This window comes from Diplotaxodon limnothrissa, linkage group LG7, assembly GCF_057381915.1.
Source record: "Diplotaxodon limnothrissa isolate DT_005_m linkage group LG7, D_limnothrissa_male_GT1.1, whole genome shotgun sequence".
Lineage (NCBI taxonomy): Eukaryota > Metazoa > Chordata > Actinopteri > Cichliformes > Cichlidae > Diplotaxodon > Diplotaxodon limnothrissa.
In genome coordinates, this window is record NC_140602.1 from 63,938,997 (window position 1) to 64,062,764 (window position 123,768).

Sequence of the window (123,768 nt, forward strand, 5' to 3'; positions counted from 1 at the left end):
CCACTCATCAAATACACTGACCTATTAAACTGCCTCATTTATCAGTTATCTAATTGCTTCAGAGAGGGATTGTGCATTCATTAATATGCTTTGGTTTTTCTCGTTGGAACTACAAGAAGCTGGTTTCCAAAGCAGACCTGAGAGCTGATAATTACAAAAAACCCCACTTAAACGATGTTAGACATGATCTGTGATCAGTAAGCAACACTTTGCACCTTTCAACATTGTTTGTTTTTACAAAATGGTTTCAGCACAGGAGTTGTGAAAGTGATCTTGCTTTTTCTTGCAAGATTCTTTCTCCATTTTAGGCAGTGGCCAGTCATCAGACGGGTAGAAGTTGTGCTGCTGCTGTCTGAAGTGGAAGCCAGACTCCTCGCAATCGGACTCCACACGGATGCTGACCCTGGGCACAGGCTGGTGTTGTGGGTGTTGCAGAGGAGGGCTGAGGCTGAGTTCAGAGTCGGCACGTGAGGGGGGACAGGAGATCTTCAGGTGCAGAGTGATGCTGAGGAACAGTGGTGATGGAACACTTTTACTCTCCATGACTTTCACAGTTTCCAATTTTTCAATTTATTAGGAAATCAGACCTCAAACTGAACCAGCAGTCCTGCAACAAATCATCCTTCTGTTATGTATTTCATTATATTGTCTTTAAGGGTATCATTCATTTTATAATTTCTGGCTAAAACATATTTTTATTAGTACCAGAAAACAAAGCTTTAAATATATTTCTCTACAGTGGTTGGCAGTTACCCTCTGCAAAATGTAACCAAAGGTTTAACCACTGAGAGGCAGTGTTTAATAAGTTGGAGTGTTGAGGGTTTTCATGTGCTGTTGCTCTTTTCACTTTTGATATTTCTGTTTTGCTCCATGTCCTCAAGAGGCTTTGCTTTCCACAGGTCATAGCCACTGTGTCAACAACTGGTGATTACTCTGTGCCACAGCGGCTACATCCTGCCAGAAAACTTGAATGTGAGTGTTTTTGGCATAACCATCTGGTGTTTTGAAGCTGGAAACAAAGAGCAATGGGTAGATCTGACAGTGAAACTCAGGACTCAGGCTCATTAGCTGTCAACTTGAAACTGATCAAATCGGTCAATGAGTTTATGCTCGATAATTTTTGTGAGTCCAATATTGACCATAATTTATATAATAAACTTCATGTTTGATTGATTGACCTGAAACTTGCAATTGAGTTTTCAATTTCATAAAAAAAGAAATTAAGGAATTCCTAGTTATATATTACCCTCTCGCCCCTGCTTGTTCTCTACAAGAGGCCTGGGAGCTTGAGGGTCCTGCACAGTATCTTAGCTGTTCCTAGGACTGCGCTCTTCTGGACAGAGATCTCGGATGTTGTTCCTGGGATCTGCAGGAGCCACTCACACCTAGTGCTCCAATTACCACTGGGACCACTGTTACCTTCAGCCTCCACATCTTCTCAAGCTCTGAGCCCTTGGTACTTCTTCAGCTTCTCGTGTTCCTTCTTCCTAATATTGCTTTCATTCGGTATCGCTACATCTATCACTACCTCCCATCTTTCTCTGGTTTTCTACCACTACTATGCCCGGTTGGTTAGCTATCACCATTTTATCTGTCTGTATATGGAAGTCCCACCAGATCTTAGCTTGGTCATTCTCGACCACCATAGGGGGCGCTTCCTATTTTGACCTTGGAACTTGTTTCTGTATATTATGCCAGCCACTTGGTTATGGTGTTGCCCTGCATGGCATGGTGTGCATGTGATAGACCCCAGGCTCTGTGGATCTTGTGCTCAGAGCTTGTTCCTGTGCTAGCATGGTTAGTGCCTCTGTGCTGTCTTTCAGTCCAGCCACTGGTAGGACTTCATGATGTCAGCCACTTCATTTATCTGCTGGTGGTACATGCCGTGCCTATCGTTCCACGATGGTATATATATATATATATATATATATATATATATATATATATATATATATATATATATATATATATATATATATATATATATATATATTTGGAATGCCATTTAGGAAAATTTTAAATATATACATTATTTTTAAAGAGTCTGAATATATAGAATGAACAATGAATATATTGATTGAAACCTTTATAATATAAGATATATTACTAGTCAAATGTTTGGACACATTGTCATTTATTGTTTTTTCTTTATTTTCATGACTATTTACATTGTAGATTTTCACTGAAGGCGTCAAAACTGTGAATGAACAGATATGGAATTATGTAGTAAACAAAAGAAGTGTAAAATAACTCAAAACATCATGGCAAGAACCATTTAGCTAAGTAAAAAGAAAAGCCAGTCCATCGTAACTTTAAGAACTGAAGGACAGTCAGTCCAGAAAATTGCTAAAACTAAAAGGATCTAAAATATAAAAGATGTTTTGAGTTATTATTTTATTATTATGTTATGTTATTTTTATAGCTGTCGAAATTAACGCGTTAATTGCGATAATTAAATTTTGGAATTAATTACGTTAGAATATTTAACTATTTAGCGCAACACGCAGATAAGTCGCTCCCATAATTCCAGTTGATTTGTTTACCGCGCCACTGAAAATGGAGAAGCAGGAAGCGGATGGCCTTCTGGATGGGGAATTTAAATACAAGAAGAACATAGATGGGACAATAAACAAACGCGTTGTAATTTGCACTCACTGTAGTAAAGAGTTTCAATTTCACCGTTCAAATTCGACCTTAAAATACCACCTTAATGCCAAACACGCGTTTGTCGGGGCAGCAGCTTCACCCGGCCTGCGTCAGACCACTCTTAGTGAACGCAGGCCACTCGGTAAGTCTTCTTTGGACAAACTGACCGACAATATAGCCAAATGGATAGCAAAGGACTGCAGACCGCTAAGCATTGTGGAGGACAAGGGCTTTGCGGATGTTTTAAAGGTTGCATCTCAGGACGCGTCCTACAAACCCCCAGCGAGAAGCACAATAACAATTCGAATCCACGAACTGTATGAAACGGAGAAAAAGAAAAAAGAAGAGGCTTTAGTTCACACAGAATGCGTGGCTCTGACAGGAGACCACTGGACATCATTGAGTAATGACAATTACCTGGGAGTTACTGCGCATTTAATCACTGAAGCCTGGGGTCTGACATCCTTTGCGCTGACTATAATGAAAACGGAAGAGCGGCACTTTGCGGAGGCTTGTGCAGAGCAGTTCCAGACTGTGGAGAATTGAGGAGAAGGTGACAACAGTAGGCACGGACAGTGCGCGCAATATGATCGCCGCGGCTCGCATCATGCCATTCAATCACATGCCGTGTACCGCGCACATTCTACAGAGATGCATCACAGTGAGTCTCGCAGACAGTGGCTTTGTCACTGCGCTGGCCAAATGCCGCAAAATTGTTGGCCATTTTAAGCACAGCCCAGCAAACACAGCACAGCTGAACGCAGAGCAGGTGTCACTGGGGCGCAAGCAGGAGCCGTTGGCCCAGGACGTGCCTATGCGCTGGAACTCCACGCTGGAGATGGTGAAGCGCTTGATCCGCAACCAAACTGCAGTAACCGCGACTCTGGATAAACAAAAGCATAAACTTGTCCTCCTGACACCTCCAGAGTGGGACAAACTCCAGAGACTGGAGACACTTCTAGAGCCCTGCAGGTGAGCCTGTCATTGTGACCATAATTGTAGGTTTAGATTAAATGTATCAAACATACATCTTAAATCAGTTTTGTTATTATGAAAATGTCTTATTTAAAAAATAAATGAAATCAAATATTTTATTAATATTACCTAGTATTAAAAAGCTTTTTTTAATTTGCTGTCTTATCTGTGTGTGTGTGTGTGTGTGTGTGTGTGTGTGTGTGTGTGTGTGTGTGTGTGTGTGTGTGTGTGTGTATTCCACTGCAGATATGTGACTGAACTGCTGGGAGGAGAGGCCTACGTCTCCTGCTCTGTAGTTCTACCAGCCTTCTGCCACCTGCGCCGTGTCATGGAAGTAACTGATGAGGACCCTGCATATGTGGTGAGGTTTAAAGAGAAGTTTAAGGAAGACCTTGCTTCCCGCCAGGAACATACCAACTATGCATGGCTCCAGATCGCAACTGCACTGGACCCACGTTTTAAAGACCTACGCAGTGTGCCCAAGACTGACAGAGAAGCAGTGTGGACCACACTGGCAGGCATGCTGCATGAAGACTCTCCTAGAAGATCACACACTGCAGAAGAAGGTCCAGCCAAGAAGAGGCTGAGCCTGCTGCAGATGGACTCTGACTCTGAGTCAGAGGAGGAGGTACAGCAGGACAGAGCCATACAGCGCTACAGAGCAGAGCCCTGCACTGCCTTAGAGGACTGTCCCTTACAGTGGTGGGCAGCTCATGCAGGAGCCCACAGCCAGCTGGCCCGCCTTGCTCGCAGATACCTGGCCACTCCTGCCTCCACAGTGCCCTGTGAGAGGCTGTTCTCTGTAGCAGGGCACATTGTGAACAAGAAGAGGTCTGCTCTGCACTCAGAGAACGTGGACAAGTTGGTTTGTCTCAGCAACTGGCTGAAGGATGAGTAGACCAGAGGACCGTGTGTTTAGAGCTTGTTCTATGGTTGAATGTGATTTAAACAATACTTTTCACTGTTGTTCATATTTTTTTGCACTAATCTACCTTACCCAAAAGGATGATTGGAGATTTTTTCTATTTTGCCTGTTGAATTAGGCCTATGTTCTGTGAACTTGAAGATGTATATGGATAAAACAATGTGCTAGATTTAAACGGGTGGAAAACATTCAGTAAAAATCCCTCACAATTATTTGAAGCCCTGTTCTGCTTGTACTGCTTGTACTCACAATTAATAATAAATAAAACAAACAAGTGTGTTAAAAACCACTATCTGTCCCGATTTTTACATATATATACACATATACACATATATTTCGAGTTGCGATTAATAAATTTTTAGGCTGTGATTAATTCGCTTCCAGCACAACACCCAGCCTACGTCAGACCACGCTGAGTGAACGCAGGCCACTCAGCGTGGTCTTAGCATTAAATAACACTAACAAGTGTGTAAAAATCCGCTATCTGTCCGTATGTTTGCACGCATTTTGGTCATATTTCGAGTGCGATTAATCATGATTAATAAATTTTTAGGCTGTGATTAATCTGATTAAAAATTTTAATCATTTGACAGCCCTAGTTATTTTAAAGAGTGCAGTGGTGAAAACCATCAAGCACTATGATGAAACTGGCTCACATGCGGACTGCTCCAGGAAAGGAAATCTAAGAGTCCTCTTTGCTTTTGAGGATGAATTCATCCAAGTCACCAGCCCCAGGAAATGGTGGCTATTTTGAAGAATCTAAAATATTAAACATGTTTTGAGTTATTTTACATTTTTTTGTTTACTGCATAATTCCATATGTGTTCAGGGAACGCAAAATGGGTTAACAATTTAAAGCTGTTCTGCAGCAATGGAGGTTGATCAAACTTTGAAATTTGGTGTTCCACTTTTCTGGAATACTTACAACTCTCTCTGTCTGCATAAAAGCAGTGTTGAAACACACTGTGGTACCGTACCCTCATGAGCATCAGTAGAACAGTATTCTACTTCAGAAAGTAGTGTGTTGCTACAAAAATTGCGAGAAAAAGGCCATAAACAATGGAAGCGAGACAGACCATCACTTAAACACTAACAGTTAAAAATGTAGGTCTTTCCTACAGAGAAATTGCAAAGAAAGTTAAGGTGTCAGTGAGTACAGTTTCCTTCACCATCAAAAGGCACTCAGGAACTGGGGCAAACTCAAACAGGAAGAGGTCTTGCAGACCCGAAGACATAACTGAATCAGAGGACAAGTTTCTGAGAGTTAACGGCTTGCCTGATAGGCAGCTCACATGACAACAGCTTCAAAGCACAGCTTAGTATTGGTTGTATTAAGCAAGTCTGTTTCAACTGTGAAGAGAAGACTTTGAGCTGCAGATTTGACAGGATGAGTGTTAGGGTCCCTGGGTCGTTGACCCAGTGTTTTGTGTTTTTTGGTTCTTTGATTTTGTTATTTCATTATATTCTAGCTTTGCTTTACGGGTTTTAGGATTATTCTTAGTTAAGGTTCTCTGGGTGGGGTTTGGTTAGAGTTTTAGTGTTCTGGTTTTCTGTCTGTGTTCCTTAGTTGCTGTCTCCCCTGTCTGCTGTATTCCCACGTCCAGTCAGTGTCTGTGTCTGCCCTGGTCCCATGTCTCTGTTCCCTTTGTTATAGTGCCTGCCTGTGAGTCTGTGTTAGGTTTCCTGTTTTACTTTGAAAGTCCATGTCTGATGTTAATGTGTCTGGTTTTGCTTCCCCTTGTCTCGTTAGGCCTGATTTGCCCCAGCTGTGTTTCCCTCCTGTTACCCATTCCCTGATTGCTCCCTCTGTGTATTTGAGCCCTGTGTTTCTTTGTGTCTGTGTTGTGATCTACCGTTTACCTAGCTGTGTGTTCTGTCAGTCCTCTGGTTTAAGTTTATTTTGATTTTTTCCAGTTATGTTATATTTTGAGTTTTACATTAAAGCTGTTTTGAGTTCACGACTGTCTCCGGAGTCTGCACCTTGGGTCCTATTCCTGTCTGCACACAGCCACACATAACAATGAGTTGCAGCAAGAAAGCCATTGCTAAGGCATGAATGATGATAATAATTTTATTTTTTAAAAAACAGGGAAAAAAAGCTTGTCTGTCTTTCTGTTCTTTCATTATAAAAGATGGATATAGCTATTGTGACATCCTCCATTGGTTTCTAAAGTCTAATAGTCTAAATGTCACTAACCCTCAAAACATCACTGCTGTTTTTTAGTTTAGTTTTTGTTGTTTATTTCTTACATTTGAATCCAAAGTTACAGTACAGCATGTTGCACATACTTTTTTCAAAAAAGATTTCAGTCGCAAAATTATATATATAAATACCAACTGTATAACTAATTTTCTGCTAACTTCTAATCAGCTGGATCTCGTAAATCCTCACAGATTCCTAAATGCTTCCTAAATGTTTATTGTGACAGCTGGGGGATCATGTTATTGGAGCTAAAATGGACCGTTTTTAACATATTTGAAATGGCTAATGACATCAGGCCAAGTGGACTGAGCTGTGTGGATGCATATTCAGTCAAAAGCTTCACTTCATCACAAAACTCTGAGAAAAGATTGCAGGACTGTTGTATCAGACTACTAGTTTGAGCTAAACGGAGTGTCATGTGCACATAAACAAGATTTATAACTGAACCTTTGAGTTGCATCTATTTAAAAATGTAATCGGTTTTGCATTAGTGAAGGTGAAGTGTGTGGTTTTTTTTTTTAAGTTACATTTTTTTATCCCAGACTTCAACATGATTCAGATACACCTGTTAAGATCATACTTAAAGGAAAAACATGTTAAGATGGAGGTCCATTCTCAAATTGGCTTCAAATGTTTGGGGTATTTACGGATTCAGATTAAAACATCCTAAATTGAATTTTTATAGCTATGGTTTGCAGGATTAAAGAAGAAATCTCACCACCAAGGATTATCAGTTTACTACATGGTATCTTGAAATAGTTTTTGTGGCCTTACAGGATCCTTGGAGTGATTTTGGAAAGAGACACAAACACAGTCTCTGGGGGTCACAATCCCCGATAAATGGCAGGATTGTACCAGAAGGTGTATCTGGCATAAAATCTGTGTAACATGATTGAAGCAGCGTGGGATAGTCTTGAGAATAGAACAAAAGGCAGAAAGGTCCAAAGAAGACCTTTGAATGTCCTTCAAGATGCCTTTAGAAGTTTTCTCTATGACACTTAACTAAATAACTGAAAGCTGCCTCGGTGGCTTTAATTTCCATTCATGTTTGCACATGTTTGAATAAAGCACTGCACCCCTTTCCCAGTTTTCTAACAAAATGTAAAGAAATGAGGGGTGGCTCGAGATTTTTCACATTACAGTAGATAGATTTTTTTTTGGGGGGGGGGGAATAAAGTCATAATGGTCATTTCTTCATCTTCTGGTCTTAATTAGTTTTGAAGAGTTTAAAATAATTTCAATGCACCATTGTACAACAAGTAACTTTAACTTATTTTGTTTTTGAAGACTGATTTCTTTTAAGTGTTATACAACTTTGGGAAAACTGGGCTAAAATTCAATGAAAATAGTAAAATAAAAAATAATAATAATTTTTGCAGTCACAAAGTTACGAACAGTATTTATAGCAGGAATCAGAACAAAGCTATAAAACAATTGTCACATAGTACCAATGGCTCCGATTTCACTCCTATTGGTATCAAAATGTCACAGTTGACAACACACGTTTTGCTTATAACTTCTTGCTGTTAACAAAATGACAAACTTACAGTAATGGAGATAGCTGTCAAATACCAAACATACAGATCTACATAGAAATAAAAATAATAATAATAACAATTAAAATAACAGTTTCATACACTGCACTATACAGTTTCTATGAAAGTGCACTGGATTACATCTCCATTATCTATATACTCCATTGTCTGTATACTCTATATCTTTCCAATACAGAGACATCACAAGCTTTCAAACATAAGCTCTACAAATAAAAATGTCTAAGTCTATGATCATCTAAATCATCACCCTACATACTAGGGATAGAAATACAATACAGAAGCTGATAATTCAATGAAATGTGTGTTTCTTATTTATAACTGTGTTTTGTGGTCTGGAAATAACAGTTTTGTCCCCAATGTTCCTGTCAGGTGAATATATCAGATCACTGTAGGGCACGTGCAATTTCAGCACACAGTACCTGTGGTCTAGCTCATTTTGATCAGATGTGACTGTTGAGTAAGGGTTCGTCTCCTGTAAGAAGCCACATGCACACATATGGACAGAGAACATATGCACAAAACAACACCAAACAAGCATACACAGGCATGTAAACACATAACATAAATACAAACACAGAAACACGAGAAATTATTAAGTACATTCACTGAAAACTGGCAGATACTGTGCATTACTTCAACAGTCAAAGTGAAATCTACAAAAGATCCAATGTCACAAACAAGATCGAATGCTGTTTGCACCTCATCTGTGTTAGTTAATAACACTGAATATTTACAACATAAATTATGCTGACACATAGGTAATAGAAATGATTAGTGTACTCACAATCTGAGGATAGGCTTTGGGTGGGAGAGTTATTTTGGGAAAGGTCTGACTTTGAGTGGGGCTTTGTGGTCTCCATGTGAATCTTCACTGGAGGGTTTGCAGAGCTGTCAGGCTAAGTGACAAAAAGAGGAAGCAGTTGGCATGCAGGAGAAATTAGAATCTTAAAGGATAAGACTTGATGTTTTTATTAGAGACCTTAAAACCCAGGTACACCAGCATACAGCAGCAACCATCACTCCTGTTAACAAGTCATCTACCTTAAAGTGTCTCAGACCTATCACCTTAATGTCTGCAGTCACTAAATGCTTCGAGAGGCTGATCCTGCAACAAATAAAGGCCTCCCTCCCACAAAACCTAGACTGTCATCAGTTTGCCTACAGCACAAACAGATCGACAGAGAACGCCATTGCCACAGCCCTCGACACACAGAAATCTGCCACCTAGAGCAACCAGGAAACTATGTCAGAATTCTGTTGATAGAATACAGTTCAGTGGTTACTACCGTTATTATTCTTGGAATCCTGGTTGACAACCTGATTAACATCAGTTTACCTCCCTCCACCTGTGCCTGAATGAGGGACTCTCCACCCAAGACTGTCATCAGGCTGGGACCTGGCTGCTCCAGTCTGCATGCCAAGTATCCTTGGGCAAGGTACTAACCCCAAGCTGCTCTCCGATACATCCATTAAGTAGCCAAAAGGATGGTTCCACAGTGTGCGAACTCAACTTTAAAACATGGAGGAGGAAGTGTGATGGTCTGGAGCTGTTTTACTGGATCTAGGGTTGTTGAGGGGCACCCTGAACCAAAACAGCTACCACAGCATTCTGCAGCGTAATGCAATACCCTCTGGTATACGCCTAGTTGGACAACAAGATAATGACCCAAAACACAAGTCTAAGCTATGCCAGAACTGAACAGAACCGCAAAAAAAGAAGAAGATTGTAAGTTCACAAACATGGAGTGAACAGCACAGACTCCATACGTAAACCCCATTGAGTTGGTTTGGGATGAACTGGACAGTAGAGTGAAAGCAAAGCAACCTTCATGTGCCACACATGAAGGTTGCAAAAGGAACTTGTGCAACAGATATGTGTAGAACTTTCTGAAGAATATTTGATTTCTATTGTAGGAAGAATGCCACAGATGTGTTCAGCTGTTATATCTGGCAAAGGTGGCTACTACTACTGAGTCCAAAGTTTAGAATACATTTTGGTCTGATAATTTATTCCATCATTTCTTTTTTAAATCGCAATTGCTTATTTGTATTAAGCTTTCATTTCTGAGTGCAGTGAGATATTAAAGTACATAATATTCTGTAAAAAACAGGAAAAATTGGATGTTATATCCTTCAAGATTAGGTACTCTAGCAGCTTAGGAGCAGCCTAGGAGCTTGAGGGTCCTGTGCAGTATCTTTGATGTCCCTGGGACTGCGATCTTCTGGACAGGATGTTGTTCCTGGGATCTGATGGAGCGACTCACCTAGCCTGAGGGTCACTCCCCCGAGTGCTCCGATTACCACTGGGACCACTGTTACTTTCACCCTCCACATCTTCTTGAGCTCTTCTCTGAGCCCTTGGTACCTCTCCAGCCTCATGTTCCTTCTCCCTGCTGTTGCTGTCATTTGGTATCACTAAGTCTATCACTATGGCCATCTTCCTCTGCTGTCCACCACTGCTATGTCCGGTTGGTTAGCCATCACCATTTTGTCCGTCTGTATTTGGAAGTCCCACAGTATCTTAACTTGGTCATTCTCGACCACCCTAATGACCTCCCATGTCTACCTTCCAGGCCATACTCAGCTCAAATGTTTCTGTATATTATGCCAGCCACTTGGTCCTGGCCTTCCATGTATGCCCTGCCTACAAACATCTTGCGCCCTGCTGTTATGTCTCAGGGGCATCTTTACAGAACCTGCACCTAAGGTCTTGCCTTGCGTGATAGACCCCAGACTCTATGGAGCTTGTACTTAGAGCTTGTGCTATCATGATCGGTGTGTCTATGCTGTCTTTTGTCCAGCTTTGTCCAACCACTGGTAGGTTTTCTGGATGTCAGCCAGTTCCTCTATCTGTCAGTGGTACACACTGCGAAGGGGCCTCTCCTTCCATGATGGTTTCCTCTCTTGCTCCTCTTTCTTGGGTTTCTGCTGTCTGAGGCGGCAGACTGAGAACATGGTTAGTCAAGGCCATCTTCCTGAAATACTTGTGAATGTTCATTGTCTCATCCTGGACTGTGGTTCTGATACTCACTAGTCCCTGGCCTCCTTGCTTCCACTTAGTGTACAATCTCAGTATGCCTCTTTGCATCCTGGTGGTGTGGATCAGTGAATCGAAGTCACATTCACTCTGGGCATATAGCGTTTTGTCTTCCATGTAGATCACTGCTCCATTCCGTAGTTGGTACCTGTAGCCAGTCTTGTCAGTGATCTCACTGAGGGGGTTCCGGCCTATGCAGAACAGCAGTGGGGACAGAGTATGTCCTTGGTAGATCCCGCACTTGATGGTAACTTGTGCTATGGGATTGAAGTTTCCAAGGCCTGAGGTATGGCGAGCTTGCTGTACTTCTTAGGCACCTTTCTGCTACTCTGATAGTTAGCTAACTTCCCTCCATGGCCTTTGGTCTCCTTCTACTGCTCTTTGTGGCTGTTTATCTTGCAGCCAAGCACCTCACTGATCACTGCTGCTGTGGAGCAGATCAGCTGGTTAGTCTCAATATGGTCGTAGGAGGTATTGCCGAGCTTGAAGGATAGACTGCCCGCAGGGACAAGGGGGGGGGGGTTCTTTTGCACGCACGCACAATCCACATAATGTGGAGTAGTAGCCGGGGATAAAAGGATTTGACACCCAGCCTTATGTGTTAAAACGGTGTTGAAAATGGCCAAACTCCTAAAACAGAACTTTTCCTTATCTGCTAGTAAATAGATCAGTTTTATTGTTAATCAAAGCTAAATCAAAGCAATAAGTCTGATCAGTATCTTAGTAGAGAGATGTCTAATTATTGAACTGAATCTGGTGTCTAGATTTTGTGTGTGTAGACATGATCCATCATCAACTTTTTTATTCAAGTTTGAGTTTGAGAAGATAACCACTATGTCATCAACCCATCATTATATTTTTCATCAAGAACATAGTTTTAAATGTTGTGAGGGGTAAACACAGAATTATGATTCGTATGTGAATTTGCTGATAGTTAATTATGCACAATAATGATCAGAACACAATCAGTAAATATAAAGACAATTGAGTTTGCCTAAAGATGATTAATAGGAATAGAAAGTTAAAAAAAAAAAAAAAGGGAAAATAATGAGTTGAAAGCCTGTATAGAAATGGCCTTGAGAAATATGAGAGTGAGTCCGTGTGTGAGTAAATGAGAGCACACACAAGACACAACACTCTTAATGCCTGACTTATAAAGTGTTCTATTTAGTGAGAAAGGGGGTTGTATTTATTCTATAGAGTAAACTGTGACTGACAAACACAGAGTTTTAAAGAGAAACATATTTGAATTAAAAGGGACTATGCTAAAGTGAATGTGCTAATGAAATCTTAACTGAAGCCTATTCACATGTGACTGAATGTTCAAATGTAATGAAATTTTCCATGTTAAAAGAGAGAAATAGAAAGAGGGAATAAGGTGGGGTTGAAGATCAGTGAATCTCATGTAAACATGCACTTAGTTGACTAGATATTAAGAGAGAGAGAGTGGGAGAGAGAGAGAGAGAGGTGGGGAGTGGGCACTTAATTGGGATGCCTGGAGGCAATCTGGGTCAGTCTCCAGCACTCTGCAAGATGAGTAGTTCGAAAGGTTGGATTCCATAAGTTAATTGTTGGAGATTCCAGCAGAGGCGCCAAGGTGTTAGGTGTTGGAAAACCAGGACACACTGATGAGAAATATATATGTATATGTATATATATGCATATATATATGGTGAACTTACAGAGGCACAGTGTTCCAACATTCAGAAGAAGGAACGGCTCTCATCGCTAGAGATTACATTTTTTAAATTCATGTTTTCATGTTGTAAATTCTTTTTGAATCTGCATGCTCCATCTGCCTGTTACTTTGCTGCTGAACACCTGAATTTCCCTAATGAGCGACAATAAAGGATATTTCTATTCTATTTGTATTCTAACTCGGCCATAATTGGATCTCAACTCCAGCCCACATCAGCTGATGGTTGAGCATATACCCTTCCACAGATTTTCAAATCTCAGATGGGGCCATTTCAGTTCCTTCAGCCGCAACAAGCTGCTTTGCAACCCACATCCACTCCTGCTCCTCCACTTCCTTTCATGTCTATTTTCATGGATGATCACTTTGGTCTGTGCTGGGTTTCTGACTGAACTGAAGAGTGTAGTTTATTAACTGTGTTGCACAATTCAGGAAAACATCTCCCCCACGCGTGAATAGCAGAGGCTTATGAGACAAGAATGTCAGTGTTTCAGTGAACTGGGCAAAGTTAATACTGCTGATAGTGACCAAGCTATAATTACTAATAAAAATTTGATCAATAACACCAAGCTTATCCTTTAAAGCCATCAGTGGGCATCACTTGTGCTTCTACACAGCTGTCAAGCAACCCTTTTAGTATGGACAAAGACTTGGATGAAGCATAAATACAAAGGGTACACATAAGCACACACGCTGTTTCTAAAGGTTGGAACAAAGTGGGAGAGGTGAAAGATGTACTGAGAAGATGATGGACAGACAGGAAGACTGTAGTAAGAGGGAATGAAGTGCCTTTCAGCAACACTGTGGGAGAGGAGAAACATACAGTATTAGTTAGAGAAAATAAACCCAGGATCGACACAACCACAGCAATGGAGTGACACACACTTAAATACACAGTTAATACTAAGAAAGACAGATCCACACTTGACAAATAGTGCATTTCCTCACCTCCTCATCACTCTCAGGCTCTGGTGCTTTCTTGTCTTTCTTCTTCTTCTTCTCATCTTCCTTCTTCTTCTTGTCTTTGTCTGGCAGGATATCATCCAGCCAGGCCAAATCATGTTGCGAGAACATCAAATCCAGCAGCTTCCGTACAACCATGAGACCGAGAATCTACAAAACCAGGTAGATTAACATTATCTTGTCATTGTTGTAAATCGCCGCTATATAAATAATACATAATTGAAGAGAGTTGTACTACTACTAATACAATTATTATTACCATATCAGTGAATGAGGCCCAGTGGCTCAGTAGCAGACTTTCTGAAATAGAGGGGCCTGGGTTCGAGTCTGCTCTAGAACATTTCTTAATAAAGCAAGTTAACAAGTAAAAATGATACGCCTTGGAGAGATCCTTTTAAAGTTGGTTTTGATGTGACAAAAACCAACTTCTACAAGCAACATTACATTTTTCATTGTTTTGTACAATGTTTAATGGATTTATTTTCAGTGCTTAGTTGTATTTGGGAATCATTTGGAGAATATTTTACAAAACAGTGTTTTATCTTCAGGCTTTCATATGACAAAAGAAAGAAGAAAAAAAGGACGACTGATTAATTTTTTCCAGGGTCAATACAATTTGGCAATTTACTTGAGTAGAAAATATTAGATTGATAATGGACGAAATTGTTGGGTCTGTGTTTCCACAAGCCCCGCTAATTCTAGAGACTTATTCATCATGAAGAAAACAAGACAGTCGATCGATCGATTATTTGCGCAAGGGAGGCCTCGTCTGTGTCCACCATGAAAATGACCCCCAGATCTGACCTCCTCCTGCTACCTTTTATTGAGGGACAGTTCACACAAAACACGTCAGAACAAAGCCACGCCCCCTTGGTCCTAACTTCTGTAAGAGTGTGTGTGTGTGTGTGTGTGTGTGTGTGTGTGTCAGACCTCCTGATGACCAAAGGGTCGTAAACCCAGGAAGCTTACATCAAAAGAAACAGATCTTTCAGATAGGATGTATCTACAATAAAACCTCCCCCAGCACAGAGTGGTTGGAGAGGTGGTCAGGATCAAAGGAATGGCTTTGATCCTACTGCTTAAACTACGACTTTACAAATTTAAGAAACACAATGGCAACATTCAACAATTAGACTTAACAGAAATTCTGACTGTGTGCAGCTTTTCAAGAGTGATGTTGGAATATAAGTATTATTTCAAAATGGATGAGCTGGAGGTTTTTCAAAATTTTTGGGACTATAAAGGTAGTCTGTTTACATTAAATAATTCTGAACTTTTATTTAGGAATGTGTCGATTTGAGCTGAATGTTTATATGGATCACTATTAAGTGAATAAATGTGTTTTAAAATCAAATCAATATCTCTGTCAGGTTTCCTGTCTACTCTTTGCCATATCAGAGTAGACAGAAAATCTGAAAAAAGAAATGAAAAGAAAAAACTACAAAGCTTTAGAGTAGAAAATAAGGCAGTTTTTCTAGCTGTCCTCTTCAAAATTTAACAAAAAGTTTCATCACTAGAAGCAGCATTTTAATGTTTTTGAATGTGTGATACTGTTTGAACAAGCACATAACAAATATGCTTGTCACATTTCCAGGGGTGAGGGGAGGAAGCCAGTACAAAAAGAAACACTATGGCAACCAGTCTAGCTAAAGATGGAGAGTGGTGAATAAAACACGTAGTGAGTGAAAAAAGGTGACTAATGAGTGTTCATAAAGCTTTATTTGTACTTATGTGACAAAAGCATGCACTTTTCTCACTTCTGCATAGATACTTTATAGGAAAATGTCAAAGCTTTTGCTTCTTTGTAACCTGTTGATAACTTTAGTTATTTTGGAGGGTAAAACATGGAAATTTACAAAAGGTTCCAAACAGGACCAATAAAATAAGTCAATAGGACATTCTTAAAGGTCATTGAATATTATTTAAATCAAGCTAAAGTTATTAGCTGCATCATAACCGGAATGTAACCTTTTTTCAGTACAACTGTAATTCCTGCTTTCTGCTTTTTGAGTAAATGATGATAGAAAAGCATCTGTTTTGACATATTTTTTCGTTCACGTCAGACAACGTGCCAGACAGTTTAATCCGTGTAGTTTTACATTTAGCCGGAATAATTTTTAGTTTAATAGCTATACAATGACCCTTCTTGGTAGTTTAGTTTGATAAATTGTTCCTGTAGCTCAGTAAGTATAGCAGATCATCTACTGATCGGAAGGCTGATGGTTCCATCCGTGGCTGTTCCAGTCTGAATCCCACATATCCTCGGACAAGATACAAACCCCAAGTTGCTCTTTGACGATTCCATCAGAGTATGAATGTGCGTGATTAGTAGATGGAAAGCATGTAAGCATAGAAGAAGTGCTTGTGTGAATGGGTGAATGAGGAGTTGTATACAGTGCTTTGAGTGTTCTGGGAGCATAGAATGATGCTATGTAAGAATCAGTTCATTTACCTAAACAGAAGAACACAGAACACCCTCACCATTACTGGGAAGATGATGGCCAGAAATGTAGACTTAAGGATCCAGAGAACAGCCAGACACACAATCTGGACTAGGGTGAAAAGGTGGACGCGTCTCATAGGGACATGACGCAGGAAGGAGAAGTCTGGCTGGTGTTTGGGCGGCATTAGATACAGCTTGATGCGCTCCCAGAACTGGAACAAAGAAATCGAGAAAATATTTTAAGGTATTCTTTTATTTAGTGTTTTAGAGATGAAGCAGAACATTGTGTCATCCAGGAAATTACCAGAAATGAAAAATTCCAATTATTCCATATATTCCATTCCTATATCTTCTAATGTTGCTGCCTAAGTTAAACTTGTATAATGTAAACAGAATTGGTCCTAGCAAGGAACCCTGTGGAACTCCACAATTAACCTCAGTGTGTAAAGAGGACTCTCCATTTACATGAACACATTGGAATCTATTACATTTCAATTTGCAGATTCTAATTTGATATGATTCAAACCGCTATCTTTAATGCCTACAACATGCTCTAATTGCTTTAATAAAATATTAAGGTCAACTGCATCGAACACTGTGCTGAGGTGTGGCAGGACAAGTAGAGATGATTCCACCATCAAAGGCCATCAGATCACTTCTAACCTTCACTAACACTGTTAATTTAATTTGATGAACTCCTAAACTTGACTGAAACTCTTTAAATAAACCATTACTCTGCAGTTGAAGATTTTTTCAGAGATTTGAGATTGACCTTTAATTAGCTTAGACATCTGTGTCAAGTGATAATGGCTTTTCAAGTAACGGTTTAATTACTGCCGTCTTTGAAGGCCTGTCGCACATAGCTGATTAATAGAGAACAGAGAACTAATAGAGTAAATTTAAATGTTATTAGGAAGTGATAAGAGAAATGAGGAATTTCAGAGAATACTGTTAAATATTCTATTTCTATGCCATATGTTCCACAGGGTTCAGTGCAAGGACTGCATATCATGTGCACATTATATATGCTTCCCCTAGGCAGTATCATTAGAAGGCATAACATACAATTTCACTGCTACACAGATGATACCATAGCATTGTCTATACATAAAGCCAGATGAAACACACCAAATGGTTAACCTGCAGAAATATCTTAAAAATATAAAGACTCATTGATGATGATCTAATTTTTTACTTCAAAATTCAGATAAAACTGAGGTAATTTTACTCAGCCCTAAAAATCTTAGAAACATACTGTATAACCAGATACTTAGTCTTGATGGATCCAATCCTATCCATTCTTTCTGTTTTCTCTCTAATATTGTAGGGTCTTTACCTTATAATATAAAGAACCTTGAAGCAACTCTTGTTGTGATTTGGTGCTATATAAATAAAACTGAATTGAGTTTAAGTGCTTTAATTGATCTGTCAATTATATTATATTATATGTTATTATAAACTCATTCATTTCCTTAAGCTTGTACAATCTGGCCCTCTGAGAAAAAACACATGGTGTTTGAAAATGAATATGTTTACACTGAAAAAGACTGGATTTTTGTTATTCCTGTTTTCTGCTTGTGTCTGATTTTTCATCTATGCACCATTTTCTTTTCATATATATTGGCATATAGATTATAGTTTCCATGAAGAAAAATATGGAGAAAAAAAAATATATATATGTATTTTTTTGTAGTATACCTGGATGCCACTCAGTGAAGCCACTCCCATGTAGAGGAAGACTCCATAAAGGACAGGCATGGGGATGTACTGAATTGAACAGAACATACATTTTAAAATAAAACCAATATAAACTTTCTACTGACACCACATCAGTCTCATCTACGAACTTACCTGAAGTATAGGGGCAAGAAAGACTGAGAGTCCTGTTAGGACAAACACCAAAATGCCTGTCAACCTCTGCTCTCTGGAAGTGAAGAATCAAAACATAGCATAAAACTTTATTCTAGGTCCACACAAAAAGATGATTTAGGCAATCAGAAAACAAACAGACCTTAATCTGAAATAAGGACTCTCTTTTCTATGCAGTCTATCTTTAAGATCTCAAAAGTGAAGTAAGCATTTTCACTTTTCACCATCTTAAGCCTTCCTTACGCCAGCAGGGGACACTCCTCTGGTTCCAAAAATACGTTTTATAGAATTTATTCCCCCCACTTTGTCCCCCAATTGATATATTACCAGCCTATGAGCATGCAACGGTTCAGAACACCAAGCTGATGATGGTATGATGGTTAGCTTTTTTTTTCTGGGGGGGGTCCCACCTGACTCCAAGGAACTGTGGTTGCTCTCCAGGGGCACTAGATTCACTCTCCATCTTCAGTGAGTCGATATGAGCAATGGAGATGACAGTGGCTGCTACATACCATGGCATGCCCATGAAAGAACACACAGCCATCAGCACACCTACCCAGAACAGGTCCAAGTGGTAGCCACAGCTTTTCTGAAATTGGGTGCAATAACGGGAAATTACCCAGAAGATCCACTCCCCATGTAATCCTGAACTGTGTAAACAGTTCAAAAATTACCAAAAACACAAAAAATACATTTGCTTTAAATTTGAGTATCACAAAGCATCATGGCACTTTCATTGCTTTAGTATAGTAATGTATTGAAGCAGTAGTGCAGTACTGTTACAATTCAAGCTACAATTGTTCTAGTTGTAAACATGGTATTTTTTCTTCTCATTACCTTTCCCAGATAATATCTATAACTACAGGGAGTGCAGAATTATTAGGCAAATGAGTATTTTGTCCACATCATCCTCTTCATGCATGTTGTCTTACTCCAAGCTGTATAGGGTCGAAAGCCTACTATCAATTAAGCATATTAGGTGATGTGCATCTCTGTAATGAGAAGGGGTGTGGTCTAATGACATCAACACCCTATATCAAGTGTGCATAATTATTAGGCAACGTCCTTTCCTTTGGCAAAATGGGTCAAAAGAAGGACTTGACAGGCTCAGAAAAGTCAAAAATAGTGAGATATCTTGCAGAGGGATGCAGCAGTCTCAAAATTGCAAAGCTTCTGAAGCGTGATCATCAAACAATCAAGCGTTTCATTCAAAATAGTCAACAGGGTCGCAAGAAGCGTGTGGAAAAACCAAGGCGCCAAATAACTGCCCATGAACTGAGAAAAGTCAAGCGTGCAGCTGCCAAGATGCCACTTGCCACCAGTTTGGCCATATTTCAGAGCTGCAACATCACTGGAGTGCCCAAAAGCACAAGGTGTGCAATACTCAGAGACATGGCCAAGGTAAGAAAGGCTGAAAGACGACCACCACTGAACAAGACACACAAGCTGAAACGTCAAGACTGGGCCAAGAAATATCTCAAGACTGGTTTTTCTAAGGTTTTATGGACTGATGAAATGAGAGTGAGTCTTGATGGGCCAGATGGATGGGCCCGTGGCTGGATTGGTAAAGGGCAGAGAGCTCCAGTCCGACTCAGATGCCAGCAAGGTGGAGGTGGAGTACTGGTTTGGGCTGGTATCATCAAAGATGAGCTTGTGGGGCCTTTTCGGGTTGAGGATGGAGTCAAGCTCAACTCCCAGTCCTACTGCCAGTTTCTGGAAGACACCTTCTTCAAGCAGTGGTACAGGAAGAAGTCTGCATCCTTCAAGAAAAACATGATTTTCATGCAGGACAATGCTCCATCACACGCGTCCAAGTACTCCACAGCGTGGCTGGCAAGAAAGGGTATAAAAGAAGAAAAACTAATGACATGGCCTCCTTGTTCACCTGATCTGAACCCCATTGAGAACCTGTGGTCCATCATCAAATGTGAGATTTACAAGGAGGGAAAACAGTACACCTCTCTGAACAGTGTCTGGGAGGCTGTGGTTGCTGCTGCACGCAATGTTGATGGTGAACAGATCAAAACACTGACAGAATCCATGGATGGCAGGCTTTTGAGTGTCCTTGCAAAGAAAGGTGGCTATATTGGTCGCTGATTTGTTTTTGTTTTGTTTTTGAATGTCAGAAACGTATATTTGTGAATGTGGAGATGTTATATTGGTTTCACTGGTGAAAAGAAATAATTGAAATGGGTATATATTTGTTTTTTGTTAAGTTGCCTAATAATTATGCACAGTAATAGTCACCTGCACACACAGATATCCCCCTAAAATAGCTAAAACTAAAAACAAACTAAAAACTACTTCCAAAAACATTCAGCTTTGATATTAATGAGTTTTTTGGGTTCATTGAGAACATGGTTGTTGTTCAATAATAAAATTATTCCTCAAAAATACAACTTGCCTAATAATTCTGCACTCCCTGTATAACTGTTAACATTTAGGCAGAATACTTTTTAATATACTCTATATATTTATCTGTTCTGTGACCATTTCATCTTCGGTGTTTGCAGACCTTTAATTTGTTTTCCTTGCGGTTGACAATGACAGCACTAATCTGCTGGTCCATGAAGATGAGGATGGTGACCAGAAGAGCAGGAACGAAACTGGCCACACACCACCACCAGGGGTTCTTACCAAAGGGCATCACCAGCCAGCCGCGGTCACTACGTGTAGGCTGTATAACAACAAAGAAGAAATATTGGTAACACTTTATAATAAGTGCACACTATTAAGCATTAGGTAATCATCTGTTAAATATTTTATATTTCAAACCTATATAAATACAGTGAAACTACCATACTAGCAGAAAATAGTGAAAGAGGAAATCAGAGAATTGTGTTAGGTTGCAATGGCAAAATAAAAATTGTGCAGATCATTTATTAAGTAAAAGTCATGCATATGCTAGAAAACGCTCGTCTCAGCCACTGTGATTATGTCCATTTCTTTCTACACTACCATTTTAAACCCATTAATCTGCCATTTGGCCATTTTACTTTTTCAGGGGTAGAACAGTGAGGATTCACCTTTTATCAGATGTTGACCTGATGATAGCAATTAAGATGCCATTTACTGAATGAATGATATTTGTCTAGTATGCCATATTACTTTTGCATTAAAGAACAGAGATTTTTAAATAATCAGTTTTTAATAATAAAGAGATATGTTTTCTGGACACAAAAAGGGGAACATGGGGAAAAAAAAAGCAACAAAATTGGCTATCGGCCAAATTGTTATTTTAGACACTAAAAAAGAATTGCACATTTTATCTCTGAATGTTTTATAAACATGTACATGTTGAGCTGCACAACGATAGCATATTTATATAGCTTGGATAATTTCTATGGGTTTGTAAAATTCCATTCTAAGTGGGCGAGTGCCTTACCTTAATTCATAGGTGTATAGGTGTCAAACTCTGGCCCGCGGGCCAAATTTGGCCCGCAGCCTAATTACATTTGGCCCGCGAAGCCATACCAAATTACTATTGGAGCTGGCCTACTGGTATTATACAGCTAATATATATATTGTTTAGTATTAAGCTTTGCTTGTTCTATATTCAGTTTTTCAGCAAAATGTGTTTGAGTCCATAAGAAAAGATTCATTCTTATATCTGGAGGAATATTTCAATAAATATTAACGTTAGCCCGCGACTTTGTTCCAGTTTTGAATTTTGGCCCACTGTGTATTTGAGTTTGACACCCCTGCCTTAATTGAACTGGACTATTTAAGTCTTTTCTTTTTGATATTAAATTATTTTAAAAAGTAACTACAGTTGCCATACACACTCATTGGTTGTTTAGGTATACCTGTTAAAATGCACACATATCTAGCACAAATATCTAATCAAATTTTCTTCCAGAAAATAACAAATGATTTGAGTGTAGAACAAGCTCTATGGTATAAGCATTTGAAAATGCAATTTGTGTGAAAATGTGACAGATACAAGCACAAATTACTTCTGACTATGCCATAACTCAGTTGAGTTAAGATTATAGACTTAGTCAAAAAGACCTGCTGATGTTCAAAGTGAGATTGGAAAATGTTCCCTGGTATGATGAGTGATTATTCTCCTTTGATCAGAATTTGGCCCAAACAACATGAAAGCATGATTCACTCTTGCCTTGCATCAGTGGTTCAGGTTGCTGCTGGTGATCGCTTCCTGGCACATTTTGGGCACTACCTGACAGCCTACCTGAGTATTATTGCTGACCTTGTCCATCCCTTTAGGACCACAGTGTACTGTATCCTAGTAGCATGAGCTGGTAGCACCTGCTACCAGCATGATAACTCTCCATGTCATAAAACCCAGCTCATGTCAAACTAGTTTCTTTGTGACAGTGTGTTCACTGGACTCAAATGGCCTCCAGCATCGCATGTCAATCCAATAGAGCACCTTTCAGATGTGCTGAAATGGGATGGGATATTCCAATGTGTAGTCTATAAATCTTCAACAACTGTGTGATGCCATCATGTTAATATGGATTAAAATCTCTGAATGCTTCTAACACCTTGTCTAAAAAGAAGGCTACTGGCCATTTTTAATTTTCTTAAGATGTTTCAGTTTTCATCCAAATGCCTTCTTTAGTTCTAAAACCAAAATATGTAAAGTCCCAGGTATTTAAACCCTTTTAGGGGTTGTTCCCTTTAAAGGTGGCTGTTGACCCATTATTGATCTTTCCTCCTGGGAAAGGGAATATTATGGTTTAAAAGAAAACATATCCATGTGTTAGAATGGCCCAGTCAAAGTCCAGATCTAAGTCCAATCGAGAATCTGTGGCAAGATCTGAAAACTGCTGTTCACAAACGCTGTCCATCTAATCTGACTGAGCTGGAGCTGTTTTGCAAAGAAGAATGGGCAAAGATTTCAGTCTCTAGATGTGCAAAGCTGGTAGAGACAGACCCTAAAAGACTGGCAGCTGTAATTGCAGCAAAAGGTGGTTCTACAAAGTATTGACTCCGGGGGCCGAATAATTATGCACTCCCCACTTTTCAGTTATTTATTTGTAAAAAATATTTGGAATCATGTATGATTTTCGTTCCACTTCTCACGTGTGCACCACTTTGTGTTGGTCTTTCACGTGGAATTCCAATAAAATTGATTCATGTTTGTTGCTGTAATGTGACAAAATGTGGAAAAGTTCAAGGGGGCCGAATACTTTTGCAAGCCACTGTAGCACTTTTCTACTCTCCTGGAGTACTCAAAGGGTTCTATACAATATGCCACATTCACCCAATCACACCCATTCTCACAAGCACTTTCTCTAAACTGAGTGCTTTCTAACTACATTCACACACATTCACACTATGATGGATGCATAACTTGCATACTTGACATGCAGACTGGAGGAGCCAGGGATCAAACTACCAGCCTTCCGATTAGTAGGTTACCCGCTCTACCTGATGCCATCCAGTAGCTAGGTGCTACTGCCGCTTAGGTGCTTGTAAATTCTGTAGGTGGCTGATTTCATACTGATAATAATAGGTCTAACTGGGACTCCTTTGTAGATCTTTTGAGGGCACATATACAGGGTATAGCATCCCCCGGGGTAAAGGTGGTGGTTGTAGGTTGGTCTACATGGCTAATGTCCACATTTTGGACTAAAAAAATGGATGGTTTGAAACAGGAATAAAAGAAGCAATCTATATCCACTTCAAATGACCATCATTCATCACTTATTGGCTTACGACACAAAATGTCAGACATCTTCAATTCAATTTTATTTATATAATCACCTCAAGACGCTTTATATTGCAAGGACTCTACAACAATACAGAAAAAATCCCACAATTAAATGATCTCGTTTGAGCAACGACTTAGTAAGAGTGGGAAGGAAAAACTCCCTTTTAACAGGAAGAAACCTCCGGCAAAACAAGGCTCAAGGAGGGACAGCCATCTGCCACGACTGGTTGATGGGAACAAGACAGGGCAAAAGACGCACTGTGGATGAGAGCCAGAGATTAATAACTCATGAGTAAATGCAGAGTGGTGTATAACAGTGAGTGAAAAGAGGTGAGAGAAGGAGAAACGTTCAGCGCATTATGTGAAGCCCCCAGCAGCTTAACCTAATTGCAGCATAACAAAGGAAGGATTCGGGGTCACCTGATCCCCTGCTAATAATAAGCTTTGTCAAAAAGAAAAGTTTTAAGCCTAAACTTAAAAGCAGAAAGTGTGTCTGCACATCATTAATAGTGGGCCAATGACTACCTTCTAAGAGACAGCCTCCAGTATGGCTTAAATACCTGGAACTCGTCACCTTTCAGTTTTAAAACTGAAGAAGCCTGTGAGTTGAAACATATTCCAAAAGCTTAAAGTCCAATTTTCTTAGCCTACCATGAGTTGGATGAATGAGAACCTACATAAACATATTTTCCACCAACTTGTTCAATCTATCCTACAAAGCATTAAGACTAAAGCTAAAATGGGGTTTACATTGCAAGGCATATCTAATAAAGTGTCCAGTGAATGTAAACCTGAAATGGTTCCCTTTAAAGAGCTATACATAGGTGGCGATATTGGAAGCATAATTCATATCATGTTAGAAGTATAAAAACTTCCAATATGATAACAACAATATAACAGCAACTACATTAAAAGTTATTTTCTAACCATTGCTAGCATGCACCCAGAATTAAGGAGGGAAAAAACCTGAAATTAAACACATATATATGTCTTAGGGACAGTATTCAAGATATCATTTTCAGACTTTGTGTAATGGTCAATACCAGTAACAGTTTGAGCTGATTTAACTTAGGTGAAAATTGGGTCAAGGACACAGCACATGTGGAAATCAGTAAAAATGTTATATAAACCTCTATTTTATGGTTTTTAAAATTCACATTAATATACTAGGCCTCAGTGGACATGAGTACCATTTGATGCAGAGCACTATTTGATCTTCACAGTTAAGGCTCAAGATCGAAGTTGATACTGGGAGAAAAAAAATTCAAGGAAACATTGAGTAATTTTTTATATGAAACGGCATGGAGAGCAATGTATTTCTATTTTTTCTATGCGATGACCTATGACATCAGAATAATGCCATGAAGTTTTGCAAAAATCACACACTGCATGGTAAATGGTAAATAGACTGGTTCTTATCTTGTACTTTTTTACTCTACCTGAGCATTCAAAGTGCTTTATACAACAATGTACTTTAGACTGCTTTCAGTATATATTAAAATATCAATTTTTTACAGCTTGTAGAAGCCAACGATTTTAGCCAATTCTGGTCCAAACATATAGGTAAAGATAACAAAATATAAAGTCAGGGTCCCACAAATTAGGGGAAAAGCCTAAGTTTCCATTGAATCACTTCCAAACTTTAAAGATAAACATAAACATTTTCTTTTTGAGCTCTTCAAAAACTTTTTTCTTTTCCAATACAACATTATGACTTCATAATGACACAAAGAGATGAATATACTGCAAAAGATTTCCATATTGTTCTGACATCAGCAAAAATGATCTACGAAAGCAATGTCATAATTGGGGATTTCCACATTACCAATGCTGACATCAATATAAGTTTTAGTATAGCTCTTGCTGCTTGGGGAGAGTTGGGCTCATTGAGTGCTCTTGTTAGAAGTATAATTATTCTTTGAAGTGACAGAATATATATATATATTTTTTAAAAATTTTGTGAAAAATCAAATACCTTGAACTCTGTTGGCACGATAAGTTTGGGTGTGTCTAACTCCATCAGCATATCGAGACCCACAAAGGACATGATTGACATGAAGATGGCAAAGTCACTGATTAGCTTCCTCAGCTATAGGTCAGCCCATATACAATTACACAGGACAAAAGAAGGGCAAAGACAAATGTGCACAGTAAAAGTGATGACGGGAGACATACGTTTAAGTATAAGAAAGTGGTAGATACATGAGGAAAGCAAGACAGTGAAAAGAGAAAAGAGATTATTTACTCAGTTAAAGTGTAAAATTGATCAATCCACACACTCCAAATCCTGTTTAGATGCGTAAACAACTACATTGCTGAGGAAAGAATTGAGTGGCCAGCAGTGTCCTAAGAACAAGGTCTGACAAGATGAGAGAGGTATTTAGGAAAGGGTGGACCTTGAGTTCAGTGGGTACGTGCAGTTTGGGTGTGTCCAGCGCCAACAGACAATCCAACCCACAGAAGACCAGGATAGAAATGATGATGGCAAAATCACTGATCAGTGTGCGAAGCTGGAGCACATACGTGGAAAGCAGTGGAGGGGGGGGGGGGGGGGGGGGAACAACATGGAGAGAACATTCTGGTAAACATATGGAAGTGTAAGGTTGGTTGTCTGGATAACGAGCACATACTGTGTAGGTGAAGTTTTAAAGTAAAACACTGGCAATATTCTACATTTCTAATGAGTATATTTAGATGGACTACGTAAGTAAGTAGACAAAGTACATATAATTATGCCATGCCAGAAATCTCTTGGCAGACGTTTGGATGTCTTCTATGATGGCATTTGTCTTTGCCTATTAGGCACTTCCCTTGATGTGTCATTTTTTTGAGAACAATTTAACACTCACTCTAAATCTTGTGAGAAATTGAAAGTGCTTCTGTTTATAGTAGCCAAACAATACCTTAAAGCTAGCTTTATGTGTTCAAATCATTATTTCTCATCTGTTCCATAGTCTCATTGGTATTTAGGTGTTGCTCTTCATTTTCATCATGCAACATTACAGAAGTATACAAGTTTGGATGTTTTCAGTCCTCTGTGAAGCCTAAGTGCTTGCATGAAAGCTGAAAACTGAACCATTCAGATGCTAAAATAGCTAAACAAGCAGATCATCCCACTTAAAGAGGCTCTAAAACTAGCCTTTTAGTCTAAGTGACTATTATTGTAAAAATGAGTTTTACAATAGCCTACTTGGTAGATCTTTTTGACCTTAAAAGGAACATCACCAGCGTTGTTCTTTAAATGCCACTACTTTGATGCTGTAATTATAGGCATAACATCAAATTAAAGGAAACCAGCATTTCACATGCAGGAATTAAAGGCAGCCTGGGAGAGTTTTCTTCCTGCAGTTATTGAGTATAAGGATTTGCTTACCTTTGTTGGGAAGTAGCGGCTAAACTTGAACTTCTTAAGAGACACTGTCATGGAGTAGGTGCCAAAGAAGAGGATGAAGGACATGAGGGCCAGGTCAGGAACATACTTACAGGAGTTCCCCACCAGCATACCACCATACTTGACACATTCTTTCTTACTCAGCTGACTCCAGTCCAGATCTGTTAAGTTAAACTAAAAACGACAACGGCAGAAGGAGAAGCAAAAGTAGAGAATCGAAGGGATGAGGAAGGAAGAAGCATAGCAGAGAAGGGAAAATTGATGGATAGGTAGCGGAGTGGAGAAAAAGCAGACACAAGAAAGAGAAAAAAAAACAAGCAATAACAAAAGAAAAAAACACAACACATATAACTGAAAGCCACAGTGCTTTCTGATGGCTGGATTAACGCCGCTGTCTTGGCCCATATTTATCAAGCAAGTGGACTCAATTATAGGAATCACACTGAACTTCATTTTGGACCTTTACATTATGTTTTTTAAAATGTTGCCACATAGGAGAAAGCATTGTATCCCAGCTTTATGAAATTTAGAGTTGCAAATTAAAAATCATGATGGAATTTGTATGCTTTTCCTGCTGCTTTCTGAGGAATAGACTAACACTTTTAAATAACGCTTAATGGCATTATACAGTTTTTTAAAAGCTGTATAATAATCAGAGTAGCCATCAGAAAAATCTGCTTGAAAAACAATGCTTGACTTCCAGCCAGCCGAGGTCACCTGCAGTCAGTATCAGTACACTGAATCTGAGTATTTAAACACTCTAAAATAACCATTTTTAAACACAAGTCAGCTAAAGCTATTCATTTGATGTAGGTTAATAACAGAGCAAAATTTCATCATCATTCATCCAAGAATTGTGAAGCTTTGAGGATCTAATCACACACTATCATTGTTCAATACAGGATGTCCAGCTCTCTGCACAAGTTTATGAGTAGCTGGGCCCAGGGGGAGAGTGCGTACGCTACATGGCGTGTGCTAACAGCCATATATAATCCTGTGAAGTGCAGCAATCTCTTCACTCAGAGGATTGCAAATCTGCAAACCGGCTCTATTTCATGTTGTCTCTGACCATGCCACTGACCATGCTGGAGATGTTGATGCGAGCCAAAACCGAATCAGAGGACAAGTTTCTGGGAGTTAACAGCTTGCGTGATAGGCAGCTTGCAGGACAACAGCTTGAAGCACAGCTTAACAGTGGTCATCAAGCAAGCCTCAGTTTCAACTGTGAAGAGTAGACTTCGAGCTCAGGTTTGACAGGATGAGCTGCAGCAAGAAAGCCATTGGTAAAAAGTCAGAATAAGACAAAGAGGCTTTCCTGGGACATGAAACATCGCCATTGGACTACTGAAGACTGGAAGAAGGTATTATGGACTGATCAATCAAAATTCATCAGTCTGTATATATGTATGTATCACTCTTACAGTAACAACCCCAAAACTCTTTAGTAGTAGTATCTGCCATCTGTAGGGGAACTTTACTGGTCATATTTTTTTTCTCTTGTGAATATAGAGCAAAATATAACAGTTCATGTTTTTGCCTTTTAACACTAATGAATGCTATGAGTGTCATTCAGGAGGTTGTCCACTATCTAAGATTGTCATTAAAACTGTGGCTGTTCCTGTCTACATCGCAATCTCTCTGTGTAATATACTTATGATGAAAAGTTGTTTAGTCTCAGCCATAAAATTCCTGTATGACTATGACATGTAGTATAAAAGGAGGTACAGTTTTAGATCTGGTAAAATAGAGTTATACTGGCCAGCATAGCATTTTGTGGCTGGAAAAAAAAGAGACATCTAGGTGTAGCTTCTAAAGTCTAAAAATTAAAGCCAAAGTTGAAGTGTCTTAAGCCTCAGCAGTTCTTTCTAATAGCCAGGTGAGGAGTCAATGAAAAAAACAGATTTTGGTTTCCTTAATTCTCTAATGTCAGTAAACACTTTAGAGTGAGTTAATGGACTCCATTTCAAGTTGTTTTGAATACAATGTGATATTCATTTTTAAAATTATGATCCTTAGGAGTGTCCAGAAGGATGGTGAAATGGGTGGGCCTTCCTTGACAGTTAGTGACAGGTTGCTACTGATTGAGCATGCACTGTCCAGAGCCTCCCCTCACTCCAGTGAAGAGCAAAGATTGCAACACAAACAACATTTAATTAAAACTTGGCTTTGCAAATCAATGTGAGATATTTTAGTAACAACATAGAGTTTATGCACACAACATCATAATTCTAAATGCATTAAATATAAACCATTTTGTCTGAAAAAAAGCCAAAGCAATTTGTTAAAAATGGATGACAGCCATTTTTTCTAAATCAAAAGGGTTCAGTTTTGTTTAGTAAATGACAAGAAAAGATAAATGAAAATTAATTATGATTAAAATTAAATTAAATTAGGATTCATTACATAATTTAAGAAAGCTGAAAAAGTGTTTAAAGTTGGCGCAGCTAAAGAATTATTGTCCCAGGCTAACTTCCTTCACTAAAATGCTTGATAAATAGGGGCCTCAATTACTTCACTTAGTCTTTAGTTCAAATTTGTTCATATCATACCATGTGCAGATCAAAACAGCCAAATAAACTGAGATACAAATTATTTTCACCAATGGGAATAATGAAAATTCATGAAAGTGACGCTAATGTAACTCTTTGTGGTCTTCTGTCACTTACCAGCAGAGTCATATTATCATCTGTAAGTGGAGCTGAAGCATTCAAGCCCAGTGCAGGTGCTGAAGAGGAAAAGGCATAAGTTGAAGAAGAGAAAGAAAAAAAGAATGAATGATGGATAATATAAAATGTAAAGCTTTACGTAATAGTGTTAACAATGCAATATAACTTTCTATATCCCAGTTCAATCACAATTTTTTCATTATATTGGAATGTTTACAAGAGATATTTAGATGTGTACTCACTTTTTTAGTGAGCATTCAAATATGAAGCAGAAACAAAAGTACACAAAATCATGACAGAGTACAAACTAAACACATGCTTCTTATGCAATCAAATATGTCCATCAGGAACACAGACAACCAAACATGTTTTAATATTAGACAAAGATAAAATAAATAAATACAAATACAGTTTTTAAAATGATGATTCCTTAATATCCAAACCTACCTGATACAATGTGAACTTAAATCTGATTTAGATGCTTTGGATTCAGATCCAGAGCCATAAGAAAGATTCTCTGGCAGTTATTGCAAATGCTTGATGGCACTTCTTGCTGCCAAGGTAGCACAACCAGTTATGAGGGGGCAATTACTTTTTCACGGATGATATTGATTAATCTTTTTTGCCTTAGCATGTGAAATAATCATTTAAGAACTGCATTTACTCAGGTTATCTTTGTCTAATGTTAAAATTTGTTTGATGATCTGAAACATGCAACAGTGACAAATAGGGGAAAAAAGTACAAATGAAATCAGGAAGGGAGCAAATAGTTTTTCACAGTATCCTAATATTTTCTTTGCAATGCATTTAAAAAGGTAGAGGGACTTCCTAAGTCTATTAATGATGCTAAAAAGTAACTTAATTAAATGTATCCAAAATTGATTCCAAACACCTTACATACACACTGTATAAATACATGGACAAAAATACACATTGCCTACAGGGGCTGCTCGAAAACCCATACAACAAAGCTCTTGGTGCACTGTGCTGATGTTAACTGAAGGAGAAGGAAGGAGTTTAGGACGCTGCAGTCAGTGCTGGGAACTATTATTTAATGTGAACTGCACCTATGACCACACTCTGTAAATGTACATGGTTTGTCACTTTATGTCAGATTTGCTGTGGTTTCTAAATGCTTCCACTTTGCAATAAATATAATTTATAGATGATATTGGATATTCCACGATCATCTATAAATGATTATGAAATTTATTCTTGGAAAGGATGAAATTTCACAGGCTGAATTGTTGTGCCAGTGGCATCCTGTTATAGTACTATCCAGAGGTGTGGACTCGAGTCACATGACTTGGACTCGAGTCAGACTCGAGTCATTAATTTTATGACTTTAGACTTGACTTGAAAAAATGTTCTAAGACTTGTGACTTGACTTGGACTTTTACACCAATGACTTGGGACTTGAATTGGACTTGAACCGGTTTACTTGAAAAGACTTGATATTTTACCCCAAATATAAAATTTAACATGCATATTATATAGAGATTGAAACTGTGATGTCATTCACTGGTAGAACCGCAAAGGATTCTGGGAACTCGTGGCAAGCGGTACTAGCGCACGCAGGCTTTCAATTGAAATCAGTCACACAGCGATAAAAAGAAACACAAAAATGTCAAGAAGCTGTTGTGTTATTAACTGCAATAGCCGGTTGCATGACAGCCACGGGAAGCTGACGGGTAAAGAGATCGGTTGTTATCGGATTACGTCGTTGAAGAGAAATTGTTCGAGCCATGTTTCCGAAGTGACAAAGACGCGACGGATGGCCTGGATTGCAGCCATTCAAAGACCAAATATAACGTCCCAGAACACTCCAGCTCACAGGTTAGTCTGCTCCAAGCATTTCCACAAAGGTCAGTCTGCTGTTGTAGTTAATGCGTCATTTTTCTTAACATAATTGGTGATATAGGTTACAAGCAAGTCTGGCGCTGAACAGAAATTGTCGCGCTATGCTCCTTTATTTATTGTGCATAAATAGTAAATTGTCCTGACACAATATGGCGTTTCGCTTCTGTTATTATGGTACATTAACAAAAACACATACTTTTATTCACAGGATAAAACAGTTGTTTTGTATCACTAATTGTCCAGTACGATTACAGCATACAATATTATTGTCACTGCTACATTTCTGTGATGCATACCAGAAATTATTTCCACTACTAATTAATTACCGTTGAGCTCAAAGGTCCTATTAATAAACGGTTAACGAATGTGTATTTATGACGACGATTTGTGAGACTGGTAAACTTATGATACGTACGATGGTCTTTACTTTCTACACGGTGCATTTCAAGGTCCTGCACCCATCCGTCGGTAAACTGTACCTGGGCTTGTTGCAGTGACCGGAAGTTACTAAACTTCATGAGTGTATGCACTCACTCCAAGAAGCGTATGATTATAAATATGCATATAAATATGCTACGATGAGATAGCTGACTTCATCTAACTAGCAAATGTTTTCCAGGCTACGTTGGTGATGCAGTTTTTTTTTTTAAATGATATTTTAAAAAAAATATCATTTATTTATGTATGATATTTTTGTCATGCGATTTTAAAGCCGGTCCTACAACCGCATCCAAGAATAACATGCAGCTTATCTCAGAACTGTCGGTGAAAATTATTCTTGGAGCTAGGTTTAATTGAGCTGCATTTTAAAGAGGTGCAATTTCACAATTTGTGTATATTTTCTACGTTCACTATTTTGTCATGTGTTGAGAAAAACACAGATTTAAAAATTACATGGTCTAATATTTACATTTAGCATAACTGCAACATGCTTTTTTTCGGTTTTTTTTTAAAGACTCGAAAGGACTTGAAATTCAAAATTTCAGACTTGTGACTTTACTTGGACTTTTACACCAGTGACTTGAGACTCGACTCTGACTTGCCTGACATTACTTGAGACTTGACTTGAGACTTGAGGATAAAGACTTGAGACTTACTTGAGACTTGCAAAACAATGACTTGGTCCCACCTCTGGTACTATCCCCAAATTCAGTGAACTCATTAGAACAACCCAGAGCCAGGCAGACTGCATGGCTAGGTCCCTGATTTTATACACCTGTGGCAATGGGACCAAAAACAACTGGATTCAAAAACTAAGGGATGTGATCTGATACTTGTGGCCATTAAGTGTGTGTCACATAGTAATAATAATAAATTTTATTTGTGGGCCACCATACAAAGCATAGAAGACATCATCTTCTATGTTTTGTACGACATCATCTCATTGCTCGCCCCTTTTCCATACTGACATGGAAAGACCAATATCAATCTCCTGGGGATTTATGATATAATTAGATATATCAACATACAATAAAAGGAGCTCAGAATTGCAAATGGAGTGGAAGCAGGAAGAAACAGGTAACCCTCTATATTTCCGGAGTTCAAAGACACACCAATCAAATCCGCTGATGCTCATGTATTAACAAGCTCATTTCTGTAATCTGAACCTGGTCATTGCCATGTCCACCCCACCCCAACAATAACAGAAAATAAAATTAAATAAAATATTAACATAAAATAAAAAAAAAAAAATAGTTTGAAGACTCACCCTGGTCTGGAGCGATGCATTCACACTTATAAGCTGTAATGTAATCAGGTTTGAAGCCACGGTTGATTGGGTAATATTTAAAGGCTCCGACCTGCGAAGAACAAACCATTTTTCTCTTTGTGTAACACCTAAATTCCCATCGCCATTTTTTTCCTTGCACAAGATATTTTTGCACAAATGTATATTCTTCTACACAGAAGATTGGATTATAACTTGTATGCATAAAATAATAATTTTTATGCACAAGATCATCTGTTTTCCTGTAAGAAACTTATCTTGTGAGATTTTTTTTTCCTACAAGATAATTATCTAGTGTGTGCCAGATTTTTTTTTTTCAATGTCAGCTTACTGGACTTTATGGGCAGTGTACTATGGTGCATCATAAGTGTTGTGTCTCTGTTGTGTGAAATGTTTGCAGAGTGTACGATAAAAGGAGATGTAAGGATAAAAGCAAAAAACATTGGATGCTTAACCATATTAGATTAAAAAATATTACCTACCATCTTCTTGATTGCATCAGAAATGAATATAAAAGAAATGAGGCTGGAGAAACCCTCCTCTGTGAATCGGGTCATATATTTGATGATGTAGCTAGCATCTGAAAAAACCAGTAAAAAACACTGCAGACACGAGTGAAGGCCAATCCACAGACGAAGCTCCATATAGTCCACATCATTGTTTCTGTATTGACAATGATATAAGGTAGAGATGTTTATGTTTACGTTTGTTTTTTTTAATATAGAATTCAACTGTGTTCTAGTGCATCTTACTTGCTGAACTCATAAAGCAGTTTTTCAAAGATGAGAATGGGCCCAGTTGAACTCAAAATGATGAGAGGCTGTCCTCCAAACAAGCAAAAGACACTTCCTGCTAAAGCAGTGCCAAGAAAACTCTCCATCACTCCCTATGAGAAAAATAGGGAACAGATAATAATATGTCATGTTTTGTGCTATGTGCTATGTATTACTTTGGACCTCTCTGACCTGGTAATTGTCAGTAGCATCCCCTAGTAGTCCTCCAAAGGTGATAGCATTGGTAATGCAGCCTAGGTAGATGAATAGCACAGCAGAGATGGACTGGATATGGAAACCATCATAAATATCACTGCAATACCATGGGATCTTCCTTTTGATATCCAGCCATAATCCACCACCAATCCTGTTTAAACAGAGTGGGGTGCTCATTTAGAAATGCAGAATTAAACATACTGTAACTGGAGTGGTATAATCCTTTTCAGTTATATACCTCCCAGTGAATTTCAGCTCCTCTCCCAACTCATGTGGGGCTGGAAGCTCCTCATCTTCACCTCCAGCTGCTCCGCCAGCTAAACCATTCACCTGACCCAGCTCATTCAAGTTCAGCACTGACTTTCTGGGATAAATGCGATAGAGGAAGCAGGTTTTAATTCAACTCTGGAATGTTAAATCTCCAGTTTTGACATACTGTCATTATACATATTATTTTTTTAAAGTCCATTATGGTTTTTAATGTACAAATAATAAAGCTGCTTTATCTAAAGAAAGAGCTTTGAGAGAACATGAAGAAGTGGACATTCCTAACATGCACCAGATCACTGGCACCCAATCTAGGATTAGGGGTATTGTTTGGACTGGTTAGCAACCGTCCTATTTGGCATTTAGCTAAAATATAACCCAACAGTAATATATCTGAGATCAAAATTAAAACGTTATTAAAAGCACATGCCTCGTTTCTGCAGATGGAACCTTTTTGGGTGGTTCAATACGGATCTTGGGGTCCCATTCTCCTGGAGGAAGGACAATCACTTCATCCAGAAACTCATCAACACCTGCAATCAAGTCTTCACGGTCCCTTGCCTTATAGGCAACATCGCTAAACAACTGAAAAAAAGAAAAAGAGATAACTCATAAAATATATTTGATGCATGCATATCCTGTTGGGTTAGTGCTAGTCACTTACATCATCCACCATGAGTGTAGCAATAGCTCTGCCAATCTCGTTGTAGGATTTGGTTTTGCCATGAGGACCCAGAAGAATGAAGAGAAATCTGCCAGAGGGGGAACAGAGGGGGGAAATGTTGATAAATTGATCAATTCAAAGACACACCCAGCTGACAGTGAAGCTGAAAGGACCTACCTGGTTGGTACAGGAACTTCAGTAAGCCCCCCCAGAGTTGTAGCTTGAGCCAAGCGTACAAAGGAGACAAAGGGTTTATCCAGAAAATCAACTTCACCAATCAGGACATTGGATGCTTCAGCATCACGAGGTATCTTCTTCATGAACTTATTCTTAAGCTGTCAAACAAAAGATTAATGCAAAGAAATGAAACCTTTGGGATAAATGCAGGAGTGTAATTTGTGTTTCAACATAGCTGACATTTTATAGTTGCTTATGCATATCATAATCAGCTTGCTTAATCATGTCTGTCAGTAGCTAATCAGGTCGCATGAGCTAAGTTAAACAAAATGCAACAGCAGCTGGACAACAACAAAGCTCAAAAAACGTTCTTATTGACTTCTTTTTTATTGAGGGAACTCCTCAGTAAAACATTTTGGCAGATAGTGTCCTGTGGTCCTCCTGCAATGATATTTCTTGGGACAGATTTGAACAAGTAATATGATAATATGGTACACAGATGTAAACATTCAGGATCTATAGAGGCTGAGTCCTAGAGTTTCCTCTATCCCCTTGAGCATTTACCATTTTCACTTGAGACAACACCAATAAGAAGATGATGATGGAGAATGAAAAGTACTTTATCTGTCCCAAATGTTGGAAAATAACAATGTTACAGCACCAAAAAAAAATATCAAAAAACAACTTAGCTCAAAAAAATTAATAATATCACAAAATAAAAATAGCTCAGGGAGGTAGAAAAAACACTACAGAAGGAGCTCAACTGAACAAAATACAAAAAAGTGAAGCATTAAATCAAAATCTAAATATAATACAATAAGGAGCTTAAAATAAATGCAGAAATTTTGGTATGAGATTGTAAAACCTTTTCTATCTGGCCTTGTGACAGCATTGTGGATACATAAAATTTGGACTTTATATGGATACAGAGGATAGTCAGAATCCACTGATAAAATCATCCACAGCCATTCACCACAGCCACACTCATTTGGATTACTTCTGCATCAACTGATGAAGGAATTCTAAACTGTGTGTTGGCTTAAACTAAATTCCACCAGCAGCAGCATTGAAGAGTTTCTTGGGAAGTAACATAGATGCATTGCCATGGCTAATAGTTAAAATTAAGAGAAGTTTTCCTTCAGAGTAACGTGTCCTGAACTAGACCAGATTTAGATTGGTATAACCCCTTCACATTTCTATAGCAAGCGCATAAAATTAAACTCACCGTGGTCCTAATTAGCGTATTACTGTTCGAGTGCCTCACATTCCCTATGATGATCGCTGGAACAGCTCAAGCACTGAAACCCTGTTGTTTACTCTTCTTTCTCTGTGATTACAGTAGTTTATTCTAAAGCAGAAACACTTGGTCTTGGAATGATGTTGCTTAAACTAAAATCTCTTCATAATCTGCTAATGCTGCTCCTAACTTCTTGACACTAAGAAACTATAAACGACACATTTCAAAGCCACGTCACACATTCCAGAGTTTTAGTTGCCTTTGGCAGTCATACTGTACACAGTTCACTTATTATTCTCCTTCTTTCAGTTGTTATGGTGTTGTAGAGGGATTTGGTTAAGCTCAGCTGCAGGAGGTAATATTAGTTTGAGTCATTCAGGGAAAAGGTCAGAGAAAGGGAGTCTAGTTAGTACATGTGGTTTGTCTGGCCTAATCACGCTCTAATTGTGCAGTAGTGTACTGGAATGCACAGCCTTAAGAAAGACACACAGAAAGGTAGCAAAAACATGACTTGTCTGCTTCATCTGAGCAAAACAGCCAAGTTAAACTTGTAGTTACTTTACCTGAGCTTCTACAGGCTGGGTGTCTTAAAACTTGCATAGCCTGCCTTATTTTCTTGTTGTTTCAATAACTATGTTATCTCTGACAATTCTTGAGTACACTCTGCTTTGTCCTAAACAGAAAGCATGCCCAGCAGACACATCTGTACCAGTGCTGACATGTGGAAATATCTCTTATATTAAGTAGCCACACTTTGCTTTGTTGACAGTGCTACAAACCCTTTGCCTTCTCTCAATGAGCTTCAAGATGTAGTCACCTGAAATGGTTTTCATTTTACAGGGTTGCCTTGTCAGGGTTCAGAATCAAAATCATGAATCATGAATTATGTGGGTTACAGTTGCTCCAAGACAATAACAGTAACAGACTAAATTGATTAAATAATACAATATATTACAAAGTTTACAAAATATAAGAGATAGCTCTAATATACAGGGAGTGCAGAATTATTAGGCAAATGAGTATTTTGTCCACATCATCCTCTTCATGCATGTTGTCTTACTCCAAGCTGTATAGGCTCGAAAGCCTACTACCAATTAAGCATATTAGGTGATGTGCATCTCTGTAATGAGAAGGGGTGTGGTCTAATGACATCAACACCCTATATCAGGTGTGCATAATTATTAGGCAACTTCCTTTCCTTTGGCAAAATGGGTAAAAAGAAGGACTTGACAGGCTCAGAAAAGTCAAAAATAGTGAGATATCTTGCAGAGGGATGCAGCAGTCTCAAAATTGCAAAGCTTCTGAAGCGTGATCATCAAACAATCAAGCATTTCATTCAAAATAGTCAACAGGGTTGCAAGAAGCGTGTGGAAAAACCAAGGCGCCAAATAACTGCCCATGAACTGAGAAAAGTCAAGCGTGCAGCTGCCAAGATGCCACTTGCCACCAGTTTGGCCATATTTCAGAGCTGCAACATCACTGGAGTGCCCAAAAGCACAAGGTGTGCAATACTCAGAGACATGGCCAAGGTAAGAAAGGCTGAAAGACGACCACCACTGAACAAGACACACAAGCTGAAACGTCAAGACTGGGCCAAGAAATATCTCAAGACTGGTTTTTCTAAGGTTTTATGGACTGACGAAATGAGAGTGAGTCTTGATGGGCCAGATGGATGGGCCCGTGGCTGGATTGGTAAAGGGCAGAGAGCTCCAGTCCGACTCAGACGCCAGCAAGGTGGAGGTGGAGTACTGGTTTGGGCTGGTATCATCAAAGATGAGCTTGTGGGGCCTTTTCGGGTTGAGGATGGAGTCAAGCTCAACTCCCAGTCCTACTGCCAGTTTCTGGAAGACACCTTCTTCAAGCAGTGGTACAGGAAGAAGTGCACACTTCAAGAAAAACATGATTTTCATGCAGGACAATGCTCCATCACACACGTCCAAGTACTCCACAGCGTGGCTGGCAAGAAAGGGTGTAAAAGAAGAAAAACTAATGACATGGCCTCCTTGTTCACCTGATCTGAACCCCATTGAGAACCTGTGGTCCATCATCAAATGTGAGATTTACAAGGAGGGAAAACAGTACACCTCTCTGAACAGTGTCTGGGAGGCTGTGGTTGCTGCTGCACGCAATGTTGATGGTGAACAGATCAAAACACTGACAGAATCCATGGATGGCAGGCTTTTGAGTGTCCTTGCAAAGAAAGGTGGCTATATTGGTCGCTGATTTGTTTTTGTTTTGTTTTTGAATGTCAGAAACGTATATTTGTGAATGTGGAGATGTTATATTGGTTTCACTGGTAAAAATAAATAATTGAAATGGGTATATATTTGTTTTTGTTAAGCTGCCTAATAATTATGCACAGTAATAGTCACCTGCACACACAGATATCCCCCTAAAATAGCTAAAACTAAAAACAAACTAAAAACTACTTCCAAAAACATTCAGCTTTGATATTAATGAGTTTTTTGGGTTCATTGAGAACATGGTTGTTGTTCAATAATAAAATTATTCCTCAAAAATACAACTTGCCTAATAATTCTGCACTCCCTGTATATACAAGCAGCTCAATTTAAATATCAAGAATATTACAGAGGTGAAATATATATTATTGACATTTAACTCTAACCTGTTTCATTTTACTGTAGCGCATCTGCAAAAGGGTGTAACTACTGCAGTGCGTGCTGTGCATTAGATGGCGGAGATGTGCAGGGAGATAGCCACAGGCAGGAATGACTTCCTGTGTCATTCAGTGGTGCATTTGGGTAATCTCAGTTTCTCACCGAATGTGCTCCTGTGACTGGCCAGCACGTCATGGAGTAGGTGGGAGGTATTATCCAGCATTGTCCTTATTGAACAACATCATGGATTGGACAACAGCCGCCTCTCCAACACCACCCTAAGGGAGTACAGCTCTGTCCCCACAACATTACTGGCCTTGCGAATCAGTTTATTGAGTGTGTTTCCGTCTGCGACCCGTAACTTGCTGCTCCATCATGCAATAGCATAGAGGATGGCACTGTCCACAACAGACTCTTAAACAATCCTGAGCATTGTCCGACAGATGTTGATGCCTTTGGCCCTTCCTGTAGAGTGCATATGTGTTTTTACCCCAGTCCATTTTATTTTCTATGTGTACTCCGAGGTATTTATAGTCGTGTACAATGTCCACATCGACCCCCTAGATTGAAACAGAGGTCAAGGGTTTCCTTGTCCTCCTAAAGTCCACAATCAATTCTTTGGTCTTTGTCACTTAGCAGTCAATCACAGCTCGGTATTCCATCTCACCACCCTCACTAATGACCGCTATTGTGGGGACTCATCCTGTCTGGGCCAGCAGACCCACCTGAGCGGAGTCTTCCTGTTTGTCTCTGAACCCGGTCATGAGTGATAAGTGATTACAGGAGGCTGGACGCCACAGCTGTTTCTATTTTTTCTCCCTATTTCAGTAATATGTCAGGTACTGAGGAGGCATGTGTGGAGGATACAGAGTACAGAGCACAAGTGAGGCATCACAGCTTCTGAGCAGCTGAAAAGCTACCCCTAGATAACATGCATGGACTGAAGCAGTAAATAAAATATTGTTGTGTATGGGTCTTGCATTCACACTTAGTATTTATATTTTAGGCTCTTAGTTTGGTTATATAGTTTTCAGATTGGTTTTGTTCTTTAATTTTTTTCTATCATGCTCCCCTGTGTTGCCTGTGCCTTCTTGTGTAGTCAGTCTTGTCTCTGTGGTTGTTTCCCTTTCTGTGTGTCAAGGTTGCCTCTCTGCATTCTATACTTCCAGTCTTATTTTGCCAGTGCCTTGTTTTGTGTACCTTGTGTTCGGTTAAAATCTGTTACTTTCTATGTTCCCTTCCTCCTTTGCGAGTTCCCTTCTGTTTAGTCTATTCATGTTAATATGTTCTCTTTTATTTCCCTTTCCACTTCCTTTGACTATTTCCTGTCTTTCGGCTTTTTATGTCTCCTTGTGCAGCCAGTGGTGTCTCTCTTTACCTTTCGTCTATGTCAAGTTTGTGTGTTTTTGTCTCTGTTTCAGTGGTTACGCTTCTGTTTTATTTTGGGGGCCAGTGTGTCCTGTCCATTATATGCAGTTATGCCTCACTTGTTACTCCTAATTTTCCCCTGCCATCTCCACTTTCCTAATCACCCTGCTATGTGTATCTGTTGTCTGAGTCTCTCTTTGTCCCTGATCAGAGTGTCAGCTCACTTTTTCCCTGGTGTCTCCTGGTTCACACCCAGTTTTGTAATTTGACGTTATATATTTCTTCTGTTCTTCGTGTTTTGTATTTTATACCATGTTGTCGGCCAAATTAACAGCTCACTTTTTGTTAAACTATCTCTGCATTAGGGTCCTCTCACTCTTGGCACCCCACCCGTGACAACAGGTTTCAAGCCTAAATGTCCATCAGTTTGTTACTTGTTGATTTGGGTTCTTGAGTAGCTTTGTGTTGGGTTCCTGTCTGTGTAGATCAGGTATCTCCAACTCCAGTCCTCCTAGTTTAATACTTTTCTTTGCTAATAAAAATGCTACCTCTCTTTCTAAGCTCTATGGCAGCCTTATTTCTCAATATAACACCTATCATGTTGGAACTCATTAGATTTAAATGCCTATGATCACCAGCTGCTCTGGGTAATGTTGGTTTCAGCTAAGCAGAGTGTAAAATAGCCTTTGTTTTCAAGCTTTTCAATTGAAAAGAAAAAAAGTTGCCTGCTGTAACTCAACAACACACCAAGGATGGGTTAAAGCTAAATGGCACTCTACAACTCTTTATAAACCTCATGCAGGTTCACGAATTTTGAATTTGTAAATGAGCAAATTATATGAGCTTAGTGTTAGTTCAGAAGGACATAATGCCAAGTTTCCACAATCCCGGCTGGCATCCATTTGGCTGTAGCATGCCTACAATTGCTGTACCCTTGCAAGCACCTCCTCCTTAGCTCTCCTATTTCAGATTTAATATCGTATTCTTATCACCAATGCCTTCTCTGTTCTGCCATACTTTGCATATAATCCGCTCCTCCCACCTGACCTCCTTAAAAACAGTCATTTATTATGCAATGGCTTTATTTAACGAAAGTATCCAAAACTTGGAGTTATAGGCTCCTTAAAGTACAACAGTGGGTCAAAAAGCTTTTTCAGATTGTTTCCGTATTTGAATGATTTTATATAGAATGACCCTGATGTATAGCATGAACAAACATGTAAGACAGCAGTCCCCAACCTTTTTTTGCGCCACGGACCGGTTCATGCCCGACAATATTTTCATGGACCGGCCTTTAAGGTGTCGCAGATAAATACAACAAAATAAAACTAGTACCGGTACTGAAAAAAAGAAGATTTATTCATAACACACTGAAAAGACCCAGGAGAACCGAGTTAACGATAAAAACGATAACAAAATAACGCTGAAAACCGATAAAAACCCTGAAAACCATACATTTCACATCTGAGCCTCAACTCTCGCGGCCCGGTACCAAACGACTCACGGACCGGTACCGGTGCGAGGCCCGGGGGTTGGGGACCGCTGATGTAAGAGACACATGTAGATAAAAAATAGAGAGTAGCACACATGTAAAATATTGAAAAATAAGTTACCTGATCAGTGCTTGGTGTGTCTGAAATATCATTCATGCTTCTACTCTGAGCATGATCTGTAAATGGAGCAAATGAGACCTTTTGGATTAGATAAAAATAAAAGGAAAATAGGTTTTAATGCTTGAGTGATGTTCCCATCAAGAACATTTTGTTTCATTTAGTGAAAATTGTAAATAAACCCCAATAAATGGTCCTTTGAGCAACAGAAAGAGCATGAACTTAATCATGAACAGCCTTTTCTGTTGGGGATTATATTTTAATTATTTGCTTCTCTTTTTTCCCGAAGGAGATTTGGGAACAAATACAATCAAAGCAAAATAATAAGAACATACTACACAAATCCTTTACTAATCCCTTTCACGCAGATGGCTGCACATAAGAAATCAGCAAAGGTGCACACAATAGGACCAATAATCTCTCAAGTAAACACACTTTATGCTTAACACATTTCACATATTTCACATAACACACACAAAGCCATCACAGGTGTTGAAATCATGCAACAGCTGGGAGTTGGCTGGGATAATTTTTCTCATCAAAAAAAAGATGAAAAGCATAGATATTAAGAAAGGAAGAGCTAAGAATTTAAAATCTGGCCACCAACTGGAAATACTAACAAGTTCTCAGTACTTGAATGTCATGGTGTACTAATACACCAATGAGAACCTATTTAGAAGTAAAAGTCAATCTTGTAAACTTATGTATCCTTGTGTAGTGGTGCATGTATTACATGTGTGTGTTTGTGTGACTCACGCAGGCGGCCAAGGCTGCTTGACTGCCGAGAACGTAGGTCTTCTGTGGAGTGGTGGATCCCAGAAGCTGAACTAGTGCTACGACTCAGATTAACCTGAGGACTACGGCCTGACAGAGCAGCAGCAACAGCAGTGATTTTGTGAGGGAAGGTGAAACAGGTAGTGAGCAACATGGTGGAGAAAACAAAGGTTGTCAGGAGTTGATTAGAAGGTTAGATTACTTTCTTTCATAACTACTAATTGGTACATAAAAAGGCATACACACAGAATACACATGCTTACTAGACGCAGTATTGGATGATTTTCCCATGTCTGCCAGAGAGCGGTGGATTGGCTTCTTGGTCTGATGACGATGCTTCCTGAGCAACACAAATATAATCTTCTCCTTAAGATCAGGAGGAATGAGACCATCAGTTATCTGTTGTTCCACAATCTCCTCTGAAACAGAAAGATTCCAGCCCAGTTAATATGTTAACATTATACTCACATCTTCTCATCAATTTGGTATATCCAAATGGAAGCCTTATCACTGCTTATCACTCTTATAACTTATTTAAAATTCAACATAATCCACTTTCTGAATCCATACTTTTTAGTGTGTGACAAATTGAAACCATTTAACTGTCTGCCAGTTACCTGGTGAATGTTAAGAGGTGAAATGTATATACAAATACATGAAGCGTGGCGATTGTGGACATTCCCTTTTAACCCCTTGTAAGACAGTATTTTTCAAGACCACTGAATTCTAACTTACTTAGTTATCAAATGTACATAAATAGAGAAGATAAATCTGATAACTAGTGTGACTGAGGGGGCTCGGGTTTGACCACAAGGCCACCCGGCCAAACATGGGATCAATATCAATATCTTAAAGGCTGAGAAGCAGTTAGAGCTTGGCAAGTCTCATCCCTGGCTCCATCTAAGCACTGTTTGCCTAGTGGGTAATACTCAAAGAATCAGAGACTCTTTAAACAGGGAGTCAGTTCCAGACTTCCCTGTATTCGGGGTGCCTGGTCAAAAATTCAACATTTGGTGCCATTACCCAGATCCAGATCAGAGACCCTTCAACATTATGTCCCAGAAATGTGGTAGACAACAGCTACAGCCAAGAGAAGGTATGCAGCCAACCGGATGTCAACCCAAAAATCCAGCTGGGGAAATCACTGCTACAGAGACAAAACCTCGAGATAAAGAAGCAAAGCCTTCCAAACCCACATCAAGGGAGGCACCAGCCAAGAAATTGGGATATATAAACACGGGGGTGCATCGGAAACTGATGTAGGAGCAGCAGAAGGTCATCCTAGAGGCCCGCCAGGCTGCCACCTCAGGGGTTGTGAAATAATGGCTTCAGAGGCATGGGTCATGATGTCTGTGGGTCAGAGAGGATATCTGCACATCAGCCTTCAAAAGGAGGAATACAGTGTGTTATGTATTTAGCAATAGCAACACATTGTTCTTCGCAGAACAATACCAAATGTGGTGCATGTGCAGATGATCTGCTTATGCAATTCCACAACATGTTTAATAAAGTAAGTCACATTTGCCTAAAAGGTTTGCAATGTGTCTAAGTAGTTAAATGGTAAAATGGTAAATGGCCTGTATTTGTATAGCGCTTTATTTAGTCCCTAAGGACCCCAAAGCGCTTTACACGTTCAGTCATCCACCCATTCACACACACATTCACACACTGGTGATGGCAAACTACATTGTTAAGTTATATAAGAGAACATAACAAACTGGCAATGAGGTGTGCCATTATTTGGGCGTGACTGGTTGAAACACATCCAACTCAACTTGAAATAAATTAAGTCAATGAGATTGGCAGTGTACATTCTGTGGCTCAAAGACTGAAACAGATACTTAATAAAACACGCTCAGATGTTCAAAGAAGGAATTGGCACTCTGAAAAATATTATATACTGGAGGACAACGCATAACCAAGATTTCACAAGGCATGTCCTGTACCTTGTGCTGTAAGTACCCACTTCAGCGGATAGAAGTCATATTCACAGCGGTGGCAGGTGGCAAACACAAAAAATTGATCTCACCCAGACTTACCTTCAGATGGAAATAGAAGAGACATCCAGGAAATATCTGGTGATAAACACTCACCAAGGCCTATATCAGTACAGCCGACTGGTATTTTGTATTGTCAGTGCCCCAGCAGTATAGGGCATTTTCATTAAAATGAAAAGGGGAATCAAGAAGTTGCGTCCCTTCTAATTTTAGCTACCAGGAGCCCAAATGGCCAAGGAATACACCAGACTTCTGAACTGTGGTTAGGCTCTGAACAGGCAGAGCCTTGAAGAAACTGGAATTAAGCCAGGATAAGATAAGAAAGAAAACATATAAGAAAAACATCCTTGTCCATCAAATGGATGAAGACAAAAAATGGAGTGACGGAAGGAGAGGTAAGTGACAGAAGTGACGTAAAAGTAAGTGACAGAAAGGAAATACTGTAAGTGAGACTTCCAGAGACTTGGCAGAAAAAATAGAATGGTAGGTCAGAACTGAGTGGTAGCTCAGAATTAAACAAGCATTTTTTAACCTTCATTTATACCAAAGTATACCAAACCTTTGACAAATAACTATCCATATCTGCTTAATTATTTCCAATACGCTGGAGGACGTCAATGAGAATTTGAACACTCTCCAAGATCTCCAAGGCCCAGAGCACATCTTCCCTAACCAAGAATGAGATGCCATCCTCCAAGTCACCCAGCTGACCCCCTGGTACAACATCGCTGGCCGGCAAAGACTTTGCCAACATCCTGAATTAAATCGATAAGCGATTGTCCCGCTTCAACGCAAGGTTGTCCTTAACCCTTGTGTGGTGTTCGTATTTTTGTTACTCAGCCAGTGTTCATGGGTCTGGTGGACCCGCTAGAGTTTTGGCTTTCCAAATTAACACTATCAAACAATTTTATGTTAAATTACTCAACAGATGTTTACTTCATCCCAATTACAAGACATATGAACAGCAAACATGGTTAATTTTTTCCCTTTACCTTTGTTAGATCACATTTATGAATTAATGTGCTTCTCGTTTTTCTTTTATATAAAATGTTATAAATAAATCAGTTATAATCAAGTGGAGTGAGTGGAAAGACACAACACATTTACACGTGAAAAAATAATTAATTGTTTAATTTTTCTTTTGAAAAAAACTGAACACGGGTCTCACAGACCCGAACACCATACAAGGGTTAATGGAGATTTTACACCGAGAATTTAAATCCCTGAGGGAATCTCTGAAATTCAGCCATCAGGAAGTGGAATCACTTGCTGCAGTAAAAGCCTCGCTATGGGACTCAGTCGGTCAAATCTCTGAGAATGTCACCCATCTCCACCAGACGCCAGCTTGTGGTGGGGTTCTGCGCGTTTGGGCAGATGGCTACCCGGCCTCAGTCGGGCATAGGGGTATGTGTCGGGGCAAGGTCTGCAGAGCTGCTGCAGCGGAGGCGGACGCGCTGCACGGCATCTGCAATCACGGAATAAAAGACTGAACTAGGTGCCAATCTTTCTAGAGTGAATTAAATTAAATGAGTCTTCACTAATACCATGGGAACGTACACATATTTGGAACAATCCTGATATACTACAGAACAATAATATGATAAACTTCCCAGTTTGGAGTTGTAAATTTCCTTAGGGATTAATCAAGTATTCTGGTGCTGATTCTGAGAAACGAATGAAATACTTGGAACATATAATCGAAGGAAAAGAGTTTTCTGACAGATTAGTTAAACAATATGGGATTATCAAGAATAAAATAAGAATATTTTTAGAATATCAACAAATTAAATCTATATATCTATATAGATTTTTATATTCTGTATGACTCACCCACGATCTGTGGCAGTGAGTAGCCTTCTAGGTCGAGCAGAATACTTCCTGTCTGCAGGCAGGTTCTCAGCTCAAACAGACTATGGAGGGTGAGTGTGGAAACATGAGGCTTGCTCCATCTTTCTCCTCCCTCCTCCACCTTCTCCTCAAACTTCACCCATCTACAACAAGGAGGGAAAATTAAGTTTTAATTCCCGAATTCAAGAAATTGTTACCTTACTGTGTGTGTGTGTACCTTGCAGACTCTTTCCACTCTAATTCACCACCCTCCTGCTGTAATGTATCCATCTCAGTGAATATTGTTGGTGTTGGAGTGCTATCATCCTCTCCCAGTATGTGGCGCAGCCTTTCAGCAGCAGGGGACACTACAAACAGAGGTCAAACAAGAGACAAAGTTAGCTTCAGATATCCAGTATATCCCAGTCAGCCAGTTTAAGATGGATTTATGTTCATCATATACAGAAATTATATAAAATTTCCATTGAAGGGTGTGTCTAGGCAAATTACATAACATTACATAAATACATAACAACAATATTTTCATGCGACTTCAGGGAGTGAAGAAGTCACTTGGATGAGTGATGAAACATTTCTCCCACTGAAAACGCTACATCCAGATGAACAGAATTGGGAACAATATTTTCATTAAATTCTCATTTTTTTCTGTTGTCATCATGTTTTTAAAGGAGTTTTAAGGGAGTTTTTTTCTGCTTCTGGAGGATTTAAATCCAGTATTTTCCTGAGTATTGGAAGCTCCCAATTGATTACAACACCATCCAGGGGTTAAATATCTTGCTTCAGGTGTTGGTTCACTGCCACAGAGAATATATATATATATAATATAAAATAAACATACTAGGGCTGGTATTCAATCTGAATTGGCTGTAGGTTTGCTAGATTCTGATGAGGACTTTAGATTCTTATAGCACTTCCTTTTTTCTTTTCTTTTAACTGTAAATAATTATATGTTATATAAACAATCCCCATCAGTTATCTCAAAAAGCAAAACACATGAGTCAGTTCTCTAATGACTATTTGAGAGTAATGTGCACTATTTTCTAATTTTACCCTGAACAGATCAATCTCTATTAACATCCTTAGCCTAGAGGCACTACTCATTTGCATCCCACCGTTTGTGTGTGGGTGTGTGGGTGTGTGGGCGGTGCGTGGTGGGGGTGGGGGCACTGGTCTTCGTTTATTCCTCCTTACAAAGAAGTAAAAAAATAGTCAAAAATCAATAACTCATACAAAGTGATAAATCTGAGAAGTTCCTATTATAAGCACAAGTTTCACAGATCTTTTGCGACAGTGATGTTGATCATTTCAGTTATCTTTTTATTAAAATTATGTAATCTGTGTTACAGTGTGGTGTATAATGAAAATACAATAAAATGTTCCACGGTGCAACCAACAGAAGTTTCCATTACTGAGTTCTATCACTATTGGTCGGGCCACATTAGAGATTTGATTATGTTAATCTCTAACAGCCAGTATAACTCCACAGAGGTTGGTCATGGTGAATTATGATTGCAATGTTAAAGATCAATTTGGACCACTGGACAAAAGGACAAATACCCTCAAGCCAGAAGCTGACTTAACAGACAAAAATCATAGATAAAGAAAATTTCGATTCATAAATCACAAAACAAATAACTAAAACTTTAGATAAACATTAGCTCTTTGTATCATAGTCTTCATGAACATAGTTGAATAGGTGTAAATGTTTTCTTTTAGTTCTAAATACTACATAATGAGGTTGTAATAAATCTACTCAGAATTCTGAATTTGTTAAAATCTTAAAATAGAATCTTGTTCCTTCAGTTGCCGTGATTTGTGCTTAATTTAAAATAATGGGGCATACTTGTGGTTGTGATGGGCTACTTTATTGATTCAATGATGTTATCAGCCATTAATGCCCTTTCAGAATAATCAAAATCTTTGTATTATCTCCAAAGCTAAGAAAGTGCACACTATCTAAGCAATATAAAATGTAAGGGAATGCTATTATACTAAAGATAAAAGTAGTTAGCTTGCAGCTTGTGCTTATTTATTTCAGGTTAATACGGTATTTTTTTTAGTATTACTTTTTTATTCATTTATTCAACTTTACCTATTTGGGAGCCTGGCAATGTCCACTGGGAGGTTGTAATTGATGGGGAAAAGAGCCCAGAGTTTTCCATGCTCACTAAATCCAGAGACGCCAAAATCCCAAAAGTAACGGGTAAGATATCCTTAAACTTTGCGCTCAGAAAAAAAATGTAGCCCTCCAACTTATTCTTGTTTAAGTTGACTGTCCTTGGCTCAACACTGTTTGAGTGGAGACAAGTGACATACATTCACACTTTTTTCATATGTCTTTTCAGCTTGTCTTTTGGTATTTCAGTTAGCTGCAAATGTTTTGGTGAGCAGACCTGCACCAGTCAAGCAGCTACAAAAAGGTTTCTGTAAGCTGTGATAGAATTCCACTAAAATCCCCAAATCAGCAAAGAGCCAGAGGCTTTAAGAGGGCTGATACACACCAGAGAGCCTTCTAGTACTCTGCTCCTGAACACAAATACAAACACACTCAGATGCAAGAAAAACAAGGACATTGCCCCCAACGTAACTTCTTCTTTTTGTCTCCGATTACTGCATCAGTGCCTTAACCTATCTATCTCAGACCTTGCGTTTGCTCTACATTATTATGAATCCTGATAGGAGCAGGTGATCTGCATACCACACACACTTACAGTCACACCAAATAATACACGCATGCATGCATGCGCACACAGTTTTAAGTTCCTCAGCTCTAATCAGCTTACAGGCTTCAGACTTCATGGCCGCTTGGGATCAGGACCATGCTGCAAAAACATTCATCACATACTGTGGCATATATACTCCAACTACGTAATTAAATTCTGTTCATGCAGGTGAAACTTTGGATTATCTAGCTAATAGCATAGATAAGGCCAGATCTTGTGCCTCCACCACTGCTGTGTATATATTTAGCTGTGTTGTTAAAATACCAGCAAAGTCTAATATGTTTCTGTGTTACTTATTTTCTAAATACTAGCCAGATTGCTATAACCCACTTAAGGTTGGAACTGAGGATTTTTTTGTTTTAGGGCATTTTTTTTCAACTACACATGTCATGCTCCTGGGTCTTTAAGTTAATGTACTCTCAGGTTTTGTTAATTTAAATATCTTATGTTGTTTCTTGGTTTGTTTAGTCTGTATTTGGTGTGTATGTTTCTTTCATGTATTTATGTATTTTCTTTTTCTGTATTTTCTGCTAGTTTCATCCCTTGTGCCTTGCTTTAGACAAGTCAAGTCATGTGGCTTTACTGTCATTTCAACCATGTGCAGTGGTACAGTACACAGTGAAGCGAGACAACATTCCTTAAAGACCATAGTGCTACATATTACATATAACAGATAGGGCTGCCACGATTAGTCGACTAGTCACGATTACGTCGACTATCAAAACCGTCGACGACTGATTTAATAGTCGACGCGTTGTTTGAAGCTTTGTAAGATCACAAAAGACGCAGGAATAAGTAGCAGGATTTAAGAGTGTAATAACGGACTGAAACAGAAGATGGCAGCACTGCATGTACAAGGATGTCAGCTGCCGTTAAACCCCGAAGAAGAAGTAGCTCTGTCCCAGAATTCATAACGCAGCCCAGCTCAGTTTCCAACAATGGCGGCAGCTACTTAGTTTTACTATTACTCTTGTTATTCTTTCTGGGTCACAAAATAAACATTTAACATATTTTCAGGCGAGAATGTAGCTGTGTAAACCTCAAATATCTGCTCAGTTTATCAAGACACCGCATATTTTCAAAAGCGCTCCGACGTTTTCGGAGACGTCTGTTACCCACTAGCTCGATAGCTAGCCGGGGGCTAGGCTAACTAGAGCCGTGAGAACACCGGACTCCCGGCAAATCGTTTTCAAACCCACCGCCGTCTTTCGCTACTCAGGTTAAACATGATATATAAGTCACTTAGATAACTTAAAAATGTTATTGTTTGGCTTTTTTTGTATTTTATTTGTTCCTGAGTAAATCGGTTTGGCTGAGATTAAAGTTAGACAGCTGATTATCAGAAGTGTGAGATGCTCGAGAATATACTCCGGTGTCCTGTTATATTTTAGATAGCAAGGAGTTTATTAAACTTCACTGAAACAATCTGCAAATTTCATTCAAATTTAATAAACTATCATCTTGTCTTTCTTTATTTTTAGTTAGCACAGACCTTAAACACTTAAAGCTGTAAGGTAATGATAGTTATATAAGAGCAGATGCTGCTGGTGCAATAAGCTGTACGTTTTATGTCCAATGGATGATGATCTGATTAGTCGACTAATCGCAAAAATAATCGGTGACTAGTCGACTATCAAAATAATCGTTTGTGGCAGCCCTAATAACAGACAATCAACACAGGGCTACATAAAGTGCACGTGTGCAAAAATTGTAAAAATAAATTAAATTAAATTAAATTAAAAAAAAACCTAAACAAATACACGGCAACACCAGACAGAACAGAATGATACAGACACAAGACAGTGCAGACATAAGACACTGCAGACACAACAGTGAATTAGAGAAGTGCAACAATTACAGTGTGTTGTGCAAAAGACTGAGCATTGTGCAACACATAACGTGATGTTTGAAGGTTTGCGTGCGTGCGTGTGTGCATGAAAATGTCCAGATAAGTGCTTGAGGTAGTGAGGTGTGTGTGTGTGTGTGTGTGTGTGTGTGTGTGTGTGTGTGTGTGTGTTTGTGTTTGCGTGTGTGTGTGTGTGTGTGTGTGTGTGTCAGACCAGTCACTGATGTAGTCTGGCGGCTTGGGGGAAGAAACTGTTTCGCAGTCTGGCAGTGAGGGCCCGAATGCTCCGGTACCACTTGCGAGAAGGCAGCAAGGTAAAAAAGTGTGTGAGGGATGTGTGGGGTCCTCCACATCGCTGGTGGCTTTGCAGATGCAGTGGATGCAATAGGTGTCTGTGATGGAGGGAAGAGTGGTTCCAATGATCTTCTCAGCTGTTCTCACTTTCACCATCCGTCTTGTGATCCAATACGGTGGAGTTACCATACCACACAGTGATGAAGCTGCTTAGGAAACTCTCGATAGTCTTTTCTCAGCTTCCACAGGAAGTAGAAACGCTGTTGGCCCTTCTTAGTTATGGAGCTGGTGTTTAGGGACCAGGAGAGGTTCTCCGTCAGGTGAACACCAAGGAATTTGGTGCTCTTGCGACCTCCACAGAGGATCCATTAATGTTAAGTGGTCAGTGATCTCTCCGTGCTCTACTGAAGTTAGCAATCATCTGTTTTGTTTTGTCCATGTTCAGACACAGGTTGTTGACTCTGCATCAGTCCTTTAGCTGTTGTACCTCCTCTCTGTATGCTGACTCACCATTCTTGTTGATGAGACCCAAAACAGTCTTGTCGAACTTGATGATGTGGTTCGAGCTGTGCTTTGCTGCACAGTCGTGAGTCTGCAGAGTGAACAGGAGTGGGCTGAGCACACATCCCTGAGGGGCTCCAGTGCTCAGTGTGGCCCTCACTGTTTCTAGGACCCCCTTGCCGTCTGCTCTGAAGGCGGAGTCTCAAGAATTTAGCAGTTCACGCACCTCTGAAGTCATCCACAGTTTCTGGTTGGAGAATATTAGGATAGTCTTGGAGACAGTGACATCATCAATGCACTTACTGATGTAGCTGGTCACAGATGTGTTGATGTGGTGTTGCAGCCTCCCTGAACATGTCACAGTCAGTGTGTTCAAAACAGTCCTGAAGAGCAGAGAGAGCTCCTGCAGGCCAGGTTCTCACTTGTCTCAGAACCGGTTTGCAGCGTTTGATGGGCAATCTGTAAGCCAGAATTAGCATGACAGACAAGGGGTCTGAGTAACCAATGTGGGGGCAGGGCTTCGCTTGGTACGCACTGGGAATATTTGTGTAAACATGATCCAGTGCGTTTGCCTTTCTCGTCACAAAGTCTACATAATGATGAAATTTCGGAAGCACTGACTTGAGATTTGCATGGTTGAAATCTCCAGCGATAATAAACGGTCCATTGGGGCTGGAGTTCTGCAGCTTGCTGATCACCCTATACAGCTCGCAGAGCGCCTCTTTAGTGTTAGCGCTGGGTGGGATGTATACTGCTGTAATGAGCACAGTAGTGAATTCCCAAGGTAAATAAAAAGGCCTGCATCTAACAGTGATAAACTCTACCAGCGATGAGCAGTAATTGGAAACTAGTACAGAGTTCTTGCGCCATTTCATGTTGATGTAGACACAGAAGCCACCACCGGGATTCTTACTGAACAGAGCTGCATTTCTATTGGCACGAAATAAGGTGAGTCCATGTAACTGAATATGATGCTTGTAATTTAGGAGTATTTGCCGTTAGTAAACATGAAGACCACTTGTTATGGTGTTCATGTGGCTCAGAAGTCCCAATGAAAAAGCCATAGAAAGCACTAAAACAACACCATTTTGGTCCGGAGTGGCCACTGCGTGCTATTGCTGCGCCGCTGTGGGAGAATAAGGTTTTACTTGATGGTACAGCCCTGGCCATATTTTGGATCACGGTGGCTAGATTTTGTTCTGTGTGTGTCCTCTGCCTTTTGGAGTCTCTGCAGGTCCTTCCTGATTGGAGAGCTGGCAGCTGCTGATTGGTTCTGTCATCTGATTCTGTGACTAATTGCTCTTCTGTGTGTATTTATAGTGCTGTGTTTCCCCGGGCAAGATACCAACCCCAAGTTGCTCTCCAATGTGTTTATCAGAGTGTGAATTTTAGACAGAAAGCACTTAAGCATAGAAAAAGTGTTTTTTTTTGAATGGGTGTGAATGGTTTCAATGAGACACGTTGTATGGAATGTATTTGAGTGCCTAGGTAAAGCAAAATAGCTCTATGTAATTTAATTAATGCTTCAATCGTAAATATGATATAAGGTTACAAATGATTAAGGCCTCTGACAGTGGACTCATCTCTGTGCTTGAGCTGATATACCTCATTGTTGACCATGATATTTTATTGCAACAATTAGAGCTTGTTGTAGATATTAAAGCTACTGCGCTGCAGTGGTTTGAATCATATGTACTTCCAATAGACTCCAATTTCTTCATGTAAATGAAGTGTCCTTTTCACACACTAAAATTAATTATGGAGTTCTACAGGGTTCCTGTAGACGTGGATGACATCTAATTTTCTGTTTCTAAGTTCAGATAAAACTAAGTTTATTGTATTGGGCCCTAAAAATCTTAGAAATATGGTGTCTAACCAGATGCTTGATCTGGATGGGATTACCTAGGCCTCCAGTAACACTGTGGGGAATCTTGAAGCCATTTTTTGACCAAGATATGTCCTTCAATGTGCCTGTTAAAAATATATGTAGGGTGGCTTTCTTCCATATTCGCATACTCTTAAAATAGAAACAGCCTGTCTTAAGACTTTCTTTTTTGACAAAACTTAGTTAGGGCTGATCAGGTGACCCTGAATTAAAATAACCTTTTATGCTATGTTAGGCTGCAGAATGCCTTGCCATTTGATGAACTCCATCTGCTTTTTTTGGGTCCTCAGCTTTACAATAAACTTAGTCTGCATTATCTGCAGACTGTAACAACACACTAAGAAAGCAATTAGGCATAGAAAAAAGTGTTTGTATGAATGTGAAAATGTCAAATTAGAAGTTATTTTTCAAATTCAATTTCATACATGCAATTTGGTCTTGAGGTTTTTCTGTTGTTTATGTGGACATGCAAAAAAAGTAAAAAAAAAAAAAAAAAAAAAAAAGTTGTGGATGTTTGCCAGTGAGTCTTGTTGTTAATTTGTGGCACACAGTGGCCACTAATGGTACTGCAGCAGAAAAAATACCTTAAATGGTAAATGGCCTGTATTTATATAGCGCTTTTACTAGTCCGTAAGGACCCCAAAGCGCTTTACATATCCAGTCATCCACCCATTCACACACAGGTGATGGCAAGCTACATTGTAGCCACAGCCACCCTGGGGCGCACTGACAGAGGCGAGGCTGCCGAACACTGGCGCCACCGGGCCCTCTGACCACCACCAGTAGGCAACGGGTGAAGTGTCTTGCCCAAGGACACAACGACCGAGACTGTCCGAGCCGGGGCTCGAACCGGCAACCTTCCGATTACAAGGCGAACTCCTAACTCTTGAGCCACGATCGCCCCATACCTTGTTGCCGAAAAGGGGAAAGAAAAAAACCAGCACAGTTTGAAGGGCAAAATGATTTTTTTCAATGCATTCATATAAGTTCCATCTACTTTCTACAAATTATCCAAGCCTGATAATCAGATAATAAACATGCATGTACATATCTCCACCAGGAGGTAACCAGGACACAAATCAATGTTTTTCAGTAATTATCCTAACTTTAGAGTGATGTGTGAAGATCATCTAGATTGACATTTAATTTAAAGCTTCATGCTTCAAGCTTCACTTTCTTTACCGCTAAAAACTACTAAAGCATCCAGTCTGTCCAGCCCCTTGAGATCCGTGAAGCCCTTCACTTGAGGCAGTAATCCACAACGCAATGCAGAAAAAGCACCCTTTTCCTATTGCTACTAACAGACTATGAGAGAAAACTATGTGGAAAAACAACCACACTAGGCTGTAGGGCGACCCAATTAATTAAATTAATAAAATTTAGCCTTCCCAAAATTAAATGAGTGAGCGATATGTAAAATAAATGAAAATACACTCTCTTTAAAATGCAAAGTAAAAGCAACTAGGCTCAGCTGCAGTGGAGGGGTGGAGCGGTGGGTTCAGGGGACAGTGCCAGGGAATGCTGGCCAGGACTGCTGATAGCCATCACTTTAACCATGCCTTCCCTATTTCAGCAGCTGCCAGGGCCCTGTGGGAGAGCTGGTGTTTGGAGGTGAAGGAAGTGGCTGGAAGCTGCAGAGAGGTCACAAAAGTGAAAAGCATCATGAATAAACACATACTTACCTTTCAAAACTGTGTATAGTGGGTCTTTTTATAACAGTGGTGCCAAAACCTGGGCTGTGGTATGGTGGACCTGTGACTGGCCCAGCCAATTGAGGTGCTGGCCCTGATGGTGGTTGAGCTGGTGGCCATGCATTGGGAGCAGGTGGTGGTGCATCATTGGCAATTAGAACAGCTACAAGTCCAGTCAAAGAGCCACATAAAGGAGTTGGAGAGTGGTTGCTCTGCTTGTTCCTCAATGACACCACTAGAGTTGATGGGGAAAGGAGATGATCTTCAGGCTTTCTCAGATTTCTGTCAGGCCACAGCAGAAAGACCTGAGAAAAAGTAAAGGCTGAGACTACTCCCGGTGCCCAGGCGGTGACTCTCAACTTAGAGAAGATGGCCGTTGGCTGGTAGTGGACCAATTAGGCCTCGCACCACCAAATCAGCGAGTGGGGCTCCTCGCAGATACTGATAGTGGGTCCACTGCCACTGACTGGGCAGGCTAGATGTTGTTGTGACCCTGCCCAAGGATCACCTTTCAGCACAGCTGAGGGAGGTGGTGGGAGTCACAACATCGGCTGGAAGCCGCCCAGTTCTCCGAGGAGGAGGAGACAGAAGGGCCTTCTCTGGAAGCTCTGTCAGCTCCAGCTATCTTGTCCACAGGAGATTCCCACTAAAGTAGTTTGGTGATGACACTTCTATAGTTATCATTTGACTAAGTGATAAAAACTGATCACACACGGATCAAAAGTACACTGACGTTATTCTATGAATATGGGATAAGAGGTCATATGGGTTATGACAAAACTTTGGAGCAAATAATGGTCCAATTTTATTGGCCAGCCATTTGGGGAATTCTAAAAGTGTCTTTGTGCTTAACTATTAATTGAGGTTCTGTTTGAGGGCATCAGCTTGGACCTCATATGTCATTTAACCGAGGTGCATAGGGCTATATCTTCTTTCTGGTAGATTATGGAATGCAATATCAATTCAGTTCAATTCAGTTTTATTTATGTAGCGCCAAATCACAACAATATTATGAAGGCTATCCCGAAACAGTGCCGCTGCACACCATTTCTGTAAAGAGTGTGGCACAGGCACTGTTTCAGGAAATCTCCCGAGTCGGCATCTTGAAAGAGATACTGTCATGTCCTGGGCGATGTTGGCCCAGTATTCTTAGTTTTCGTGTATTTTTGTATTTTGTTCTTTATTTAGGCCATGCTTCCTGGGTTGATCTGTTACGTTGTTCCTTATGTGTTTTCCCTTCGTGACCCTTACCCCCTGTGTGCCCCTCTGTGTATTTATGAGCCCTCGTCTCTCTTTGTGCTTTATTCTATGTTTTCCCCAGCCCGTTATGTCTGCGTTCTCCCCGTGCTCTCTCCTCCTGTTTGAACCTCTGTGTACTTCCTGCTTTACTTTGCCCATCTCCCATCAGTGTTACGTTCACTCCTGCCGTGTCTTGTTATGATTATCAGTGTCACCTGTGTTCCCCGTGTGCATCCACTTCCCCTGATCATCCCTCATGTGTATTTAGTCTCTGTGTTTCGTACAGTCTGTGTCGCGTCGTCTGTGTTCCCACCCTCCGTGTTTCCATGCCCGGTCTATTATATTCCAAGTCATAGCCTTACCTTAGTTTATTCCCAGTTTAGGTTTCTGTTTAGTTATTGCTCTTGTGCTGCCCTTATTCTGGTTTGCTTCTGTTGTATTCATCAGCCACAATAAAAGGCTCGCTTTTGTTTAAGTCCACTTCCTTATCACTCGTGTCTGCACCTGAGTCCTCCACGCACTTTCCACTCGGTCCGTCACAGCGGACCGTGACAGATACTGACTGACCAGAGCTCATTATTCATGTCTCACACACTAAAAGAACTGTGTAAATTACTCTGTAATAAATCTGTTCAAACCAGCTTCTACTATCCACAGAGGAAACCATTCTTGCCTCCCTCCATTGTAATGGCAATCTCACACAGGCCTAGAGAGCGGATGTTGCTGCAGCGTTTTGCAGATGTGTTCTCCCCCTTATACCAATGTCAGAGAGCAACATTTTGTAACACATCCTGGCATAAACTAAACACAAAAGAAAATTTGTTCAGAAGGAATTAGTAGAAATGCTGAACATGGGAGTTAGAGTCACACAGTGTCCATGTAGCCCCATTGTTCTTGTAGTACAGAAGATGGGTCTATTTTCTGGAGAACTGATTGATCAAGAGGTGGTGATTTCATTACCTGTTGATCTTTTCATCTCTGGTCTGGATTAGTGACAAATCAAAGTCTGGCATAGCCGAAGGTGAAGAGCCTGCCCCTCAAAGCAGATCACCATACTTCAAAATACTTCATATTTAGCATTAATAATAACCAAAATAAATCATATGCATGCTGAAGAGTTGTCTGCACCGGAAAGCTACACTAACTTACTCAACTGGTTGAAAAGACATCACAAACTGCAGTATAATGAATGTATGAACGCCAAGTGCAATGATTTCTAATGTTAATGGTAAATGGCCTGTATTTATATAGCGCTTTTCTAGTCCCTAAGGACCCCAAAGCGCTTTACATATCCAGTCATCCACCCATTCACGCACACATTCACACACTGGTGATGGTAAGCTACATTGTAGCCACAGCCACCCTGGGGCGCACTGACAGAGGCGAGGCTGCCGGACACTGGCGCCACCGGGCCCTCTGACCACCACCAGTAGGCAACGGGTGAAGTGTCTTGCCCAAGGACACAACGACCGAGACTGTCCAAGCTGGGGCTCGAACCGGCAACCTTCCGATTACAAGGCGAACTCCCAACTCTTGAGCCACGATCGCCCAGTATCAGCTCACAGCTAATGAATTTCAGCCTTTACAGCAAGCCAGCATATCCATCCAGCTTGATAGGCAGAAAAACAATCAATCTCATTACATTTGTGAAAATGATGTTGTACCATCCAATAAACACAGTGGTTAACAAATGCTTCAGGAAAACTTACCAAATGAAAGAGATGTTATCCCCTATACCTATCATGATTTTCCAACCTCCAGACTTCACAGGAGAACACTATAATATTTCCGGGGTGATGTTCAGTGCGTTTTGACCTTCAAACTTGGTGTGTATTTTGGCATCCAAAGAGTTTGATTTTCCTAGTATTTCACAGGCTTGTCTAAATGCTTCAATATAGTTTTTCTTCAGGAATGGAGACATGGTGACATGTTCAGTTTTACACACTGTATATATGAATGTATAATAATAATAATAATAATGGATTGGATTTATATAGCGCTTTTCAAGGCACCCAAAGCGCTTTACAATGCCACTATTCATTCACTCTCGCATTCACACACTGGTGGATATGATGAACAGACTGTGAAACACAAGACTCTTTCACCCATTCACTTATTTCTATGTCAAAGTAATTTCTGTCCAACAGTCACACACACTCACACTCTGATGAATGCAGTGGAGCAACTCAGGGTTCAGTATCTTGCCTAGTGATACTTTTGCATGAACTTGTTTTCTGATCTTTTGTGCATAGTGGTTATATGTTGCAGTTTAATTACTGTTATTATTAGTTATACAATAATTGTAATTATCATATAATTACTGGATGACAGAGTAAATTAAGTATGTCAATCTTAAAAAATCACAAGGTAAAAAGGCAAACAGTCACTTTTATTTAACACTTATGGATACTTTTATGAAAAACTTTTGATTTCTAACCTGTAGGATTGGCATGCTCACGACACTCTTCGCCATCCTCTTCATTATTATAGTGCTCGTCTTTGTTATAATATCCGCGATGTGAGTGTTCTCGCTGGTTATGGTGATCATAGTGTGTATGTCGTGAATCACGGTTGGCATCGCTGGCATAGGAGTGATGTCTGCGCCTTTTCCGCCGGTGGGAAACTGGAACACCGATGTAGAATGGCTGGGCCTCTGAGATGGAGAGAGAAACATTTCATTTGGATCTGATCAATGCAGTCAGAGCTTGAGGGGTGCTCTGAAAATGGGAACGTATTCTAAAAACTTCTGACTGGTTTCAGCATTATGCAGCATCTAACAGGTTTTAAAAATCAGATGTCATACATGAAATGTATATGTTTTTCAATTTGTGCTCTGCCCTCCTAGAAACACAGTTCACAAGTAGATGTATTTAGTCTGGGAATACCACCTAAATTAGTTTTTTCTGGGTTTTTTAATTAAGTGGAGCTATGTTGTCAAGGATAATAGAGCAAAATCTGTTAGAAAGTAATAAAATGTTCAACGTAATTGTAGAAGGTAAGGATGTCACCTATGCTTGACAAATTTCTGAAGACACTGGAGAAACATTTAGCAGTAACTGGAGTGACAGAAGAAACAGGGGATAGTGGCAGGAAGAGGGTGAGGAAGCATGTACCTTTTGTGTTTCTCCAAAACAAAGGTTTATAGTTCAGGGCAAGGGTTGGGATCATCACTGAAGATGACTTAGACCTCAGAGTTTAAAAAAAGTCAGGGCACTTCCTCAGTTTTCTCTCGCATGGCAAAACTTTTTTTCAGTTAGTGTTTTTTCTTACTCACCATCATCATCATCATAGTGCCTATGACCCCTACTTCTTCCCTGTTGCCATTCATGGTGATCCATCCTGGAACAGAAACAAGATGACAGAAGATTACCTTGGAAATACGAATACTGAAGCACGAGAAAAAGCACCAGGTGGCAATTCCCTATGTGGTTTTTTTTTCCATCAACGTTTTATTCAAACTGAAAGTTTGAAGTTATAAAGAACATGTCTGCTTCCCAAAGCCAAACTTGAAACTGGATCCAGTGGGGAGGGGCCTGGTACCTGTAAGTTCTGCTTCCATGGTCCTTTTGGAACGTCCAAGAATCACAACAATCTTGCACTCTTACAGAGAAGTGCTCTATTGGGATGCTGTGGTACTATGAGGTCTTTAAGATGTAATGGGCTTGGTCACACAGGACTCAAGGTGCTGTTGGCAAAACGTTAGAGAGGAAATGACAAGTGAACCCCTATGAGCACTTTGCGACAGTAGGAAGGAAAAATTCCCAGTAGAATCAGGCCATCAATGCCAGATGGCTGCTAGTTTTGCGCACCATTCAAAGCTCTTCAGGTTAAAAGCCAACCTTGCGTAACCCTTGTGGTGTCCTCGGATCAAAAATGGTCCCAAGGTGAATGGCAAACAAGCATATGGGAATCCCGAGGACACCACAGGATCAGACCTGCAGCCCTACCAGTCCAGACTACACTTGTCACTGCAGTAAGATCTTGTAAAAGGCAGTAACAAATTCTGTACTGAGATCTAGCAGATGAGTCCATTGTCTGAACTTCATTGCCTTTTCTGTGCTATGATCGGTAGGAACTTATGAATGAATCTCTTCATCATTTCCTCTGCAAAAGATCCCAACTTTTTTTGCAAATAATTCTCGATTGCAAGTTATTTACAATATCATCATAAGTCACCTACCCTCTAAAGGTGGGACAACAGATATCAGTGGCAAATAAACATTTGGTTTACCAGCTTTATAAACTATTTATATGAGCTATTTTGGTTGCAATGTTACAAAATTGAGTTTTCTATGAAGTGCTTACATATTAAAATATTTACAATGTACAATATTACAATGTTTAATAAAAACATTTCCTATTACATATATAAAAACACTTAACCCATACAAGTATTAATCATTATTTCAGCATTATGTGCATTGACAATGTTCTGTCAGTTTATTATTGCAAAAAATACAAAAACATAAAAAATAAAAATCCTAGATGCCCAGACATATCATTGCTTTTAGTACATGGTGAAGCTATCACTGGGTGTCTCTTTCCACTGATGACATAAGTTTGTCTTTCTAAAGCTATTGCTTTAGGCTGTTTTCTAGGCTGATCAATACATGTCATTTGTGATTACTTACTACTTACTGAAGCCTGACCACTGACTGTGAAGGACAGTCACATGAGTGGATTCATGCACACACACACAAGCTTGTTAGTAATATGTGCATACGGTGAACACCGCAATTAGGTTACAGTAAATAGCTGAATTGTGTTATCTGTGCATTATCACTGTCACATAATCAAATTAAAACACAAATGTCAGGTTGGAGTCATCCTACTTGAGCTGTCCTTTTGGCATCTGTCCTGATTTGAAGAGTCAAGTGTTGCATATTTTAAGGCTGGGCTGAGTCACAGTTCTCTGCCAGATTGTGCCAACATTGTGATTGCCAGGCCTTCTTTGTTACCTGTTTGAATTTGTGCTCTTCTTTGTTTAACCCAGATTCTTGGTCATCTCTCCAGTTATTTCTTCAGAGTTCTAGAAACCATTTTCTCTGGAGCTCAGTTTACTAGGTGACTGTGAACTCCTTCAGCCACTTTTGAGCTCCAGTCTATCTTCCCTGTTACTTGCAGATGAAAGGACTTATCTGTTCACAACCTTTTCGCCCATTCTCCACCCATATGTTTTTGTTGAGTGTTTGCCAGGAGGACCAAGTGCTCCTCCTGAGCTTACTTTGTGACACCAAGACTCGATCTACAATAACCTCATCTTGACCTCTGTCAACACTATCTCACTTCCCTGTCAGAGATCCTGGTTATGTTCCTGTAGTGAAGCCACTCACCCGTTAGCCAAACATGAGTTGAAATGTTCTTGCCGCTTCAAATTTGCCTACCTTTCAAAATTATTTTAAAGCAGCTAATGGTTGCCAGAGTTTACTCCTTGAATCAATTTTAAACCAAACTATGAATCTGTTTAGCAGATTACATGTTTGGGAAAAACGAAACAGTTGTAAAAAACTTTGACTTTATTACTTCATAAAGGTAATATCACTTTGTGTTCATGTTGGGATGCTTTGATTAGAGACATTCGAAGGTTTGATTAGACTAGAATCCCTGAAAATAGCAATGCTAGGGTGTGGTTCAAAGAGGCTTGTCTTCAAAAATTACATGTACTCTATTCAGTTCAAATTAATTTTATTTATATAGTGTCACAACAACAGTTGCCTCAAGGTGCTTAATATTATAAGGTAAAGGACCCACAATAATACTGAGAAACCCCAACAAACAGACAACCCCCTATAAGCAAGCACTTTAGCAAACTTGGGAAGGAGAAACTCCCTTTTAAAAAGAAGACATTTCTGGCAAAACCAGGCTCAGGGACGGGCAACCATCTGCTGTGACTGGCTGGGGGTAAGATCGTATGTTAACACATTTAGGCTATTTCAATGAAAATGTGTTTCCACATACTCTTAATATACATGAACACCAATAACCACAGAAATTCCAGTTAAGCCACCGATTAAGATATTTTCTGCCAGATTTAAAGTAGGCACCCCAAGTTCTACTGCTGCATCCTTGACCTCATGTACAGCTCATACATGCAGCCTCTAATTCCATTTTTCTTACACAGGCTTTTTATTTTGCACAGTATTACATCAAATTAATTTCACTGATGCTTTTGTCTAGTCATGGGTACAGTTATGAATTGAAAATGCAAAACTGTGCATTATTTTCTTGAGATAAGCTCATGGTTGAGAGAACCATTGGGTTGAGATAAGCTCAACCATGCCAGTGGTTGCCAATGGTTGAACTTATCCTAAGCAACCTGCACTTACCATCAATCTTTTAGTTTGTACCCTCACACTGTAATTTCCATTGGGAAGCAACTGGTAAAAGGTAAATAAATGTTTTTTTGCTGTGCAAAATAAAGTACCAAATTTTATGATTTTTACGAGTTTTCCAGTTACTCATTACAAGTCTTAACTTAACAAATTATGTAGTACAATAACAAACTTATGATTCTATAGACAGAGACAACATGCAACTTGTCACAGGATTTATATGGGACTGAGTTAATTTAAAACAGTTTTCCACAGAATCTGCATTTGTAGCGTTAGATTTAACACATATAGATTTATTTGTTTTTTTGTTCTTTTGCTGCAGATGTAGCAGAACCAGAGCTATCATTTCAATGCTCAAAAACCTGGCATGCATTGTTTTTCAATGCAATCCATTTATTCAGCTGTATAGATGCAGGAGAAATTTGCTACTGGTAGCTTAGAGCCAAAAGCAAAACACTTCTGTATAGCCTAGAGCTAATAGCTAAAATGTTCACTGAGCTTTAAAGGTTACAGAGAAAAGCTCTACAACCCGTTTAACTCCTTTTTTCTGTTGAATTTCTTTAAAGTTTAACTAAGTAATCATCATCATTGTGCAATACTTTTGTAAATAGTCAACGGTGCAATAGACTCAATACTTGAAATGTGCAATTCACTTGTATTTTTATTTTTATTCCTATTTATTATATTTATCCCCTTCGTATATTTTATTTATATTGTCTCTGTATTTATATATATGTGTGTGTGTATAACTCTGTAACTTCTGTCGGTGCTGTGCTTTTTTGGAAATCGAATTTCCCAGAGGAACCCACCCAAGGGATTAATAAAGTTCTATCTAATCTAATCTAATCTAATCTAAAAAAAAAAGGCTAAGCAGTAGAAAAAACAAATAAGCATTCACAATAATTCTTTCGCTTTCTTCTTAAAACTGACAGCTGTCTACTAAACCCTAAATGATTTGTAATTTATGTTCAAGCTACTTAAGATGGAATATAAAATGTTTTATTATTCTAAAGAGGTAAATATCAAAATATCAATTTAATAGCAAAATACACTGACAAATATGAAAACCATCTAGATAAAGATGGTGTTTTAATGTTCTCTTACCTGATGTGACAGAAGCTGAATCTGAGATTGCCCGTGAAGAGAAATTTATATTGCCTTTTGTAAGGAAGAGTAACAAACTACAAGATGCCAAAATTTTTCAGTCCTATTCTCTATAGAGCCTGTCAAGGAAAATGCTGCAACTACACCCAACCAGACTGTAAATGAATGTACAGATGATCTAAGTATTGACTATTACATGTGACTCGAGTGTGTGTATGTGTTTGTGTGTGTGTTTGAACGAGTGCACACCCAATAAGATTAGAGTAGGGGTAGGCAACCTTTCTGATGGCGAGTGCCATTTAAAATTTCCTCAGAGGTCAGTGTGCCATATGATTGCATTAACAATAAATTTAATAACGCTCTATATTAACAGTTACACACTGTATAGAACAACTTTCTAGAATTATATTTGTTTGCAGATGTTGGCAGCTATCAGCGAATAGTTATCAGCTATTTTGAAACAAAAAAAAAGACACTTTTTATCCATAACAAAAACTCCATAACAGCAAATGAACTGTACAACAGAAAATACAAATGCTATTTAAGTTCTCCTCACAAGGATGATAAGAAAAATGAACTAAGCCAATATGGCATGTCTGTTAATACAGAGACACACATGTTAATATGATCTCTGGTCTCCCACTCAGAGACACAGGTCTCCGAGTGTCCAGCATTCAGACGGCTACCTGAGGACACTCATGTGAGAGAAAATCTGCTCACACAGATATGTAGAGCCAAATACTGTCAATAAGGCCTCTGCAATGTTCTGAGGACAGTTAAACTTGTCAGGTAGTGATGTCCAGCAGGTGAAAATGCAAGCTGCATGAACACGCACAGCTATGGATTACAGCTGCTTCGATGTTGCATTAACTGGCATTAACTCAGCCAGTTAATGCGAGACAAATCCAGCTACTCATTAAAGATTTCTGGTTTGATCAGAAAATAAAACATTGGTCCAAACACCGGAAAGTTCCGAAAATGCATTGTGTCTCGAGTCTACGGATGTATCCGTGTATTTCCGTGGTGCTGATGCTGCGCTGAGCGGAAAGCTCCTCAAGCTTTTGAAGTGTCGGAATGTCGAAAGCTAACAACGTCCCTCTCACCAGTAGGCTAAGTTATTTTTAGCCAATTACAAGTTGAATCTGGTACTTGGGGTTGTTAGTTAAGATACTGTCATTAGGAAGCGGCACAACTAATGTGTCTATGCGAGCTGATTTGCGATGTGCACCGCTGGCGCGGCCATTTATCTTTTGATGCACCTTCTCAGATTAATTCACTGTGTGTCGTGCCCAGGGCTGGACTGGGACAAAAAAACAGCCCGGGCATTTTGACTAGAGACCGGCCCACCAGGCATTAAAGCCATAAAGCCTTTGAATGAAAACAAACGATTTTGTGACAGTGATGTACAATGTTGTTGGTATATGTATGATTTCTATACATTTTACATCAGATAAAAACTTTGGTTGTAAGCTTCAGATAATTATTTAATAACAGCCAGACATTTTTAAATGAAAATAAGAAAGTATTTCTTTGTGCCCCCCTTTCCCTGTTAATGCCCTACCTGCCCACCTGGCAAAACTTTGCTAGACCCGCCCCTGCACAGTTACCAGCTGTCAGCTACTTAGAAAAGGATCCTGGTGTTATTTGTCTCTCAGAAACAGTTCATAACTTCCCTTCAACTCATTCATGTCACCTAAAAGGTAAACCCGTTTCTCCATCACCTGTTCAGCTCTGATGATTCAGTAAGGACATCTCCTGGTTTCATCTTCATGTTTCCCTCTCATCACATAACCAAACCGATATCATGACCAGCAGGTTTACAGCTGTGGCTCCAGCAAACATCAGCTGTACTAGAAAGTAATATTAAATAAATTCTAACAACAGCTGATCAAGCTTAAACGTGCTGCTGTTGTTTACCGCGACATCCGCTGGTTTCCTCTTTCTGGCGCAAAGTGGGCGATAAACGAACAAGAGAGAAAAGCCGATCAGCTGATCATTGATCAGGTTCATGATTAAAGTAGCAACAGGAGAGGGAGCGGGTGAGAGGATGAGAGAAGAAGAGGCAGCTGTGCAGCAAAGACAAAGAATAACTCAACCTTTGTGCCTTTTTCATTCTAGCTAAAGTCCGGGACCAACTGCGTCCCCTCTCAGCTCAACACGAAACGCGTAATAATTTCTCTGAATGCAGGAGGATTCCATCTTTTTACTGGACGGTTGGCAACTCTACTAACTAACCTTATGAATTAAATAAAGTTCAACATTAGTAACATCATAGCACCCACCCAGCTGTATAGAAACTCGGTCATGCTAGCTAGTACGCAGTAGAGTTAATGTAACTGACTGTAAAAGGTCAGCACAACGAAAATAAACTCCACCTAAACTTGGTTTATATCTGACCCAGATAGACTGCAGGTCATAACTTCTTACCTGAAGTTCAGTTCACCTGACGCTCTGACCGGCGGCCCCCTCGGCTCTCTCCTCGTCCTTCCTCCGATCTCCCTCATCCACCTGCTGGCCTCCACCACTTGTTAATGTTACTGAATCTGTGGAAGCTCCGCGATGCCACCACCAAACAACTGAGTTATTTTTACACACCGGCCAGCATCTGGCCAATCCACCACTTTTCATTGTCTAAACCGTTACAAAAAAAAAAAATCATCGGGCCATGTATGCCCGATGGCCAGTCCAGCTATGGCTGTGCCATTAGTTAACCCTTTGTGCCTAGGGTTGCCGACCCCTGGATTAGAGGCATCTGCTTTGCTGTTTTAATGGGGACCAATAAGCAGAGCTGCCTCCTATAGAATTGGTTTATATTGCCTTCTTCATTTCATGAGGACATAAAACACTGGGTTAATTTCTCTCTAAAACTGCTCCTACTATGTTAAAATTCTTGAAAGCAAGGCTTTCATTTTCATTGCTATACAGATTATGTCGAGTTTTATTTACCACGTACGTTTAACTGTCCATCTAATCTTCCTCTGTTAAACAAACCCTCTATGTGTCACAGTCTGGGTGAGTAGCTGGAAAATTCCACTTTTCTCCTGAGTCACCTGGTATCCGCTCCTGGGCAGGGCCACCATCCCCTCAACTGTTCTCCACAAATGGAGTTGGTTTTGAGACAATCAGGTCGGGAGACTTAAATACCACGTTGACATCCCCTCACGGCTAGTTTGTCAACTATCCAATGTTGGTATCCGGCTCTTATGACCTATGCTTTTGTCGTTATGAAGTTTACTAACCTTCTTCTCTTGTGCTGTAGCTCCCTGGAAATTCACTCGACTTGTTTCTCTGGCTCTAGCCCACCTCCCGCACTCCTAGATAATTGACTGCCTCGCTTGGAAATCTCTCAGTGCTTCACCTGCCTGCCCTCCTGCCACCACCACTTATCAGAACCTTTGGAACTGAGGTCAGCCCTCTCGTACCATTCAGCTCACCCGAACTAATATCACATCCCCTCAAAGCTCATCTCTCTCCACCTGCAAGTAAGCAGTCAGTTTAGTTATAGTCACCATCTCCTGCACTCAGTAGCCATTGCCACACTAACCCCTTTCTTCCTTCTTCTCTCTCCTCAGTGTGATCACTAGACATTACCTGCCACGCTCCAGTCCCCCACCTCTGGTTCAATTATCCCCCTCTTGGTCCACGCCTAGGTTGCCACATCCCCACACCAAGTTATCTCATGCCACGTCATGTCAGTCCTTGTTATTGTGTCATCCCCTGGGCGACCGTGGCTCAGGGGGTTGGGAAGTGTATCTGTAACCGGAAGGTAGCCGGTTCGATCCCCGGGCTCTCTGTCCTGGTCGTTGTGTTCTTGGGCAAGACACTTTACCTTACTGCCTACTGGTGTTGGCCAGAGGGGCCGATGGCGCGATATGGCAGCCTCGCTTCTGTCAGTCTGCCCCAGGGCAGCTGTGGCTACAACTGTAGCTGCCTCCACCAGTGTGTGAATGTGAGAGTGAATGAATAATGGCATTGTTAAGCGCTTTGGGTGCCTTGAAAAGCGCTATATAAATCCATTATTATTAAATTCTAGTCAAACAAAAGTTCTTAATCTTTCTTATTAATGTGCTCTCTCCTTTTCTGATTTATTTTTAGTGCTGATTGGCTGCAGAAGCCTCACCACACTGTTATAAAGCCAGAGATGGTGGAGCATAGTTGGGTTCTCCCTCACCTCCAATCCTAAACCTAACCATCAAAATAACACAGAAAACAAACACTGAGACAGAGATATACAAAACAAGGAGCAGGACAGTCCCATTGATCCAGGAGGGTGAAAGGGGCCGGAAAGGAGGGAAAGAAAAACAAGGGCTTTGGCCAGAGGCTCAGAACCCTTGGATTCCAGTTTAGGCTTTGGCTTGAGGTTCTTTGGAGACACTGGAGGAGCTGGAGGGCACTTTGGAGGATTCTCTGGAAGAAGTAGTCTTCTGGAGAAGACTCAGGAAGATCTGGGGGAGGCTGGAGCTCTGCTGGGCTCATAGCTGACTCTAGAGGCTGGGTTAGGACTGTGGGAATATCCATCCATTTCCTCTGTCAGTTGGGGCTGTTGTTAGGGTCTAGTCTTCCTCACTGAATAGATGTGGGTGCTGAGGAAGTCTGGATCTTAGCTGTCCTCACTCTGGAATCAGGTAACTTTAAGCCAGATCTTACTTGGCCCACCTTTGGAGTTGGTATGGGCTTGGGATTAAGCTGGGTCTTAACCCTCCTCACTCTAGGAAAAGGCAAAAGTGAGCTGGAACTCAACCACCCTTGCCCTTGGAATAGGTACAGGAGTGGGGCTAAGCTGGGTCCTAGCCATCCTCATCTTGGAAAAAGCTATGATATTAGAATGCAAGTAGCTAGAAAGACCTTGGTCACCCCCTCCCAGTGAAATGGCATGAGAATAGGGACCCTATCTGCCCTCCCTCTGTCAGTGGCTACAGGTGCAGGCTTAGATACCCTAGGGACCAGGACAGATGCAGGGACTGCCAGGACCCTCATTGCCCTAACTTAAGGAACAGGTAGGTGTGTTTCTTTTCATGCAGTCTAGATAATGTTTCTGTTGTAGGTGTCACTGAAACCATTTCCTTCAACTTCAAGAAGTTTGGGTAATACCATACGAAATGACAGACTGAAATGAAATACTGTTTCTCACCAGCCTCTACAGTGCAATAGTCAGTACAAATGAAAACGTTTAAAAAGAGCAGTAAAAAGGCAATAATAAATCACAACAATAAATGGGGATAAATATAATAAAATCTAAATTCTAAAACAAACTCAAGTCTAAATAGTCACACTCGTACAGGTAGCAGCAGTCCTTTCCTGTGGAAGAAGAGTCATATGATTCATAAAATATCTCTCTTGTAGATTGGTCCGATGCTGCCAACACCACCCTTGTTTGGGGAACATGCCAGAAAATCCTTGGTTAACTTACCAACTTGATAATCAGCTTCATGTGACCGTTTATTCCAATCAACAATGTTAGGGGAAATAAATTCAGATAACAGAAAGATAACCTGGGTGTGTTGCATGAGCTTCATAGTATAGGGACCTGGTAGTCCTGACTTGTCCACCACTACAAGCCAGATTCCCAAATCTTTACTGGTTTCTTGGAGAACTGCTATCACTGACCTTTGGGCCTATTGTTTCTGTTGCTCTGTCTTTGTGTACCTGGTCTGTCACAACAGAGCAATTCGGAGCAGACAAATTAAGAGTTTTTCAGGCAATGTTTTCTATTTGCATGCAACATGTAGCATACAGTGGGGCAAAAAAGTATTTAGTCAGCCACCGATTGTGCAAGTTCCCCCACTTAAAATGATGACAGAGGTCAGTAATTTGCACCAGAGGTACACTTCAACTGTGAGAGACAGAATGTGAAAAAAAAAAAATCCATGAATTCACATGGTAGGATTTGTAAAGAATTTATTCGTAAATTAGGGTGGAAAATAAGTATTTGGTCACCTCAAACAAGGAAAATCTCTGGCTCTCACAGACCTGTAACATCTTCTGTAAGACGCTTTTCTGTCCCCCACTCGTTACCTGTATGAATGGCACCTGTTTGAACTCATCATCTGTATAAAAGACACCTGTCCACAGCCTCAAACAGTCAGACTCCAAACTCTGCCATGGCCAAGACCAAAGAGCTTTCGAAGGACACCAGGAAAAGTATTGTAGACCTGCACCAGACTGGGAAGAGTGAATCTACAATAGGCAAGCAGCTTGGTGTGAAAAAAATCAACTGTGGGAGCAATCAGAAAGTGGAAGACATACAAGACCACTGATAATCTCCCTCGATCTGGGGCTCCACGCAAGATCTCATCCCGTGGGGTCAAAATGATCATGAGAACGGTGAGCAAAGATCCCAGAACCACACGGGGGGACCTGGTGAATGACCTGCAGAGAGCTGGGACCAAAGTAACAAAGGTCACCATCAGTAACACACTACAACGGCAGGGAATCAAATCCCGCAGTGCCAGACGTGTTCCGCTGCTGAAGCCAGTGCATGTCCAGGCCCGTCTGAAGTTTGCCAGAGAGCACATGGATGATACAGCAGAGGATTGGGAGAATGTCATGTGGTCAGATGAAACCAAAGTAGAACTTTTTGGTATAAACTCAACTCGTCGTGTTTGGAGGAAGAAGAATACTGAGTTGCATCCCAAGAACACCATACCTACTGTGAAGAAAATCCTACCATATGAATTCATGGATTTTTTTTTCCACATTCTGTCTCTCACAGTTGAAGTGTACCTCTGGTGCAAATTACTGACCTCTGTCATCATTTTAAGTGGGGGAACTTGCACAATCGGTGGCTGACTAAATAATTTTTTGCCCCACTGTAGATAACCTATCCAAAAAATAAATTTTAAAAAAAAAAAAAAAAAAAAAAAGCTGGAATTCAAATATGAAAAAAAAAAAAAAAAAAAAAAAAAAAACAAAAAAAAAAAAAAACACACCACATAATGACAACAGGGACACATTTATACTTAACCGCCATGTTTCTTTTAATTTATTAACTTTTTTTAAGAAGGTGCTTTGCACCAAACTGCATTATCCTCATACATTTCAAGAAATACAGCTTTACAGAATACAGTGATACAGAAACAGGAGTGCATCAGCTCTGCTTGACTCACAGGTGGTCAGACGTTTGACAGCTTGAGCCTCGACAAGTAGTTCCAACATCTCTCTATAATCCTCAGTGCATGTAAAACTTAATGCAGATAAATGCTTTCATGGCAAAGGTAAGACAGTTCTGTTGGATGGTTCTATTTTGTTTTGTTTTTTTAACTCACCAAAACATTTCTTTCAAGTTACCATATAAATAATCACCACAGTAATTACTGCTGAAGCATAAAATTATGAAATTATAAATTGTTCCATTTCAAATGTGATGATGATCATAACAGGCTCAATGGGTTTAGACTGGCAACTGGAAAGAATAGCCTATTTGTTGTTGTTTTTTGGAAGATTTGAACTAGAGGGGGGAAAAAAAAAAAAAAAAAAAAAGGTGGTTTCCAAATCTTCTCTTGTTCTGTCTTGAGAGACAAAACAGTTTCAACTCATGCAGCCAGAACATAAACACATACTGAGTTATAGAGTTCCATAAATCTTATTCTATATGAAAAGATTACATTATTGCTTTACTTCTTAATATGTATATAAATACACACAATTGCAAAACCACTTGTGACAGTGTTTCAGTTAAATTATACTTGGAGGATGCTGGTAAGTCCACAACAACAGCTGGATGGGCTTATTTGCGCATCATTCAGTTCATGTCATCTTGTAGCAGAGAGTCCCTCTCTTCAGCTGAACTACATTTGATTCCATCCGATAGGTTGCTGTGGTCAGGTTGATTACTCTGTGTTAGGAACAAAATAAAAAAAAAGGTTATTAGTTGAATAATAAAATCACCCTGTGGTCTAGTCATGGCCAACCTGAAAAGGTTAGAAGTTTGATTTATCAACAATTTCGTCAATTGGTTGGATGAAGAAAAAAAGGAAAAAAAAAAAAAAAACTCCATATAAAAGACTTTATAATATCCAGTGGCATTTGAGCAGACACTGTATACATTCAGCCCCAATAACTGGGCAATAAATGACTGCTTAGACTCTTCTGGATAGTCCAAGGCAGCAGTAATATGAAAAGAGTAACCACTGCAACTGCAAAGGGTTAAAACCCCATCTGACAAACACACTGCCATCTATCCAGCTCTCCTCTCCCTTGCCACCTCCTCTAGCTTGGGACAAGCACACTGAGATATTCTGAGGAAACACAAGAAATATATTCTATAATATAATGCAAAATAATAATCCACATCACTGTAGCTGCGGCTACAGTGATGTGGATTATTATTTTGCAAATTGGATAAGGTCAAACATCAATATAATAGTACTAGTACTGGGAAATAAAACAGTGTTAATGAAACTAAGTGTGGTCACATTTTGCATTTTCCTAATCAAAAATTCCAGGAAAAGATTCAAATAAGTAATGTTGGGAAAAACATAATATAAATACTTGATTTTTTATTCCTTTCACTTTCATTAAAGTCACTGTAACACTATAATAAAACACAAATGAAGACATAAAACACATCAAAAATGCCAATAAATACCTTTATGCTCCATAACATTGTGCCATGTACCTGAACAAACACTGGTAGGAACTCCATATCCCTGCACACACTAGATTCACTAATTACAGATTACTTTGAATCTGCCACCTGGTAGCTTGCAGAGTTTCCAGGGTCAAGCTGCCTATCTGACCCTTTAATGAATTTACAAGCAGGTCATATGTCAATCAGTAGTATCCTTTGCTCTTATTGGTAGTTTCTCCAGCATAAATTTCACCTGTAGTCGCTTTAAGTCATTGAACATCATTCACTTTCTACGATCTCCGTTTACCACAAGTTGCTTCCAATAAGTTTTCTGCTTAAGAAAAATCTGTGCCCCCAGTTTGGGACAGACCGCTACAGCCACCCCTGTGGCTGCAGCTGTCTGTAGGAGGTAGAGCAGGTCAGCTGCTGGTTGGAAGGTTGGTTCGACCCCTGGCTCCCCCAGTTTGCATGCCAAATATCTTTGGGCAAGATACTAACCCCGACTTGCTCTCCAATGCATCCATGAATGACAGAAAGCACTGAAAGTATAGATAACAGTGCTTGTGTGAATGGGTGTGTATAGAGCACTTTGAATACTCCTGGAGAGTAGAAAAGTGCTACATAAGGCTACGTCCACACTAATGCATTTTCGTTTGAAAACGCATAGTTTTCTCTCAGTTTTGGCTTCCGTCCACACTGAGACGGCGTTTTCCTCAAGGAAAAACGCAGCGTTTTAGAAACTCTTGAAAACGCATACATTTCAAAATGGAGCTATCCCGTCACAGTGTGGACGCTCGAAAATGCAGACTTTCTAAAAGGATGACGCATTTTAGTCATGTGACCAATTAAACATAGCGGAGGGCATTATACAGCAGTTGTTTTGATTGCTCTCACTTTTGACAGCCCTAAAAAAGATTAATATCAGTTTGTACATGCTCCAGATAGCTTTTTTTTTCTCCAATCCTTTAAATCTCACTCACTTTTGCGCAGGACTGGGATGTAAGCGTTTTCGGCCGTTTCAATGTGGACGCACAACTCTGTGAAAACGACTGAAACGCTAGTGTGGACGAGGAGCATTTTCAGACGAAAACGCCGTTTTCAAATCTATCCGGGCTAGTGTGGACGTAGCCTAAGAATATGTCCATTTACCATCCCCAGCTTCCTGATGACCTTAACACCTTCTACTGCAAATTTCAAAGACAACCATTCACACCTCCCATCTGCTCATACCTGCACAAAAAGACTACCTGCAGCCCTCACACCTCTCTCCTCTGACCCGTTACTTACTAAAGCTCTGTGAGGAGGATGTGTGTTCCCTCTTCCAAAAAAAGAGCTTTAAAGAGTTTAATGACATGCCAAATTTTGGTCCGCATGAACATGCTTAAAACAAGTACAAAGACACACACAGGTTTCTTTACATCTGTAGTTAGTAAGAGACAAAATGGTTACATTGATAGCAAACCTGGTTTAAAAACAAACAATCATTCCTTAAACTAGACCCAGGAAGTATTTTACTGATCAGAATGCAGTAAAAGCCCAAAAAGGTGGTTGTTCATCCATATTGTCATGGTTGAACTGGACGGCTAAATACTCTATCAGTCGAAAACAATAGTTTGAGTTAACTTTTCAGTCTAGGTAGAAAATGTGCTTTTATTGCCAAGGTGTTCTAGGTTTTAAAAAACTCTGAACATAAATGAACAATACTCTTATAGGGTACATGTGTTCACCTGCATGTGTGCACCCACCTGAAGTACTGATACTTTTCTTCTTTGTTTCAAGGCCATGTGAGCCTTTTACTGGCTCTTTCTCGGCTGCCTAAAAGATGACCAAATTGCCTTAAAAAAAAAAATCAGCCAATCCGAAAATTTAAACAGAGAAGGTTGCTAACGGGATTTTGATAGTCATTTGGGTTTTTCATATTAGACTGCTAGAGATTGTGTAGAGAGATAGTGTAAGGATTCATGCAGGGAGTCATTTGAGGTGATAATTTGATTTCCATGCAATTAATCAAAGGGACATGCAGTTGGTTACGTTAGTCTTTTTAAAATGATACTTATGAAAATGGACACTGTCAGCTTGTTTACATGGAAGATTATCATTCTAATTTTATGCAGCATTGAATTATAAATAATAATAATTTAATAAAAACTATCAAATGCAAAGATTTTTTTCAAGATCCAAGTAAAAAAAAAAAAAAGTAGGTTGTAAAATCAAAACCATAGTATTCGTATCAGAGAACCTCAAACCAATAATGTTTCAAGAAATTTGGATTGTTAACACGATTATATTCAGTGTGTACTTTCATGCTAATAACAAAAACCTGAAAGCAGGAAATCTCTCCAATTTCAGGATATAAACCACACATATTTTCCCCTCCACTCTAATCAGTCTTTAAAAACTCCAAAAAATGAATTCAGTTACTACAGTTTAAATCAAATAATCATTTGATCTGGCAAAACAATTTAGGTTTGAATGAGTGAAAGGTTTTACACACCCCAACATTCTTGATAAATGTGGAGCTCAGTGAAACATTTAAGTTAGACCGCTGCAAAATAAATAAAAATTAATTAATTAACAACAACAACATAAAAAATTAAGTTTGATATTAACAGCTGCCACTACTCACTTAATAACTTCTCAGTAAGTACACTTTGGCTCAAACAAAAGTTTTGGGGCCAGTGTTGCTACTACCTTCTTGACTCTCATAAGCCTAGTGACAATTTTCATACCTTAACAAAATGGGAAAACAATTATCTAAACTGTTAAATGTAAAATAAGAAATAAATACTTACATACAATATATGAAGAAATTGGGGGGGCTTGCCATTAATGATAATTTATACTGACAGTTGAATAGTAAGATAACACTGCCATGTCTACATTTAATTGGCAAGCAAAAAATAAATATTAGCTTAGTATAAATGGCTGCAGCTTTATATCTGGCAATACAATACCTACCTTTTCATGTGCGATCAAATCCAAAAACTACTTGTTTTTGCTTTTGTTATTAAAAAAAACAAGACAATATAACATGATGACTCAACAAGACTTTTTTCCTTATGCTTTCATCACGATTGGACTACTGTAATTCACTGTTTACATGTCTAAACAAAAACTCCCTGGAGCGTCTGCAGATTGTCCAAAATGCTGCAGCAAGGCTTCTGACAAAAACATCGAAATACTCTCATGTAACACCATTGCTTATACAGCTGCACTGGCTCCCCGTTGAATTCAGAGTCCATTTTAAGATTCTGGTTCTGACATTTAAGGCTCTTCAAGAACAAGCACCAGCGTACATCATTGAACTTTTACAGCCCTATGGCCCCTAGTAGGTCCCTGAGGTCTTGTGATCAGGGCCTACTTGTTATGCAGTATACAAGACTGAAAACCAAGGGTGATAGAGCTTTTGCTACTGTGGCCGCCAGACTGTGGAATTCTCTTCCTCAGAACTTAAGATCTGCAGACTCAGTGATTACTTTTAAAAAAACAGCTAAAAACACATCTTTTTAAAATTGCATTTTTTTTAACTTTTGACTGTTTGCTTTATACCTTGTGAAGCACTTTGTGATCTTTTATCTAGAAATGTGCTATATATAAAAAAAATAAAAAAAAATTTACTTACTTACTGACAAGCACTACCGTTTACTGTGCCACACCTAATTAAGCCATAGCGGATATTTTGCATGGCATTAGTTTGAAGATCAACAGACCGTAATACTAATAATGTGATGGAGGTTACCACAGTAACATGACCCGATGTCGAGTCAGTCGGGGCGCGCGGGGGAGGGGGGGTTAGATACCAAGTTAATGATTCTGTCACATGAATGCAAGGAAAGGAGCAGAAGTGAGTGCAACTGATCGAGATACTTTATTAATTACTACCAATTTACCTTTTTCTCTGTTTATTTACTTATTGACTAATTTACAAATTTTAATCCTGAAACTCAATGAGAGCAGCTTCAGGGCATGCTTCCCTACTCCTTTTCTTTCATTGGTGTAGGGAAGAAAAAAACCCAAAATGCAACGTGCAGTTAAACAAGATAACATGCTGGCCTGAATCCTGTGTGGCAGCTTTACCTTCACTTTGCGATACACTACAGCAGCGATGATGATGGTTGCCAGACCAAGCCCTATGAGGATGTACTGTAGGTATTCCAAAACAGTAGGTAGAACAACCAAGTTTGTACGGAACGTATTGACGATTGGGCCATCAATATATCCGTTCTGAAGAGGATAAATAAAACACTTACAACATTTTAATCCACACAGAACCATTCTGTAGAATTTTAATCTGTTTGTGCAAAAAAATTGCAGAAGAATAGATGTAAAGACACTACATCATCTATATCATTAATAACTCACCTCCTCAAACCAGATCATAGGCATCACCACATCAGAAATCTTTCCAGTTTCACTAGAAGGACAAGGACATTCAACTTTACACTCCAAGGTTACATAGCAAATGGTAAGAAAGGCAGGAAATATCCAAGACCCTTTCATATTTAATGGTCACAACATATAAAACAATACATGACAATGTCTCTGGCGTGATAGTAGTTAAGGGAATAGTTCTTTACGTAATTCCTGAGACTTTTTTCATGTAGAGGTTGAGCTGCAGGCGGATGGACACATTCAGAGGGACACCCGTTTGCTGCAAAAAGACAACAAAAATATACAGATCTCACACTGGGAATAAAAAAGGAGGGAAGTATACCTCAAACACCATAAATGTGCTGGAACATGCAAATCTCCAGGTAGCAATTAAAGATATGGTCACATAATTTTAACAATAAACTCAAGGAGGAAATGTTCTGTTTGACTGGTTCATCTGAGGGAGGATGCACATAACTGCTGTTCACTTTTAGCTTCATATTATTTATTTTTTTATCTCTACAAAATGGCCTCAAGTGATTTTAACTTTAAAAGCTTTGCCGAACTCAATGTGGGTGAGCCTACAAGCCATTTCCAGTACAGGACATTTTGCATAGTAACCTGAAGCTGAAAGCAACCATTTACTTTTTGAACCCACAGGAAATTACATGTAGCCTGGGCACAGACTTGCTTTACTCTACATGAAAAGACGTGCTTGAAAGGAGAAAACATGTCTGCTACACTTTAAAAAAAATCCATAGTTCTATACACACTGAAAAAAGTCTCCTCACTAAAAGAAGTGTAATACAATTAGCTCAACAGCACAGCTGACAGATTGCAGTGATTTGTAGCGAATCAGCTTTGAAAAGCAAAATAAATAAATAAATATGGTCCAGCTTTTCTATTACATTTTGTGAGTTAGCTAAACTTTTAAAATATTTTAATCTACTGCTGTACACAATTCTCTCATCTTTTATTGACATTTTTTTCCAAGAGGTTTTAGCTCAATGTGTCCATAAAACAAACTACAAAGTTCACTTCCAGACATGTGGCTCTGATAAAAAGTTAATATGGGCTGAAGGCAGGAGAAAGACGACAGCTGAGGATAGACAATAGGAATGCAGCTGTTGGCAGAGCCAAAACAGAACAGAAGATCTAAAAGAAAAATGTGCATAATATACATGTATGACAGAAATGAGTGCCATACATTTTATTGTAATGCTCAAGTTATAGTGTCAAGTCAAGTGTCTCATGTAACATTACTTTGGTAAAAATACCACACACGAGTTCCCTATCATTTCCTTGATATTTCATGTCAGCACAAACTAAATGTACCAAAAAGATTCAAATTTCTGGCACTGAGAGAAAGAGAAGAAAACTAAGATAAAACCAGTGTCCTCAGTGCCATGTTCAAGAGTCAGGATACTTGGCTCTATCGTATGATAGAGCCATAAAAATCCCAAGCCATCTGATGTTTCTTAATTATTAACTTAAGTGTGAATGTTGCCCTGCTGAAATCCACTGAACATCTTGTGAGCTTTTATCCGGACAGTAAAAACTCTTTCACTATCAATACTGACTTTTTATTGGCATCATAGAACGTTTTTAATAACCCTTTAACTGACAAACAACAGCAGTTATACAGGAATAGCCCAATTTCCAATTACCTTATCTTAATAAGGCGCTATATAAATACAGGCCATTTACCATTTACCATTTAATGACCGTTATAGAAAAAAGACTGTATTAGGAATTCAAGAACAAACTGTACCAGTGGTGGTGTTTTAGCAAACTCAACATTTAACATTAGCAATAAAGGTTAAAGGCAATGCAATTTTTAAAAGTTGATTATAATAACTTAATGCGGAAATGACTTCAAATGTAAAAATGTGTACATCTTTTCATAATGAATGAAATACAAATCTGATTTGCAAAAATCTCTCATCAGTAATAAAAAAGAAAAACATACTTTTTTAAAGTGAAAACATGCTTTAGAGTTAGTTTTATTAAATGCTCTTTTTTTTATTGTAAACTATTAAGTCATTTTCTTACAAAATTATAAAAAACAATATTTTCTAATAAGGAAGAGTTCAATTATGTCTTTGATTAAAATGTAATCAGCATCAGCAAATGGTGACAAATGCAAATTATCTAATGAATCCATCAAATTGAGCAAAACCTCGCAAATCATGAGAATCACTCAGCAGTGAAAATGCAGACTTCAAGCTCTTGCAGACTTCTTTGCCTGTCAATATACTGTTAATTGTTTTTTCATTAAGATATTTTAATAAATAACTTTTTGTATGTTTATCAAATCACTATCTTTGCTCTTAAATAACATGGGGCCTTAAGTAAAGAGTGACTCTTCACAGGTGCAGTATTGCCTTTCCCGATCTACTTTACCAGTAAACCGCAGTCTTAGCCCAGAAGATGGCCTATAAATGTCTTTGTTCTTATATAAATTCATCTTTAGATGAAGAAAGTACCGTTTCTTGTTTTCAAAACTTACACTCTTAGTCACAACAAAAAAAAACTAAACACTATACTTAATGGAACCCCATGCCGACTGATGTCCCTTTATCATTAACTCGATATCAACGTGGGCTTGATGGAATTGACTGAACAATGTTGTAAGGTTTAATCTATGAAGCAAAAATCATTTCTGTATCAACTGAGATTTTTTTCTTTTATTGAAGCAATAGATAACATGGAGAAATAATCAAATTTCCAATTACCTTATCACAACCACAGCTATCACTAAAAACGCTGCATGTGATTTTTACACAGGGAATATCTTTTTAGTCTTATCAGTCATTGGCTTTTTCTGTACTGTAGCACACAGGTTACTGCGTGACTGTACAGTAATAAAACTACATATCAATTTTCCTATTGCTTTACCATCCAGAAAAATAAACATTAACTTTAAACCTCATCCCCTTAGCTTACCGCTTTATCACTGCTATTTTGCATTAGTGATGACTGAATGATTGCAATGTGATAAGGAATCTAACTTTAAGTGTTTGAGGAAGACTGAGAAGGTGACAGACTTGGTCTTGTATTGTAGAAAAGAACAAAAACAGTTGGATGTAAGTGATAATGGTACGATACAACCTTTAACTAAATTCTTCCACAAATTTGCCATCAGGATGGCCTCTTATAGGTCAAAATGCACCCTACATGCTTCTCTCTGTGCCATAAAACTTGACAAATAACAGAAGGTCTATGATATGCAAGAGTCCAGCTACACTCATGATCACAGCAGGTTTCAAGGACAATGGGGCTGACTTCTAATATCCTTACAACAATATTGCAGACTAATGACATTCATTTTAAATATAAGCCAGTTACAAAATGTTACACACTTTTCATTGATCACAAATGCACTTTCACTTGCGAGTCTTGCAAGTGGGTCTGTTCCAAAATAAAATCAAATTTAAAAAGAGTTGCAGCTTAAGTTGGAGTCTTCACAGTAACATGAAAGCATAAATTAAGTATATACCATTTCTAATAAGCAATGGGAAGAGATGCGTTTAAAAAACAGAACAAAGAGAAACAAAAAAAAGCCCACAAATAACTACTGCATCAATAGAAAACATTGCTAACCTATGAGCTTTGAATCAAAATTATGATGACCAACTGTACACACTGTGGTGTGTGTGCTGTATACTCACTGGGTGAATGTCTATGAAGAGGCCGTGCTTCTCCTCACTGGGATTAAGACCCTGCACGTAGTCCAGCAGCACAGGATCAGCATTAAAGAAGTGAGGATGAGAGATGAAGACTGGAGAGTCTAAAATGTTCAAAGAATGGCAACATTAATCAACTGGCCCATTGAGGGAAAAAAAAAAAAAAAAAAAAAGTACACTCACAACTCATGGCTTGTTGGCAATCCCTGCCATGTCTCTAAGATCGCATTGGTTTAGTTAAGGATGTTTTCACACCTGTGGAAAGGTTAGGCATTTTCATGCAATGCCTAACCTTGCATGAAAATGCTTGAAATTGCTCCAATTGTTGAGAACCACCGGAAAAAGCCGGCTCACATGGTTGTAACACTGTTTTGAAGCACAGCAGAACGATTAGCTTTAGCCCCTTTTCCATTAGTACCTGTTCTTATCGACTATTTTCAACTACAATCGAGTACCACCGAATGTGCGTGGCCATCATAATAGCAACGCAGCTGAGTGTCCTGCGATATAATGAGTATGTGACATAAAGGCTACAACGAAGGTGGATGTGAAGGCAACTATATACACCTGCTGCTAGATCAGATTCCGGGACCACAGCGTTGTTTTTGGTAGCCATTTCCCTTGTTGCCTCGGGTTTCAAAACTGGCAGTTTTTATTTTTGTGGACAAAAAATAAATAAATTTTTGCGTTCTTTTTAAAATTCTATCTTTAAGAATTTTATTACCAAGAGCCTGTGAAAAAAAATAAAAAAAAATAACATAAATTGTTCCAGAAATTTCTTTAGATGAATCTATGAAAAACTCCAAAAGGTCTAGCATTTTTATCAGTGCATAGTTTTGTGCCATCAAGGTGATTCACAAAGTGGTATTAACTGAAAAGTTAATAAGCCTTGGCATACTAACTTGAGTGTAGTGAGTTCCTATAAAGGAAACTGGACAGGCAGAGGACAAAATAAGAAAAAAAATATCAGGGTTTAAAAAAAAAAAAAAAAAAAAAGACTCGACAGCAGACAATCATTATCTGAAAGTCATGCCCCCATGAAATAGGGGAGGAAAATCCAGCAAAGACCTTACATGGGACCTAAGAAATACATCTGGACCATGAGCTGTCTGAAAATCAGTGGCAACAGGTTTCATGGAATGATGAATCTAAATTTGGGATTTCAACACCCCAGACTTCAAAAACTATTGTACACATTTTATTTATTTTTTTCAAAATATAAAGAAATGGGTAGTGGTAGGTCTTTCTAATAACCTCTGGGAATGCTGTGATGGACTGAATATTTATTTCGCCTACACTGATCATCATTACTCACTGTGGCGGCAACTGCTAACATTGAGGAGTCCAGACTGTCTACAGGGGCAGAAGCCTTCATTGGGAGCATAATCCGTCCCATTGGCAAAAAGGGTCTTGGGTGCAACATATCGATATAGAGGGATTCCGTTCATCTCTCCAGGACGCTGATAAACCAGCTCCATAGACCTGGAAAAACAATGGGTAAATATATGAAGGAATAATGGGAGAGGCAGAACTGAGGGAAAAAAAAAAAAAAAAAAAAAAGTACAATTCTGCAAAGCATTTTACCTGCACGCGTCAGGGCTGTAGAAAGGCAAAGTGCTCTCTTTCGTCATGAAAGGAGGCCACATCTGCCCAGCTGTTCCATTGATCATGTTAGACTGAGCAGTCCTCCAGTATGGCAGCTATCACCAAAGAGAAAGAGGCCAGTTACAGTGTGAAAAATAAAATGGTGTGAGGGGAAGGAAAACAAAAACAAAAAACAACAGCAACAAAACAATCTGCTGGCATCATACCTCAGTCAGACCATTCCAAGAGTCGACTCTGTGGACTTTTCTAATGTCATCTTTTCCAGTAAAGACTGTGAACAGGCCAGTGTTGGAGTTGTTGAACTAAAGAAAGCATAAAAGGCAGACACCTTTCTTTACCTGCTCAAAGAAATTTCATGCAAGAGACAAATCTGTTCCTTAAACTGAACCTATTATGCTCATAGTAATCAGATAGAGAGGATAACGAAGCATTTCTAATACTTACTTCTGAAAAGAGGCCAAATTTTCCTGATGTGGGAATCATTCCTGGCAGGTATTGATTTAGAAAATCCACTAGTCCACTGTCATAACCCCACATAAGCTCCCCTACAGGCTTGGTCAGGAAGGGACCTTCTTTAAAAGTTTTAAAGGTTGCACTCATCATGAGGCGCAGTACATAGGGCAAGTTTTCCATCATCACTGATGCACCCTAAAATTACAGAAGCCACAGGCTGTGAAAAAGCAGAAAACTGAGGAAATTATTGAACCAATCAAGAAGTGAGGAGGTGGCAACAATGTCTTACCAACACCAACATGTTTGGAATTGTGACAACATCAGACTCGTTCCCAGCAGACATGGAGGGCTCGAAGTGGTACTGTCTGTATTCCCTGTAGGACACTGTACCGTTGGGATGGAATGTAATGTTTTCCTTCTGACACTGCTTTCTGGAAGAAAGGTAATATGTCCACTCAAAACCTGTGCTTCAAGTCCACCTCTGTACACACATCTTAAGGGTTTAATGCAGGGGTCCCCAATCTCAGTCCACGAGGGCCGGTGTCCCTGCAGGTTTTAGATGTCTCCTTGATCCATCACAGCTGATTTAAATGGATAAATTACCTTCTCAACATGTCTTGAAGTTCTCCAGAGGCCTGGTAATGAACTAATCATGTGATTCAGGTGTGTTGACCCAGGGTGAAATCTAAAACCTGCAGGGACACCGGCCCTCGTGGACTGAGATTGGGGACCCCTGGTTTAATGGATTCAGTTATCCTTACGAGAAAGTCAAAAATTGACAGACCTTAAAACATCAGACACAAAAAAGAAAACAAACCATAAAAAATAAAAAGCTCTTCTGGTGTCTCAGGTTGTTGCAGCCAAATCATTTTAATTTATTTCTGGAATGTCCTGATAGTTGTTTTCAATAGAAAAGTCTGAAGTGGTCTACCATTTGCAACCTCTCTCCTTTAAATAAGAATCACATCCTTCCAGAATGCTTCCTCTCCCCCCCCCTCCCTTTCAAATCCCAAAAGGTGAACACATGCTCTTGTGGACATGACCAAAACTTATGACAGTGAGCATGTTTCAGTCCAATTACAATATGTAAAAAAAAAAAAAAAAACAAGTTTAGCCATATATTTTAAAAAAAATTAATTCTTAAACACCTTTTGGACGGATATAAATTGTAGCTCACGCTTATAACACTTGTTTAAAATTGTTTACACTTCTACTTCTAAAATTAGTTTTCACTTCTACGTTCTAGGTTTAGAAGAAAAAAAAATTAAGTTTTGGTTAAATTGGGTTAGGCTTAAGTTTAATGTTATCTGTTATACTGATAAATGGCATTTAACGAGATCTGTAGGTGGCAATAGTTGCAATTAATATCGAACCACCGATTCGTCAACCAGTTTCTTAAAGGGCAAAAAGGAGCAAAAATTGATTATTTAAGATGAAGTTGTAAAAGAGATCCTGTTGCAATCTAAAACAAAATTTTTTATTTTATTTTTTTATTTTATTTTTTTTTTTAAATTGTAGCAAAGGATGTAAACTCCTAGAACAGTAATAAGTCTGTAGAAAGCAGTTAAGCAGTCACTATTAATGACATTAATAATACATTTCTTTTGCTGGTGTCTTTAAAAACACTCAAGGTCTACTTAATGCACAAAATTAACAATATCATGAATTAGTAAAATAGCTAGAAAGATTTAAAATCCAGAAACAATGCACAAAACATGAACAGCTGGAGCACTGACTGAGTCTAGTTTCATAATAACCTGTACAACAACCTTCGACCCAGCGTCATCTAGCCACCGTACACTATGCTATCATGATCATAGTCAAGGGCGATCGTGGCTCAAGAGTTGGAAGTTCGCCTTGTAATTGGAAGGTTGCCGGTTCGAGCCCCGGCTTGGACAGCCTCGGTCGTTGTGTCCTTGGGCAAGACACTTCACCCATTGCCTACTGGTGGTGGTCAGAGGGCCCGGTGGTGCCAGTGTCCGGCAGCCTCGCCTCTGTCAGTGCGCCCCAGGGTGGCTGTGGCTACAATGTAGCTTGCCATCACCAGTGTGTGAATGTGTGTGTGAATGGGTGGATGACTGGATGTGTAAAGCGCTTTGGGGTCCTTACGGACTAGAAAAGCGCTATACAAATACAGATCATTTACTTAGCTCCAGTTTACCAATGAAGTTCCTTCCAGTAAAATGGATCTTTAATTCTTTTATATTTTTTATAAACAGGAGCTTTCTGGGACATACAGAGTATTATACCATTAATAAAATTTCTAATTTATTAATAAAATTATTAATTTTATGAATCTAACTTTATTACAAAAAAATAAGTCCATTTGGAGTTTTACTGGAGCAAACTTTATTGAAGTTTAAGTATCCAACAATTTAAAGTTTTTAACTGATAGTTAAGGTTGAGCACAAGTCCTCAGGAGTCAAATTGTGTACCTGTAAACATAAGGTCCTCTCTGTTCCACCATCGGCTTTTCTCCTTTCAGTATCTCAGCAGGATTGAGGACATTGAAGAAGTAGACTGACATAAAGAACGGCACAGGGATGTCTTTCCACATGGTGTATGTGAGATCATTCTTTGGATCAATTACTGTGTGCTGATGTGAAAGAGAGGAAAAAAACAAAAGCAAAAGAATGAGCATTTTCGTCATTAAGGTTTTTATACATTTTCACAAACTAATAGAGAAAAAAAAAAACTAAATTCAAGGGGACACCTTCAAATTGCTTTCTTATTTTATTTTATTTACCTAAAAGGTCCCAAATCCTGAGATTGTGGTTCATCATCTTAAAAGTTACACAACATTATATTTCATTCTAATTTTAATCTATTATTTACATTTAGGTTTTTGTTATAGTCACAAATGTTCCTACAAATATGATATGAATCTATTCCTTTTAAGAATACTTCTTTGTGGTGCTCCTTATGCAATTACTAAATTGAGCACATTGAGTGATTAGTTAGAAAGTAAAAACACTATGTAACTATGCTTTCTGGATTTTTCTATGTGAAAAATGAAAATAAAATTATTAAATACATCCAGTCTTTGATAGTGCAGTACAGTTCAAACACCTGGTATGTAGAAATGCTATATTTCTCACCATGTTTATGTTTTGTAGCCTCATATTTAGCTCAAACAGGGTAGGATGACAGCGTGTCTGCATGTGCCCTAACTACAAAGTTCAACTCAAAAGGGAACCAACTACAACTTAAAGAGTTCGCTGCTAACGGGAAAAAGCAGCACTGTGAACTGACAACAGAAATAAAGCAAACTAAGGAAGTAGGCAATACTTTTGCACGTATTTTTTCCTGTTCTGCATATTATTTAAATAATAATATTACTTGTATCGTTTTACTGGGATATATTGAGTGAAAGGAAAGTTGAAAAACCTCCGCCTGTTGTGATTTTTAATATGGAAATAAATGACATTACCAATAACAGTTTAGTTAGTTAATCAAATCATTTTACTAACATTGGACATGCTTGACTCTTTAAAAGCCTCAGAAAGTTTTTCCGGAGCTATTAGCATTGTTACTTAATCTGACTACATGCATTTACTGATTAGCTTATCTGCACGCGCCTGTTATCATTTACTGGTTAACTCTGGAGGGTCTTTGAAGTACTTAAGTCCTCGGGTACGATTAAAGGTGAATCTTGCTTGACTCAGCACATACAAGCACATGTGTAAAACATGCTAACTATCCGTGTCAGGACGTTTCTTACCTTTACTATTTGGTCGTCGATGACTAATGGCACCACAAAACACATAATTGTGCCGAAAAGCACCATCAGCACACCTGCCACTATGAATCCAATAGCAACTTTAGGTCGTTTAATTGCCATATTGACAGGCTGTCAGTGAGTCTTCGTAGCTTTGTTTTGTCCGTGTCCGCACTTTTTGTCGGTAAAGATAAACGGAGTCAGCTTAATGACTCCACCAGTCTCGGCATGAAACAAAACTTATAATTAAACGTACATTCCTCTGAGATCTCTGCGGGTCTCTCATCTCTCTAATCGATGATGTTCTGACCTGCTTTTATTGTCGCTGTATTTGCGCTGTTTGACACGCCTACCGAGGATTCTGGGAAATGGAGTTCCCGCTCTCTATATCGGGCCATAAGTAAAAGCTTAAGTAATTGCCCGATCTTTCAAGATATCTCCCAAGTGGCAAGAGCTTTTGGTATGCTGTAGGCATAGTGTATTCTTAAATTTACTTTAGTATTAAAGGAGGAAAATAGGAAAGGGCTCAGAAATGAGCAGAGCTCCTGTAACAGGCTGCCACACAAGAGGGGCGCCGGAAGTAACCATATTATTGTACCATTCAAGTCCAATTTCAAAGACAGTCTGTGGTTACATACTTTTATTCTGATTTATTTGATATTCTTCAAGGAAAAATATTTTTGCCACCTTTCATCTATAATTCTACTTTAATTTTAAAAGTTTAATATTCAGATCAAGTATTGCATTTGGGGATTTTTTTTATTAACCAAACTCAGGACCTTCCTGCTGTGAGGCAACAGGGTGCTATGGCTTATGGCTTATCCTGAATATTAAGCAGCGTCGGGCCTGGACAGCACATGGATGGGATACCGCACGGGAATACCAGATGCTGTTTTTATGTGTTAGGCTGGCAACCTGTGCAGAGTGTACCCTGCTTCTCGCCCTATGGAAGCTGGGACAGGCCCGACCCTGACCTGAGTTGGATAAGCGGAAGAGAATGGATGAATGGATGGTCTATAAAAGCTCACATGAGGTTCAATCTCCTGCCAAAAAGATTTCTGCCTCATTTAGATAAAGCAGTGCATGGGTCCAGATATAAGAACGTGTTTGAAGCAGTTTTTAAGAACACTTAAGAGCCTCCTTTGTTTCGTTTTCAGAGGTTTTACTGGAAATATCATTGCATCTAGATAAGATAAGATAAGATAAGATAAGATAAGATAAGACTTTATTGATCCCACGGCGGGGAAATTTGTGCGCTACCTCAGCTCAGGTACAAATAGCAGGAGAAAAATACAAAAATACAAATAAAATACAAACAAATACAAAATAAGGAGGATGATACACTATATACAACGGTAGCATACACAGTATGTGATTATGGATAGAGGGTTCTGGAAATATGCAAGAAATTTAACTCTTCTACTGCTATGTAAGTAATAGATATCTATAAGTATCTATAAGTATAGACATGTATACGCACACAGACACACACACATGTACACACTAAATATACATATGTATACATATACATACACATATACCTGCACATATGTGTATCTAAAATAGATAACTGTAGTCTGGACATGTGAACATTCAGCTAACAGATCAGAAGTCAGTGCCATGATGTCTGCAACCTTCATGCTTGGAATCATTGGTTCATCATTGGTGAAACATTGGTATTTTATTTTTTTGTTAAATAAAATGTTAATAGGAGTAAACAGACTACATATGCAAATACCTGACACAATAAATATGTAGTCAAAGACAAGTGCTCTTTGTAGATGATAGATAAGCTATTTAAACACTCCATATACAATAAGATGGTTGCTATACCTGCAAATGTCAACCTGAATGAGTCTAACTAACTTTTGTGATGAAGCTTTGCCTTTATGCAAAATAAAGAAAAACAAGAATTTATATTCGCTTAAGCAAAAGAAAAAAGACAAAGAAATTAAAATGGAACAGGAAATAAACAGAGCACCCTGATTATAAAACTCTGAAGTATTCACATAACGATAATACTTACCTTCACAACTTGGTTGCTTATTACTGTTGGTCCCACAATTACAGAAATTGCCCCAAAAATCAAAGTCAGACCGCCTGCCACTATAAATCCAACAGCTACTTTGGATTTATTGATGGCCATGGTTGCTTCTTAGCAATGATCAGTGGTGTCTGATAATAAAAGAAGACACTGTTTTGCTCCTCTTGCCTCTGAGTCTGCAAGCCAACAGGCTGAATGAGTGTGTCGTGTTTTAAAGCCGAGCCACTGGTAGTGATGTATTCAAAGGAAATAGCAGTTGAGTGAACAGCTTGAGTTTATTCTCCGCAGACCCCACCCCTCCTTGTATATGCACATCTTCACTACTTTAAGAGAACTACAAAAAATATATGGAAAAAAATGCAAAAAATACCGTGCATCCCAAAAGTATTGACAGCACTTCACATTCCACATTTTTCCATGTTGCAGCCTTGTTCCAAAATAGTTTAAATCCATTTCACCTCACAATTCTGCAAAAAATACTCTACCCTAGTGACAAATGAAAAAAGTTGAAGTTTGTAATTCTTGCAATTTTATTAAAAAGAAAAGAATATATAACATGTTAAATGGACTGGTTCCCATATACTACTTTACTATGACATCTGAGCACTCAAAGTGCAACTTGCCTCATACATACTTACACATACAATACTCTTTTTTCTGTGTGTTTTCTACATAAGTTCTTTCTATCTAACATTCACACACACATTCATACGCTGATGAACACATAGGAGAGCAATTTGGGGTTAGTATGTTGCCCAAGGATATTAGACTGGAGCAACCAGGGATTGACCAGCTACAGCCACCCCTAACATGTACATAAGTATTCAAAGCCTAGGCTCATTGCTAGCACCTTTGGCAGCAATTACAGCAACAAGTATTTTTTGAGTATGATGCTTCAAGTTTGGCACACCTATTTTTGGGCAGTTTCTCACATTCTTTTTTGTAGCACTTGTCAAGCAAGCTCCATCAAGTTGGATGGAGGGCACTGGTTTTCAGATTTCTCCTGATATGTTAAATCAGGTTCAAGTCTAGCATCTGGCTTGGCCACTCAAGGACATTCACAGAGTGGTCCCAAAGCCACTCCTTTGTTATCTTGGCTATGTGGGATCATTGTCCTGTTGGAATATAACCCTTTGCCTTAGTCCAAGCGCTCTGGAGCAAGTTGTATCAAGCATAATGCTATGCATTGCTGCATTCATCTTTCCCCTCATCGTTCCTGCTGCTGAAAAACATTCCCAAGGCATAATGCTGCTGTGCTTGGTTTCCTTCAGGCATGACGTTTGGTATTCAGGTCAAAGAGTTCAATGTTTGGTTCATCAGACCAGAGAATTTTGTTTCTTATGTCTAAGAGCCTTTCAGGTTCCTTTAGGCAAACTCCAGGCAGGCTGTCGTGTACCTTGTATTTCAGTTCAATTAAATTTTACTTACATAGCACCAAATCACAATAACACTCACCTCAAAGTGCTTTTACTGAGGAGCTACATCATCCATTGATGGATAACGTAAAACGATGTGCTCATTGGGACCCTCAATGCTGCAGAATTTTTTCTGTACCCTTCCCCAGATCTGTGCCTTGATACAAACCTGTCCTGGACATCTACAGGCAATTCTTTGGGCTTCATGGCTTGGTTAGTCCTTTGACATGCACTGTCATCTGATGGACCAGTTTATGCCTTTCCAAATGATGTCAAGTCAACTGAAATTACCAGAGATGGATGTTAGATTTGTATTGTTGATTGTCATTTATGCTTAGAAATATTTACTTATATATGCTTAGAGTTTTGTAATTAGTTGTAGATTGGTAGAGGTTTTGATCCTTGATAGTCTGCAAACTTTGTGTGTATTAGACAGCACTTTGGGAGCATGAGAGGTCATACCGTGTCTTATTGTTTTATGGTAGGATTAACGTAGTTGCGTCTGTTCTAGTCTAAGTGCTCTTTGTTTAGATGAACTGCAGGACTTCCTCACCGTGTTATCTAGGATGAACCATCTAGGGGGAGGGGGAGGCTACCCTCTTCCTGACCAAGGATGTTTGACCCTTTGATCAGCAGTCCACACACACACACACACACACACACACACACACACACACACACACACACACACACACACACACAGGCAAGGTACTCTTTGTGTGTATGTAGACGTCATATGTTAATGAACTTATGCATATTCATGTAACCTCAATAAAAGAACAGTGGTACGGGAGAACGGACGAGAGCAACTGGGGTCAAGCGAAGGAACGGTGCCTGTCCGGTTCTCTCCCGTGCACGAGAAACATGAAGAAGCTTGCCTACTTGTGTCTTGCTTTGCAGTGTAATTATATTGTCTTCAACGTTCCAGCGGATGGGTTCAAGCTACAAACCTATCATTAATTGGTCCTTCGAGAGCCGGAGCCCTGGAATCGCATTCACCGAGGGGAGGAGGGACACGCTGAAAGACTGACGTCAGCCAGGAAGTTCCTGTGGATTCGCTGTCTGTCTTTTCTCCTCGATGAATGGCGATCGGCGGGATTCGATGCTGATATTACACGCTAAGCAACACCAAGTAAGTTTACAGAGGCCGACTCTATAACCGTGTCGTTGTGCAGTCTCCGCCACTTTGTGAGGCGTTGAGAAGTTCGCTGCTTTGTGGAGCGAAACCCGGGTTCCTTGCTACTGTGTGCAGCAAGAGGTTCCTTACCGCTTTGTGGGGTAAGAGGTTCCTTACCGCTTTGTGGGGTAAGAGGTTCCTCGCTACTTTGTGCAGCGAGAGGTGAGTTCTCCGCCACTTTGTGAGGCGTTGAGAGGTTCCGCGGGGTCCAGATTGTGCTGGACAGTAGGCCTATTTTGTGTTGTTGTCATTGTCGTCGTTGTTGTTGTTGTTGTTGTTGTGTGAGTGTGTGCGGAGCAGAACATGTGGTCTGTGACACCGACTGCTGTTGTTATCATGGGTTTCTAAGCAACCAAGAGTGAGTCGGAGGGAGACAGACGTTTGTGCTGGACTTTGCTCCTGGCAGCACAAAGTATTTATGTAAAAAAGAGAGAGAGCGATGACTCCTTAGCTGCGCGGGTTCACGCGAGCGCGGTCACGCGGACCTGAGCCGTGCGGTTAATCGCAGGCTTATAAATGGAAGAGATTCAAATGTTAGAAGTTTTCAGAAAACACACCAGCCTTGAAGAGCGTGTGGAGAAGGCCAGTCCACAGCACTTAAGATATGCTCTGGTGAATGGCTTTCCCCCCACCCCTTGCTGACACAATGTTTATTCTTTAGCTTGCCCTGATCGACAACAGCCTGTGTGCCAGACCATAGATTTAATTTAGGTGGATAGTTGTTAAAAGTAATCTACATTAAGCTTGTGGTTGCTCAAATTCAGTACAATGACATATGAGGTGAAGTGTTATAGATAAATATTTAAGCTAATGAAGTGCATAGAGGCACTTGACCTGTGTGAAAGACTGTCGTCTTATTATGAGCCATTGTTGAGATATACAGCACACCTGTGAAAACAACTAATATGCTGAACCCTATATGAAACATCTAAAAGTACGTGATGGAGAAGCTGTATTGAATATGAAAGTGTAAGACTTTGCCGCTGTGGGAAGAGCATGCAACTACTGTGTGATGTTGCGTTGCGTTTTTTTCTTTTTCTTCTGAGCTGATGAGCAAGCTACACATTATCAGATCAAGAGCTGTCTGAGAACTACTCAAAGAGAGGGAAACAGAGCTAGGATAACTGTGATAACTGGAGTGTGCAGCGTTTCCATGAGCAGTTTTCCTGCATCTTGACTTGTGTGTAGAGTGTTCATAACATCAGCATCATGTTTTTGTTTATTTGTTTGTTGGGTTGAAAAATAGTTAAATAAACTGGTGATCATATTTACGGATCACCATGGCACATATCATCAGCCATGTGATTTATTTTTGCAGATGACAAAGTGAGTGTGAATGTGTCTGACGTCACAGTGTTTTTGTGCGCTGTGTAAAAGTAATTGCCTTTGATTGTGAGTGAGAGCGGTGATTCTGCAGGTCACCAGCTATTGTAACGAAAAAAAAGAAAAAAAAAGAGTGAAAAAGAAAAATCATAGGAAAAAGGTTTTGTGTTGATCAGCCAAAAACAACTACAATTTCATTTTCTGCTTTTAAGAAAAGACTTGTTGCAGTGATTTGTGTGATTAGCCGTTTTATTTACAAATATTAAACCTATGCAAGTGGTGCACCCATGTTCAGATGAGGCTTTGATGGCCTATAAGTGAAGTTCACTGAACTAAAGAATGTGGTTTGATGATTGTTGACATACTCTCCAAATAGTTTGTCTTCCTAGCAAGGAAATACAGGTGCAGCAGTAATCTCCTGAGAAATCTTCAGAGGCCCAGTGAGAAGCGCATAGCTGACAGGACCAGGCAGTGGTTGAGGTCAAAGGTCAAGCTGGTTGGGGCCCATCATGAGATCAGACCTTGGAGCCACAGCAAGGACCATTTTAACTGCCTGCAAAATAGCGAGAGACCCTCCTGGATTTATCAGAGCCACTGCAAGAGGTCGAGGGCCCAGGAAACCCCGGCACCCTCAAGACAGCACAATAGAGAAATCTCACACTTGGTTGTTTCAGTGGTGAGGGGGGAGTGCTGATTGAGCCCCCGTAGGGTAAGCTCGCACTTCAACCTCCAGCCTCTGATCAACTCTAGGGCAACCAAGTGCGAGGCGTGACGGACCTGTGTGCGACCAGGACCCTCTTGGTTACCTTGACTACGACGCTCATCCTTATAGGACCCCAGCTGGTGCCGGAAACAGCTGAACCAGGAGGAAGGCAGAGGAGATGGACACATGACAACTCTCACCTAAGAGAGACAGATCCAGCAGGCCCAAAATCAGGACTATGCATGACGAGAAGGAGTGCCTGAGAGGATCGTCCACAGGATGGGAGCTGAGGCCAGGAGAGAGGCTTCAGGAGGATCAGAGATCATCTTCAGCACAGCAGACATCACACAGAGAGCTGTGCTACTGAGCTTCCAGGAGATCAAGAGGAGACTTCCCACAGCAAGATTTTAAATAAAATGAAAGATTCAATATTGACGCTGAGAAAGACAATTAAGGTGTACGACGTGCTCTGCCTTAAATCTTCAGCAGCGTTGGGATATGAAAACTCGAGGGATGAGGGCTCCATCGACAGCGCAGAAGGAGTTCGAGGATGACATCATGATTCTGTGAAAAGCACAGGAACCAGAAGCTATGGTGGTGATGACAGCAATTTCCTATGAACATCATCTAATGCTGTGCCACTGTACTGTGCATACGATGACACTCTGAAGGCTGCTGGGATCATAACAGCAGTAAGATGACGGAACCCAGCACCCTTTCCACAGAGAGCTTTTTCTGCAGAGCGTGGACAATGGCAGAGTCATAAATATCCCCCTCACAAGACGAAGGTCTGAAGTCAGGTGATGGGGGCTGGTAAGAGGCCATAAAACTGGAGTGCTGAGAGGTCTGCAGCTTGGAAATAGCTGAGACCCATGTTGACGAACAACAAAACCAACTGGTATGTTTGAATGTCTATTCTACATACATTTGGACTCTGGTCCTATGGACAGTGATGGAAACAACTGGAAGAGACATTCATGACGCCCTGCAGAGCTTAAACCACTCTGCAGAGAGACATGTGATGTGCACACCCGGAGGAAGCATCACCAAGCTGGGATGTTTTTGAAAATGTTATCTTCTTATTTTCACTATTAAATTAACAATTTCTTTGTTTGCTCATAGGATGCAGTTTGCCATGAGATGAGATCAATGAGGAATGGGATAACTGCTAATACATTTGTTGAACTGTGTACCTTTTCAGTAATTTAGGGTGATTTGACGTATGCTGAGTATAAAAATGTTTGCATTGAAACTGTCAGACATGAGGTATTCATACCTGGGAACTTTTCAAGCATAAAGGTCAAAAAGGGGGGAAATGTTAGATTTGTATTGTTGATTGTCATTTATGCTTAGAAATATTTACTTATATATGCTTAGAGTTTTGTAATTAGTTGTAGATTGGTAGAGGTTTTGATCCTTGATAGTCTGCAAACTTTGTGTGTATTAGACAGCACTTTGGGAGCATGAGAGGTCATACCGTGTCTTATTGTTTTATGGTAGGATTAACGTAGTTGCGTCTGTTCTAGTCTAAGTGCTCTTTGTTTAGATGAACTGCAGGACTTCCTCACCGTGTTATCTAGGATGAACCATCTAGGGGGAGGGGGAGGCTACCCTCTTCCTGACCAAGGATGTTTGACCCTTTGATCAGCAGTCCACACACACACACACACACACACACACACACACACAGGCAAGGTACTCTTTGTGTGTATGTAGACGTCATATGTTAATGAACTTATGCATATTCATGTAACCTCAATAAAAGAACAGTGGTACGGGAGAACGGACGAGAGCAACTGGGGTCAAGCGAAGGAACGGTGCCTGTCCGGTTCTCTCCCGTGCACGAGAAACATGAAGAAGCTTGCCTACTTGTGTCTTGCTTTGCAGTGTAATTATATTGCCTTCAACGTTCCAGCGGATGGGTTCAAGCTACAAACCTATCAATGGACTCCAATCAAGTTGTAGAAACATCGGACAGATGATTCAACACGTTCTCACTCCCAAAGCGTAACATTTTACGCTAGGTGATTAGTGGAATCAGGATGCACCTGAGCTTAATTCTTAGTATCATGGAAAAGGCTGTGAATACTTATGTACTTTTTAGAATACTTTTTTGGTTTGTTTATTAAATAAACATATTTATTAAATGAGTTTTTAAGCAAACATTTTCACGTTGTCCCTATGGCGTACTGTGTCTAATATTTTAAGGTTACAATTAATTTAATCCATTTTGGAATAACGCTGTAATATGACAAAATGTGGAACAAATGAAGCGCTGTGAATACTTTCCGGATGCACTGTATGTAAAAGATACATGGTCATCGGTTTTTGGTTCCTGAAGTCCATTTGTCAAGCTCAAGTTGACTTTTATTGCTCTTGCCATGCTGGTGCTTTGAGAATGGACATGAAGAGCAGTCAGACTGTGAAACTGATACTGCTTATGTTATCACAGGCTTGTCAGTCTCATTATTAGGTATAATCTGTTTTATCTTCCTTTCTGACTCTGATGGGGGACACTAATTTACGTGTCAACCAGCTAGCAAATGTAAGTGTTAACGTTTAACTTTATTATGGAAGTGTTGTAGTTTTATTACAATAAAATAGCCAGAATGATAATTTTATATTGGAAGTAAAAGAATTTTATAGCAGCAAACTACAACAAAGGTGTAACTCTTCAAGGTGTAACTCTTAGTGTGCTTCTGGAAAAATTAAGAATTTGGATGAGGAAATGACTAAAGACCTCACACTTAACAAATTGATAGTTCAGGGTTGTTTCACCAGATATCTTGTGGAAAACATCTGGAACGTCCATCATTCCATTTTCTTTATCCAACTCAGGGTCGCAGGGTGGCTGGAACCTATCCCAGCCACCATAGGGCGATAGGCAGGATACACCCTGGACAGGTTGTCAGAGTGTCACAGGGCTATCAGGAACTTATAAATAAATAAATAAATAAAACAATTGGTATGGGAAAGGGAAATGGAAGTAATTAAAGATTGAGGAAGACATTTGAACAGGATGCAAAACCCATTGAAGAGGTATTACAAAAGATGGTGCTCAAATACTGAAATGAAATGTCACAGATACACATGAAAAACAGGATAGAAGTTATTGTCTTATTGTTATTGTTTAAGGGCTTTTTATATTAAGAAGTCACTTAAACAATTAATTCTTATATTATTGAGGATGTGTCTTTTAAGGTCACTTCTGAATAGGCAGTACTTGTATGTGGAAATGTTCTTTAAGAGGAGGAAACAGGATTGGGCAGTGTTTCTGAGATTACAGCTATTGTTCAAAACCAACTATCCGGTTATTTTTCTTCTGACATACAGTTTAAAAGATACAAGGCCACTTCTGAGAGTACATTTCCAGTTTGGAAGACCTAGTTAAAATAAAAAGGATAAGAAAAAGCTCTTTTAGTTTTTGCTTGCCATTATAATTAAAGTTGCCTCACTTTAGAATCAGATATTCTTTTTCCAAAATATATTTCATTTCAACAAAATAATTTCGACAACTTCTTGATACAGACAGAAAGACAGGTTACATGCAGGCATCAACACAAGGCTCTTTGAACAAGACCAGTAATGTCATGTGGCTGCAACAATTATAACAATATTATAATATACTACTACTACTACTACTACTACTACTACTACTAATAATAATAATAATAATAATAATAATAATAATAATAATAATAATATACACCTCAAGTGTAAATAAATTTGTTTACATTCATAAAACATTGTCAGTTAATGAAGCACCTGTACTTGAATTTATGTATTTCTTTTAATTGAGTCTCTTTAACATTGTATTTGTTGTCTGATGTGAAAGTGCTGTGTTATTTGTTGATGAACAGGCGCAACTCTCACTTCATTTTCTTAAAGACAAACAACTAGATTTAGTTGGAAACAATATATGTATGACCGCCGACACTCTGAGGCAGTCGTACAACTGTTGACTGCCTAAAAGGCCCTGAAGGATTAAAGTGTGTCTCCCTGACCCCATATTTGACATTTGACCGCACTAAAAAATAACTGAATCTCACCTTTATTTTATCTAAAACACAATAATATTTTTACCACTGCACCATCATTTACAACACGGAGTATGAATGGCTTGAGATGTACTATGAAAAACTGTGCCGTTTTAAAAATGTATTTCACTTTTTTTCACATTAATTGTACTGTAAATACATGTGTGTTCCACACAGCTCACACTAACTTTAAAAAGGCAGATCGCACTGCAATGTCAGGATATGAAACATTTTAGTTGTGACATTCAATGCTGGTCATCCATTTTTTTTATGGATTTGGTAAATTTGGATGATAAAGACGTTCTCTCTTCCTGAGGAGACACATGATGTCTTCATACATAATGAAGGGAAAAAAGGCCAGACAGCCACAGACCACAACAGCTCCTCATCTGACTACGCTGTGAAATCTGTTGTCCTCATTTAACATTTCACAGGCAGGAATTGTATTCTTGCCTCATTCCTCACTAAACTTACTAAACTAAGCGTTTCCTCACATGCCTTCCATCCCAAATGCTGATGGTGTCTTTTAATAGAAGGAAGTTTCGAAAAAGATGCTTTGAGCTTCCCTAAAACATCATGTGTTTGCAATGTGATTTGTGTGTATTGCTGACGTAACCATTATGGCTAATATCTGTCATTATAATGTTTTATTTTTCCTCATATTGCTCAGTTTTTGATACCCACAGTTTTTGATATTTCACAGATATTTCATCCCATTCATCTCTGTTGCAGTGGCATCTATTTGGACATAGAGTCATTTCTCTTTCTCTTTTTGTTTTTTCTTCTTCTTTTTGGCACACAAATAATGTGTTTCCAGTTAGTCATTATTTTCTCTTATTGTAACACAAAAACGAACAAATTAAAAGCTCATATTTTTATCCTGTGTGATACTTTAAGTAGATATACAGCAACAGTTTTCTGACAGCAGGTGTAATTTGCTCAGCACTGAACAGTCTGAGGAGTTACAGCAGGTTAAACTCAGCACCGGGGATCTTTGCAGGAACACGTCAGTGCCATACAGCGCCATCTGTGTCGGTGAGCGGGAGCGTTCCCGCTTCTACACAGAGACCGTGTTGCACTGACACCGCCTCCACCCACGTCCATGCAGTCTTGTTCTTTCAGCCTCTGTGTCGTGCAAACTTCTATAGAGATATTTATTCTTCAGATGTGTCTGTCGATACAAAGTACTGTAACATAGGATGTCTGATTTTATGTTCTGGAGCCTAAAAATCAAGTATACTTCACAAGTATGTATCCACCTGCCACTCCAATGTTTTTGTCAGAGAAATTAAATATATTTTTGTTTCGCATTTTAAGCCAAAAGAGTCTTGGGAGTTCAGGGTGTTTTAAGTGGAAAATGCCAATTAATTATATGGAAATTTTTATCCTGTGTTTGGCTGCATTTGTTATTATAAAATATATTTGAATTAAGAGACAACTTAGTTATCTGCTCTGTTAAACAAGAAAGTTATAATACTCTATATGCTTACATTTTCATAGTATTAACGACAACACTGAAACAAACTAATCATTAGTATGGCTAATTTAACGTGTCACATTTGGCTGTTTGCCTGTAGGACTGACATATAACTTTATTTTTCATGTTCAGCAGAAGCCGGACGGGAGCTCCAGTGCAGGCTGGAGGTTTCACCCCCTTGTAGAGATGACAAACCAGTTGGAAAAGGGACAACATTGCTTTGTCTTCATTCTCTTCTGTGTATTCCCCATTGAAGGTTATCCAGGGCACATGTGTGTGTGCAGGGTTCAGGGCTCTGGTCATAAGAGCGTTGGCACGCATCAGCTGGTATCCCAGATCTCCTTTGACACACGAGTCAACTCTGGACCAGGGCACAGAGGGAGCATAGAGCCGGAGACAAGACTGCGCAGCGCTCAGAACATCTGCAGATGACTCCATGCAGTAGATGATGTGAAATGCAAGAGAGTGTTCGGTTAAATTGAGGATGCAGGCCTCGATCATGTTTCCTCTGCATTCAGACTCTCCGTGCTGACAAGTGAAGGGAGAGTTTGCTGAGCGAAGCTCCTTAGCATTCCCATAGGGCACCAGTGTGACAGCCATGATGTCCTGCAGCATTGTCCAGGTGGGGAAAAGCTGCTGAGTGATAAATTCTCTGCAGTCTGGACACAGACTCTCATAGTACAGTGTGACAGATACTCCAGGGACAGCCTGGTTTGACCTGGTAGCATTAACCTCCATACACTGTTTCTCCACCCTGCATTCTATCGCTATTTCCAGGGACCTACACCACTGGGAGGGAGGGTAGCGACAGGCCGGTTTGGGATGACACATCCCGAAACCGCTCCGTTCAGTACAGACGAGCAAAAGCACAGCCAGGATTCCCGAGCGCTTCATGTTGGCATCTGCAAAGGAATCCACGTTTCTCTTTCTCACTTCTATCTCTAAATGGTATCTGCTTTCACTGTTAGGTCACCTGAATTTCACCATCCACCTAATTCCCCGAGGTTGCTCCTTCATCTCTCTAACCCCAACCTTGATGACATGCTGAAGAGGCAATTTAACCATTTGATCCAGCTGTGTTGGAGTAATGCTGCATCTAAAAGCTGCAGGAAATTAGCTCTTGAGGACTGGAGTTGGGAACCCTTGGTCTATGGTTTCCCCAGCAGATAAACTACCACACCATTACCCAGTACCTTTTTTAAGCCATATGCCCATAATCATTTGTTAGCATGTATTCAGTATTGTAGAGAGTTTATAGATTTTCAAATCTCTGCTTTTCCTTTGAAACTAAAAGTTCTGTTTTCGTATAGGTAACGCAAGTGGAAGCCCACATGCCCCAGCTTTACACTGGCGCTTTAACGCATCCTCTATTTGTGGATCTGGATGATTTGGATGCTTTGACAGAGAGAGAAATTCACAAATATTTTTAGACATTTGCATGCACAGGAAGCTTTTTTGAAAGTGGCAAAGATCATGGTAGAACAACAATCTCAAAACACACAGCCAAAGAAAGTCTCAATTGGTTTCAGAGAAAGGAATTAAAAGTACTAGAACTGCTAAAAGCACTATGCAAAACCAACCACTTCTGTTGCTGAGTTGGCCCCTTTTGTGCTCTCTACAGCTCAGAGTTTATAGAAGGGGCCAACTGAACCTTCAGGATTTGAATACTGGTTGTCTGGAAGAATGGACCAAAATTACACCTGAGCAATGCACGCCATCAGTTTCTCCACACAGCAAGGGTTGCTTGAAACTGTGATCACCAAAAAAGGTAAATGAACTTCAGTAATTGTCCTGAGACACACTCTCTGGGTTGGTAAGTTCAACATATGGACATAAAATCCTTAATACTACCACAGAAAACCCTGCAAACAGGACTCTGGATCTTTTTTGATTATATTTTGGAGGAGACTCCTTTCCTAATCCAAGGACAGAGCAGTGACATGCAAATCCAAATTGTAGTAAAAGGTAAGGGATCATTTTGATAACCCACTTATTGCTGTGTGCAGTTGCCTGCATCTCTGTGGAAATGGAGTCCTAAAGAAGTTGACACCATTCTGATTTTTAAGTAAATTTTCTGTATGCATTACTGCATAGATACTTCCAAACCCCTGGACACATTTTTTTCTAATGTTATGGAAGACTTTTGACATTATATATATCTATAGCTGATAACTCTCAGATTGTATAAGTAAAATCTCATATGCTATGTAAGCTGCTTGAGCCTTTATATGCTACTCTGCCAGATACTTTGCACACCAACCTTCTTCATTTGCCTTTTTTTTTATGCCTCATTGTGAGTTTTTTAGAATCATAAATAGAGCGGAGGTATTCTACCAGAGCACTCAAAGCGCTCTTACATCTTGCCTCATTCACCCATTCATACAAGCACTTTTTTCTGCTTTCTTCAGACCGGAGCAGCAAGTGATCAAACAACCTTCCGATTGGTAGATAACCTCCGAACCTACAGCCACCCACCAAGGCAATGGCATTCCATCAAGACAAACCTAAAGATATACATAAATTGAAATGTACCAAAGTAAATTGATCTCTCCTTTCAGCTCCTCATCTGTTCACCTCCATCCTTTATATTGCCTCCATCTTGTGGCCACAGTTGGCAATTGTTGCTGAAAGCTGTGCTCATTTCATACTCATTGAAGGCTGTGGTTCTCTATGTTATATGGGTGTGTCAGCAGCTTTTCTACTGATGATTTAGGTTGAGCTTTCACTCCTTTGAGATCAGTTACAACCTGGGCTTTGTATGGAAACACAGCTAGCATCTACCAATTATAAGGCTGAGGGTTCGACTCTAGTCTGCATTACACATACAGGGAGTGCAGCATTATTAGGCAAGTTGTATTTTTGAGGAATAATTTTATTATTGAACAACAACCATGTTCTCAATGAACCCAAAAAACTCATTAATATCAAAGCTGAATGTTTTTGGAAGTAGTTTTTAGTTTTAGCTATTTTAGGGGGATATCTGTGTGTGCAGGTGACTATTACTGTGCCTAATTATTAGGCAACTTAACAAAAAACAAATATATACCCATTTCAATTATTTATTTTTACCAGTGAAACCAATATAACATCTCCACATTCACAAATATACATTTCTGACATTCAAAAACAAAACAAAAACAAATCAGCGACCAATATAGCCACCTTTCTTTGCAAGGACACTCAAAAGCCTGCCATCCATGGATTCTGTCAGTGTTTTGATCTGTTCACCATCAACATTGCGTGCAGTAGCAACCACAGCCTCCCAGACACTGTTCAGAGAGGTGTACTGTTTTCCCTCCTTGTAAATCTCACATTTGATGATGGACCACAGGTTCTCAATGGGGTTCAGATCAGGTGAACAAGGAGGCCATGTCATTAGTTTTTCTTCTTTTATACCCTTTCTTGCCAGCCACGCTGTGGAGTACTTGGACGCGTGTGATGGAGCATTGTCCTGCATGAAAATCATGTTTTTTTTCTTGAAGGATGCAGACTTCTTCCTGTACCACTGCTTGAAGAAGGTGTCTTCCAGAAACTGGCAGTAGGACTGGGAGTTGAGCTTGACTCCATCCTCAACCCGAAAAGGCCCCACAAGCTCATCTTTGATGATACCAGCCCAAACCAGTACTCCACCTCCACCTTGCTGGTGTCTGAGTCGGACTGGAGCTCTCTGCCCTTTACCAATCCAGCCACGGGCCCATCCATCTGGCCCATCAAGACTCACTCTCATTTCATCAGTCCATAAAACCTTAGAAAAACCAGTCTTGAGATATTTCTTGGCCCAGTCTTGACGTTTCAGCTTGTGTGTCTTGTTCAGTGGTGGTCGTCTTTCAGCCTTTCTTACCTTGGCCATGTCTCTGAGTATTGCACACCTTGTGCTTTTGGGCACTCCAGTGATGTTGCAGCTCTGAAATATGGCCAAACTGGTGGCAAGTGGCATCTTGGCAGCTGCACGCTTGACTTTTCTCAGTTCATGGGCAGTTATTTTGCACCTTGGTTTTTCCACACGCTTCTTGCGACCCTGTTGACTATTTTGAATGAAACGCTTGATTGTTCGATGATCACGCTTCAGAAGCTTTGCAATTTTGAGACTGCTGCATCCCTCTGCAAGATATCTCACTATTTTTGACTTTTCTGAGCCTGTCAAGTCCTTCTTTTGACCCATTTTGCCAAAGGAAAGGACGTTGCCTAATAATTATGCACACCTGATATAGGGTGTTGATGTCATTAGACCACACCCCTTCTCATTACAGAGATGCACATCACCTAATATGCTTAATTGGTAGTAGGCTTTCGAGCCTATACTTGGGGTAAGACAACATGCATGAAGAGGATGATGAGGACAAAATACTCATTTGCCTAATAATTCTGCACTCCCTGTATAGTGGAACTCTTATAATGTGTCCGCTTTACCAAAATAGTAGGACTGGGAGCATACAGTATAATGTGGAAGAGGGGATGTAGAAAGTCTGCAGTGTTTGACTTTACAGTTTGGAAATGAATCCCTGACTTGTGACAGACCAACAGAAACAGGGAACAGCATCATAAAGGGGTTGGCTCTTTCAGTCTGCAGTCAGAGGGCAACTGGTCTCCTGTGTCATCAATATGTGGTGCAGTGTTTAAGACTAGAAGAGGTACACACACTGAGTTTGCAACAGATAACCTCACAACAGAAAGGTTTTTCTCTGCCCTGAAACACTACTCTATACCACCAACCCACAATGCCCTCTAGCATCTGAATATGGAAAAGCGCTTTAATAATAGACTCACAAGACTTCTTAAATGAAAGATAAATTTGAAAAAAACAAAACAACTTAAGGGGTGCCTGTTCTAAAGTGAGCTGATTTAAACTCTCCACAAAGGTATGTTTGCAGTGATTATCAAATGTAGTATAAATACTGGCCAAATGAATGAAGAGAGACACATAACATGATGTAATGGCCCAGACTGCACACAACTAAAATCTTAAACAGACTGATATCAGTCTGCAATTGAATAGGTTTGAGATTTAATATTGATGTACCAAATTCATTTTGAAGATGTGATCACTGACCTGATTCCCATTTTCAAAGAAGCCACTTCAAAGGCAACAAACTTCCAAGTTCATTATACACTGTGACAATAATTTTGGTCATGCTGTATCCTTCAAACACTGTTTTCCCTGGTGTGACTGTAGCATTACATGCCATTACAGTGTGATTAAGCAAGAATAACTGAATCCAAGATTAGGTAACTTCTTGTTTGTCAGATCTGGTAACACTTATATGACATTTACATTTTTTAATACTTATGTGCTGAGGCACTAAGAGCCATTTTGTTCAAATTGACCATCTAACTATCTCTGTTGCTGAGACACAAGGATTACCAAAGAGAAGAAGGCAATTTGTCTAGTAACAATCCCTGCTTGCACATAGCTCAGCATGTTTCAGCAGGAGAACCTTGTGTGTACCACATGTGAGCAGAGCTCATCACAATCAAACTATTGTATGCCTCCATCCCCAGACACTGAAATCCTAATAGCACAGCTGACTCCTAGACCTGGAATGCCAACTCTGTAAAGGCCTCCAACATTAAAATAGCCAGCATGCCCTGTCAGCATACCCTCTCTGCATGCGCATAGGCGGCTAACAGCTGCCAAATTTTCTCATTGAAGAAACAGCAAACGACAACAGGAGAACAGATCCCTGAAGAGGAGGAGGTGATGGAGTCAGATTACTTGTAAGTCTCTCCTTTTCTTATCTTCACACCAGGAAACAAATTCAGCTGTATACGCCCACACATTGTATTAATCAATTTTTAAAAAAGGAAAACTAAGGGATGCTGCTGCGGATTGAACATGACCAAAAAGCACATCTTGACTTTGTTTAGTTGTGCATTTAAACACAAGTTCTGCTACCTTTGAACACTCTTTAGAGCCATATGTGTGGAGGAGGAGAGCAACTGTAAAACACATGCGGCCCATTCCCCAACTGCCAATCATTTTGCAGGTTTCAGTTAAGAACTCCATAGGCATTTTAGTGCCAAAGGCTAGTCCAAAAACTAAATTATGTACCATCGGCGTAACTTTGTGCTGTCAAGATCTCTGTCTAAATAAAGAAAGAAATCTGGGTAAATTCCCAGATGCTTAACCTCCTAGGACCTGGCGTCCAACTGGGGTTCTATCAAACTGCAACTGTTCTATCGAAATTTCAAATGAATATCCTTATATGTGGCTCTCATTTTTCTCAGAAACAAAAATTGGGGGGGGGGGTGCTGTTATATACACACATATCAATAAAATATTTACATCTGACAACAAATTCAGCTGTATACTTCTACACAACACAATAATCTTATGATTTACACAGTGATTAATAAAGACACGCACTTGGCAACATCGAAGTGGAAAAACTCTACAGGAAGAACCTCCAGCAGAACCAGGCTTAGGGAAGGGCAGCCATCTGCCATGAGGAGTTAGGAGTGAGGTAAAACAGACAGGATAAAAGATACACTGTGGAAGAGAGCCATAGATTTATAATAGTTAATAGTTAAATGCAAAGTAATATATAAATACATGGACAGTGAAGAAAAGTGATTGGAGGAGAAATGCTAAGTGCATTATGGGAAGCCCCCAGCAGACTTAGAATAGAATAGAATAGAATAGAATAGAATAGAATAATCCTTTAATTGTCCCACAAGGGGAAATTTGGTTGTAACAGCAGCCAAAAAGACACATATACAAACAAACAGTACACAGGACACAGAACAGAAACATACACAATTTTTCTTACATATTTACATTATTGGACTTGGAAGTGTTGCTTCAATTAAATTAATATAATGATCTTGCTCAACCCAGATCTCTGTAAGGCAGAATATATCAATATGTTGATCAATTATTATATAATTTACTAACAAAGAAGAGAGATACTTAATGTTTTACAATCCAATCTTTACTGCTGTTGAAGATGTATTGTTCTTTATGCTTAAATCATTTATGCTGATTTTTTTTATTGGTCTCTATGGACACTGGGTTTTAGGGGGACAATAGGAGTAGAGAAGCTGCAGAGAGGCTTGTAGGACTGCACCTCTGCTTCCAACTCTCATTTCTGGGTGCTCCCATCTTTGGGAGGAGGTAATACATTTGATAATTGTCCTGCTACATAACCCAGGTCCAGGTCCATGCCCTGAATCCAACCTTCAAAAAAGTTCAGACACAGAGTATTTTTCCAAAAGTCTTCAGGATCATAAAGATGTTTTTGTGAAATGTAAGATGTTCTTTTCTGTCAGTTGCACCTTTTGTCTTTGAACTCTTCTATGGATGCCATTTTTGCCCAGTCTCTTTCTTATTATTGAATCACAAATACTGACCTTAAATTGAATGAGTTCAGCAGTATTATGGATGTTGTTCTGGTTTTGTTTTTAACCTCCTGGATGAACTAATGTGTTTTTGGAGTACTTTTATAGGCCTGGAAGGTTGTGGATAATGGCTCTCACCAATGTTCCCTCTAAGCTGCGCACGTGCGCAATTGCGCACTGCTGGCGCGGTCTCTGCGCACAGAAAATCTGCGTTGTGCACAAAAAAAAAATCTAACCTGAATTGAAATTAAAATTAATACTTTAACAATTTCTGTTTAGGCTGCTCCCGTATGGGATTAGAACGATGCCACCTTATCCCATAGTCCAGCCAATGATGCGATTCACATTCATATATACGCAGCTAATCAACGTGGTTGACAGGCTATGACAGCGTCCTTATGTGCCGACACCGGTGTTTTAGCGAGCAAAGCGGCGTGGCTGATGTGGAGTGAAGCCACTTAATGACAACGTGTACAACCACTGGAGATGTGAGCAGGACAGACGGAACAATTGACGGGAAAAGTGTGGACTTTATACCAGTTTTTAAATTGTGTTGATAGGCCACGTAAAACCAGAGTTGTCAAATCTTGTGTAGTTAGTGTGTAGCGTAGTCAATAGTTTTGTTGTGTGTGTCAGAACAATGAGGCGACTGCTGAATGTTACAGGTGTTACAGCAGTGATACATCTCCTGTTGTCAGGCCTGCAGGTATCAGGCTGTTGTTCTCCTTCATCTCATTTTTTTTGGAGTGGCACAAATAATTTGTGTGGCATCAGATTTGATGGAGAACAGCTGATTGTTCTGTAAATAGTTTGAAATGTTTATTTAAAAATGCATTGGCTGCATTTAAAAAAAATAGCTGCAAAAAACGTTGTTGTTTGCTAAACTCAGTAACTTTTTTGAAGAAGTAACTACCGGTATATAATTAATTGCCCAACATTGGTCATTATATACTGTATTTTGCAGACAGAGTTACAGGACTCTCTCCCAGACCACAGACTCAGACTCATACAAGTCAGAGAGAAAGAAAAAAGAAAGAAAGTTGTGTTTTCGAAATTGGAGTTCAAGTTATTTTTACTTCCAATAGTCTTAACATGTCAATGACTAGATTTTTTTTTTACATTTTCATTGTACGTGGGCTAAAGTAGTTAAATAAAGGTAGTCTAACATAAATGTAACTGCTGTGATTTGATTTGATTTTAATAAACCATGTAACTTGGATGGATTCGATGCTGGCATCACCACAGTGCACACGTCTGATGTCGCTCACAGTGGTCCAAGGGATCGCTCAGGGAGTTTGTGTGTTCGCTCAGACACATGAAAAATTAGAGGGAACATTGGCTCTCTCCCTGGATTTGTTGGATTCCCAAGGCTGTAGAAAGCTTTTCTCATCTGTTCTTGAGGGTTTTTTTTTTTATATCACAGCATGATGTGTTACTTTTTAAGATCTTTTAGCTGACAGGTTGTATTTAAGTGATTTTGTCTGTCTGGAAGGGCATCTGGCATATTACTGTCAAATGAAACAGTAGCAACCTACTGTGGATACCCTTAGTGATAGTAGTTTCAAAATAGTGCATTTGTGATTTAACAAGGGTGCAATTACTTAATCACATAGTGCAAGTACAATCAGTATTGAAAATGTCACCAATTTTTAAAGTAAATCATTTTCTAAAGGTGCTATTGACACCTATCTACACATCCTAAACTCAAAACCCTTCAAGGGGCTGAAATTGAAATAGTCACATTTTACAGGTGTCTAGCTATCATTTTGGGGTTAAACTAAGTTTCTTTTTTAGATTTAGATTTTTAGATTTTTTTTCTCTCTCCAACCTTGGGAACACTTGATTTATGCAATTTTTTAAATCCCTTTTAAAAGAGCAAGAGAATATCTCTTTTGGTCAGTGTGACTGTTTTTAATGTCATGCTTGTAATGATCTATATTGCATCTTATTCACATGTTTGTGTTCACTTGTCTTTACAGAATTATGTGCTTGTTTTCTACTTGTTATATGTTGTAACTTCTGCTGCCCTCTTTTGCCTGAATAAATAAAGGATCACGACATTTTCACCTGTGTCATTTCTCATTAATACACATTTCCAATATGTGGACATACTAATTACATTAACCTATCATGCATGTTTTTGCCACAGTCAAAAGAAATATGTTAGATTAACTGATGACTTTGAATTAGCCATGGATGTGAGTTAGATAAAGTGCTGTATAGTCAAAAATGTGACTTGAAGTCTAAAGAGCTTTGAATGGTCAGTAAGACTAGAAATGCTATATAAGTGCAAATACGGTACCTTAAATTTAATTTAAATTAAATGATGAAATATGTTTATTTTTTCATTTCTGTTTGTCTTAAACTCTTTTCTTTCTTGTCTGAAAGGCAGCAAAGTTTAAGTTTTGAACATCCAAGAACAAAATAGTTGATATGGTTTGTTTAAAAAAGAAAGCTTCAGTGACTGTGTTTTAACCAGTCAGAAGTGCTAAATGTTTTAACCCTTTGCATTTATGACAAAGGAAACCAAAGTGTCACATCAGCAGCTTGAACCAGAAGATATTTTTGATGAATTATTCATCAGTGATCAAACCTAAATGCCAATGAGTAGTAGGTCATCCAACTCCTACAAAGGTTTATGTCTGTAAAATAGCAAATGGGAACTAGTTGTATAATTACATTGTTCATGTTGTATGTTAGTTTGTAACTTAAGGGACTGAAGTAAAGGTTTTAAGTTCGCCAAAGTAAATATGGATTTCAAAAGTACTCTTAAATGTCAAATGTGGTTTTAACCAAATGAAACCAAATGTATGAAATGAAGCTCAAAGTGGTGCCAAGTAGTACAGTTTAAAAGTGAAACTCATCGACAGAACATTAATCAGATATTTACAGAGCTGTTTCTTTTTTAAAATAGATACTTCTGTTTAATAATAATATAATAAATGCCAGTAAATAATGAGAGTAAACATTACCTGCACATGTGAACTAAGTCCTAATAAGTAAAGAACTAATAGGTGTCATCACTTTAATAGTCACATGAACCTCTTAAATGAATGCAAACTGTATCTTGCTGGACTGATAAATCACTAGCAATATCACATCTGCATTAGGTCATATTGCTGGAATGAATTATACTCTTTAAGGTCAATATATCAGCCAAAAGGTTTTATTTTGGCATTTTTCTGTTTTAAATCACGTTTTCATTATTTTGAATATTGACAGTATTGACCAGAAATTGCATTCTAAATAATAAAGCAAAATCTTATTTGATTTAGAATTACTTAAAATTATAAATAACTAAATAAAAAGACAGGGAAATTTAATGTTTTACTAGTATTAAAATGATTCATTTTGGGGGGATAATCAGACCTGGATTTGTGGAAAGATTCTTCACCATTGTGACATCAGGCAAAAGTGGGCATTTTTTGCCATATACAAAAAATATCCAGCAGAACTAGCTGAGTGGGTAGACCGGTGTGGCACTGGAAGAGAAACTGCATAGTGTAGTCATAGCCTGGTGGCCTGGTCTCTAGATGGACATCTGCTGCGCATGGACTCTTACGCTGGTCTGGGACATCTTTATATAATTATATAATAATATAACACTTACATAACTTGAAAAGGTAAAATGTTGCAGGAAGATGTATGCAGTCTCAGACTGTTCTTGTACATATTTAACCAAGAAAATAAACAATTCACCCAATTAGTCTGCAAAATGAATAACCTGATTTCAAGTACACAGTCACAACATCGAGTCTTTCATTTCAAATTGTTTAATAAATGAAGTGTTATACTTTCACTCTAAGAACATGAAAAAATTACCTTGAGATCGAGTCACAATTCTCTTTTAAGAAATTAACTTTTTATTTTTAGGATTGAAATATGTTTTCCTTAATAAGTATCTGAAAATATCTTTTGCTGGTTTGTTTGGTAATATCTTTCCTACAAGTAGAATCTCATTTCAATATAGCTCTTTTTGGGGGGGGAAAGAAACAAAAAAAGGAAAAACAAAAGAAAACATCCATCAATGTGTTTCTGTCCAGGGTCTTCATAATGTGTTGGAAGGTGCTGTCAGAGAATGGCCTGTGGCTGAATAGGCCAGCTGTCCAGTTCTGAACACGAGGCTGATGAGAAAACTTGTCGCTACATGTAATGCAGCACTCCTCCTCCAACTGCAAGACATTTGGACCCCTGTTAGCAAATGATCGTCTGAAAAGTCCCATAAAACAATATCTGTGTTTCCTCCGGTGGCATCTGCTCCCCAGTTCCAAGCGGTTGTTCTCAAACACCAAGGATGCTCTGGTGTGAGAAGAGTCACCACCCTTCCTCACAGAGTGAATCTTCTTCAAAACAATAAGAAGTACGCTTTGCTAAGATTATATGTATAACATAAAACCCAGCTGTTCTGCACTGTAACTGACTACTGGAGTCAAAGCATTTAATTTAGTCCACCAGGCCCTTTTTGTTTGGGCTTACAGATAATCCTCTTAGTAACAACCCCCCCCCCCCCCCCCCGGTCATTTTGGGTAATCTTTTCGATTAACAGCCTGCAGATGCTGCAGCAGCAGTTGTGCGGTTGTTTGACAGCTCTCCAGCTGCTGACATATCTAACAAATAAAATCCATAGAGTGACAGCAGTTCTGTCTCTGCATTGCTCTCAGCTTTTCCTGTCTGACTTGCAAAAATCCCGCAAACTTCCCACAGAGGAGAGTCCTGGACTGGAACAGGATGGATGCTAGCTCTCTCCTTTAACCAAGAAGGGAAAACATCTTGAACAGGTCTTCACTCTTTAAATAGAAACTATGTTGCACATAGGAAAGCATTCAATGGCTTCACCTCTAGTTATGAAAAACCAACTTGCTCCTCTTATTTTTTCCAACAATAAAGCATAACTCACTTTTTTTTTCAGCCAATGAGATACATCTCATCCATACATTTTCACTTTCAGAAATTCAAACCACCACTTCAACCTCAAGCCCAACAAACTTTAGGATAATACACCAAAAATTCCCTGCACATGTACTTCTTTTTTTAAAACTCCACAATACTTTAGTAGGCTATTACAGCACGATTTGTCATGCACTTTATCTGTCATTTCTGCTTCTTTTTTGTTTTGTTTTTGTTTTTTCGCAAAATAACCCTATAGTGTAGATCTGCCATCATGTAACTTGGCTGATAGCTTTTTCTTTTCTCAGTCGTCATCCACATCGTCCCCCTCGGACTCGTCTCTCTTCTCGTACATTTTATCCCTCTGCCTCTCCTGGATCTCCTTCATCTCCTCTGCATATCTGCAGAAAGCTCCTCCAAATTTGCTCCAGGCTTTGAATGGGATGGTGATAGAGTTCCTGTAGCTCGGCTTAACCTCGCTCACGCGCAGGAACACGCCGTATTTGTTGGACCCAACGTCGAAAAAGAACCGTTTAGAGTCCACCATGATGGAGGTGCCCTCGGGAAGCTCGCCGTAGCCCCCGGCGGCCATGCCCCCGGTCATCTCCTCGTTGTCTCCCCCGTAATCATCTATGAGCTTAGCAAGGGCGTCTCTAAACTCTATTAACCCCTGTGCCGGAAGGGCTATGGTCTGGCCGGCCAGCATGCCGCCCACTGGGCCCCCCACTCCAAAGCTAGGTCCGCGGTTTACGGTTTGCCGTATCCGGAGGAACCTCCCCCGCTGGTTCTCTTTCAAGTCCAGGTAGTACTTGCGATTTTCCCGGACAAGAAACTCGCTCTTAAGAGCTCGCCTCGGCCCACCGTCTTCACCCGCGGTAGCTTGTGCTATTTGCTCCGGACTGCTAGGGCCCAGCTGGGCGTAGTGCTCGATGAAATCCCCGAGATAGTCACGGAACTCCGCCGCAACTGACAGCGAGAGGGTCAGGCGACTTTTAGAGCCCCCAGCCCCGACCTCGGCGATTTTAATGAACCTGCCCTTGTTGTTCTGCTTGACGTCCAGATAGAAGCGCTTGTTCTGGATGTCCAGACGCTTTGACGCCAGTTCTTGGGTTTCCTGGTCCCTCTGGAAGTGTTGGAAGCCACCTCCACCTCCTCCCCCGCTACTACCTCCGCGCTCACTCCCGCTGTCGCCATCCGCCATCTTCAGCTCCACCATTCGGCTTCTGCCCCTCTCTCCTGCGTAGCTGCTTTCTGCGTGCACTCAGCCAGCGCGGGCCTCCTTCCCGTGCATCATGGGTGCCCTTCGGGGGACGTTGTGATTGGTCCAACTAACTGCCTGTTTCACTAGTTCACACGATTACGGCATTCCTATTGGTCCGCCGGTATTGTAAGCCGTGCCCACCTGTAATATTTTTCTCTAGCTATTGGTTCAGACTGAAGTTCCGTTTACGTCTTGTAAAACTTTTTTAATCCCGATTGTGAAATCGTCTTGGTTAGAACATGATGAAATCTGGGTGTTTTTTTTTTCACAATTATACTTTTGCATTTTAGTTAAATTTCGAAATGGACATTTCCAACCTATTTATATATGTGAAAAATAGCTAGATAAACTAGTACAGTACACCACATAATAATAATCGTTCTTTGTTGAGATGGATCTCATGTTGTTTAACAAGTCTGTGAAAATACACTACCCTTGATAAGTAGATTACATGTTTTGTGTGCACAATTTTACATAAAATGAACAATACCTCATTACAACTGTTCAACATCCACATTCTTACTTATGTACACCAACAAAATAAAATAGCAAAGAATGACTTTGGAAAACAAGGGGGGAAGAAAGAAGAAACAAGGGGTGAAGAGGAATAAACGGAAGGCTGGGGAACAAGAGAAAAGAATATGAAGGGGAGAATTAAGAGGAGGGAGGTGAGAGTGAAAAGAAAAGAAAACAGAGAGAAGATGGAGAATAAGAAGAAAATAATAATGGTGAATTCTACTCTACAGCAGCTTGTCACGTCTGAATGTTTCATTTACTCCATTGTTATTGCATTTCCCGGACCTGCCAGAAGATGTCAGTATAAATCCTAAATAAAGACTCTAATCCACCCCACTGGAAAGCTTTAGAAAATGGTAACGGATGCAAAGATTTTGAAACTTTTAACTGTATTTTCGTAAGTTTTACGGCGTTTTCTATAGATAAAAACTGTTCACCGCATTGCCATTCATACTTTGCCAAAGTTATTGATTAAGAGATGTTTGATGTTTGTTGTTGTAAATAACAGTTTGTTTTTTGGTGAATTCTCAATAAATGAACTTCATATTTTATAATCACGGGACGGCCTGTGCAAGCACTATCATAACTTTTTCTGCAATCTTACATATTTGTCATATCATTTCACGACACGATCAAAGTTGGCTGTATGTGGCCCATTATGTAAAATGTGTTTGACATCCCTGTTGTAACTGGGTCTCAGTCATCCAAGTCGTGGCAGTCTTAAGCATTTGAAATAAGTAAACCATAGTTTGTTTGTTTGTTTTTATGTCACCTCAATCTTTACTTATAAAATCACAGTTGTGCCAGTGGAGCCTGTCAGAAAAGGATTATAGCAAGATAGCAATCAAGATGTCAAGGACGATAGGTTTCTGCCGGTTTGTTTTTAAAAACGCGGCCACCAGGGAGCATCATTAGAATGTTAAACCCTTTGCGAAAATAAATGCATCTGATCTTGTTTCTGTATAGGTGTCTGAGGTTCTTTAACAAGAAATAAATGACATATAATGTGCTGTTGTCTGCTGTATAAACATGCAGCGTAGCACATCTATTAACTTATCTTTCTGTCAGCTAATTGCTTAAACACAATGCTCAGAAATCAATACTTTTGGCAAAAAAATCCAAAAGCATAAGGTATCCAAGGGAATATCGTGCTGTCAGGCACGCGAAAAGAATGTTTTTCTTATGAATGACTCAAAACAGTCCACTTCTGTGGAAAAGAAGGAGGGCTTCAGTAATCTCAGTCGGGTGGGAGGTCTGCCATTTTGGGTACAGTAGGAGTGGCCCTACTCTGACAGTCTGGGTAGGAATTCTGGTGGTGTCTTTAAATTTTGCCAAAGCATATAGTTAAGGCTGCATCAAGTGACCCTGAATCCTCTCTTAAAATATCTATAGGCTATAAAATAGTTATAGGCTATAGGCTAGGACTATTTTAGCCATGGTCTGCTCAGAAATCAATACTTAAAAAGAGCAAAAAATCCAAAGGGCTCAGTATTTTACAACTCTTAACATATTGCTCTTGCCTGCTATACATTTTGTATACAATTCAAAACAAACTCACAAAAGACATGTACATATTCTTTAACTCCCACTACACAATGAAACACAAACCTGGAGTTATCAGGAACTTAACCCACAGAGCAGAGAATGTTCCCTCTAAGGCAGAGGGTAAAAATAGGGGGAACACGCACACAAATAGATACCACTTAATAATCAGCTGAGATCCATAGGAAAGAACCTCAAAGATTAACCAGGGAGAAACAGCCAGGATGTCTTTCCTATTGTCCCCAAGTCACTGTTGGTCATCAAATAGTTCTAATATTATAGGATGTTACCCTACAATATAAAGTGCCTCGAAGGTCACTGTTGGTGCTTATAATGAAAGTCCTCCTCGTTACTTAGGTCTGCTTTGAGTCTTTTATTTTAATCTAGCCACTGCATGCCATCCTATTTAAATAAAACTGAATGAAAATGAAATGGTTGGTGTGAAGTGGCTTTGTATACACAAAATTAAACTGAATTAAATGTTTGACTGTTAGATGAGAAAAAAAGATCAGATAATCTGATAAGAATCTAATCATTATTATTTATTTGAATAATATTTACACTGACATAAATCCAACAGTGACATAACAACAGAAATTTAAAAAATGACATTTAATTACATTCAAACTATACATGAATTACAAACAGACGTTATTGCACACTGCCCTGTTTGATTCTTGATTCAAGCTTCAAAGCAGTATTTTTGCCATGTTTCTAATAACGCATTTTATTTTATTCAAAAATCAAATCAAAAACTTCTCCCTTTGTCTAAAATATCACAGCTGAGATTACATTACAGAAGAATGTCTGCATGTGATTTTCAGTAATATGGAGGATAAGTTGGGTAGGACTCTCTGAGGTGAGATGTGGCAGAGGGCACCATGACTCCTGAGAGCCTGCTGTACTGGTAGAAAGAGTCCATGGGCAGAGTGGCGACGCTGGGCAGAGGGGAACTGAACTGCACATGACTGCGTGGATAGATGTAGGAGGTGGCAGCCGGGCCCTCAGGTGCTACTGCTGCTGCTGAGTGGTATCTTGGGTATGGCCCTGGCCTGTATGCCTGTAGCTCAGGGTAATGAATGAACTGTGGGGCAACACTGGCCTGGCAGACATTAGCCTGGCATGCCTGAGCCAGAGCATCCTGCATGGTTCTCTTTACCTTCATCCGTCTGTTCTGGAACCAGTTTCTGATCTGTGATGAAAACAGAAAATTTAAGATATAAGAAACATTTTTAAAATACAAGACATAATGAAATAAAACATAAGTAATGTTAATTTTCTGTTAGTGAACAGTAGAGCATGATTATTTTAGAGTACTAATTATTTTTTTAACTGCTAAAAGTAGTACATGGTTTTGAAGGTCAGTAGCTGCTATCAAATAGGTGCTCATGAGAACTGATCTCTTGGCAGTTTCTTTTTGAAATTTGCTGCTGTTTCTGATTATTATAGATTTATCATAAATTGAATATCCAGCAGGACCAGGTTCATGAATTCATGATGTCAAGTATTGATACTGGGGGTGGTTACCTGTTTATCAGACAGGTGGAGTTTTTTGCGGAGTTCTGCCTTAGATTGCGTCCCCAGATAAGCACTTATGCTGAAAGCCTTCTCCAGGCTACTGATCTGCTCTGCTGTGAAAGCTGTCCGGGGCCTGCGACCCACTAGAGGAGATGGAGGTGATTTTGAGACGGCTTGAGCTGAAGGGGAGAGAGACTGTCCACCTTCGCTCTCATATCCTGAGGTCTCCTCCTCTGTCCCACTGCTGAAACCAACCTCAGTCACTGGAAACAGAAAGTGAGAAAGAAAGAAACTTAAAATCTGTTCTTCACATTACGTCGATTTAGACATATTCTGGTATTTTACTTGAGTAGTTTACAAAGCACTTTATTAATTTCAGAGTATTTAACCACATACTGTTAACTGGATGGAAATTCAGCTATAAAAATGTCCAAGTTTTTATTGCAGTTTATTTATAGGTTACGAAACACATCTGCATTGCATCACTGATCAACTTATATTCTTCTAATTAATACACGAATATTAGTTAGGTAAAAAGTACTCTAATAACAATAAAGCTGCATAAATGGTTTTTTTCTACTAAAGTAAATAAGATTTAAAAAAAAAAAAAAGATCAAATAATTAAGACAACTAAAGTAACTGTGTACCCAGGAGCGCTAATATGCAATGAAAACGTAAAAAATTAAAATTAAAAAAAATTTTTAAAAAATGATCGATGTTCTCTGAGATGTTCATATTTGCATTCAGCTGAAATGTAGTTAAATGTGAAGTTATGTTTAGGAAAAAAATTCAAAATGCACATTTACACAGAACTAATAGCTGTTTTAATGTAAATGCACTTTTTTCTGTAATTCACTTTTAAATAGACTTTACATTGAAATTGGAGTCTGGGATTTTGGCTCATTATGAACTCTTACCTTGGCTATTGGGAGCGGTTTGTTGCTGGAGAATACTCTGGCTGTATGCTTCAAGGGCCTGACTCCTGTTTTCTTGCTTTTTCTGCTTAGGGATATTCTCTGACTTCTGCCTGCAATAAAAACCAGGCAGACTCTCAGAAAGCGTCCCACAGGCTGTAGGTCCGGAGACAGTTATGGTGCTGGTCTCTGATCCTTCTTGCTGGCTGCTCTGGGCCATCCACTCAATAGAAAAATGTCCATTCATGGCTGCTGAGGAGGAATCCGTTTGTCCTGAAGCTTGGAGAATTATGACTACCTCATCTACAACCTGCTTGTATTTATAGAAGACATCCCACCTCATATCAACCTCCCTCAACCCGAAGATCAAAGCACACATCCTCCCCTCCCTGCAGTCCAGCCCTCCTTTAGTTTTCACAACTTGAGTAATTAAGACGTCCCATTCAGTCTCAATGAGGCTGTTACAACAAGGCTCCAGTGAGTCTGGAAAGGACCCCCTACCCACCCTCTTTCCCACTCTTCACATAGATAATACAGTCACTTTGCCCCAAACTGTCTCCATCTCTTCCACAACCATATCCACCCTATTAAAAAATTAACCTTCTGCAGTTTTTTAGGGAGTCGTTTTTTTCCACTTGGGGTGAGTGAAGAACTTTAAAATACTAGTGTCAGTCCTCATTTCTTTATATTTTTCCCCAAGAAGCAAGATATTGTTGTAAATCTTTACAGTGGTCTTGATCAAAGATTACCTAGGCTTTCTGAAGGCTTTCAAACATTAAAAAGACACCTACTTCAAGGGATGAACCAGTGTTCTGTCTACATATAAAAGACAACTTTGCAATAGACAACTTTGTCTTTAGGCACTTTGTTACTGGCAGCTTCTCACAAAAATACACCATTTGTTCCCATTTCTTTAGCTGAATTCCCAAAACAGCATAATTTGACAGACATAAAACAATATTTTTGCAACAAGGCAAATCCAAAGACTTAGCAGCTGTAAATTTGACACATTTGGCAATGGTGTGCAGTGTAACAATTGAAGGATTTTCTGCTTTCTGAATATCTTGATTTATTGTGTAAAACAGTCTGTCTCAGCCAATCTCAGTCTAAAAATAAAGGATGTAGGCTGGATTAAAATTCAAACAATTGCATACATATGCTTGTATCTCCAAATATTACCCATTCCTGCATTTACCATTTGCAGAGCACCTTCCTTACACATATAAACGTAGTGAAAGAAATGACTGCCTAACAACTTATCAAAAGATAAAAGAACAAAAAAAAACAAGAAAATTGGATCAAAGCTGAATAAAAACAAGAAGAATACAATTGCCAAATGTAACAAAATATTTGAGCATTATTAATATCCCGTTTTTGCTAATAATTTTGTAATCTTTGCTTATTTCTTTCTTTCTTTCTTTCTTTCTTTCTTTCTTTCTTTCTTTCTTTCTTTCTTTCTTTCCGAAGAAACGTTCATGGCCTTTAATCTCCTCAAAGGTTGTATGCTAAACTGCTCATCGTGTCCAGTAATTTCAGATGAAGCACCAACAATTAAACTTCTTTGTTTAAAAAGCAGCTTTTCAGGTTTCAGGTTAATAATCATGACAATGAGCTGTGAGTGACTGAAAACGGGGACAATGGCTTTTTCTGGGATGATCCCAAGATAAAAGAGTGTTCACACAGCGCACTAACAGTGATCCTTTTATAGCTTATTTCATCATGACTTATCTGTAGTTGATAAAGAACTGATGTTGTAATGTTTTTAGACCATTTTAAAAGTTTAATTTAAAAATATTCGCTCTTTCAACTGTCAAATGATGAGTGAAAAATAAGCTCTCATATAAAAAGAGAGTAGCTAAAAGTTGGGGATATATCCCACTGAAATGTCTTGTAAAGTCACCAAACAAGAAAATACTTGCAAATATTTGAGGAAATGCACGTATTTGACAAAGCATAATATGCAGATACGCAGAGTGTAACTTTCCACCCCTGCTGATAGAAACTGGTTGGTCATCTCTTTTGTACCTCCTTAAATCACATCAAACTATGTGGGGATCAGTTAAGGTGGCTGATAATGAGTTGAAAATTATGATCCCAGCTGTGAAGTGGCTGTTAACATCAGCCCCGCCGCCCTGATAGACCCCGAGACTGACTGAGAGGAAGAGGTGTGTGTCGGGGGCGGGGGGATGTTTTATGTGTAAATGTTAAGTATTTTGTGTTGTTTAGAGGTTTTAGTCGATAACGTAGCACTCCCATTGATAAGATAATGACAGTGAGCTCTGGTGGTGATCACAGAATGGATTCGAGGCTGTGCGCTCAAGCTGACCCTCCGTCTGTGCGCGCAGTGGAGGGGAGAGCCGGTGCTAATAGTTCATTACCTACTGAAACTGGAACACTTCAAAGGCTCTCAATGCTTTGATACCAACACACCCAACATGAAACAAAAGAGAACTAACACCTTAAAGCCTGTTAATATCTTCTGGAGGCTTTTCAAACCCAATAAAGTCATACTCGGGTAATGGTGCTGTCAGTGGCGCTAACAAGCACGAATATGCCTTCACTTTAACTCTTTAACTTCTCTGTAATGACTGTGGTCGTGTAAAGGTATTCGAATGGAGGACTTTTATTAGTAGTAAAACGATTTCCATGTGCACTTTTACTTATCTGAATAATGTGAGTAATTCTTCCGACACTACTGCAACAGTATAATGTACTGTTGTATTTTGCAGTGCTGTAAAGTAATGCCGGTGTTCCATGTACTCAAATACTTCTACATTACTTTTTTTTAAAGTGATACTGTGTTTTTTAATCCTTTATATGTATCGTAGTTTTCATATTCGGATTAATAATAATGGTTATAATTAAAAATGTCGTCTTAAATTTGCACACGCGATAATGTAAATACCTGTTAAAGCTGTCATGGTCGCACTCTGCCATAACCTCCCTTACATTCTTTAAGTTTTACTCATTTAAAAAAAAGAACCAAAACCCATATTATACAAAGGTTAACAAACAATTGGTTCTAGTGTCAAACAATAGTAAAATTGGTCAGTCTGATTAATTCACATTGATTATTTAATTTGCAGTAATATAGAGATCAATTGGAACTACCTCCCTGCATTAAGCACTTTTACTTTCATATCCCAAGTGCTTCTTGCTTATAGAGGTCTGAGTAAGTCTGATTATTGTTTAATGGTTGATTATATAGTCAGGTTTTTTTTTTTTAAAGGACTTTAAATGTGCATGTTATTTTACATTAAAAGCACAGGATCAACTCTTTATGAGCCTGATCACATCATTTAAAAACTAATCACTGTTAAAGCTCCATCTATGGCCTTCAACTTCAAAGAGTATCACTGTCCAAAGAGTAATTTACTATATTATAAAGATTTACTTTTTGTTCCTTAATCATCAGACATTAAATTTTTGAAGCTGAAAAATGTGTGGCCAAGAGAGAGCTGGAGTCTATCTAGGCTGCCACAGGGCAAGAGGGAGGAGACACCCTGTGAAGGTGCAGTGTAAAAATTAAAAAATCATTAATGGGAAAAAAATGTTATAGTACTCACAAAAAATGGGACTATGCACATGGTTCTGAGAACATGAAGCTCATTACATCATTTCAAACTTAGTTCAAAGAACAATCCAGTCATATATCAGAACAGAAAAGCCAGATTGAGGTGCATTTATTTATTGTCAGTTCAGCTAAACACTGTTTTACAGTTACATATATTTCTTTTGTTACATGTATCTGTGCGCTGATTTTCTCTGCAGTGTAAATTTGTTTAGTTTTGCTACATATGAAGCAAAATAAATAATATTTGTTATTGTGTACACATGTAGAACTATAAATGTTTAAGGACAGAACAGTTGTATGCATTTAAATATGTAACATGACCCCATAAAGTCAAAACATACAGTGTTTTGTATTTATCACATTAATATTTCTCCGACGCACCATCAATCCTGAGATTAAAACTGTGTGTGTTGTTTTTGTGAAGAGGTTTTGAGAAAAAATCTTTTGGGGAAATTACAACAACAACAACAACAACAGCAACAACAGAAAAACTGTAGCTGGCTGATTGGTATTGTTAGGAGTTCAAAGGGGAGCTGGTCATTTGTTTTCTCCACTGCTGCCCGTCTGTCTGTCTGGATGCTATATGACCGGGTATCAGTGTCAGCTTGCTCCACCTCGTCACCTCCCTCCTGATCTGTCACAGGACGCAGTGCTTGACTTCTTTGATGTGAGGCCTGCTGAGGCAGACAGACCAGAAGCAGATGAGAGGCTAGGAGACGGGATGAAAACACAGCTGCAAGCAGAGACAGCGAGACATGTCAACAGTCTGTGTTTCTGTGACTCCAGCACTTAGAAACTCATTACATGATTCATAGGACTGTCAGAACAATGACAGACACACCTGTCTGACTACATAGTTACTTATGAGATATTAACTATGCAGTCAATGGGAGAGAACTGTGAGCACTTTAAGGTCAGTAAAGTAGCAGGAACACATCAGACTGTGTCCTGTTTACAGCCGTCTTTAGTTTTGGCTTAATGTTTGTATGTTTTATGTTTTGGTTTGTTGTTGTTGTTTTTGGTCAGATTAGAAATTAGAAAAAGATTAGAGGGACAGCTCCGGTTGTGTGGTTTGGAGTCACAAGGCTGAGATGTTTGGCAGATGTGCAGGGGACGGGTAGGGTATATAGTGAAGAAAAGATAAATGTGGAGCTGCCAGGAAGGAGGGGGGGGGAGGAAGACATCAGTGAAGGTTCATGGATGTAGTGGAGGAGGCCATGCAGAGGGCTGATGTGACAGTGGGATAGGGTGGGATGGAGGCAGATGATCCACTGTTGGCGACCCCTCCGAATGAATGGTCACATTATTGCTGTTATGTTTTTCTAATTTTCCGGTATGTCACAGGGCTAATGCAGACAACCAATTTAAAATCACCAGTTAGACTAACCCCACAAAGTACAAGTCTTTGGACTGTGGGAGGAAGCTGGAGTGTTCACAAAGATGGGGAGAACATGCACACTCCACACAGAGGTCATGACCACGTCGCAGATTTGAACAAAGGACTTTCTTGCTGTGAGCTGACAGAATTGTCCACACCACCACTGTGTTGCCCTTTTTTAGGCAATGATGATCATAATGTGAAAATCTGACATGATACCAAGCTAAATCTATAAATGCCAAAATTCTGATTAAACCCATTCAATTTTTTAGCAACAATCTGCAGACCAGATGCAACTTTGCAATATGCATTTCTAAGGGCCACAAGGGTGTTCTAATATTTCAGTGAAGTCACTCATCTTTATTATCTGTTCAAACTTCAGCTGGGCCTGTTTTTTCCCTACTTGTTTCTTTAACAGGTAACATTAGTTTATTCAATGAAAGCATCTTCCTGCTCTCTGAACTTTAAGACCACTGGTCTCTGTTTGCTCACTTTAATCAAAACTTCACTGGTGTTGAGTCAGGTCCCAGCTTATTTTAACAAGATTATTATCTACCCAATTAAAAAATGACACAACAATACAAAATCAACTCTCTTCTTTCCTACTCTTTCCCGACTAATCAAAAGAAAAAAGGAACAACATATATATCTGCATATATGATTTGGAAAACTTTTACAGTAAATAACCTTTGGATTCTTGATCATTTTCGCTCTGACCTTCACAGATCTCGTTCTATGAAACAGCCCTTCTTGGAGTCTCCAGTCCATCTTAATATGAAGTGATGCAGGAAAATATTCTGTTCTGCTGATGTTGGACTCAACATCTGCCTTTGACGATGCTGACCAATCACTGGGTGTGATTGGTCAGAGACTGGGTGTTTGAAATGTTTCTTGTCATATCTGAGCAAACAATTCTTTTCTCTGGCAGGATTTTACAAGGTTTCTGACTGAGTATTCATATTTCACACTAAGAGTCTGAAACCTAAAGGAGAAAGTACCTTAGCAAACAGTGGCCCCGAGTCTCTGGAAGCCTCTGCTTGAGCTTGAGATCCATAGACTCAGAGGGAAAAGAAGGAAAGAACTCTTGGGTAACATTTTGTTTCAGTCTTTTAGCATTTTTGTTTTAAATGTAACTTTTTGATATTTATGGCAAAGTATTTGTCATAAATATGGTAAATAGAGTTTTACTTATTTCTTCTTTTACTTTGGCTCCATGGGGTTTTACATGATCTCATCAGTCTCTGTTTACCTGTTCATGCTTTTTGTCCTGAAACACAGGTGGCAGCATGTTTGTAAGGAGCATCACTACCTGAATAAAATGTTAAACAAACTGAAACAGATAGTAAGTTTTATTGTCTGTCAGTGTTCCTTATCCACGATGAAGGACTTGGTTATCCTTGCTGGCCCCAGTCTCAGACCACTGATGTCTGCTGGGGAACAGTCTCCTGCTGGCCCTGTCTTTGAT

At 39.4% G+C, this 123,768-nt stretch overlaps 5 protein-coding genes and 1 pseudogene across 8 annotated transcripts; 1 reads left to right on the top strand and 5 right to left on the bottom strand.

Annotated features, from left to right (window-relative positions):
- Nucleotides 1-234: 234 nt before the first annotated feature.
- On the bottom strand, nucleotides 235-60,702 carry slc4a5b (solute carrier family 4 member 5b). The gene is made up of 26 exons (XM_085358678.1): nucleotides 60,639-60,702; nucleotides 59,802-60,017; nucleotides 47,403-47,532; nucleotides 47,168-47,328; nucleotides 43,604-43,759; nucleotides 43,323-43,430; nucleotides 42,570-42,625; nucleotides 35,734-35,891; nucleotides 35,557-35,644; nucleotides 35,323-35,477; nucleotides 34,864-34,989; nucleotides 34,602-34,776; nucleotides 34,389-34,522; nucleotides 34,119-34,299; nucleotides 33,619-33,709; nucleotides 30,051-30,109; nucleotides 27,367-27,558; nucleotides 25,969-26,082; nucleotides 20,829-20,990; nucleotides 18,724-18,902; nucleotides 18,296-18,368; nucleotides 18,143-18,211; nucleotides 16,483-16,656; nucleotides 13,987-14,151; nucleotides 8,725-8,777; nucleotides 235-505 (listed from the first exon to the last, which is right to left on the bottom strand). The coding sequence occupies exons 1-26, from the start codon at nucleotides 60,700-60,702 to the stop codon at nucleotides 235-237; spliced, it is 3,510 nt and encodes a 1,169-aa protein (XP_085214804.1).
- On the top strand, nucleotides 3,218-4,519 carry LOC146629530 (E3 SUMO-protein ligase ZBED1-like). Its single transcript, XM_085358917.1, has 2 exons — nucleotides 3,218-3,618; nucleotides 3,868-4,519. The coding sequence occupies exons 1-2, from the start codon at nucleotides 3,233-3,235 to the stop codon at nucleotides 4,517-4,519; spliced, it is 1,038 nt and encodes a 345-aa protein (XP_085215043.1). The 5' UTR covers nucleotides 3,218-3,232.
- Nucleotides 60,703-72,291: 11,589 nt separating the features above from the next.
- Nucleotides 72,292-89,446, bottom strand: scarb1 (scavenger receptor class B, member 1). Of its 4 annotated transcripts, none has more exons than XM_085358682.1 (13): nucleotides 89,229-89,446; nucleotides 85,920-86,080; nucleotides 83,774-83,915; nucleotides 83,476-83,679; nucleotides 83,238-83,333; nucleotides 83,011-83,126; nucleotides 82,742-82,908; nucleotides 81,412-81,530; nucleotides 77,947-78,020; nucleotides 77,732-77,783; nucleotides 77,447-77,593; nucleotides 75,115-75,184; nucleotides 72,574-72,634 (listed from the first exon to the last, which is right to left on the bottom strand). In XM_085358682.1, exons 1-13 carry the CDS (start codon nucleotides 89,346-89,348, stop codon nucleotides 72,630-72,632), a joined length of 1,473 nt encoding a protein of 490 aa, XP_085214808.1. In that variant the 5' UTR covers nucleotides 89,349-89,446; the 3' UTR covers nucleotides 72,574-72,629. The 4 variants fall into 4 exon arrangements, with proteins under 4 accessions (XP_085214806.1, XP_085214805.1, XP_085214808.1 ...); XM_085358681.1 differs by lacking the exon at nucleotides 89,229-89,446 and adding an exon at nucleotides 87,206-87,528; XM_085358680.1 differs by lacking the exon at nucleotides 75,115-75,184 and having other exon boundaries at nucleotides 72,292-72,634.
- Nucleotides 89,447-99,441: 9,995 nt separating this feature from the next.
- LOC146629532 (gamma-interferon-inducible lysosomal thiol reductase pseudogene) lies at nucleotides 99,442-100,272 on the bottom strand (annotated as a pseudogene).
- A 10,269-nt stretch (nucleotides 100,273-110,541) lies between these two features.
- purbb (purine-rich element binding protein Bb) lies at nucleotides 110,542-112,849 on the bottom strand. The gene has a single exon (XM_085358683.1). The coding sequence runs from the start codon at nucleotides 112,814-112,816 to the stop codon at nucleotides 111,905-111,907; it is 912 nt and encodes a 303-aa protein (XP_085214809.1). The 5' UTR covers nucleotides 112,817-112,849; the 3' UTR covers nucleotides 110,542-111,904.
- Nucleotides 112,850-115,739: 2,890 nt separating this feature from the next.
- On the bottom strand, nucleotides 115,740-117,598 carry ved (ventrally expressed dharma/bozozok antagonist). Its single transcript, XM_085358684.1, has 3 exons — nucleotides 117,355-117,598; nucleotides 116,447-116,700; nucleotides 115,740-116,111 (listed from the first exon to the last, which is right to left on the bottom strand). The coding sequence occupies exons 1-3, from the start codon at nucleotides 117,596-117,598 to the stop codon at nucleotides 115,740-115,742; spliced, it is 870 nt and encodes a 289-aa protein (XP_085214810.1).
- Between the last annotated feature and the right edge of the window lie 6,170 nt (nucleotides 117,599-123,768).

Excerpts from the sequence above, each read along its gene's own strand:
- LOC146629530 (XM_085358917.1), top strand. The coding sequence starts at position 3,233 with ATGATCGCCGCGGCTCGCATCATGCCATTCAATCACATGCCGTGTACC. Across the intron at positions 3,619-3,867 it reads ACACTTCTAGAGCCCTGCAG|ATATGTGACTGAACTGCTGG; the intron begins GTGAGCCTGTCA and ends ATTCCACTGCAG.
- slc4a5b (XM_085358678.1), bottom strand. The coding sequence starts at position 60,702 with ATGGATCACCATGAATGGCAACAGGGAAGAAGTAGGGGTCATAGGCAC. Across the intron at positions 34,523-34,601 it reads ATGCTACTGACAATTACCAG|GGAGTGATGGAGAGTTTTCT; the intron begins GTCAGAGAGGTC and ends TTTTTCTCATAG. Across the intron at positions 27,559-30,050 it reads ATGATAATATGACTCTGCTG|TTTAACTTAACAGATCTGGA; the intron begins GTAAGTGACAGA and ends TGTCGTTTTTAG.
- scarb1 (XM_085358680.1), bottom strand. The coding sequence starts at position 89,348 with ATGGCCATCAATAAATCCAAAGTAGCTGTTGGATTTATAGTGGCAGGC. Across the intron at positions 83,334-83,475 it reads AATTTGGCCTCTTTTCAGAA|TTCAACAACTCCAACACTGG; the intron begins GTAAGTATTAGA and ends TGCTTTCTTTAG. Across the intron at positions 78,021-81,411 it reads TCTTCATAGACATTCACCCA|CAAACGGGTGTCCCTCTGAA; the intron begins GTGAGTATACAG and ends GTCTTTTTGCAG.
- purbb (XM_085358683.1), bottom strand. The coding sequence starts at position 112,816 with ATGGTGGAGCTGAAGATGGCGGATGGCGACAGCGGGAGTGAGCGCGGA.
- ved (XM_085358684.1), bottom strand. The coding sequence starts at position 117,598 with ATGAATGGACATTTTTCTATTGAGTGGATGGCCCAGAGCAGCCAGCAA. Across the intron at positions 116,701-117,354 it reads AACCGCTCCCAATAGCCAAG|TGACTGAGGTTGGTTTCAGC; the intron begins GTAAGAGTTCAT and ends TTCTGTTTCCAG. Across the intron at positions 116,112-116,446 it reads TCCACCTGTCTGATAAACAG|ATCAGAAACTGGTTCCAGAA; the intron begins GTAACCACCCCC and ends TTTTCATCACAG.